Source organism: Molossus molossus, unplaced genomic scaffold (genome assembly GCF_014108415.1).
Source record: "Molossus molossus isolate mMolMol1 unplaced genomic scaffold, mMolMol1.p scaffold_m16_p_11, whole genome shotgun sequence".
NCBI classification, from domain to species: domain Eukaryota; kingdom Metazoa; phylum Chordata; class Mammalia; order Chiroptera; family Molossidae; genus Molossus; species Molossus molossus.
The window spans coordinates 6961500-7105678 of NW_023425346.1; positions in this window are offsets into that span (position 1 = coordinate 6961500).

Sequence of the window (144179 nt, forward strand, 5' to 3'; positions counted from 1 at the left end):
TCCATAAAGCAAGTGAGCAGGCATTTCTTCCATCCCACAGCCAGATCACCCACATGGCCCAAACTCATGTATTATGATAGCCCGTAGCTTGGTTGTGTTACATGCAAAGAAGCAGCGGGCAAAGGAAGAGGGTGAGTGGAGTGGGGTGGACAGGTTACACAGAGTTAAATTCTAATTTCAGATAAACAACAAATACATTTTAGGACAAGTATATTCCAAATATTGCACTGGACATACTTTTACTAAAAATGGTCATTTGTATATGTGAAATGCAAATCTAACTGAGTAGTCTGCATTTTTATTTGTTAAACCTGGCAGCCCTAGGAGAGAGGGTAACAGATTCTTTCCACCTCTTTTATTGGATACTTATAACAGTATTGATATTCTCACTCTGGGCTATTTAGAGTTGTGCTGTTTAATTTTCCAATGTTAGCTTTTTTGAGATATCAGTTAGTACTATTTTTAAAATATGTTTTTATTGATTGTTTTAGAGAGAGAGGAAGTGAGAGACATTGATGTAAGAGAGAACATAGATCAGCTGCGCCCCGCACATCCCCTACTGGGGATCGAGCCCCGACTGGGAATCGAACCGAGACCTCTCAGTCTATGGAACAACTCTCAATCCACTGAGCCACATTGGTCTGGCTATTTTTAATAGAATACTAATGACCCTTCAATATCCTTTCAAATTAAGCACCTCTATTTCAGGATAATGTAAAATCAGGAAAACGGGAGGAATTTCCATCAGATAGCTGCAATTTTGTTTCCAAAGAAGGAAAATCATGTGTTGATGAGGGGGAAAAGGAGATAAGAAAAGTGAAAATATTGGGGAAAGTTTGTAATTATTGTCAAGAATGCAATAAACTTGAATAGAGAAATGCAAAAAAAAAAAAAAAAATTAAGCACCTCTACAAACTAAGATATAAAGTGAAACCAGCCGATATGTACTGCATAGCTGCTATTATGTAAGGTCTGAACTGGGGCGGTAGAGAAATACACAGGTGGGAGCTGTGCTTCTGAGACGGGGAACTGATGGTGCCGGACCAGCGCTCAGGATTTCAAAGGCACTGGAGCAGGCAGGAACCGGAGGGCAGTCGACCCTGGAGAGAAGGGGACTTTGCTCAGCCATATTTATGGGGCCCTCCCCTACGTGCACACCCAGTCCTGCATAGCACAACCGAACTCACGAAGAATGCCACAGTCTTGATCCCTGACGTGAGCTCAGGGCTCCTGGAGCAGCGGGATCAAGGAGAAACCCTGGGAGGGGAGGAGCCACAGAAGGGGGGTCCCCGTCCTACATATAAACTCTCCCCAAATCCTCACAGGCCACCTGCCTGTGCACACAGGCAAACCCCTAGGAGCCCCAGGAAAACGAGACTTCCCCACAAGAGAGAAGGAGCTTCGGGTCTGAATCCTACCCAGCTAGAGTGTGTTGGCAAACAGTCAGCTTCTTACTGACCTGCCCCATCGACATGTAAAACCAAGTCCTCGCAAGTTTCAAGGGTCCAACCAACCAGCGATAAAATGACATCCTGAAAGTTCTGAAAGAAAAAAAAAAAAAAATACAGAATTCTGTGGCCAGTGAAAATATCCTTAAAATATCAGGGGAAAAATTTTTACATAAGCAAAAATGAGAGACTGTCACCAGTAGACCAATGAAACAATTCTTCAGGATGTATAACAATCATAAATGCACCCAATTACAGGACTTCAGAATGCGAAGCAAAAGCAGCCAAAGGGAGGAATAGGCAACTTCTCTAGCACAGCTGAAGATTTTAGCACCCCTGTCTCAGGAATTCATTGAGCAACTGTCCAAAATCCAGTAAATATATAAAAGATTTGAGCAACACTACAACTCAATTATACCTGACGATTATAGAGTACTATATTGAATGGCTTCAGAACACACATGTTTTCTTTTTTTTTTCAAGTGCACATGAAATGTTCACCAAGAGAGACCATATGCTCAGTCATAAAACAAATGTCAATAAATTTAAATTATTGGAAATCTTACAGACCATGTTATTTGAACACAATTAAATTAAACATAGCATTATACTATATCTAGAAATACTGAAAACTAAATAATACATCACTAAATACCCCTAATTTAAATAAGAACTTTCAAGGGAAATTAAAAACTATTTAAAACTGAATACTTATGAAAACACAACCCAGGCATAGCCAAAGGAAATTTGAAAAGTTTTAAAACCAATTAACTGAGTTTTCATATCAACATCATCATTATTCAGAGAAATGCAATCTAAACCCACAACAGATGCTATTTAAAACCACTAGTATGGTTTAAATTAATCACATTACACAAAATAATGAATTAATTTGATATTGACAACTAACAATATCAAATATGGCTAAGACTATGAGGAAACCAGAACTCCCAGTCATTGCTTTTGAAATCCATTTGGCAACTTTTTGTAGTGATGAACACTCACCCACCCAATGACCTTACAATTCCAGTTAGATATTTACCTAAGAGAAATACCAATGCATGTCTAACAATATGTACAAGAATGTTAATAACAATTCTATTTATTTATTTATTTAAAATTTTTTTCCTTTATTGATTTTAGAGAGAGAGAAAGAGAGAGTCAGAGAGAAAGAGAAACATTGATGTAGAGAGAACATCGATTGGCTGCCTCCTGTACGCCCCCCACTGGGGATTGGGCCCACAAGTGTGTCCTGACCAGAAATCGAACCGGCAACCTCTTGGTGCATGGGTCAATTCTCAATCACTCAGCCACACTGCCAGAAGCAATTATTTTATAATACCAAAGTGGAAACAAACTAAGTATTTCTTCAATGGAAAAGTGGATAAACAAATTGTTGGATACAGCGGAATGGTACTCAACAGCGGACAAAACCACAGCGAAAAGGATGGATTTCAGGAACACTCACTGTAATATTAGTAAAGAAATAAGGCAGACAGGAGAGACTGTGCTGATAAATGCTAGACAGGGGCTGCCCATGGGAGACAGTGATTTGCTGAAATGCAGCCTGAGAGAACTTTGTGTGTTGATGGAAATGCTCTGTCTTGATCAGACTGCTGTTACCAGTTTCAAGAAAACAAAATTCTACTTGAAGCAGATTTACGGGCTTCCCATGATTCAGAACGTGCACATTCTTTTCCGTACAGTCCATTCATGTAGGGCTCTAGCCTGTCTTTTCCCGTCCGTTGCACATTTAATTTCCCACCTGTCTCAACATCACACCCAGCGAAGGCATCTACGTACAGAAACATCTTGCTCCATCACCACTACAGAAATGTATTTTTATTTAAGAGTGAGGTGGAAAAATAAGATAGAAAAAGTACTGCATAACATCTAAGACTACTTTCTGACTATAAGTCTATGCAATTGTACAGCAGCCAATAGAGAGCAGAGAAAATAATAGTAATGGTATGGTAGTAATAATATCAATGACAGATAACTTTTATTGAAACTTAGTATGTGACAGGGGTTTTTTAAGCACTGCAAAAATACCATCACTGAATCCTCATAACAGTCCTGTGAGGTACTTATGAACATTTCCCTATATTAAAATTAATAAAATTATGTTGTGAAAGCATAAATTGCCCCAAGATACATAGCTAGTAAGTGGTATAACTGGGAATTATGGCTTGGCATTATACCTGGAGCCTATGTCCTTAACCCACTACCCTCTCAATATGTCAGCCCACTGTGATAGGGACTGGTCACAAGTGACTACTTAAATTTGAATGAAGTTAATTAAAGTAAAGTAAAATTAGAAACCAATTTTTCATCACAATGAGCACCTTTCAAGTGCTCAGCAGGCACCTGTGATTAGTGGCTCCCACATTGGACAGTGTGGGTTTAGAACGTGACCTAAAAGATAAAGTAAGCCCGCACAAATCAGAGCCTGCATTTTGCATTGAATCTAGCTTCACTGTGAAAGTAAGATCCCCGTAATGCATCAATTCTTCTTTAATTGGTTTCGGGTCTGCCCTGCTCACAAAGGACCTCACCTCCTTGGTTAGTGTCCCTCCACATCACGCATGCCGGAGGTGCTTCCCAGGTACTTCTGGCAGATCGCCATCCCGAAACTGCCACTGGTTCATGGGGGTACCGCTAATCCCCGAGCGCAGGCGCTGGAGAGGATGGGTGGTGAGTCAAAGTCTGAGGGACGGGTAAGTGAGAAGTCTATAACTTCTCATGTTTGTATCATGTTCTGGCAAGTCATCTCAACACAATAGTTAGATTAATTGTATTTCAGAATGAATACCTCCTCTCCTGTCTGAAATCGTCCTCCCTTTCATTTTGTATTTCTCTCTCTTTTTTTCTTCTCCTCCTTCTCCTCCTCCTTCTTCTCCTTCTCCTTCTTTTTCTTCTCTCATTTATTTAGTTATTGTACATTTCAAGATTAAATTGTAAATGTGCACATTAAATATTTCAACATGTAAATGCAGAAGACAGACACATCCTCTTGCATAATAATAATACCAATACCAAAGGAATTAAATATTGGTAAATGCTGTTACCTGGCAGACGATCAATATGGCCATTTTAACAGCTGTCCCAATGTGCCTTATCACAGTATTTATAGGAGAGGACGGGGATGTCAAAATCCAATCAAGAATCTCACTTTGTCTCTGCTTTCGACACCCCTTTGGCTTCCTCTAGTGTGTGACTTTCATGACACCGGCATTTGCAAATAGACATGTTTTCTTGTGGAATGTCTCTTTTGTGTTCTTGGATTTGTGTCATGATTACATTCACTTACATTTTTTTGTTGCCGTGTTGTGTGCTTCAGTGTCACCCCTTACTGTTAATGTGAACTTTGTGCGTGGATGGAATGGTACCTACTTGCTATCTCCGTCAGAGAGGTAACTTCCTTCTTTGTGATTAATAAACCGAACTGGTCAGTCTCTCTGAGGATTAGTTGGCCAACAATCTTTCACCCAGTCATTTAGAATCAACGGATAATTTTTGTTTAAATCAATTTTATAGAGATTATACAATACTTCTATCATCCCTTCTATGTTAGTTAAGTAGCATTCTTCTGTAAAAAATAACTTTTTTTTCTTGTCCTTTACAATCTTTGTAGGCTCATATTTTTATTTAATACTTTTTATAATTCATTAAAATAATTTTCCTTTTAATATGATTCAAAAGTCAAAACTATAAAAGTTCACAATGAGAATTTATTCATAGGTTCGTTAACTTACCCCCACTGGCCTATCTCAGGAAACAATTTCAATATTTTCTTTTTTTTCCCTTTATGGTTTTCTTCAAAATAAAATGTCTCTTTTATATACAAAATCTACATGTATATATGTATGCATGTATGTGTGTATATTATTTTTTAATAGTCTTTTAAATCTCTACATATCAGTTAATAGAGGTATCATTCATTCTTTGTTCTTATAGTAGTGAAAATGTATTATAGTTCATCAAACCAGTTTCTTACTAATGATAATTTTTGTTTCTGTAACACTTTTCTGTTTGGCAAATGCCACAACAAATAATTGGGCATATAATGTCTATATTTCTGGAGGTGTATTTTCCAGGTAAATTCCTGGAAACAACAGTTCTTGGGGAAATGGTCAACCTTCCTGAGGTTTCACAGAGATTTCCTAACCCTCCTCTGCAGGGTGTTTCCCCTCCATCCTCATCCAGTGAGGGACAATGATGATCTCTGCAGGGTGTTTCCCCTCCATCCTCATCCCCAGTGAGGGACAATGATGATCTCTACAGGGTGTTTCCCCTCCATCCTCATCCCCAGTGAGGGACAATGATGATCTCTGCAGGGTGTTTCCCCTCCATCCTCATCCCCAGTGAGGGACAATGATGATCTCTGCAGGGTGTTTCCCCTCCACCCTCATCCAGTGAGGAACAATGATGATCTCTGCAGGGTGTTTCCCCTCCATCCTCATCCAGTGAGGGACAATGATGATCTCTGCAGGGTGTTTCCCCTCCATCCTCATCCAGTGAGGGACAATGATGATCTCTGCAGGGTGTTTCCCCTCCACCCTCATCCAGTGAGGGACAATGATGATCTCTGCAGGGTGTTTCCCCTCCATCCTCATCCCCAGTGAGGGACAATGATGATCTCTGCAGGGTGTTTCCCCTCCATCCTCATCCAGTGAGGGACAATGATGATCTCTGCAGGCTGTTTCCCCTCCACCCTCATCCAGTGAGGAACAATGATGATCTCTGCAGGGTGTTTCCCCTCCATCCTCATCCAGTGAGGGACAATGATGATCTCTGCAGGGTGTTTCCCCTCCATCCTCATCCCCAGTGAGGGACAATGATGATCTCTGCAGGGCGTTTCCCCTCCATCCTCATCCCCAGTGAGGGACAATGATGATCTCTGCAGGGTGTTTCCCCTCCATCCTCATCCAGTGAGGGACAATGATGATCTCTGCAGGGTGTTTCCCCTCCATCCTCATCCAGTGAGGGACAATGATGATCTCTGCAGGGTGTTTCCCCTCCATCCTCATCCAGTGAGGGACAATGATGATCTCTGCAGGGTGTTTCCCCTCCATCCTCATCCAGTGAGGGACAATGATGATCTCTGCAGGGTGTTTCCCCTCCACCCTCATCCAGTGAGGGACAATGATGATCTCTGCAGGGTGTTTCCCCTCCATCCTCATCCAGTGAGGGACAATGATGATCTCTGCAGGCTGTTTCCCCTCCACCCTCATCCAGTGAGGGACAATGATGATCTCTGCAGGGTGTTTCCCCTCCATCCTCATCCAGTGAGGGACAATGATGATCTCTGCAGGGTGTTTCCCCTCCACCCTCATCCAGTGAGGGACAATGATGATCTCTGCAGGGTGTTTCCCCTCCACCCTCATCCAGTGAGGGACAATGATGATCTCTGCAGGGTGTTTCCCCTCCATCCTCATCCCCAGTAAGGGACAATGATGATCTCTGCAGGGTGTTTCCCCTCCATCCTCATCCCCAGTGTGGGACAATGATGATCTCTGCAGGGCGTTTCCCCTCCATCCTCATCCAGTGAGGGACAATGATGATCTCTGCAGGGTGTTTCCCCTCCATCCTCATCCAGTGAGGGACAATGATGATCTCTGCAGGGCGTTTCCCCTCCACCCTCATCCAGTGAGGGACAATGATGATCTCTGCAGGGTGTTTCCCCTCCATCCTCATCCCCAGTGAGGGACAATGATGATCTCTGCAGGGTGTTTCCCCTCCATCCTCATCCCCAGTGAGGGACAATGATGATCTCTGCAGGGCGTTTCCCCTCCATCCTCATCCCCAGTGAGGGACAATGATGATCTCTGCAGGCCGTTTCCTCTCCATCCTCATCCCCAGTGAGGGACAATGATGATCTCTGCAGGGCGTTTCCCCTCCATCCTCATCCCCAGTGAGGGACAATGATGATCTCTGCAGGGTGTTTCCCCTCCATCCTCATCCCCAGTGAGGGACAATGATGATCTCTGCAGGGTGTTTCCCCTCCATCCTCATCCCCAGTGAGGGACAATGATGATCTCTGCAGGGTGTTTCCCCTCCAACCTCATCCAGTGAGGGACAATGATGATCTCTGCAGGGCGTTTCCCCTCCATCCTCATCCCCAGTGAGGGACAATGATGATCTCTGCAGGGTGTTTCCCCTCCAACCTCATCCAGTGAGGGACAATGATGATCTCTGCAGGGTGTTTCCCCTCCATCCTCATCCCCAGTGAGGGACAATGATGATCTCTGCAGGGCGTTTCCCCTCCACCCTCATCCAGTGAGGGACAATGATGATCTCTGCAGGGTGTTTCCCCTCCATCCTCATCCCCAGTGAGGGACAATGATGATCTCTGCAGGGTGTTTCCCCTCCATCCTCATCCCCAGTGAGGGACAATGATGATCTCTGCAGGGCGTTTCCCCTCCATCCTCATCCAGTGAGGGACAATGATGATCTCTGCAGGGCGTTTCCTCTCCATCCTCATCCAGTGAGGGACAATGATGATCTCTGCAGGGCGTTTCCCCTCCATCCTCATCCCCAGTGAGGGACAATGATGATCTCTGCAGGGCATTTCCCCTCCATCCTCATCCAGTGAGGGACAATGATGATCTCTGCAGGGTTTTTCCCCTCCACCCTCATCCAGTGAGGGACAATGATGATCTCTGCAGGGTGTTTCCCCTCCATCCTCATCCAGTGAGGGACAATGATGATCTCTGCAGGGCGTTTCCCCTCCATCCTCATCCCCAGTGAGGGACAATGATGATCTCTGCAGGGTGTTTCCCCTCCATCCTCATCCCCAGTGAGGGACAATGATGATCTCTGCAGGGTGTTTCCCCTCCATCCTCATCCCCAGTGAGGGACAATGATGATCTCTGCAGGGTGTTTCCCCTCCATCCTCATCCAGTGAGGGACAATGATGATCTCTGCAGGGTGTTTCCCCTCCATCCTCATCCCCAGTGAGGGACAATGATGATCTCTGCAGGGTGTTTCCCCTCCATCCTCATCCCCAGTGAGGGACAATGATGATCTCTGCAGGGCGTTTCCTCTCCATCCTCATCCAGTGAGGGACAATGATGATCTCTGCAGGGCGTTTCCCCTCCATCCTCATCCCCAGTGAGGGACAATGATGATCTCTGCAGGGCATTTCCCCTCCATCCTCATCCAGTGAGGGACAATGATGATCTCTGCAGGGTTTTTCCCCTCCACCCTCATCCAGTGAGGGACAATGATGATCTCTGCAGGGTGTTTCCCCTCCATCCTCATCCCCAGTGAGGGACAATGATGATCTCTGCAGGGTGTTTCCCCTCCATCCTCATCCCCAGTGAGGGACAATGATGATCTCTGCAGGGCGTTTCCCCTCCATCCTCATCCAGTGAGGGACAATGATGATCTCTGCAGGGCGTTTCCCCTCCATCCTCATCCCCAGTGAGGGACAATGATGATCTCTGCAGGGCGTTTCCCCTCCATCCTCATCCCCAGTGAGGGACAATGATGATCTCTGCAGGGTGTTTCCCCTCCACCCTCATCCCCAGTGAGGGACAATGATGATCTCTGCAGGGCATTTCCCCTCCATCCTCATCCAGTGAGGGACAATGATGATCTCTGCAAGGTTTTTCCCCTCCAACCTCATCCAGTGAGGGACAATGATGATCTCTGCAGGGTTTTTCCCCTCCACCCTCATCCAGTGAGGGACAATGATGATCTCTGCAGGGAGTTTCCCCTCCATCCTCATCCCCAGTGAGGGACAATGATGATCTCTGCAGGGCGTTTCCCCTCCACCCTCACCAGTGAGGGACAATGATGATCTCTGCAGGGTGTTTCCCCTCCATCCTCGTCCCCAGTGAGGGACAATGATGATCTCTGCAGGGTGTTTCCCCTCCATCCTCATCCTCAGTGTGAGACAATGATGATTTCTGCCCCAAATCACTGAGTGTTTGCCAGCCTTTGAATATTTGCCACAGGATAGGTAAGAGATGGTGTTTCATGTATCCATAGCTCAATGAAGTTGAATATTGTTTTATATTTAAAGCATTTGTATATATTTTCCTGTAAATTGTTTGTTCATGCTTTCCCTCCATTTTTCTATAGGGTTATTGATATTTTTATTTTTCCCAATATGGTCATCAGGTTATTAATATATCTATTTTTCTAAAAGTTTATTATTATTTTGACAGTTTCTTATGTATTTGAGAACTAGCTTTTGTATTAGATATAAACTAAAAATATTTTCTCTTAGCATGTTATTTTTATGACATTGTTTATGTTTATACACACACACAAATACACGCAGAAACTTTTCTACATTCTCAAAATTATCAAATGTTCTAAACTATTTCACAGAAATTCCAGACCATTTATAGTATTCAAGTAATCTAGGATCTTTAAGTCCAAAGGATTCAGCTTTGAACAGCTGAAGTGGACATTCAGATTAAATTTAGAAGGCTGGGAAGGATAAACAGACTTATGTAAATAAGATGTTTAGTATGTTAGAGAAGTTCGGACCAAAGGTAAAACTGCACGTGGAAACTGTCAGTGAATGACAGTAAGGTAAATTAGATCATTAAGATGGAAAACTGATCTGTGCACACCTTAAAATCAAGGACCCAGACATTGATCTGGGTCCTGCCCACATACCCAACACCTGTAACGTGGTCTGCAAATATCTTCAGAAGTGAATTGATTTAATCTAAAATGTAACAATAAATAACAATCCTATCTGTGGAGCAAAAATGCTAGCAGTACTAATTTAGATACATCCTTGTTTATTTACTCTGAAATAAATCTATTTTCTTGAAAGATCAATACAAATTTTACTTTACAAAATATCAATCAGCACGTTGATTCAAACTGGCCATGCAGATAACAAGGTTAGGTTCTTCTGACAATAGAATATCTCTCCAACGTGTCAGGGCATGGGGCTTGAAGAAAACCTGTTGTTTTTCTTTATTCTCACAACACTAAACAATTGAAAAACCTGAAGAGACTGTCAATGCCTGCTCGTGGATTACTGAACCAGTCATCTGATCGTCAGAGATGTGATGGCCACCTAGACGGTGAGCTCCTGCTATGTCTTCCTTGCCATCCTCCTAAAACTCAGGCTGATTTCACGAAGACAGACAACAGGGAGACCCACATTAAGGGAATAGAGCGTGTTACAGAGAATTGGCAATTGGTGCTCCAAGGAGAGTATTTCATGGAATCCTTTTTCCTTCCAAAGGCAAGTGTTGGCCTTTGTAAAACAGAGAAGAGAAACTTTTGTTCCGTTGTTATTGAGTTTCCTTTTGGTCGAGTGTGCGCATTCTTGCACAGCTGACCCCAAACCATTTCAAGATACAATCAGCACGAACACAAGTATTTGCCAGCTGAGCTCATAAGCTGGAGACAATCAAAGACACCTGCTTGTCAGATCATTGCCTTTGTTCCTCCACGGGCTCGGATTCCTCCTGATAGACAGTTTGCAGCTGAGCCCAGCTGGCTCTTCTGTCCTTTCAACACGCATCATAGAGAAAAAACACATGATTCACCAGTTCTGACCGCCTTCCGCAAAGCACGTCGGATCACGCTTCCGTCCATCATGGGCATCAAAGAGGCAGCCCGGTGCTGTGGACTCGGTGCTGAGGAAGCCCTTTTCCAAAAGCCCACACCTGCAAAGTCTTCCCTCGACAGATCAGACCCCATTTCACCAGACCCCACTGTTCAGGTATTAAACAGAGAAAAAGCGAACAGACCTGGGCACTCATCATTCTGCAAAAACCTTTCCTCTGTTAGCATGGACTATGCTGCTAAAGGAACAGCTCTCACTGGGCACCTCGTATTTTATTTTTTCCATGAAGAAATAAGATTCAAGAATGCAATCGCATTATAAAGGTGTTGATTGATTTGTTGCCAGTATTTTCATGAAAGTGAGACTATGTTTTATTCAGGGCTATGTCCCTGAGATCTAGAAAGGATCAATACCTGTTTCCAGGTGATGCTCATAAATGTTTACTAAGTGGATCTCAGAGAGTAAGTAGGTCCTGGACTGGCAGCATCAGCACCGCTTGGGAAGTTGTTAGAAATGCAGACTCCTGGCCCCCCAAATGGGAGGAATTGGAAATGCTGAGTGAGGCCCAGGAATCTGTTTTAACAAGTTCTCCAGGTGACACTGATCCATGATCAGGTGGAAGAACCACGGGTTTCCTAACAGGAAAAAAAAGCCAGAAGGAAAGGGAGTGGGTGAGTGTCTGTCCAATTCATTTTAAGGGACGCCCCTTAATGCTTCTCTCAAGCACCAGCTCTCCTGGGAAGCTCGCTCTTGCTCCCCCGCCCACTACCAGCCTGACTTTCTCCTACTCCACATCCTTTCGTTATCTATTTTATTACTTTAACCAGATTATGCTGACTGTTCATTTACATGCCCTGGCTTCCACACAAGGCCGTCCTGACAAGTCGATTAACGCCTGTGATTTCTACACAAGTACAGTGCACAGCGCCCGTGCACTCATGTGCTTAGCGTGCAGGGCCAGTGAGCACGTGCGTTTAGTGCGCAGGGTGCGGTGAGTATGTGTGCTTACGAAAGGGACGGATGATGAATGGTTGAGTCTGCACAAGCTCCTGTGTCAATATGCATGTCCACCGTCATGTCCCTAGCTTCTGGTGCCAGAAGTGAGTATACAAATGTGAAAAAGCACAAAGAGAAGTGTCCTTTTAGAATTACCACAGAAAATATAAGAATATTCCAATACATATTATCGAAATATGCTTTCCCCCTCAAATGGTCATATATAAAATATTTATTTATTTATTCATTTATTTTGGTACGTGCCCCTAGCAGGAACCGAACCTGGGTCTCTCTGGTCCGCAGGCCGATGCTCCAACTGCTGAGCCAAACCGGCCAGGGCTATATATGAAATATTTAGAATCATGGAGACACATCCCTCCTTCAGATATGTGAAAAAACACAATAAGTGTATTGATAACTAAGTATTTATAACACTCCCTGTATGAGTTTGCTGGGGTTGACGGAACAAAATATCACAGATGGGTCGTTGACACAGAAGACATGTCATCTCTCAGTTCTGGAAGCTTGACCTTCGGGTGTTGTGAGGGTCGGTTCCTTCTGAGGTGTGAGGGCAGGCCCTGTTCCGGGTCTCTCTCCTTGACTTGTAGACGGCCACCATCTGTCACATGGCATTCTCCCTGTGCATGTGTATGTGTTCAAATTTCCCTTTTCATAAGGATACAGGATCATGGTGGATTAGGCCCCTTAATTATTTTAACTTGATTACCTCTCTAAAGATCTTATCTAACTAAGGTCACTTTCTGAGTTACTGGGGGGTTAGGACTTCAACATATATATTTTAGGAGGACAAGTTCAACCCCTCTTATGCCCAATTGTTCTCTTGGTCTTGAAATATGCATGGCCTGGGAAGAAAGAGGTAGCACGACTCAGAGTCTGCTTTTGTGTAGGAAAATGTCAGGATTTGCTTGTCTATTTTTTTCCTGACAGAAAGCCTCGGCCCCTATGACATTCACGGGGGGCTGGTGTTTGAGGTTCCCCTGGAACCACGAGGCCTCCCTTGGTTTATGCCTTGTTTTCCTGACTCGGTAGATTTCCAGCCCTAATGCCAGCCACCCTCTTTCTTTTGGCCCACAGGCCAGTCTTTCCGAAAAACGTTCACTTCCTTCTCAGTTCTGTCCTCAGGCCTCCTCCCGGTCAGGGTTCCTCCCCAGCCTGGCCCAGGCTCTTTCCAGTAGGCAGCCCTGGGAAGAGCTGGCGGTGCTGGGGGCATGGCCCTCTGAGCCAAGCTTTCTGGGTGAAATTCAAGCTCTGTCTTGCTCTGTGAGGTCTTAGCCAATCTGCTATTATATTCACGCCTCGGTTTCCTCGTCTGCAACGGGCTGCTGATAGGACTACCTAGGCAGGGCTCTGTCACAGTTAGATGTTTGGTGGCAGCACCTAGCACATGTAAGCTCAGAGTAGCACCGCTGTGTTGCTCTGCCCGCTGGGCTGGGCCTCGTCCGATGCTTCACTTAGTCGAAGTGAACGCCTTCATTACAGTTTCTGAAAAGCAGTTCACACTGCAGTGGTGGGGACACTACGAAAAAAGGTTTTGTTTCCTCCTGGAAACTTTCTAGTAATTCAAGGGTGCATCCTAAAACCAATGTCATTTTAGAGATGAAGAAACAATGGCATAAGTCTTATCATTTAATAAGAAACTATTAAACAACAGATTGTAGACACATCTTCAGAATCTCGAAACAGTTCTGCAGGGGTTTCACTGTCGCTGCCTTGCTGACGAAAGCGAGGATTGGCAGAGTCAGAAACTCGGAAGACCATACAGTAGCCCAGAGCACAAAGCTAGGACCTGCCACCAGGCTGTCCAGTGCTGGCCCTCACTCCCTGCTGACTCCAAAGAGGTGAATGTCTGTGTGTTTGCTGGGTTTTCTTTGTGACTGCGTTCTGCTGTGTTGCCTGTGTCGTGTTGTGATGTTTGTGAGAGAGCCCGGTGCCGTCCGGAGGTGGACAAAGCTGTCCGCCTCTAATGCCCTCTGTCAGAGTCGCATCTGGTGTGTGTGGAAGGAATGATTGTTCCTGAGACCACATAATTAACAATTTACTCTCTTCATTATTATTATGATAATAGTACATAATTCTGTCAGATAAGTAATGCTGTGCTCATTAACCGCTGCTTCTGTGTGTACTTTCTCTCCCTAGTGAAGCCTCTTACAATCAAGAATTATGTCCTATGTTTCCCACACCCATAGTGTTTTATGAAAGGCATAGAAAACCAATGTTTAAAACAAAACTAAACTAAAAATGTATAGGTACTTAATAAGTGCTTATTTTCTATGAATGGGTTTGAAAGGCCTTCTAAGATACTGGTTAGTTACATAGGTAAAACCAATACACCTTGTCCTGGCCAGTGTGGCTCAGTGGTTAGAGTGTTGGCCCATGTGGGTTCGATTCCTGGTCAAGAGCACATACTAGGTTGCCAGTTTAATCCCTGTCCCCAGATGAAGCATGTGCAGGAGGCAACCAATCTATGTGTCTCTCTCACATCAGTGTTTCTCTCTCTCTCTCTCCCCCTCCCTCCTTTTTCTAGCTCTAGAAAAATCAATGAAAAAAATGTCCTCAGGTGAGGATTAACAAAACAAACAAACAAACAAAAGACAATACACCCTAATCTGGTAATAGATGAAGACTCTGTAATACATGTGTAAAGATGAATAAGGGTCATCTGAAGACATCTCCCTGATGTTGTTACATTACTCACGAAGGCACAGCATCCCTGTCCTAGCACCCATGGCAGACGTTGCTAACAGACCCTGGAGCCTCCGCTGCTGGGCAGCACAGCTCTCGAGGCGATCACTACCACCCATCTGAGGTGCCCTGTGAACTGAAGCCAATTTGGCACCCCATTCCTTGCCTCATTTATCTGTGGTTTTGAAAGCGGAGAATGCAAAGCATTTAGGAAAAGGAATTATTGCACTATGAGATGGCCAGCGGAAATTTGTGGCCTGGGGGTCCCCCAAGTGGCCACCATATGCATTCTCTTGCTTCAGTTGCGGTAAGTCAAGCCCTGATTTTAAAATCCTGTTAGTGCCGGAGAGGCGAAGACTCCTTCAGAAGTTACTCTGGGGCGGTTGCTTCATGATACTCTGCTCTCCAGGAGTTTTGTTCCTTCAGTATTTTACAACCGTCCATGCTCGGGCTCTACCCTAGGCCTCTTAAGGCTGCCCAGTTTAATCAGCATTCCGAGGAAGGAGTCCAGATATTGTTTTTTAAAAATAGCTCCCAAGGTGAATTAGAATGTGCAGTCAGGATGGAGAACCAGTATGCTAGGGTGTTTACAGATAAGAGCGCCACTGAAAAATAGGCCTTCTCGGGGTACTAAAATGAAGACTCTTGGGAAACAAAAATTCCTAGCAAACTTTCATAGACATATAGTACATGACAGTGGGATTTAGGCCATAACATGCCAGGGCGAGCCTTGGGTTGCCCATGTGGATGACCAAGCTCCCAGCAGTCACCTCCCCCCCGCCGACTACACTGTACTGTTAGATGGGAACACGTCACACGTGATAATGAAATTCGCAGAGTTTGAGTAGCCTCAAGTTATTCACAGGCATACCTCAGAGATACTGTGGGTTCAGTTCCAGACCACAAAGCAAATATTACAGTAAGGAGTCACACACATTTTTTTGATTACCCAGGGCATATAAATGTTGACAATAGACTCAAGTCTATTAAATGTGCAATGGCATTATGTCTTAAAAACTGTACACACTTTAATTGAAAAAGACTTTGTTGCTAAGAAAAGCTAACCATCATCTGAGCCTTCAGTGAGTCAGGCCCAATATTTTTCCTGGTAGAGGGTCTCAACTTGTAAAAAATGCAAAATTTGTGGAATGTGATCAAGTGCCACTGGAAGAGGTGTACCTCTGTGCACACGTCCACGGGGCACATGCCTCTGTGCACACATCCACCGGGTCACTCGATAAGACACTGTTGGCCCAGAGGAAAGAAATAATTAATAGTTTCACATTTACACATTTTCTTAAGGTGCTTCCTTCCACATCGCTTTTGTTTCTTCTAGTGGATTGCTGGTATTCAGTCTCAGTGACGCTTTAATTTTTTTTGGTTTGTTATTTAGGCTTTTTTGCTGTTGTTAATTCTCACCCGAGGATATTTTTTCCATTGATTTTTAGATAGAGTGGAAGGGAGAGAGAGAGAGAAAGAGAAACATCGATGTGAGAGAGGCACATCGATTGGTTGCCTCCAGCATGACCCCAACTAGGGCTGGGATTGATCCTGCAGCCCAGGCAGGTGCCCTTGACTGGGAATTGAACCCATGAGTCTTTGGTGCTCGGGCAATGCTCTAGCCACTGAGAAAAACTGTCAGAGCCAGGCTTTTCTTTTCATAAAAAACATGTTGAAGCTTTTATGAAGACTAAGTTTTAGAAAACTACATGGAATGTTTTTTCTCCAACTGCACAGAGCTGCTGCTGCTATTGTTGTTGTCATTGTTGTTGTTGATTTGTGTTCTGTAAGGAAAGTAAACTGCCTCCTCGCTTCCTTCACGGGGCACCAGGGATACTGTCACCACTGTGCTGCCTTTCCGGGCAGCGGCTTCCCTGCAGGGACACAGCAGGGCTGAGGTCCAGCAGAAGGCACTCGAACTAGGCCACAGACACACAGGCGCAGGCCTTGTGGGCCCCTCCCCTGTGCTTTGCCCGGACCACCCTACCTCACCCCTGCGCCATCTCGAGACACCCCGATCTCATCTCCTGCTCCAACACTTGGAGCTAGGTCTGATCACACCCCTTCCTGTCATTGTGATGCTGGCCTCTCCCGCCATCCAATCTACTTCCACTGTCTCCTTGTCCTTGAAATGCTGGGACCAGTGTTTGAGATCGGAGTCTTCAAACACTGCAGATCGGGGTTCTGTCCCTCCCTGGTACGCACTGATGGACTGACTGACGTTTATGGGAACACAGTCCTGAGAAGGGAACTGCAGAGGTGGACGGACTCCAAAGCGCGGGCAGGAGGAGGCACCTGCAGATCCGGTCGGAGGCCCCTAGGAGGCGCGGGTCTCACTCCGAGAGCCGAGAAAGGATGTCAGCACAGTTACCAGGGCAGACAGAGGCCGGGCCTTCTGGGCAGTGCAAGCTTCAAATGCGCATGCTCCGAAATCTGGCTCCTCGGAACGAGACATGCTGTTGCTCAGGGCTGGGAGACCCGACGGGCCAGAGTTGCTGAGTTGGCCTGTCAATGGGGCTCGCAGCTTTTGTCTCCGGGGCACGAGTGTGAAAGTATGAAGACTTTATTCCTTTGCAGAAAAGGACCCTGAAAAGGAAGCCACCTGCTAATGTTTGTAGTGGTAATGAAGAGAAAGGGGTGATTCCTAACCAGAAAATAGCTTTGTATAAATTCTTTTGAATCTATATGTATAGAATAATTCAGAATAAGCCTTTAGGGTTCAACTACACTTTCCAATTATATTTACTGCATTCAAGGTTGAAATTAAATGCTGCAGTGTATGCAATTTGGGGGAATTTAGAATATTATAGAACATTTCTTGTCAATGACAAGGGTCTGCTCTGGTGCAATCATTATGGCTAAAGCTTAAACGAAACCATGCACTGAAGCCCAGTTTTGGGCAGTGCAGCTGGTTCTGTTGCAGGACCCCCACTGCTGTCACAGCTGGTTCTGATATAGGACCCCACTGCTGTCACAGCTGGTTCTGATATAGGACCCCCACTGCTGTCACAGCTTCTGTGATGGTCAGAGGTCCAGGGTGGAACACACGGACAGAAACCTCCAGGAGCACAGGCATTGGCCACAGTGGCTTTTGCTGTTCTTCACACTGATGCCTCTTGAATGAAGCCAATAATTGTTTTCTGCAAGTAAATGGAGGTGCGTTTAAGTAAGTTATTAAAAAACAATGACAAAAAGCACATATCAAAATGTTCATCATGATTTGAAGGTTTACTGTATCATCATGTCAATTCCGTGTGACCTCTCAAGGTTGAATACTTAATGAGACTAATTACTGACAGGATACAGGATGAGGCTTTTGTGCAGAGATATTTATTTACATCTGCAGCTCTGTTTCTTACTGCACATGGAGGGCATTACAACCAGTTTGCAGTCTCAGGCTTGAGGGGACGTTGGGATGTTGCACTGTGGTAGCTGGGGTCCCCGAGACGAAGGAGGACTGTCGGTGAGGTTAACCTGTGCAGTGCACGGGACGTGGGGATGGGGCCGGAGAGGAAGGAGGCAGTCAACCCACCGAAGCTGTGCAGAAACACGGTGTGTGTGGTGATTTCCAGCGCAGACTGAAAGGCATCGCTCCGAGAACTTGCCAGCACGTGTTCAGGGCTGGAGAGTTCGTTGAGGGCTGTCTCCTCCTGTATTAGGGCGGGGTGCTGCTCAGTGCTTCTAAGTCAACACCATCGCACTCTCAGAGTCTGTGCTCCAGGATGTTAAAATGCATTGAGAGAAGGTGGAATGCTGACTCTGTGCAGCCCACTCCGTACTAGGTGTCACTGAACTCTAGCCTCTCTTTGATCGCATCCAGGCGTCACATCCCTTGCTGCTTGGTGGGAAAAGTAACCAAATTTTCTTCAGAGAAATGTGAATAAGAACAAAACATGCCAATTCCAGGCATCGCCCATAGGAGACTCACGCAGGGTTCCCGCCATGCTCTTTGTTCTGATGGTAGGATGCTGACACGGAGACACCCCAGGAGCAGGTGGAGCCAGAAGCTGGAGAGACCATGGGTCCTCGAGTCACTGAGTAGAGGAGATTCATCGGCGAGCAGGAAACTCCATTCTGGACTGCGACCTGAGGAAGAAAGACATTCTATTGTATTCGAGCAGCGGACATCAGGACTGACTTCTGGAGCCATCCTTCTGGCCGTCTCTGTGGTCTGCATCCCCTGACTCCCTTGCCCTCCAGCTTTTCATTGACTTGAGCCAACAGGATGCAGCAGAAGCAAGTTAGAAGCGGAGAGGGCCCAGCAGGAGACAAGCAGAGAAGAGAACAGAGGAGGAGGGTGTTGATGTATGCAGCTCCCTCTGGGTTTTTCTCAGCTACTCCTACACAGCTACAGTTTCACCCAATGCTGATGACACCAGTTCCGCCTCCCTCCTTCAGACCAAAAGTGCTAACAACTCCCACTGCTACCAGGACCTGGGAGATGCGCCCTGACTCATCTGCTCCCTCAGCGCTGCCCACACCTTTGTAACAGGCCTCTCCTTGAAAATCTACCAAGTTAACGCATGCTGATCACATCTTCTGCGCCTTCTGTGACCCTGGTGGGTAAAAATGCTGTGACTACCTCACTCTAACCACACCCTTGCCTGGCCACCGCACTGTTGACTTCCAGAGAAATCCAGAATAAGAGAGCTTCCTGGTTTATCTCCATGCTGACTGCAATGTGGCAACAAAGAGTCAGAGAAGAAAAGAGACTTTCCCAAATCACTGGGCATTTTAAACACAGAACCAGAACCAGGACTCTGGCTGAGAAACAGTGAGCATGAGAGGAGAACTTTCTGGAAGAGAACAGAGCTGGAACTAGAAACACCGTAATTCCTTTCCCGCTGTTACTTCTCTGTTGGGCTGTCAAGGAAGGGTCGGCCACCTGGGGAAATGCTCCTTGCCACCTGCTTTAAACCAACTAGTAATTAGGTGAGAGTGTTGGCAAGAGTGTTTTCGGATCCCCATGCCAGACCTAGCAACGCGAGGTTTCTGCTATGAATCCTTGGGGTCCTCAGAGCCCCCGGCCTCTGCATTGGTCTATGCAGATGTGCCTGAAGTCAGCATGGGAACTCCTCAGACTCCTCCCTAGGGAATCTCCCATCCACATCGTCGCAATAGGGATGTCCCACCATTGTCACCAGTGCTCTTCACTGGTGTAGTCTGCTTTGGGAAAAGGTGGCGCCTGACCCAAGGCTTTCTTACTTAGTTGGAGGGCAAGGAGGCAGGGATATGGGGTCCCCAGCCCTTTAAGATAGCTGCAAGCAGATAGGCAAGCTTGGAAAAGGGATGGAGAGCCATCTTGTAGTTTTAAAGAGACTGTGATTGCTTTCTCTCTCCCGGCCTCCACTGTCATCAGCTTTGTATCTCAGGGACTCGAGCCCCTTGGAGGACCTGGGCACAGCCCTCAGTGCATTCTCTCCTGGACACTTCCTTCCTCCAGCCCTGTGTCCATGAAATCTTTTACACAGCAGCAGAGTGACTCTTGAGAGAAGGCACTGTGGGTTCCTTGGGGGTGGGGTCTGCCGTTTATGAGGCTTTGTGTCTCCATCTCCATCCCAGGGCCTGGCAGGTGGTCACGTTCACAGACGGAAGCATCAGAAAGCAGGAGTTCATTTTAGCATATGTTTCTTTAAAATTTAAAGATTTAAAGTTTACCCATCTTAAAGAACACATTTAGAAACTTAGGAAAAGAAAGACTATGAGACTTAATGATACAATAAAATATAAATCCCGTTGAATGTGTAGGGATCACAACTGCAATACTTTTTTTGGCAAGCTACACTGTGAAAAATTATTTGCACCTAATATACCAATTAATTAGCCAGTAGGTCAGCCATCTGATATTTCTTTATTCTTATTTGATATCTTTGAGGCTCCCAGTTCTATGAATGTCTCGCTTCTTTATTTTATTTGTCAGATGATTCTGTTCGGCATGCCCTCTGTTCCGGATCACGTGGCCCCGCCCAGTGCTCATGAGACTTCTGTTGTTTCTAAATCTTCCCCAGAATGAATCATCTAAGCTTTAACAAACCATAACAACCTAAAAAAGAAAAGACAACTCATCTTTCCTAATATTTTAGCTCCTTCCAAATGTCAGTCTAAGTCCCCAATCAAAGAGTGTCCTCTCTGCTTGTCCCGTCCCGGCTGTGGTTTGTCTGTTTACCTTCGCTCTGGATTAACTGAGAAAAATTCCACTCCAATCTCATCTCAAAGTTAAAATAATATTGTTCTGGCTGAATTTATAGTGCATGTCCTACTTTTCTAAATAGAAGGTGAGAAGAAAGAGACAGAGTTTATTTTTGTTTTTCTGTCTGTACAAAAAAAAAATACATTTATAATATAGTTTTATAACTGAAATATAACTAAAAGGTTAAATAATCCAGCTATTGTTGGATAAGAGGTTAAAATTCAGAGAGGTTAAGTGCTTTACCCAAGCTCACACTAAGTTATTGCAAATTTCACGTTACACTGTAGCATCCCAACTCCCAGGCAGGTCCTCGCTCCACCCTTTCAAAAGTCCATTGATCTAACCTTTGTTTGGTGTCTACTACAAATTACAATTATAGTCTAGTAACTGGACATATAAAGCAAATGATACAGAACACAGTCTTTGAAATGCATGCTGTCGCTTACAAATAAATAAGATTAAACAGTGCATTGCTTTAAGTTACCAATAATTTACAGTAATTTGTTAAAACCTAAAATAAAAGGCCAGAATTAGAGGCAACAAGCTTTTATTTGGGATAAAAAAGAATTACAATTCTGGTTGCACAGATTCAGGCAAAAACCCAGATAGTGTCTCAATTATTGGGTGAAGGCAAGGGGTTTTTATGAGGAAAGAAATGGGAATAATTATATGAATAGAAGAAAGTCATTTCTTCCCAGCCAGTGTGGCTCAGTGGTTGAGCATCCACCCTGCACCAAGAGGTCGCCAGTTTGATTCCCGGTCAGGACACATGCCCAGGTGTGGGCCCGATCCCCAGTGTGGGGCATGCAGGAGGCGGCCAATCAATGTTTCTATCTCTCCCTCCCTCTCCTTTCCTCTCTCTCTAAAATCAATAAGAAAAAACGTTTTAAAAAAAGAAAAGTAATTTCTATTCTAACAAGCTGAGTCACTCTTTCACTGTAGAGGGCTGGTTACTGAGTCTGTCTTCAGATAGAGAGTCATAATCATCAGTCCTATGGCCAGGATGGCTGCTTTCCTGATAGCTCACAAACAGTTGTTTGGAAGACAGTGTTGCCCCGTTCAGACACTCCACAGGTCAAGGAGCGCCGTGTTCAGCGGTTCCTCTGGAGAGCTGCTCTGGCTCCGTTTCACAATGGTTCCACTTGTCAAGTTTTCACAAATATCAAAATGAAAGCTTCCAGTAGGTGTGCAAAGTTTCATAGGTTTCAAAGGTCATACAACTCTAGTAGCTCCACAGTTTCATTAAACCTTATGGGAAAACAGTTTCTTACTTAATTCTTCTTTGGGTCTTACCATCTTATAACCCGTTTGCACCTAGAACTTAAGCAATAATACTGAGAATCTGCAGAATAAATGGTGAGTGTAGCTGCAAATCCTCACCCTGACCTGACATAATTTGGGATGAGTTTATTTCTCCCATCAGGGCCGGAATAAACCATCCTTTCCCAGACTCTGTGTTTTCACACACAGTCCTTGCTGCCTAAAGCAATGCTTCTCAGGATTCAGTGTCGACCTGAAGACTGGGTTCCACCCAGAGAGTGTCTGGTTCAGAGCGTCTGGTGGCGGCGGAGAAATTGCATATCTAACAAGTTCACTGCTGCTGCTGCTCTGGGGCCTGCACTTTGAAAACCACTGGGACATACTCTCTTCTCCTTTCACTGAGGACTCAGCTACTACTGATCTAAACTTGGGATCTAACATATTCTATCCCAAACTCAGCATAGATCTTCCTTTGATGATGCCCCTTAACTTCCTCCAAGAGCCCAAGAAGTTCATCCCGTGTCCCGCCAGTACCTGGATATTCCTGTGGCGGCCTCTGTCACTGTACTGGCAGTCTACATCTGCCTCGGCCAGGCGTGGGAGAGGACAGGGCAGATCTTGCTGACACGGCCCGTGCTGGCGCAGAACAGGTGTGCTTAATGCCCAGATATGTGCCAAAGCAAAGAGGAATAAATTCAAGCAGCACACAGTGAGGGTTTAAGTTGTGTGCAAATCTAGTCCAGAATCCAGTTGCTAAATGTCAGGAAGAGTCTAGTGGGAGGGTGAGGTTACACTGGTGAGTGAGCAAATGGTGACCAGCGAAGGCCGTCACCAGTTTGCTCGCCTTCTGTATGTGCATGCCACTCTAAGAGGGGGCCTGTCTCTCCGTTCTCTGGGAACCGGTGGTTCTTCCGACCTGCCTTGGTCACTGGGATGTGCCGGGTGTGACACTGAGCTGGTTCTAGGCCTCGTTTTCAAGAGGCTCTGTGGGTTCTGCTTTCCCTCCATGAAATCAGACACCATGTACAGCATCCAGCCGCTCACCGGCTACCTCGTTGTGAGGAAGACCACGATGCTCTGTGATGAGGCCGTGGAGAAAACCAAGATTCCACACATGAGGCGGGAGCCTCCTTCGTCCGGACCAGACTAGACAACTGTATGCGCCAGAGGAGTAACTCAAGGTGGTGCCACATAGACCCAGCTCAGGCCCATGAATCCACAGTTCTGAGAAATGACCAAAATATGTCTGTTTTAAGCCACTGGTTTGGGGGTGGTGTGTTACACGACAAAAGAGAACTGAAAGGTACGGGATGTGAAATTTGGATTTAGTCCCCCCACAAGGTATAATATCAATATCATTCTCTGTAGACTACTATACCATAAAACATCAGTAATTTTTTTTAAAGAAATGGATTTACGCAAAACAAATACAGTCAACAGAGGTAAGTCTATTTCTCCCCGATGCAAAAATAGTTCATAAGATACTCTGTTTATAATGAGAGACAAAGTTACAGTGGTGGAGATTATAGATTCAGGAATAAATTATATTACTATCAGCCATAGTGATAATCATCAGTTAATGTACCCTTACTATGTACCATGCATTAAGTATTCAACAAAGTATTCTCATTTAAAACTCACAACGTCATTACATCAGAACTGTTATTCCCAATTTAATGCAGAGAATTCTGAAATCACTAAAATTGTTAATTCCAAATATTCAAAAGTGTTTTTTTCATCTTCTCTGACACAGACATCGATTTTGTTCATGTCATAAGGCAGGCATCCATTTCTCAGTCCCCCCTTCTATAGTTCTAGCATCAATAGTCCCCACACCATGGCCAACAACAACAAACATTGATATATTTTTAATGGCAAGAAAGAGTGGAAAATACCTGACTTCCAAAGAAAAAACTGGGTTAGAAAATGCTAACACATTTCTACACTCCTGAAATCTCAGAGGGATTTTAACGCTAATGAGCTCTGTGAGTGCTAAGCAAACTTCCTGGAAAGGATTTGACCTTGAAATCCTTTCAGACCATCAATTAATATCACATATAGATGGTGGTATTCCACAAAATACAGTCTGGAAAATGCCATATACCCAGTAAAATGAGGTGGTCGATTGATTGATTTTTAACTGAGGCAACTATCCTGGGGGGAAAAATAGGTCGATGGGTAGACACAGCACCATTTAACATCAAGTTATTTAATTTTGCATTACATATGTGTTGGCATATATTGTGTACTTTTATTTAAAAATAATTTAAACCTGCACAGATACAAATGTTTAAAAAGTCATTTCTAGTATGGAGGCCCTGGAGAGAGACCACGCTGCCAAGACAAGTCTTGTTCTCAGACGAATTCACTAAATTGAATAGCATTTTCCCTGGAGCCTAAGTCATGTTGACCTGTGACTTCCAGAGGACATGTCCCATGGGGTTCACAGGACATGACATGCATACCTCTTTTTGCTCCTTGAAAGAAGCTTTGTAGCTCAGAGTCTTCCAGTCAAAGAGAATGGAGTAAATTGTTTTCATTGTAATGAGCTAGAGACACATTGGGCTGAGTGATCAGATGGAAGACAGAAACCATTCTTGTGTGGTAGAAGATTGCTACTTCACAGAGTACATTGGAAGAAACGTAGACTCAACTGAAACACACACACACACACACACACACACACACTTCTGAAACTCGAAGTTAAACAGTTGTTTCATTAGGGAATGAAAATAAACCTGTCTGTGACAAAGGTCTGCCCTAAAATAAGACTATAATCATCTCAGTACGATCATGTAAAATGGGGAGGGAGTTGGATATTAAAGACCAGAAATGCCATAACTGTCCTCCTGGACCTTTTTTAAATAAAGAGACAATAATTGTTAATATCATAACCCAATCTATATTATTTTAGGTATATATTTATGTTATTGAGAAATAATACAAAGTTCTCATTACAGATTATTAGCTGATTATCCTCAAGTAAGTCTTTCTGATGAAACAAAAAAAGTCCTTAAATACACTTTCCAGGTATTTTTATGGCCAGTGAAGACCTCTTCTGAAAAATTCCGTCAAGATTCTGGGGCCCAGAATGTTCCTGTTTTCATAATGTTCCTCAATACAGTTTAGTTTCACTTGAGTGTATTTGACATTACAATAACTCTCTTTTGGGCCATTAGTTGGTGAACTATTAAAAATGTTCTGTTGCTAATGTGTGTTAAAGGCAATTACTAAGACTATTCTTAGGGATTGCTATGAACTTGAACACAGTGGATTACACATTCAACAATACTCAATTGCCTATCTATCTACCCAACTATGTATCCTCATGAGACAGTATCCAGTATCCAAAGAAGAAACAGAAACAAAAACATTTTGACACACACACATACACACACACACACACACACACAAAAGTCTTAGAATATACAAGACATTTAAATTGAACCCATTTGCTGAAAGCAGCAAATTTATTTAATGAAACCATCAAATTGTAATTTCCATATTTCATAGTGTTCACATGGAAAGTTTGTCGAGGTTCAGGCTTTAGGAACAGTGTACCGTGTGTACAGGGTGTAGCCACTGTGTCCAGTGGACACATGTTCACAATCTGGCTCTGCCACTTTGCCTACAAAACATTTGGGACAAAGTCACTAGCCTCCGATTCCACATGCTTAGCGTTTGGAGAGCGCCGCCATCCACACACATCGGCCACGGTGACGCAGGGGCACTGCAGCCAGCAATCCCAATAACTTTGCTTATACTTGTTTCAATATGCAAAGATTTATGAAACACTTAAATATTTCCACTACCAACAAAATATACTGATTCCTATTATTTGGGCTGTTTTTATATATTCACTATCATTCTCTAATAGTACAAGATAAGGGAAGTTTTTGAGTACATTATTTTGTGGTGGGAAAAATAACATATATATATATATATATATATATATATGTATATATATATATATATATATATATGAAGGAAACTAGTGTTTGAAATTCTTTTTTTAATTCAGGTATAATTTACGTATGATAAAATACACCTTTTTATAGTATACAATTGGATGAGTTCTATCAAGTGAATACAGCCATGTAACCACCATTATAATCTAGCTATGAAATATTTCCATTATCCCCCAAAGTCCCTCATGCCCCTCCACCCCCACCCCCTGCAACCACAGGTTCCTCAGTTTCCTCTTTCCTAGAGTATCAATCATATGAATGCAATCATTCCATTTGAAATTATTGGCTTTGTTTTCTTTCATCTAATGTAATACTCTTGGAATCCATCCATCCATGTTGTTGAAAGTATGAGTAGTTCATCCTCTATTATTGTTAAGGAATATATCCCATGGTATAGAGTTACTGTGACTTGTTCACTAATCAGCATTTGAACTGCATGCAATTTGAGGCCATTATTAATAAAGTGTGAACATTTATGTCCAGGTCTCCATGTAGACATGTGTTTTTATTGTTCATGGACAAATGCCTAGGATTTATATTGCTTGGTAGTGCAGTGAGTGTGTATTTAACTTAGGGAGAAATTGTCTATTTTCCAGGTGGGAATTTCAGCTGTCCCAAATCCTCAACGGCCTTGCTTTTGCTTTTAGTTTTTGCCAGGAGATGTGGAGTGGTATCTCATTTTGTTTCCATGGATTTTTCTCTAACGATAAGCTTCTTTGGGGCCCTTTTTATATTCCAGCATGTCATTCTTGCACATTATTTATTATATTCTTTGGTGAAGTGCTGTTTATATCTTTTGATTTATTTTTTACTTTAATTGACATATTTGTGTTATTACTGATTTGATCATATATACTCACCACAAGTCCTTTGTCTAACTATATGCTTGGCAAATACTTTTTCCACATGTAGCTTTATTTTCATTTTATTAGTAGTACCTTTGGAAGAGCAGAAATATTTAGTACTTTGACAGTGAACAGTTATTATTGTTTTTCATACCTGCTTTTTGTGTCCTTTCTGGAAACCTTTGCCTAATCTATGATTTTCTCCTAATTTTCTCTAAAAGTTTTGTAATGATAGAATGGACATTTATGTCCAGGACCCACTTCATGTTAGTTTTGTAGATGGTGTGCGGTAAGAGTTGACGTTTACTTATTTATTTATTTTGAAGATGGATATTCCATGGTTCCTGCATCATTTGTTGAAAATACTCGTCAATGGCATTGTATCCCACGCTGAAATGCCTGGGCACCCATGCTGGAAGTCAACTGAGCATGTGTGTGCGAGTCTACTTCTGAACTCTGTTCCTGTTATGCCAAGTGTCTGTCCTTAAAACAGTGTCCATTGTCCTGGTTACCGTAACTTTTCGAGTGAATCTGCAAACCAGGGAGAATAAGTGCTCCAACTTTGTTCCACTGTTTCTTGTTCCTTTACCTGTCTATGTAAATGTTAGATGTATCTTATCGATTTCTTTAAATATCCTGCTGTGATTTTTATTGGGATTATGTTGAGGCTATAGGTCAGCTCTATCTTAATAACACCAAGTCATCTGATATATGATCATAGAATATATCTTCATTTGTTTAGATTGTATAAGATTTCTCTTAGCAATTTTTAGAGTTTCTAGCATATTGCTCTTGCACATTATTTATTATATTAATCTCTAAGTATCTCCATTTTTATTGCTACAGTGAATTATATTACTGTTTTAATTTCTATTTCCAATTTTTCACTGCCCATATTCAGAATTTCAATTTATTTTTGTATTCTGGCCTCTTATTCTACAACCTTGCTAAGGTCACTTAATATTTCAAGTACCTTTTCATAGTAACAGCATTTTCTCAGTAGACAGCAAACAATTTTACTTCTTGGTTTCCAAACTGTATGTTTATTATTAATATTATTATTTATTCTAATTATAATATTACTGTACTCATTTAGTGACTGCAGGCAAGTAATTTTAAACACATTTATAGACTTATGTTAGTTTTTTTTTACATCCACAATTATGTTTTAAATTCACAACACTACACAAACAGATGTTTGTGACATTTACATATATTTAAAGCCCTATGCTAAATGACCCCACCAAATGTAGTTATTCCTAATGATTTATGAGGTATCCCTTCTCCCTTGTAACATGAAAAAGTGCCTCCTTATCTTCTCATTTGCTCCCTACTAGAATCCATGCTTCCCTATCTCCACTCTTTGTTTCCCCAACAAATACACAGAGCACCTGCTGTTACTGCAGTGAATTGGGCACAGGAATGAATGCTCAAGTGCGTACTCACTGCCCCCCAGCCCCACAGCAGCTGGCTTGGAGGGAGGATCTCCTAGGCTGACTTCCGGAGGCATGCAGGAAGTGCAGCAGGTGGGGGAAGGAGGGTGCATGCGTAATCATATAATACAGCCACAAGACAACTATACAAAGGGAAGAACATGGCAAAGAGGCCCAAAAATCTCATTTTGTTAGTGTTTTCCAAGAAAGGGCAAGATACTAGGTAGAGAGTGATGAGAAATAAGTTTGGCCCTGGCCGGTGAGTTTCAGTGGTTAGAGCGTCGGCCTATGGTCCAAAGGGTGGCAGATTCTATTTCTGTTCAAGGGCACATACCTGGGTTGCAGGTTCGATTCCCAACCCTGGTTGGGGCATGTTCAGGAGGCAACCAATCAATGTCCTCTCTCTCATCAAAGTCTCTCTCTCTCTCTCTTCTCTCCCTCCCTCCCTTCCACTCTCTAAAAATCAATGGAAAAAAATATCCTTGAGTGTGGATTAGAAAAATAAATAAATGTGTTTGGAAAGTGTGTTAGTCACCATTCTGAAAGGAAAACACAAATGACTCCAGGTGTTTCCATGAAAAAGAATCTAACACAGAGAATTAGTTATGGAGATGGTGAATTTGGAAGGTGAAATAGCAGTAAGTACCCGGACTTAGCAACACCAGAGCCACTGGTGCTCTGGGGATGGATGACTTAGGAAGAGATGATACCAGGAAAGTTGACAAGCCAGGCTCCCCGGTGGGAGCTGAACTCATGGTAGAGGGTGATGAGACGAGAACCTTCCACCGGAATCAGACAAAAAATATGAGGCTCTAGCCTTACTCTTCCCTTCCACTGACCTCAACTCCTCTTTTGGTTTCCCACTGAATGAATGTAACAGGAAGCCAGAGGGCAAGGGATCCTAGGAAATGAAGTTCCCTGTGGCAACAGGAGAGAAAACAGGTAAAGGACAGGCTCAGAGTGCTAGTGGGGCCATAAATCGAAGGTGGGGGGGGGGGGATGGAGGACAGGGGCCCTGCCACACTGTCTTCCCTTCTGCTGCCTCCTGGGTCTTGTCTGCATTTCCAGCTGCTGAGGACACAGGCAGCCAAGACAAGTTATCAACTAAGACTATAAAAAAAAGTGGATTATAATATTCATATTAGGCAGATAGTGATATACAATATATATCTGTGTATTAATGGTTCCATAGCAGACACAACAGAGTTTCGATCGGAACTTTGATGCTATATGAAGAGATTGACTAAAACTATTTGAAAGAGTATATGAAAGTGTGAAGTCTAGAGAATAGATAAGGACATTTTAAATTTTTAAAAAATTTCTGTTAACAGGAAATCAATATCACAGAGTTACTGGAATTATGCAGCTGTGGTGGGGACTAGGAATACATAAATAGATCAGTAGAATATAAAAGAGAACAAGGTAACAGACCACATTGTATGTAAGACTGTGATAAATGGCAGCAATGGCATTTTAATTTAGTGGTAAAGGATGAATTATTTAGTAAATGGTATAGGCACAGCTGGTTATCCATCTGGAAGAATATAAAACTGGACTCCCTTTTTATATCATGTTAAAAATAAATTGGAGATGAACTAAAGACTTAAACGTAAAAAGTGCAAGAAAGTCTGGGAGACTCTACAGACACTCCAAGTGCAAAAATAAAATTATCTAGGATAGAATATGCAATAAAGCAAATCGAAACACAAAAACTTGGGCAACAGAAATACTTTGGAAAGTACTTGCAAGGAAGAAAACATATGGATGCCTATTATTAATAACATACTAAAATCTCTTACAAATTCACAAAAAGAGAAAAAATAATACAAGTGAAGTAAATAGGGCAAAGGATTAGAAGAGGCAGTTTCCACAAGAGCAAATCTCAGCGGCCAGCAGATATGCAAAAAAATGCTCAGGCAGTAAGTATGAGTGAAATGCAAATTAAAGAAATGCTGAATACTGCTTTACATTTAGCAATCTAGCAATTATTCATATATATATATATATATATATATATATATATATATATATGAACAGGGCACCCTCACATTGCTAGAGTAATGTTACTACTTTTAATATACAATTTGTAAGACTCTGAAAATGTAAAACACATATTCCTTTGACCCTGAAACTATAGCTCTGTGAACTCGTCCAATAGAAATAAAGAACACAGCTCTCAAAGGACTGTGCATCAGTAGAAAATGTTTGAATAAAAGATTCTGTATCTACAGCATGAAATATAAAGAAACATTAGAAAAGAATAATTTGGAATCATACCAATTGACGTGGAAGAATTTCTACAAGATTAAGAAAAATGTGTGGAGACTTCTGGCCAAGATGTTAGGTGGGTAAATGCAGTACTCACCTCCTCCCACAACTGCATCAAAGTTACAAGTAAACTACAGAACAACCATCATTCAGAACTGCCTGAAATAAAGCGGAATGGAAGTCCTACAACTACGGAATTAAAGAAGAAGCCCCATGGAGTCTGGTAGGAGGGGCAGAAGCACGGAACAGGCTGGTCCCACACCCACGTTTGGTGGATAAAAATGAGGAGGGACACCTCAGCTGTGGAGGCTCACCCTGAGGAGTTGAGAGGTTCCCATCCCACACCAGGGCCTTCAGCGCAGGGTTCCAGAGCCAGGAAGATAAGTCTCCATAACTCCTGGCTGTAAAAGCCAGCAGGATTGAGGCTGAGGGAAGCTGAAGCTTCTGGAGTCCCAGGAAGTTCTCTTAAAGGGCCCACACACGGATTTACTTGGACTTGCTCCCTCCAGGCTCCAGCATTGGGGAGGTAGCTTAAAAGGTACCAGAGACATATGGGGAGGAACTGAGTTGGTTGGCATCAGGGTGAGAGCTGGGGGCACAGTTTGCTCCCAGACAGAAGTGCTGACAGAAACCATTTGACAGCCCCTTACTCCATAGAACCAGTAGACAGGAAGCATATCTGAGGCTCCATCAACCTGGCTCACACCATTTGCTCCATGCTGGTGATTCCTTGAGATGCCATCCCACCCAAATTTCAGGCCCACACAACTTCCAGGCCATTCCAGTGGCTTTACCATAGAAATGGCCTTTCTTGGCTCATGCTTCAAATTTTCCAAAAATCTCTCAAAAAAGCAGCATCTGGCTTCTGCAAGCCCCATGTGTCTCATTAAGTGTTGTCAGGCCCAACACTAGCAGCAACCAATCTTGGTTCACAGCTTGCCTTGCCTGGGGACCTCCAACCCCAGCACAAGAAGCAGCCATCTGAAGATTACTTTGAAGCTTATGCTTGGTGGCCTTGGGCAGAACACAGGTGGTGGCTGGCCTTAGCCTGCACTTCCCGGGAGGCCCCAGAGTCAGGGCACCCAGAGGACAGTTTCAAACAATGTTGAAGCACCACCACCCAACTACTTCTATAAGCAACACATTCAAGGGGGAACTCAGCAGGTCTCAGAGCCCTGCTGAAATAAGTCCTGTTCTATGAAGTGGGCCCCTGCACAGCTGAACCTCCAAGGTCATTAGAGGTCAGTGGTCAGGGGTCACAACCAGCTCTTGGAGCTAGTTGGCATGGGTAAATCCCTCTCATTGATGTGCCAACAGTAACCAAGATTCACATACCACAAGAGGATGAATAGCCCACATGGGGAGTGCACTTTCAGTGCCCAGCTGGGTTGATCAAGGAGGCTGTGCCACTGGACCATACTGGACACCTACCACATTAGGCCATGCCACCTAGCCTGAAAGATGTAGAAGCTCTACCTAATGCATAGAAACAAACACAGGGAACATGGCCCAAATGAAACAACAGAACTCCAGAAAAAGAACTAAACAAATTGCAGATAAGCAATATACTACATACAGAGTTTGAAACACTGGTTATAAGGATGTTTAAGGAATTTAGTGAGGACCTCAACAGCATAAAAATGTACCAGTCAGAAATGAAGGATGCATTATGTGAAATAAAGAATAATTTACAGGGAATCAACAGTAGAGTAGGTGAAGCTGAGAATTAAATCAGTATTTGGAATATAAGGAGGCAAAAAACACCCAATCAGAAGAGCAAAAACAAAAAAGAATTCAAAAAATTAGGATAGCATAAGGAGCCTCTGGGACAACTTCAAGCATGCCAACATTCACATCATAGGGATGCCAGAAGGAGAAAAAAGAGAGCAAGAAACTGAAATCATATTTGAAAAAAAAGTGACATAAAACTTCCCTAACTTGGTGAAGAAGACAAACATACAAGTCCAGGAAGCTCAGAGAGTCCCAAACAAGAAGAAATCAAAGAGGCCCACACCAAGACAAATCATCATCAAAATGCAGAAGGTTAAAGATGAAGAGAGATCTTAAAAGCAGCAAGACAAAAGCAGTTAGTTACCTACAAGGGAGTTCCCATAAGACTGTCAGCTGATTTCTCAACAGAAACTTGGCTGGCCAGAAGGGACTGGCAATAAATATTCAGTGATGAAAAGCAACAACCTACAACAAAGATTGCTCTATTCTGCAAAGCTGTCATTAGGTATCAAAGAACAGATAAAGATCTTACCAGACAAGAAAAAGCTAAAGGAGTTCATCACCACCAACGTTTAAGAGTCCTTTTTAAGAATAACAAACGATTAAAAATATGAATGAAATGGCAATATGATATATATATATGTATATATATCAACAATTGAATCTACAAACAAATTGAACAATCAGAACAGAAACAGACTCAAGATACAGAGAATTTTTGTTGGTTGCCAAATGAGAGGGAGGTTGGGGGAATGGATGAAAAAGGTGAAGGGATTAAGAAGTACTAATTGGTAGTTACAGAATAGTCATGGGGATGTAAACTACATCATAGGGAATATAGTCTATAATATTCTAGTAACTAGGTGTGGTGCTGTATGGGTGTGGGATTTACTGGGATGATCATGTATTAAGTTATGTAATGTCTGGTCAATGGGGGTGTACAAAAAAAGAAAGAAACAATAAACAAAATTAAAATGCAAAAAAAGAAAAATGGAAAAATGTGTGTGTAAGGTGTCACTTTCATGGAAAACAATAATATTGAGCAGGAAAAAATCACATAAATATGTATCTATAAAAGATTATATAAGTACAGAGAAAATATTAAATCATATATAAATTTGAGTATGTTTAGGCTATAAATGTACTAATAAGGAAGAAGTCCTTTGGTGGAGACAGGAGAGTAGAGTGAGAAGGCAAATACAAAGTGTGAGGAAAAGCTATGCAGGTCCCTACCTCTGTATATGGCAGGACTATGTTAACCTAGTTATGTGAAATTTGACATATGTATATATGTATGTATATGAATGTGTACGTGTGTATGAACACATGTACATGTGATGACAGTAACTGGTAAATGAGCAATGTGAGGCCGTCTTCCCTGTGAGAATGAGCTCTGCAGGTCTGCACACACCTCTGCCTTGTTGCTTTAGATGCGCATGTGGAAGAGTTCAGCCAGAGAGCCCACTGTGCAGCTTATGTGGCTCTTTCTACACAAGCTACAGGCTTCACCGGGATGTATGACACTGTTTATCTTAATCATTTATCTCAGTTTGTGGTTCTCCTAAGTGATTACTCTAAGGCTTTGTCAATTACTTTTCTCTTTCCCTTGGGCGTTCCTGGTGTAGGAATCATTTGCCTCCATTTCAGGAACACCAAGAGAGTAGAACTCATTCAGCCTGCCTAGGCCTTCATTTTTTCATCTGTGAAATGAGGGTAATGATAACTTCTTTGTCCCAAAGGAATATGGTGAAAACTAATAAGATAATTAACTGGATATTAGCTCCCGGTAAAGATGCACCATGTAAATACAGCTTGTCATCATGCAGAATTTTTCAGCGCTGTGATCTTCTGTGCCTTTCACTTTCTCAGAGTTGCCTTCAGGGAAGCAGAGTGAACCAGCTCCGCCGTCATTAAGCAGAAGGTAAAACACTGGAGAATTAAGAGAAATCAAAGTAAATTCACTTACTTATAGACAGGTAATCAACTATTTTGCAACAAGGCTTTTAGGAATTAGAAAATCAAGTTAAATCCCAAGAGTGATTTTAATCATCCACCAAATAAAAAAAGAGAGAAAGAAAGAAAACTTTAAAAAAGAACTTCTCTTGCCTGGCTGGTGTGGCTCAGTGGTTGAGTGGCCACCCATGTACCAAGAGGCCACCGGTTCAATTTCTGGTCTGGGTACATGCCCAGGTTATGGGCCTGATCCCCAGTGGGGGGCATGCAGGAGGCAGCCAATTGATGTGCTCTCTCATCGATACTTCTCTCTCTCCCTCTCCCTCTCCCTTCTTCTCTATCTAAAATCAATAAAGGAAAAAATATAAATTAATAAAAAAGATCTCTTGTCTTCAGGGCCTCGGGTTTCTGGCCCTCGTTTTTCGTCCACAGGTTGCTGCTGTCCGTTCTTACCATCTGTCTCTCCTGGAAGCAGCCCCTAGTCTGTGCTTCCTTCAAAGCAATTCTTTCCAAAGCTGATCTTTCTTAAACAAAAATCCAGTACCACAAGGCTCATTCTGAAAACTCTAGACTGCTTCCTTTGTCTTCCAGAGAAACCCACATGCTCTTACATGGTGTCAGCTTGTCCTTCATGACTCAACTCCAACCCGACTCTCAGACCCCCTCTTCCTGCCCTATTGACCCCTCTCTGGCCACTGTTCAGGAACAACTCCAGAGAGGGGTGGGAAGGTGACCTGTTCCTGGCAGTGCCCAGATAGTACCAACAGTGTTGGGACTGCCCTGTGTGACCCCTGTCCTCCACCCGCATCGTTCATCATGATGACAGCACGAGCCCAGTGCAGCCTCGGGAGCTGCACACGGACCCTGGCCAGGCTGCCCGGCCCACAGCTGCAGGGTGGGGCTGCCTCAAGCACCCTGGGCGAGGCAGCCTGTGCAGGGAATTCCCGCAAGCGCCTAATCACAAAGGCCTGGAGGGAGCAGAAAACCGGGTGCAGAGTCTGAGACGCGAGCCCGGAGGTCCAGAGCTGAGGGAGAGTGGAGTGGGAGGAAGTCCCACAGGGACGCTGTATGGCGTAGTTTTTAGTGTATTTAAAAAAAAAAAAAAAAAGCATTTATCTTCCACTTTCTTTTTTCTCAGAACAAACACCAGCCTGACCAGCGCCCTCGAGACCTCCTGAAATGTTGTCTTCAGGCTGACAGCTGCGTCTGGTGTGTGCACCCTTTCTGGACAACAAACAACAGTGCACCCCAAATCCGCCGATGAAATCTAAGTGGAAGTGGGTGTCTGTGAGTACAGACGTGCATGTGTAAGTGGAGGTATGGACCGTGGCTGGACTCAAGGGAGACCCTGAACCACGGTGTGCTGGCAAAGATTATGAACTTGCCCATGGTGTAATTATCTCTATGATGATTAATTTCAAGCTACCAATTTTTTTTTAAAAAATGGCTCTCAAAATTTCTTATAATTTAAAATTTCTTTCTTGAACCAGTAGGAGCCAGCAGCAGCACCCACCCAACAGAACACACCCACCAGTCTCTGGTTGAGCGTGGACCCATGCACCAAGAGGTCAACGGTTCAATTCCCGGTCAGGGCACATGCCCAGGTTGTGGGCCAAAGCCCCAGTAGGGGGCATGCAGGAGGCGGCCAGTCAATATACTCTCTCCTTGATGTTTCTATCTCTCCCCCTCCCTTCCTCTCTCTCTGAAATAGATAGATGATAGATAGATAGATAGATAGATAGATGATAGATAGATAGATAGATAGATACAAAGCAACCCAAATCTGTGGGAAGCATAAGTGGAGAGTGTCCTGGGAGGAGAGGACGGAAGTGGCTTTTTATGAGACACAACCCAGAGACATAAAGGGATTCCCAGCAGATGCGACCACCGCAGGGAGCCAGGAGGTCGCCGATGCCATGGGCTCACCCTTCGGCACTCCCATGGGTGAGGGTCCACTCTGACTTTCTCTCTAATGTTGGTATATTAAATGCATTAACTGCCCCAGTCCTCAGAACATCCCTTCAGAGATGTGCACGCTCACTGTCATCTTACGAGGATGTTGGGGACCTGCATGCCCCTGACTACTTCCTGGGGTTGTTTCAACCTGTACGCCATATGCAATTTGACTAACTCTCAGACCCTGAAATTAGTAACTGTTGTCTGTTGCACAATTATCTGTATCCAGCAATATTTTTCTCAATTAATTTTAGATAGCATTTTCAGTAGACCACACCTGACAATAAAAGTCACCCGCACTTTCCTCCTGAGTGAGCTAGGTGACCATCACTGTCCCTTTTAGAGCTGAAATTGTAACATTTTGTTCTGACATGTCTGCCATTTATTAAGCTCTGAGCGGCTCACTTCCCCCGCAGGAGAATCTTAGAAGGAACCAAGCCTCATCGCCTCCATGCGGCCGAGGAGAGGCTCCAACAGGTTCAGTGGCTTGTCCAAGTCCCCGCCATGTGTAAGTGACAAAGCCAGTATTCTCACCCAGGTCTGCCCAGCATCAAACCAGGCACTCGAGCCTCCTGGTGACAGACGCTCCCTGTCCCTGTCTCTGTCCCCTCCCACCGTCCAGCTCCCCATCCACCTCCTGGCTCGCCCAGATGGGAGCAGGTGTGGACCGTGAACAGCACGTGTGCAAAACCATTGCTTCTGCACAAACCCTGTTCCGTTCAAAATGTAGACCCACAATCCGAACGCAGGTCACCCAGCACTACAGTCCCTCTGCCAACAGGGCCCCAAGTGTAAAGCTGTTCCTTAAATGCTGATGGGAAAGTTCAGGGGTTTGAGACATGGTGTGACCCACTGTACCCCATGCCTTACTCATCATCGGAGCTTTTCGAAAACCCCTCGTTTACCTGCACTAACCTAGGACTTTAATCACAGACTTGCAGCTCCGTCTCACCATAAAGGGGAATAAAATCCCTCGCACGTTGTTAATTGACCTTAATGGAATGTGATGTGTAATACGCTCAGCTGGACCCTCAGGCACTCGAGAAATAGAACAGTAAAACTCCTCTTAAATCTAAATTATATTTGAAATAGCAGATTAAATTATTCCCAGCATCCTCAAACAAACCATCGCCTGCTGAAATTTATCTTGTGCTTTCCGAACAGGCAGAGGCTCCAGCCTGCCACGCTGAGTGCTTTATGATTTCCCCTCGAAAGGCACACCCGTCTTCTTCCAAGGCGCCAGCGGCTGATGCCCGCAAGGAGACCACGGTCTGACACCAGGGCACCAGCTCTGAGGTCAGGCTGACCTGGCAGGACCGGGACAGACGCTTCAGAGTCTGGCTGGGGCTCATTACCAGCGTGGCATTTACTAGCTCTGTGACCTTGGATAAGTGACTTAACACTGTATTGCTGAGATACAGACTCCTTGTTTGTAAAGTGTTGATAATTCTGTGTGTTCTGTGTGCCTTTCAGTCTTGTGCTGTTTCTCGATAATGCGTGGAAACTGCCAGGTGCACAGCATACCTCAGCGAATTGTAGAGACGACAGTATTTCATTACCATTACAAAGGGGGCTGGGGGCTGGGGGGGGGGGGGCTGTCCACAGCCATAGGACAGGGTTGCAAGTTGCTAACATGACCATGTGAAATCAACTCTTCTTCCTTTTTGGTTTATTTTTAACGTGTTTTTTTTTTTTTTCTTTATTGATTTTTAGAGAGAGAGGAGGAAGAGAAAAGGAGAGAGGGATAGAAACATCGATGAGAAAGAACATCGATTGGCCGCCTCCTGCACGCCCCCCACTGGGGATCAGGCCCACAACCTGGGCATGTGCCCTGACCAGGAATTGAACTCATGACCTTCCTTTTTAGTTTTAATTAATGTTTTATTTTGAGATAATGTAAATGAACTTAAAGGTGAAAAAAAAAATGATGCATAGACTTCTCATGCATCGCTTACCTGGTTTCCCCTCCAGTATGCCTCACAAAACTACATCTCAGAACCACAACCAGGATATCGGCTTTGTCACCATCAGACCTGGAACAATTCCTCACCTCAGGAGCTCTGCCTTGGTCTTCTGTAGGCACCCTTACATCCTCACTTACCCTGGTGTCCTCAACCCTTTCAACCGCGAATCTGTTCTCAGCTTCGATAATTTTGTCATTCAAAAATCTTATATCAGTGGAACAATGCAGTACACGAGCTTTTGAGATTAGCTTTGCTCACACATCATAATCCCCTGGAGAGTCATCCATGTTGCTGAATATATGATAGAGAACCCCTCTTTATTTCTGGTTAGTAGTCTATGCTATGGGCATCCCATTGTTTGTTTACCATCTACTTCTTAAAGTACAACTGTATTGTTTCCAGTTTAGGGCTATTTTAGGTAAAGCTACTGTGCACATTTGTGTAAAGGTTTGTGTGTGTGTGTGTGTGTGTGTGTGCATAGTTTAATTTCTTGTGAATAAACGACCAAGAATTTAATTGTTGGGTTATACGGCAGTTGCATATTTGGTACCAGCAACTACCAAACTTTTCCAGGGTGAATGTGCCATTACATTCCCATCCCCAGCGCACAAGGGACCTAGTTTCTCTTCATCCTCTCTAGCATTTGGTATTGTCACTATTTTTTACTCTGCCATTCTGATAGGTACGCAGTGACACCTCACTGTGGTTTCAATGTGCATTTTTCCTCATGGCTGAAAAGGCTGAACACTCCTACTTGCCATCTGTCTGTCCTCTTTGGTAAGATGTTTACTCATGTCTTTTGACCATTGTATTGTTTGTATTTTTTACTGTTTGGTTTGAGACTAGTATGTATTCTATACCAGTCTTTTGTCAAATGTGCCATTTCCAAATATGTTCCTCTGATCTACAGCTTGTCTCTTCATCTTCTATCAGGGCTTTTCACATTGCAAAGATTTAACCTGATGTTTTCCAGTTTATCAATTCCCTTTTATGGATAATATGTTCAGTGGTAAGTCTGAGAACTCTGCTTGACCCAACATACTGAAGATGTCCTCCTATGTTTCATCTAAAGTTACATAGAATGACACTTTATATTTAAGTCAATGGTTCATTTTAAATTAATTTTTGTATGCATTATGATATTGTGTTAAGGTTCCCTTTAATCTATGGATGGCCAATTGTTTTGGCACCATTTGTTAAAAAGGCTATACTTCCTCCATTAACACTTTTGCACCTTAGTAAACAATTATTTGGGTGTATCTGTCCGGGCTTATTTCTGGTTCTTAGATCTGTCCCATTGATCTATGTCTGTCCCCATCAACACCACACTTTTGGTCACTGTAGCCCCATGGTAGGTCTTACTATTGGGTAGAGTTTTTCCATCCCCTTTATTATTCTTTCACAAAATTGTTTTTAACTACCTGAGGTTTTTGCCTTTTCATATCAACTTTAGAATACGCTTGTCTATAACTACAAAAAGCCTTTCTAGGATTTGTTAAAAAATATTTTTAATTGATTATTTTTAGAGAGAGATAGAAACATCCATGTGAGAGAGATACATGGATCAGCTGCCTCCTGCAGGCCCCCTACTGGGGATCGAGCCTGAAACCTGGGCATGTGCCCTGACCAGGGATGGAGCCAGGACTCTCAGTCCACGGGACGACACTCAGTCCACTAAGTCTCACCTGCTGGGCCTGTCTGGGATTTTTATAGGAATTAGATTAAACATACAAATCAACTTAGGGAGAATTGACATCTTTCCTATATTGAGTCTCCTGATCCATAAACATGTTATGCCTCACCACTTATTTAGGTCTTCTTTGATTTTTTTCCAGTAGCATCTTGCCATTTTCAGGATACAATTATACACATGTGTTGTTAAATGTATACCTAGGCATTCCCTTGTCATTAGTGTATCTGTAGGTGGTATGGTGCTTTGAAATTTGGTTTCCCCATGTTCACTGTTAGTATATAAAAGTAAAATAGATTATCTTGTGCTGATCTGGTAACCTGTGACCTTACTGAACTCACTTATTCACTCTTGAGCTTTCTGTAGACACTTTGGTATTGTTTACACAATCCTATCATCTCAAACACTGTGCCATACTGTCAAAAAGGTGATGGTGAGAAAAACACCTCTGTTGCCTTTCTCATTCTCAGACCTTTTTCGGCAACCTCACGAGCCTCAGTTCATTTGAAAAGGGAGCTCATACGAGCTGTCAGACTGCCGTCCTAGGCTTCTTCCCTCCCACATGGGCAGCGCTAGGCACTGCCAGAGCTTCAAACCCCCGGCTCCGTAATCCCTGTGCACGATGGGAGCACCCCACATTTATTTTTCCACTGGCGTGTATTACACCAGACAGAATGCTTCATCTCAAGTAGGCAGATTTAGGAAACAGTTAGCTTGATATTTAAGTATTATTAAGAATCATGCATACCCCATGGACACGGACATTAGTTCAGTGAAGACCAACGGAGGGGGAGGGGGAAGGGGGGTGGAGGTGGGCAAAGGGGAGCAAAGAGGGGGACACCTGGAACAATGTCAACATTAAAAATTTTTAATAAAATGTTATTGGAAAAAAACGCTACAGCAAACTCTGTCTAGAACAGCATAGTTTTAGTGGTTCAGATAGCTGTGCCTTCTGTAACACCTGAAGTGAAGTGTTTGAATCTCTTAAAATAAATTTGAAACAAGTTGAGGGATGGGGAGACACTCTCTTTAAAACATAAAATTTTGACATTTTAAAAATAGGAATACAAAGGACGTTTACCTTACAGATTTACTATGAGTGCAACACGGAGAACACAGGAACGCGCTGCACAGTATGCATTGTTCAGTAACTGTCCGCAAACGCAGCCAGCCCAGACTGCCTGCAGCCACGAAGGTGCAAATCTTCAAACCCTATACTCTCAGCGGCAGGACTTGGGAAAGTGGGAACTTCTCTGCAGGACCAGAGAAGCCAGGTTCTCGGAGACACCCTAGGTGGGAACCGAGAAAAGCATTTCATCCTGTGTAGGAATCTCCACCAAGGCTCTGATAGCTGCAAATGTCTGTCCATACGTGGAGGATTTGCGGTGAGGATAATCAACATAAAAAGTCTCAAGCTGGACCAAATCACAAAGAGTGATCCTATTCCTTAGGGACCTTTTAAATAAACACTACACTGAACTAAGACACTGTAAAGACTGTAAGAGGTTTTAGCAAATGTAAGTTTGTTTTAGGGACCCTTTTTATCATGTGAACAGCCAACTGAAATCTGGAAAGAGATTATGTCGTAATCAGCTGAAGGTTGCTCTCCTGCTCCCATTAGATTCTGATTTGTTAAATATTGACTTTGCCATGGATCTTCACTTTAAACTAATTCTCAGGTAAGCTGCTGCACAGGCACACCTGGGAATGACTAACCAAGCCAGCCTCACATCACCAAAGGGAAGAATCTTGCAAGATAGCTCATGTGTATTTAGGGGTGGGATGAAATTCAGGACTCCCAGAGATCTGGGGATCAGCGGAAGGAAGACACTGGAGTCTTGTTGGAGCACCTCAAAACAGAACATGGAAGGCCCAAAATAACTCTCTGTAGTGTGAGCCCTGACATTATGATGAAGCCCTACTTATAATGAAGTGCCTGACTTAAGCTTTGATTGCCTCAGCATCCACGTCAAAGGCTAATAAACACACCATCAGTGGCAGGACCAGAGAGAGGGTCAGCCCTCTCCACCACTGAGGCTGCTTTGTTTTATTATTTTTTTTATCCTCACCCAAGGACATCTTTTTTTTTTTTAATTTTTTATTTATTTTTTTGTTACAGATATTTCACCTTTTTTACCACATTGGCACCCCCCTCCCCACCCCACCCCCGCCCCATCCCCGGCTTAGTTGTCCATGTCCATTGGTCATGCATACATGCATATAAGTTCTGTGGTTTATCTCTTCCCAACCCACCCCCACTCCCTCTTCTGAGGGATGTCAGTCTGTGCCCTACTTCCATGTTTCTGGGTCTACCGTATTCCTCAGACTGTTATGTTCATTATATTATGTATATAAGTGAGATCATGTGGTATTTGTCTTTTTCTGCTTGGCTTATTTCACTTAGGATAATACTTTCCAGGTCCCTCCATGTCATCTCAAAGGATAAGAGATCTTTCTTTCTTAGCGCTGCATAGTACTCCATTGTGTATATGTACCACAGCTTTTTTATTCATTCGTCTACTGATGGACACTTGGGCTGTTTCCAGATCTTAGCTATTGTAAATAGTGCTGCTATGAACATAGGGGTACATATATTCCTGATTGGTGTTTCAGGCTTCTTAGGGTATATTCCTAGAAGTGGGATCACTGGGTCAAATGGAAGTTCAATTTTTAATTTTTTGAGGTAACACCATATTGTGTTCCATAGTGGCTGCACCAGTCTGCATTCCCACCAGCAGTGTATTAGAGTCCCCTTTTCTCCACACCCTCGCCAACACTTGTTTGATGATTTGTTGATGGCGGCCATTCTGACAGGTGTGAGGTGATACCTCATTATTGTTTTAATTTGCATCTCTCTGGTGATTAGTGATGTTAAGCATTTCTTCATATGTCTCTTGGCCATTTCTATGTCCTGTTTGGAGAGGTATCTATTCAGCTCCTCTGCCCATTTTTTAATTGGGTTCTTTGTCTTCCTTTTGTGGAGTTGTATGAGCACTCTATATATATTGGAAATTAACCCCTTATCTGATATATCATTGGCAATGATGTTCTCCCATACAGTGGGTTGCCTTTCCATTTTGATGATTGTTTCTTTTGCTGTGCAGAAGCTTTTTAGTTTGATGTAGTCCCATGGACATTTTTCCATTTTTTGGAGGGAGAGAGAGGAGGAGAGAGAGAGAAACATCGATGTGAAGGGACACATCGAGTGGCTGCCACCCGCACGACCAACCAGGGCCAGGGACAAACTGCAACCGGGGTACGTGCACTTAGCGGGAAACGAACCCAGGTCTCTCTGTACCACAGGCCGACGCTCCAACTGCTGAGCCAAACTGGCCAGGGTGAGGCTGCTTTGTTTTAGATCTCGGTTAATTTCTATAGCTGAGCATGTGGGCTACTTGATTTTTTGTTTTGTTTTGGAAATTTTTGTCTTTTCCTGCACTTTAATCACTGGTCTTATGTTTAAAATCACCAATAAAAAGTGAGTCTTCAAAACTCCAGGCCCCCACACTTGAACTTAACAAAAACAGAATTCCAGGTCTTTCCTAACTTCAACACCCCTCACCCCAGGCCTCCCTGTGCGTTCCCAAGTGTGCTCTTTAATTTCCAGGTCTTGTAAGTAATAAGCCTGTATCCTTCAATGTTTCCTGATGATTATCGCTGAAGAATGCCTTGCTATACCTACAAGGGCTGGTCCAGCCACAACATTGCTTATTGGTAGGTTGAGACCAGCACGAAACATTGATCCTTCTCTGTTGTGTCATAATGTTCAGTGGTCTCTCCTGTTCAGACTGTCTATTAAAGAAACACCCAGTCTGCAGTGACTTATCCTTTGCCTTGCTCCCATTTCCAAAACTTCTTTGAAAGATGAAGCTGTGAAATAAGAGGTGTGAGGTCTGACCCTCTGCTAGAATTAATTTTCTTAAATAAATATTCCCCATAATAAAATACAAATAATTTATTAAGCTCAGAAGAATAATAACTTAAGAAGATCATGAGGGAGATTTGAATTTATGACTTTAAACCAAAAAAAATCTCATCTCTTTTTTTGTGAACACCATATTTTCTGGATAAGAAAAAGACATATCACATATGCATGAAAATCAATGCATCTACATTGTATCTGAACAGTGCCAATGGAACCAACAAATGCATAATCAGCCTAGCCTATTCCTTTGAAAATAAATAGATTTTTCAGCACTTTTCCCCAAACTCCAGTTGCTTTGGAAATAAAATTGTTTTCTTTCTTTCTGACACAAGTGCATTTTAAATGTGAGCATTTTCTCATCTAATGATTGTTTTTCTGCTTTTCTCCCACTGATTGGACATATCTAATTATCCAAATAGCTATTGAAATAGAATGCATTTTCAGTAATGTCTTTAAGCTTTCCATGCATGACCTCTGAACCACAGCCACCTTCCTCCACTCAGCCCTGAGTGGAAAAGCACAGGGAACAACCTTGAGGCCAATACTTAGAGATTGCTGTTGAAATGTACAGGGTTTCACGTTTTAATTGCCGAACACAGCAGCTACGTGGCCATAAAAGGTGATTGAAAGTGTTGGTACAAGAGGTGAAACTGACTGTTTTCCACTTATAATATATGAACCCAGACTGATTACTGCAACTTATATTCTGCTGAAATTTTTAAGAAAAGAAATGTAGTCCAGGGGCCTTTGCCCCACTGCATTCAGCCCTGACCAGAGATGGTTCTGCAGCATGTCACCAACACACTGCTCTGTGAGGCGTGCTACGCGGAAGTGTAGCCGTGGAAGTGTACCATGGAAGTGTACCATGGCAGTGTACCTGTGGAAGTGTAGCCATGGAAGTGTACCATGGAAGTGTACCATGGAAGTGTACCATGGCAGTGTACCCGTGGAAGTGTAGCCGTAGAAGTGTACCATGGAAGTGTAGCCATTCTTCTCAAGGCGTTAGTGTGACTGGTGTGAAGGTCCGAATTAGTTGGCCATTAATGTACATTATATTTATTAATTATTTTTATTTGTATAGGTAAGGCTGCCAAAACTCAATATTTTCCTAAGCACTTAATTGTGATTATTTTTCCCGTCCTTCATGTGCAATTGATGTATCTAAAGCTCTTATAAGGATTACATTTGACATATTATCCACATAAATGACATAATATAGGAATATATATGTATACATACATATATATATTACAATATGACAGTTAGAATATTATTGTACCATCTTCATTTTGGACCTGATGAACTGAATTGAATTTCAATTGTGTGGTGTTTTCATTTTTCGTGGAATGAAATGTATTACAACAATAATAAACTTCTGAGTTTTTAAGCATCTTTCTCTGATGGCATTCTTCTTTCTGCTTTCTTATTCCAGTAACACCAGTCATCTCATGGTTCTTTGAAAAAGCCAAAATCCCTCCTGCCACAGGATCTTTGCATGTGTTTCTTTCTATTCAAAATGCCACCACACCCCTGACACCACTTTCTGCTCTTTGTTTAATTAACTTCTACTCAACTTATAGATTTAAGCTCAAATGTTATTTGTTAAGGAAACTTTCTCTGCTGCCCATTATCACATAGTCCCCAGCACTAAAACTCTCCATAAATAGTGCTTGTCTCAGACACACAAAGTTGTTCAGCAGCTCAGGAGGCCAGGAGTGGAAATAGAATGGCAGGAGCTACGTGGGGAGACGTGAATGCGTACATTTCACCTGTTAGTCATTTTTACCAGAGGTGGATACGGTCAGACTTATGTTTCTACTGGCAGCACGACAGTAGAAAAGATGACATTGATTTAAGGAGTAAATCTGGTGATGAGAATTTAGTGTTTGACTTGATGTGGATGAAGGGAGAGGAAGGAGTCTGGACAGCCCGTGGGTTTCTGGCTGGGTGACTGGGAGAATGGTGAGCTGCTGAGACAAGAGAGATACAGATGAGGATGAATGGAAGCAAGAGAAATAAAAGTTCCGAGTCCAAGTCATTCCTGTAAAGCAGCCAACTGGATGTAAGGATTTGATGGAGACGTGAAAATCACCAACACAGCTGGAAGTTTAAATCACAAGTACTTCTGAACTTGATCAGGAAAAAAAGTGAGGCTGAACATAGACATGGAACATCCTGAAATAACAGTGATGGAGACAGAAAAGGAGACCCAGGGTGGAAGCTGAACAAACTCAGCTTCCATTTTGCATGTTGCCAAAGCTGACAGTGTAGAAGATTTTCAAGACAGATCAATATCCAAAGACAAACAGTAGCTTAGAGAGAAGAGTGTGGTGAAACAAACAATGCCACACAATTACTGGGTCAGAAATAGAATGCCAAGAATAGTTTTCACACAATGGCAGGAAGAAGGAGACCAACAATGTTGAAATTCTAATTCTTATGCTTTGAGTTACCTGGTGCACCAGTACTGCTTATAGTTAAGTTGTCAAAAATACTCTTTGCTGAACCAAACGTTAGTTGGGCCCATCTTCTTCTCTGCCTATTTGGGCACTTCCTTGTAAAAATCCAGTTTTATCAAGAACCCTGCTAAATCAGTTCAACCAGAACCCCCACCCTCAAGATCTGATTGGGTTCTTCATCCTTCAGACCCCACAGGTAAAGTCTGATCACCCTGACTTGTCTCCATCAAAAATTGTGTTCGGTAAGTTTAGTCAGAACCCTCTTACCCCTGATGTTTCCTGTCAGTAATTTTTCATCAACTGACTCCCATCCTTTTCTTCAAGCTATAAATTCCCACCTGCTCATGCTGTGCTCAGAGCTGAGCCTAGTCTCTCACCCCCACTGCAAAATCCACTCGTAGGGGTATTTACACCCGTCTGATGGTCCAGAATATGATCTTCCTTTCCATCTCTAATAAGGATCTTAAATATTTTTATTCTTTAACAGTTGTCCGTGATCATCAGAAGTTTTAAGTTCTGTTTATTTTTTTATTATATACCAGTATTATAGAATATAATGATAAAAACATCAGTATGATAAAAAAAAAATTCTGGAGATTTGGCTACACAGTCATTGGGCAAATAAGGAAATTGAGTGCCAGAAAAATAAAAGTTTTTGCTCCAGGATTACATGGTTAGTGACCAACAGAGGCCTAAGCTCTTCGGTTATGAAACTTTGATGACCACCAGGTTTTCTCTTCCCTGTTACTAACATGACCCTTCAGTAATCACACAAAGCTCTTAAGACAACTATTTGCCTTTCACATCTCAGCAGCTTTTACTGACTTCTTGACAATGTTAAAATCTGGAAGGTGACTGGACACAGAGTCAAGTCACACAAAAAAAGAAAACTTTTCAGCAAAATTTTGTGAGTATCATTACAATGTTTTCACAAAATGTTCTTCACATTGACAAGTCCCTCTTGCAGCTCCTACCCTACTGTGAATACTTGGTGTCACCAGCAAAAAAAAAAAAAAAAGACAGGAGAGGGGATTTTCAAGACTTCATTTAAGTGAGTTCTGGTCAAGATGGTAGTGTAGGTAAGTGCGGTACTCGAATCCTCTCAGAATTACAGTTAAACACAGAACAACCATCATTAAGAAGCACCTGAAGTCTAGCTGAACAGAAGTTTTATGACAAAGGATATAAAGAAGAAGCCACATGGAGACTGGTAGGAGAGGCAGAGGTGCAGAATGGGCTGGTCCCACACCTATGTGTAATGGATAAAAATGAGGAGGAACACCTTGGCTATGGAGGTGCCCCATGAGGAGCATGGGGTCCAAGTCCCACACCAGGCTTCCCAGCCCGGGGTTCCAGTGCCAGAAAGAGAAGTACCCACAACTTCTGGCTGTCAAAACCAGTGGGGATTGTGACTGCATAAGAACTAAGCCAAAAGTATCAAGAGAAAAGCAATTACTTACCTACAAGGGAGCTCCCATAAGACTTTTAGATGATTTTTCAAGAGAAACTTTGCAGGACAAAAGGAACTGGCAAGAAATATTCAAAGTGATGAAGAGCAAGATCCTAAAACCAAGTACTCTACCCAGTAAAGCTGTCATTTAAAATCAAAGCACAGATAGAGAGCTTCCCCGATGAGAAAAAGCTAAAGGAGTTCATCACCACCAAACCAATATTAAGAGAAATGTAAAAGGGTATTCTTTAAGAAGAAAAATATTATCAAAAATATGACTAGCGGATTTTCAGTCACCTTATATATGGCTTTCCAGGCACTCGTCCATAACTGGCACACCTGTGAATGCTTCCTTGTATCAGACCTCCAGGTAAATGCCACGAAAGGTCATTGCACACCTAACATTTCTGGAAGCACCCAATAAATGAATCAGAAAGAGCTCAGTCCCTTCCTACATCCCTTAGATTTGAAGTACAAAGCTAGGATCTGAAAAATGGCGGCGGAGTGAATGGAGCTACACAGACCATCTCCCAGGACCAAACTGGATTTGCAATGAAAATAAAGGCAAATCGTCAGGAAGGGGAAACCGAAAGACACCTTGGAGGACCACATAACCAGGGACACCGACTCAATCCTGGTAGGCGTGCGAGGACGCGAGAGGGGGCCGGGAGCCCATGGTCCGCAGTGGCCTGGGCGGGGACCAGGGGGCTCGGCGGGAAGTTGCTGCTGCCGCCTCGGCTGCAACCCTGCCTGAGTCCCGCGAACTCTGCTGTATGCTAGGCCCTTGGCTGGGGCCGCACAGACTGGCACGGACTGGCTGGGACCAGGGGACATGGCGGGAGGCTGCTGCCGCCTCAGCTGAAACCCCTCCTGAGACCTGTGAACTCTGTGTGCTAAGCCCTCAGCTGGTGCTGCACAGACTCGCTGGGACTAGGGGACTCTGCTGGAAGCTGCTGCCATCTTGGCAGTGTCCCGCTACGGCGGCTTAGTCCTGGGGCTCCTGCTGAGTGCAATGCCCTCAGCTGGTGCCACAGCCGCGGCCGCCCTTGGCTGGAAGCAGCGCCCTCGGGTTAAAAGTCCCAGGCGGCTCCACGACGCAGAGTCTAGACAGAGGCTAAATTGGTAGCAGCCACTCAGCTTCGGCTCTGGCACAGGGAAGGCAGACTGGACTGGAACTGTGTGGGGACACTCAGATTTTAGAGGGTGCTAAGAGCTTTTGCTGAGTTCAGCCACGCAGGACTGAGGTCATTTTACTCCTTCCCAGGGACCTGGGGAGAGGCAGAGGCCCCTCCCTCAGAGATTCAACCCCACCTGGTGGCCATTGAAATGCTAATTGAGGCCCATTAACAACCAGCAGCTGCCCAACCCTCAGAAAATCCTCTTACACCTGAAGGAGTTTTTCAGGCAACTCAGAAACCAAGGGTCTTCAGGCAACCTCAACTAATAGCCTCCATGCAAAAAAACCTAGAGGATAACTACCATTCCCTGGGCTAGCAACACTAACCAGGAAAGCTAAGACTTGACAGTGATGTTTAAAGCGGGTCCTCCGTGCCTCATCCAAACCCAGGAAAGGGAGACACAAATAGCAGAACACCAACAACCACAGGGAAAATTTGGCAGACTCCAAAGCCCACTGTGATAGCCAAAATGGTGAAAAACAGAAACAAAAGCCAAATAAAACAACAAGAGACCTTTACCGAAGATGAGATAAATGAGGTGCAGTTAAGCAAGTTAACAAAACTAGAATTTAGAGCCATGATGTTGAGGAAGCTCAACAGCATGTGTAAGAACATGAGCACCATGATAAAAGACATAGAAATGTTCAAAATCAACCAGGTGGAAATTAAAAACCAACAAGAAGAAATGAAGAATGACATATATGAAATGAAAATCACATTGGAAGGTCTAAAAAGCAGAGTAGGGAAAGCTGAGGACCGTATCAGTGAATTAGAAGACAGGGTAGAAAAAATCAACCAATCGAAAAACCAAAAGGAAAAAACAATTAAAAAACAGGAAGAGAGCTTAAGAGAACTGTGGGACAACTGGAAAGGGAATAATATTCACATCATAGGAGTCCCTGAAGAAGAAAAAAAATGAGCAAGGATTAGAGAATATATTCAAAGAAGTAGTGACAGAAAACTTCCCTAATTTGGTGAAGGAAGAAGGCATTCAAGTTTAAGAAGCAGAGAGAACCCCAAGTAAGAAGAACCCAAACAGGCCCACAACAAGACACATAGTAATCAAACTGCCAAAAGTTAAAGACAGAGAATCCTAAAAGCAGCAAGAGATAAGCAACAGGTTACCTACAAAGGAAACCCCATAAGGCTCTCAGCTGACTTCTCACAAGAAACACTACAGGCCAGAAGAGAATGGCATGAAGTAATCAAGATCATGAAAAACAAGGATCTGAATCCAAGATTACTCTACCCAGCAAGGCTATCATTCAAAATAGAAGGTCAAATAAAGAGCTTCACAGACAAAAAAAGGATAAGGGAATACATTAACACCAAACCAGCACTGCAAGAAATGATAAAAGGACTGCTGTAATTACCAGGAGAAATGGGAAGAAAAATAGAACCACACTAAACAAAAATGGCAATAAATAAGTACATATCAATAATCACCTTAAATGTAAATGGACTGAATGCTGCCATAAAAAGACACAGAATAGCTGATTGGATAAAAAAGCATGACTCATCTATATGTTGTTTTCAAGAGACCCACCTCACAACAAAAGACTCACATACATTGAAAGTGAAGAGATGGAAAAAAATCTTCCAAGCAAACGAAAAGGAAAAAAAACCTGGGGCAGCAATACTAACATCTGATAAAATAGATTTCAGAATGAAGGCCATAACTAGAGACAAAGAAGGCCACTACATAATATTGAAATGATCTATCCAACAGAAAGATATAACCTTGATAAACATATATGCACCCAATATAGGAGCACATAAATGTATTAAAAAACTTCTGGAGGACTTCAAAGGAGAAATCGATAGCAATAAAATCATAGCAGGGGACTTCAACACCCTGCTGACATCACTGCATAGATCCTCTAGACAAAAAAATTTCCAAGGAAACAGAGACTCTAAATGAAGCACTAGACCAAATGGATTTAATAGATATCTACAAAGAATTACACCAAAACCCCAGAATTCACATTCTTCTCAAGTGCACATGGGACATTCTCAAAGATAGACCACATGTTAGGTAACAAACTAAGTCTCTACAAGTTCAAGAAGATTGAAATCATATCAAGCATCTTCTCAGATCACAATGGCATGAAACTAGAATTCAATTGCAAGAAGAACATACAAAGAAATTTGAACACATGGAAGCTAAATAGCATGTTATTAAACAATGAGTGGGTCACCGAGGAGATCAAGGAAGAAATCAAAAACTTTCTGGAAATCAATCAAAATGAAGACACAACAACACAAAATCTATGGGATGCAGTGAAAGCAGTTCTGAGAGGGAAGTTCATAGCACTACAGGCCTACCTCAAAAAAGAAGAAAAATCTCTAATAGACTATCGAACCTCACAACTTAAAGAACTAGAGAGCAAACAAAAAGAAAACCCCAGAGCAAGTAGAAGGAAGGAAATAGTAAAGATCAGAGCAGAAATAAATGACATAGAGACCAAAAAAAAATTCAAAGGATCAATAAAACAAAGAGCTGGTATTTCGAAAAGATAAACAAGATTGATGGACCCTTATCTAGAAACAAAGGAGAGAACCCAAGTACACATAATCAGAAATGAAAGAGGAGAGATAACAATTGACACCACAGAAATACAAAAGATTGTAAACAACTACTATGAACAATTATATGGCAACAAATTCGACAATCTAAGCGAAATGGACCAATTTCTGGAAACACATAGTCTCCCAAAACTGGATCAGGAAGAGATAGAAAACTTGAACAAACCAATAACAACAGAAGAAATTGAAGATGTAATCAAGACTCTCCCAGCAGACAAAAGCCCAGGCCCGGATAGCTTCACGAGGGAGTTTTATCGAATATTCAAAGAAGAACTCACACCCATTCTCCTCAAATTATTTCAAAAAATTCAAGAGAAGGAAGACTTCCAAACTCGTTTTATGGAGCCAGCATAATTCTAATTCCAAAACCAGAAAAGCACACTACAAAGAAAGAAAACTACAGGCCAATATCCCTGATGAAGATAGATGCCAAAATCCTGAACAACATACTAGCAAATCGGATCCAGCGATACACCAAAAAAATTATCCACCATGACCAAGTGGGATTCATCCTGGGGATGCAAGGCTGGTACAATATTCGGAAATCAATAAATGTGATACACCACATAAATAAAATGAAGAATAAAAACCACATGGTTATATCAATAGATGCTGAAAAGGCCTTCAACAAAATCCAGCATCCATTTCTGATAGAAACGCTCAGCAGTGTGGGAAAAGAGGGATCATATCTAGACATAATAAAGACCAGACATGAAAGAGCTACAGCCAACATCATACTCAATGGGCAAAAACTAAAAGCATTTCCCTTAAGAACAGGAACAAGGCAAGGATGAACACTTTCGCCACTCCTATTTAACATAGTACTGGAAGTCTTAGCCACAGCAATCAGATAGGAAGAAAAAATAAAAGGGATCCAAATTGGAAAGGAGGAAGTGAAATTGACATTATTTGCAGATGACATTATACTGTACACAGAAAACCCCAAAGACTCCATCAAAAGTTTACTAGACTTAATAAATGAATTTGGCAAAGTAGCAGGATACAAAATTAACGTCAAGAAATCGACGGCATTCCTATACACCAATGATGAACTCACAGAAAGAGAAACTAGGAAAACAATCCCATTTGCCATTGAGGCAAAAAAATTAAGATACCTAGGAAGAAACTTAACCAAAGAAATAAAGGACCAGTTTGCAGAAAACTACAGGTCATTGAAAAAAGAAATAGAGGAAGATATAAAAAAGTGGAAGCACATACCCTGTTCATGGATTCGGAGAATTAACATCATTAAAATGTCCATATTACCCAAAGCAATCTATAGATTCAATGCAATCCCCATCAAAATACCAACAGCATACTTCACAAAATTAGAACAAGTACTTCAAAAGTTCATATGGAACGAAAAAAGACCTCGAATAGCCACAGCAATCTTGAAAAACAAGAACAAAGTTGGAGGGATCACAACACCAGATTTCAGGTTATACTACAAAGCCACTGTAATCAAAACAGCCTGGTACTGGCACAAGAACAGGCATATAGACCAGTGGAACAGAACAGAGAACCCAGAAATGGACGCAAGGTAATATGCTCAATTAATATTTGACAAAGGTGGCAAGAGTATACAGTGGAGTGAGGACAGCCTCTTTAATAAATGGTGCTGAGGAAATTGGACAGCTACTTGCAGAAAAATGAAACTAGACCATCAACGTACACCCTACATGAGAATAAACTCAAAATGGATAAAAGATTTAAATGTAACTCATGAATCCATAAAAATCCTAGAAGAGACTGTAGGCAACAAAATTTCAGACATCATACGCAGCAGAATTTTTATTGACACATCACCTGAGGCAATAGAAACAAAGGAGAAAATGAACACATGTGACTACATCAAACTCAAAGCTTCTGCACAGCAAAAGATACAATCATCAAAATGGAAAGGCTACCCACTGTATGGGAGAACATCATTGCCAATGATGTATCAGATAAGGGGTTAATTTCCAATATATAGAGAGAGCTCATACAACTCCACAAAAGGAAGACAAAGAATCCAATTAAAAAATTGGCAGAGGAACTTAATAGACTCCCCTCCAAACAGGACATAAAAATGGCTAAGAAACATATGAAGAAATGCTCATCATCACTAATCATCAGAGAGATGAAAATTAAAACAACAAGGAGGTATCACCACACACCTGTCAGAATGGCCGCATTAACAAATCATCAGCCCTGGCTGGTTTGGCTCAGAGGTTAGAGTGTCGGCCTGCGGTACAGAGAGACCCAGGTTCGGTTCCTGCTAAGGACACGCACCTCGGTTGCAGTTTGTCCCCGGCCCTGGTTGGTCGTGCAGGTGGCAGCCACTCGATGTGTCCCTTCACATTGATGTTTCTCTCTCTATCTCTTCCTCTCTCTCCCTCCCGCTCTATCAGAACAAATGATGGAAAAATGTCCTCGGGTGAGGATAAAAAAAAAAAAATCATCAAACAACAAGTGTTGGCGAGGGTGTGGAGAAAAGGGGCCTCTAGTGCACTCTTGGTGGGAATGCAGACTGGTGTAGCCACTATGAAAAACAATATGGTGTTACCTCAAAAAATTAAAAATTGAACTTCCATTTGACCCAGTGATTCCACTTCTAGGAATATACCCTAAGAAGCTTGAAACACCAATCAGAAAGAATATATGTACCCCCATATTTGTAGCAGCACTATTTACAATTGCTAAGATCTGGAAACAGCCCAAGTGTCCATCAGTAGACGAATGGATAACAAAGCGGTGGTACATATTCACAATGGAGTACTATGCAGCGGTAAGAAAGAAAGATCTCTTACCCTTTGAGACGACATGGAGGGACCTGGAAAGTATCATCCTAAGTGAAACAAGCCAAATAGAGAAAGACAAGTTTCATATGATCTCACTTATTTGTGGAATATAATGAACATAACAGTCTGAGGAATGGGGTAGTCCCAGAGACGTGAAAGTGGGGTACAGATTGACAATCCCCTAAAGAGGGGTGTGGTGGGGGGAGTTAAACCACAAAACTTATATGCATGTATGCATGAACAGTGGACTTGGACAACAAACTGGGGATAGGGCAGGGAGGGAGGGAAAGGGGGGAATCTGTGGGGCAAAAAGGAGAAACATCTGTGACAAAAATTAATTAATAAAAAAATATAACTAGCAAAATGGCAATAAACACATATTTATCAATTTACTTTAAAGGCAAATGGGTTGAATGCTTCAATCAAAAGATATATGAAGGCAGAATGGATAACGAAACAAGACCATTACATATAATATCTACAAGAGATTTCAGATGAAAAGAAATACAGACTGAAAGTAAAGGGATAGAAAAAGATATTCCATCAAAATGGAAACAAACAAAAGCTGGAGTAGCATTACTTATACCAGACAAAATAACTTTAATACAAAGATTATATAACAAGAGGAAAAAAAGGACCCAACAATTCCACTTTGAGCATTTATCCAAAGAAACCCAAACACTAAACTGAAAAGACATATATATTCATATGTTCATTGCAGTATTGTTTATAGTAGTCAAGATATGGAAACAACTCCAGTGTCCATCAACAGATGAATGGATAAAGAGGTGTTTCACATATACAGAACAGATTATTACTCAGCCATAAGAAACAATGAAATATTGCCATCTTCAACAACATGAATGGACCCAGAGGGTATTGTGCTCAGTGACATAAGTCAGACAGAGGAAGACAAATGCCATATGAATCCATTTATATGTGGAATCTAAAAAACAAAATAAATGAACTAGCAGAACAGAAACAGACTCATGAATACAGAGAATATTTTGATTGTTGCCAAATGGGGCGGGGAGTTGGGAGGATGAGTAAAATAGGCGATGAGATTAAGAAGTACAAATTGGTATTTGCAGAGTAGTCACAGGGATGTAAAGTACTGCATAAGGAATATAGTCAATACATATCCCAAATGAAAGAACAGAGCTCCAGGAAAAAAGAAAACTAAACTACATGGAGACAAGCAATCTACTAAATGCAGAGTTTAAAACACTGCTTATAAGGATGCTCAAGGAATTTAGTGAAGACCTCAACAGCATAAAATAGAACCAGTCAGAAATGAAGGATGCACTACCTGAAATAAAGAATAATTTACAGAGAATCAACAGTAGAGTAGGTGAAGCTGAGAATCAAACCATTGATCTGGACTATAAGGAGGCAAAAAAACACCCAATCGGAACAGCAAAAAGAAAAAGGAATCCATAAAAAATGACAGTAGTGTAAAGGAGCCTGTAGGACAACTTCAAGCATACCAACATTTGCATCATGGAGTGCTGGAAGGAGAGAGAGCAAGAAATTGAAAACTTATTTGAAAAAGTAATAATCAAAAACTTCCCTAATTTGGTGAAGGAAACATACAAGTCCAGGAAGCACAGAGTCCCACACAAGATGAACCCAAATTGGTCCACACCAAGACACATCATAATCAAAATGCAAAAGGTTAAAGACAGAGTACCTTAAAAACAACAAGGGAAAAGCAGTCAGTCACCTACAAGGGAGCTCCCATAAGACTGACAGCTGATTTCTCAACAGAAACTTTGCAGGCCAGAAGTGAGTGGCAAAAAATATCCAAAATGATGAAAATCAAGGACCTACAACCACAGTTACTCTATGCTGCAAAGCTGTCATTTAAAATCAATGGACATATAAAGAGCTTCCCAGACAAGAAAAATCTAAAGGAGGTAATCACTACCAAATCAGTATAAAATGAAATTTTAAAGAGTTTTCTTGAATAATGAAAAATATAGAGAATAAAATGGAAATAAATACATACCAATCAACAATTGAATCCACAAACCAAATGAACAAGTGGAACAGAAACAGAGAACATTTTGTTGGTTGCCAAATGGGAGGGGGATTGGGGTGGGTGAAAAGGTGAAGGGGTTAAGAAGTACAAATTGGTTGTTACAGAATAATCATGGAGTAGAAGGGTCAGTGGGGGGAAAGGGGGACATCTGTAATACTTTCAACAATAAAGATAAATTTTAAAATAATAGTAATATTTTAATAACTATATATGGTGTCAGATGTGTACCAGATTAATCAGGGTGATCACTTAGTAAGTTATGTACAGTTGGCCCTCATTTATCGCAGTTAATCAGTTCCAGACTCTACCGCAATACATGAATTTCCGGGAAGTAGCATTCTTTGTTTATACACAGTGGTCCCTCGCCTCTTCGTGCTTCTATTCGCGGCTTCACTCTGTCGCGGATTTTTCAAATGAGTGAGCCTCGAACGTCCAAGTGCAAAGTGGCGAGGGATGACTGTAATGTCTAATCATTGGGTTGTACACCGGAAACTAATGTAATATTCTATGTCAATTGTAATTTTAAAATATTAAAAAATTATTTAAAGGAAAAAGGAAAAAAAGACTGCATTTCAAAAGGCCTGTTCCAAACTTAGCACCTTCATTGGGATTTCTGACTTTTCAGGACTAGCTTCAAACCCATCTTCACACTCTCTTCAGTCCCGCCCAGAGCTTGGCTTCTCAATACTCGTGCCATGCACACTCCTCTCACAGTCGCATTTGACGCAAAAAGACTCGCTTTACATAAATCCCTGCAAGAGGAAGGCAGAAGGCAAAGGGAAGGAAATGAAGAATATACGTGCTAGTACGTTAAAAACTAGAGTGAGAAAGAAATACTTTGAGAATCACGGAGTAAGGACCTCCAAAATCCTGATCGTCCCTATAAGCAACAGTAATACTGCAAAGAAAACGGAAAACTGTCAAAATCAACTTTTTTTGAATTCTGGAATTTAACAAAAGGTTTAAAACAACTTGAGAAACAGTGATCAAGAAAAGTGACCGCCACTCCTTAAGAGCAGCAGCTTCCTGGAGTTGAGCACTTCCTGTTCACACTCCCTTCCCAGCCCCCCCCCCCCCCCCCCACCCCCCACCCCCCCCGTCACCATGGAAGCCTGCAGCCCCCAGGCAGAGCAGCTCTGACACTAGCAGCCTGTCAACACCTGGGGTGGGCAGAAGGGATTTGAAACCCAAAAAATAAATGTGTAATTCCCAGAAAATTGTCATTATTTAACCTACTTGACATCTTCCTGGAAACTCCCCACTCACAAGGTTTGTCTTTATGTGACCAGACTCAGAACTGCCCAGTGACAACAGCTACTTCCCAGGACACTTATTATTATCTATTTTTAAAGATGCAAGTTGCAATTGTTTAACCTGAGAACTGCTGTGGTGATCAAAAGTGGGGAAAACAAAAGGATAAGCATGAAACTTAAAAATAACGCGGGAGATTGAGCTTTCCATGGTGGACTTGAATAAGCCCTGAGATATTCCTGGGAATCTCGACCAGGCACGTGCCCAGGACTGCGCACCTGCCGAGGGCCGTGCACACGCACGGAAGAGAGCCCTAGCTCTCACACTGAGTGACCCGAGTGTCTGTGCCATCAGGAAGTGAAGACTAAGGCAGAGCTGAACACCTCCAGAGTGCTGAGATGTGCCTCAGTGTGTGCACAAGGTCTGGGAGATGGATTGGTTTAAAACATTTAATAAAACGTTTGCCCAATGATTTATTGACCCTAAGTTAGCTAAGCAAAGACTGAAGTGTCCACACAATAAAAAAGAATATAACTTTACAGAATTAATCCATAATTCACTAAATAAAAACAGCAGCAACAACAAACTTTGGAAGGAGGGAGGAAATGTAATTTCCAGACTTGCCAAATTATATTATTTAAATTTCTATTTTTCAGCAAAAATTATGAGACATGCAAAGAAATAGGAAATGCTGACCCATATACTACCACTAATAGCAGGAACAAAACTAGGATGTCTGCTCTCACTCTTTCTAGTCAACATTATACTAGAAGTTCTAACCAGAGCAAATGGAAAAAGAAAAAAATAAAAGAAATACAAATAGGAAAGAATAATTAAAGCTATCTGTACATGTTGATATCTCTATGCTCACGACATGATTTTGCATACAGAAAATGTTAATGAATCCACAAAACAAACTGTTAAAACTAATAAATGAGTGCAGCAAAGATCAAAATACTAAAAAAATTGCATTTCTATACACAAATAATGAACAATTCAAAAAGAAATTAAGAGAGCAATTACATTTACAATATATCCAAAAAGATAAAACACTAAGGAATACATTTAACAAAAGAAGTTCAAGACTTGTACAATGAAAACTACAAAGTATTGCTGAAATAAATTTAAAAGGACCTAAATAAGTGAAAAGACATCCATGTTTTTGAATAAGAAGAAACAATGTTGTGAAGATGTCAATTTTAAATATTAATTTAAAGATCCAACATAGTTTCTATCAAAATCTTAGTTGACGTTTTAGTGGATATTCATATAAAAATTCATATAAAAATGCAATGGACGACCCAAAATAGCCATACTATCTTTAAAAAGGGCAAAGTTTGATGACCTATACGTCTCAATTTAAAAATATACAAAGCAACAGTAACCAAGACAGTGTGATACTGGCATTAGGACTAGACATATAGATCAATGGAATATGACTGACAGGTCAAAAGTAAATAAATTCTGAAGTTGATGGCAATTGATTTTCAATAAGGGTGTCAATACAATTAAATGTCTTCTCAAGAAATGGTGCTAAGATAAGTGGATGTCTGTCTGCAGCTGCATACAGCCGGACTCCTATCTAACATCATATGCAAAAATGTCTCTACATGCTTCATGGAAATACAAAACTATAATGCTCTTAGAAAAAATAATCAGAGCTATAAAATTTTGTGACATTGGATTAGACAATGAGCTCTTAAAATATTATACCAAAAACATATTCATCAAAGATAAAATAAAGTGAACTTCATTAAAATTTTAAAATTTTGCAATGTACCATGAAAAAAAGTGTCTCATTGAAAGGTCAGTTTACAAAATGGGAGAAAATATTTGCAAATCATACAACTGGTATTCCGAATAAAAACTTTTTGCAAATAATCCAATTTAAAAATGAACAAAAAACTCGAGTAGATATTTATCTTAAAATGGATATACAAATGACCTATAATTATAAAAATTTTGCTCAGTATCATTAGTCATTAAGGAAATGCTAATCAAAATCATACTGAGATACCTTTACACACCCACTGTGGTGGCTACAGTAAAGACAGATAACACTATGTGTCATTGAGGAATGTAGAGACACTGAATCCTTGTATATTCTTATTGGGAACATGAAATTGTGCATCACTTTGGGAAACAGTTTGGTGATTTATGAAAATGAAACTTGGGGTGGCACTCTGAGCTGGCGGCCCCACTGCAAGGTGTATGCCGACGAGCGCTGAGAGCACCCAGAAACCCTGGATGCTCACGTTCATGCCGGCGCCGTTCATAACAGCCAAGTGTGCAAACAATCCAATGTCCATCAGCTGATGAATCGACAAACAAAGCGTGGTCTATTTGTATAATCGAATGTGACTTGGCAATGAAAAGGAGTTAAAAGTGATGGCAGCCGTAGCATAGATGAGCCTTACAAAAAGTATGCTATAGGAAAGAAACATACAAAACTATGCATTGGATGACTCATTTATATTAAATGACAAGAATTGGCAACTCATAGGAGGAAAGTAGATGGTGTTTTTCGGGGAATGGGGAGGAGTGAATAGGGTGACTGCTAATGGTCAGTGTCGTTTGGCGGTGATAAGAATAAATCTGTAATTAAATAGTGGTAATAGTTGAACAACTCTGAATATACTAAAGAATATTGAGTTGTATACTTTCAAAGGGTGAATTTCAAAGTATGTAAACTATATTTCAATAAAGCTGGGTTCTGGCCAGGTAGCTCAGCTGGTGAGAGTGTTGTCCTGATAAGCCAAAGTTGTAGGTTCAATCCCTGGTTGGGGCACATACAAGAATCAATCAATAAATGTATAAATAAGTGGAACAATAAGTCAATGTTCCCCTCTCTCTCTCTCTCTGCCCCCCTCCCTTTCCCTTCCTCACTCTCTTTCTAAAATCAATAAATAAAATAAAGCTCTTATTGGGGGAAAATGCCGGAGAGAGAGGCATTCTCTCCGTTGGGGAAGGAGGAGAAGACGCCGGGCCTTGCAGCCTTTGCTGGACACTGTGAAATGGGAACGTTGATGCAGGATCACCCTCAGGATCTGCACCTCAAATCTGCTCAACATTAGGTTTTAATCAGAGTCCAGAGTGCTAAGGTTTTAATCATAATTATTATTAGACTGAAACATAGATTTTGATAAATAGAGCCTTCAACCATACCCTTTAGAGTTTTCTAGATGATAAAATTGTACAATAGTCCACATGTCCTCTTTTGTTGTCTTACATTATAACCTAAGTCATTTTGGGGGTTTGTAAAACACAAGCATTGAAGATTACCTTTGTTTTCAAGTATATTCTTGAGGTTACACTTAAGTAAACTCAATTATTTTTCAATCAATATTTCAAATTTTTCATGTTTCTAGACTTACCTTTAAATGACAGAAGCACTTCATGTAGATTATTTCAGTTACAATTTAAATATTTTGTAATGAAGACATTTTTAAATGTCATTTAAAGTAGTATTAATGAAATATAAGATGAAAAACTTTTGATAAAAATCTCTAATAGATGCTTTCAGCATCTTATTAATATGTGGGAGAAACAAAACAGAACTTTGAAAAACTCTCTCAGACTTTTTCATCATCTCCCTCTGGTCTCTATGCGCTGTTCATCCATTTATGATCTGCTTCGACCTGTGGTTGTCATCAGGTGTGAAGCGGGCAAAGGAATTCCAGGCTGCAGGAAACGTGTGTGTCAGAGGACTTGGTACAAGGAGAGAAAGCACGTGAACTCCGTCAGTTTAGATCACTGGAATTCCTGGTGTATAAGGAAAAGCAACAAGAACTGTTCATTTATTTTGTTAAACTGTTTAAAAGCAAAGCAAAGGCTATAAAGCTGGCATTATACATTGGGAGAACTTGTGACTCAGCCTGCAGGTGGCTTGCACAACTCTCACATTCCTGAAATGGTAGAGCTGGACCTCAGACTCATTTTTACAATTCAGAGTCTTCCGCACGCTTTGCTTTGACCACGCTGCCTTTATCAGTGCTGCTGTGGAAGGACGTGTCCTGGGTGGAGCGAGGTGAAGCGAACAGAGACTTGAAAAAGAAGGGACACTGAAGCCACATCCACGTCATTCATCTCTGATAACTGTGGCCAATCCCATGCTGCTTGACCGCTGGGCCCCATTCCTGTGAGACCTTCCTGAGCTGAAGGGGAATTCCAGGTTGTGTTTCTATAAGGATGAAAAATTCCAGAAGACGGACTCTTTAGTTCAAAGACAGTTCCAAGCAATGATGGGTACCGGTGCTGTGTTGCCTGGCGATCTGATGAGTAGTCAGACTACACTGTCAAGCAGAGCTGAGAGGGATGTTCACGCAGAGAAAACCCCAAACTTTAACACTGAGCCACCTCATCAGTAATATAGTTCAGGACGTGTAACATTTTCTGTCTACACTGAGATCATAGGGTAGAAATACACAAATGTGTGGACAAGATGCCGTTTCTTTCACTGACCAGCCTTCCAAAGTAGAAATTGAAGTATCCATGTGTGCTCTTTATGAGCTTCATAAACATGTGTTACACATCCAGCTGTGAGCAAGATTGTTTTGCTAAATAAACACATCAAAGGCCCAGCTCACCTCTACAAGACATTTACAATATAGCCTGTCAGTAAAATCCAGCACATGTGTGGTGAAAGAAAGAAAGAGCAGACCAATTCCAAGTAATTAAGGGAGCTGTGGAGTTTCAAGAATAGAGGCCCAGGACTTTATCATTCATTACTCATGAGACTGCTTTTACGGTACTTAGCAACTCTGCCTCAGTTGCCTTGTCTATAAAATGGAAATAATACAGTTTATCGCCTATGTTGTTATTATGATAATAGATGTTATGCATGCAAAGTACCTAACACAGCCCTTGACAAATGTTAAATGCTCAAGAAAAGACAAGTATTATTTAGTAATTAACAAATTGTTTGTAACTACATTAAATTGTATATGGTCTCAAACAAGTCACTCATTTTTGGTTAGTCTAGTCCAGGCAACGGATCTTGAAGATTTCTTCTAGGCAGAAGTCTTCTGGACCAAATTAGAAAAATCCAAAAGATTATGGAACATCAAATGCCATTTTGCCTCTGTGATTATCCATACCTCCTCAGGCCTGTGAGTACTATTCTCCTGCTCATTTCTTTTAGTATACCAGACTTGTCAAACATCTGCCCTTCTGTGCTGATGAGTGTAACCTGAGCTAGGACACAAATTACCTTGACACCCTATTACAGAGATGGGAAGAGCTATTTTCATGTGTCTGCTAATAGCTGTCCTCCCCAATAACACCCATGTGACCTTTAAATATCACAGAAGCTAAGTGGCAAAGGAGAATAATAATGGCGTTTTAATTGATTGGTAAATTATTGAGCAGCGTTAGGTAATACTCTGTTACACCTCTTTCCTCTCTTTTCTCCACTCCACTTCACGGGAGTACATCATTATGATCTCTGGAGGATTCCTGTTTTTCTTACATGTGAATCTATGATCCATTTGACCCTGTCTTCTATGGTGTAATACATAGGTTAGTTCAAAAAAGATGTGCAGATAAATGTTAGGGGAAATATTTGTGTGGAAATTCTATGTTAAAAAGGAAATGTTATTGTAGACTACATTCCACTGCAATTCTAACCATTCAGAGTAAAACACAGTAGACAATACATTTAGTTTATTCTTGATATTTTTTAAATACAATTTTTAATGAATTTAAAGTTCTTTGGGGCATGATTCTGTGGGGTTCTTAATTTCTGACTCTGGTGGCTATTACGAAGATTTGATACTGATCCCAAGTGAGCAACTGCATAATCTTTGTCCCATAATATGACAATACTACTTGTTGAAGCAATTTTTTAAAAACAGAAATCCAAATGAAATCTTCCAAGCCCAGTGAAACTCTAGTCTCACTAATCATCTCAACCCATCTGAGTTTACTCCTCGATGATAACAATTAGAATTCTGACAACACTGGACATCAAGACCAATGATTCTTTTGCATTGACTTACATTTTTAAATCTTTTCTTCCCAACTGGATCTGGATTTTCAGGAGAGCTTCACAGGTCTCCGGCACTTCCATGTCGCCCAGCACAGAAAGCAGTGGGAAGTGTGATAAAAGTGGGGGACACAAGTTATCAGAAGCAGTTTGTGTGACCATGAGCAACAGATTCTCTGAATCTCTGCTCAGCTTTCATCTGAAGTTTCATGGCGCTGTGAACATAAATCAGAAACCCTGGCGTTCCCTATACTGGTGTCGGGTAGACACAGCGTGCAGCACACACGTCTTCGAGGAGGGCCTCGCTGCCCAGCTCTCGAGAGTGTGATAAGCAGACAGTTCCCAGCCCCTTTGGAGGCTTCCTTGTCCAAGGACATGTCTGTCCCAGAGCAGCCCACCCCACTGGCAGAGTGTCCGTCAGTTTCAAACCAAAGCGGTAGAGAGCGCCGATGTCCTTTCAGCTTCTCCCTCTGCCCGGTCTTAGATCTTCACTTTCTCTTCCACAAATATTGATCCCTAAATCATATTCTACCTGCCAAATTCTGACTCATCATCTGCTTCCAGAGAATGGAACCTGCAACAGGGCTTGATCCAGACTAATCGAATAGCTGAAGCGTTCTCTCTTTTCCCAAGCACGGGAGACTAAGCCACCTTGGCCCCCTCTTCATGCCTCTTTCTCTGGACCACAGGCCGATGCTCTAACCGCTGAGCCAAACTGGCCAGGGCATCATGCCTCTTTCTGCATTATCCTCCGTGGCTCCTCCAATGAGATCTTTAAGCTAATATCACTGCAACACGCTGTAGCCTTCGTGCTCTCCGTTCCCCAAACACTCACTCCCACACATTCATCGCCACCACCAACATGTGCATGAAACGACTCAGCACAGCACCAATGGTCTCTCCTGTCTTTGCTGCACGTGGTGTGTCCTGTTCCCTCACAATGCCCTAGTACCTTGTACCTCCTTGAAGATGGTGCTCTCCTTCCAGTCTGACATCACAGGAAGTTACAGGAAAGGGGAGAGCATGGTGAGGAGTTTGAAATGGACCTTGAGTCGTTAGGAAATTTCCGGCTTCACAGAAGGTAAACGCTGGCTCCTTCTCACGTTAGCTGCAACTGACTGAGAAAACACTTAAAAAGTGCCAGACACCACCTCTGGTGATGGGTACAGAGAGGCAGCACACTATTTGGGTAAAGAGCCTGGACCCTAGAGACAGTTTCCCTGGGGATCAGTCCTGTCTCATCTGCTGGCCTGTTGTGCGGCTTGGGCAGCCGCCTCCTGCCCGGTGCCTCACACTCCATCTGCAAAGTGATGAGGAGAAGGATATGCCCACAGGGTTGTTATAAGGGTAAAGGAGCCCTGGCCGGTTTGGCTCAGCGGTTAGAGCGTCGGCCTGCCGTCCAGAGAGACCCGGGTTTGGTTCCGCTAAGGGCACATACCTCGGTTGCAGTTTGTCCCCGGCCCTGGTTGGGGTCATGCCGGTGGCAACCACTCAATGTGTCCCTTTCACATCGATGTTTCTCTCTCTCTCTCTCCCTCCCACTCTATCTGAACAAAAAATGGAAAAATGTCCTCAAGTGAGGATTAAAAAATAAATAAATAAATACGGGTAAAGGAGTTCACACAAATCAGGACTTTACAACAATGTTTCAATAAGTGGTTGCTACAATAAATATGAATGAGGAGAAAAATAGTCATAGTCCCTCTGTCTCTTCAACCCTCAGCTGAGCTCCAGGTATAGGCCCTTCTCACAGCCTTCCGTGGCCTCCCTCGCCAGACGTGCCACGAGGCGTCCTCCGTCAGTCTCTGCCCTGATCAAGGACTTTGACTCCTGCGGCCGGTGCAGCTGGCTCCATGCACGGCACGCTCCTCGGTACCTACTCCGGCAGCAGCTCCCCAAACCAGTCCTCTTCTTGGCCACTCAAACGCAGAATTTTCAGCTTCTAGTTCTGAAAGTGTCTGTTTTTTATCCTGGACACATCGCTTAACATAAGTTGGCCTCAGTTCTGCATTCATGATAGAAGAGCTAAGAATAAATGATCTCTAAAATTATTTTCCACTTTAATTTTCTGTGATTTTATAACTATAGACTGTGAGTTATTTAAAAATAAATTCAGTCCTAATTAGGAATCTAAAACAAACACAATGGTTGGGCTGGTGAGGCTCAGTGGTTGAGCATGGACCCAGGCACCAAGAGGTCACCGGTTCAACTCCTGGTCAGGACACATGCCCAGATTGTGGGCCCAACCCCCAGTGGTGGGCATGCAGGAGGCAGCCAATCAATATTCTTTCTCATCAATGTTTCTATCTCTCTCTCCTTCTCACTTCCTCTCTCTCTAAAATCAATAAAGAAAAAAAAACATTTAAATAAACATACACAATAGATGAGCTCCCCCAAGATGGAAGTGGGGTTCAGCACAGTGAAGGCAGAGTTCCAGGCCAGGTCCTATGGAAGAGGTGTTTATCCCAGCAAACGGAGGGGCCTCTGCCATGAGGGGAACCTGACTCAGCGTCAAAGGAAAGACAGACAAGGGGAGTGTGATTTGATCCTCTCTTAAGAGAAAAAAAATGTTAACAATGAATCATAGTAAATAAGCATCAGAAGACATGACCTGGAAGCAAGTTATCTAAGAAAAAAGCTGGGACACTGGAAAAGAAGAAAATTCTGGGAACAGTTTGTGTGACAATGACCTAAAGACTCAGGCACAGATTTTATTTCGAGAGCTGAACAGAGCTGAGCAATGCCACTTCCCTCCCCAGGACAAACAGATCAAACACGATCAGTTAGCAATCTGAAAAAAGAAATATCTCAATTTCTCCTTCTGGATTTCAACATCACCAAAGCCTGTGTGTGTGTGTGTGTGTGTGTGTGTGTGTGCACATGTGTGCACGCAGGTACACTCTCCTAAATTGGAGTCAAATGAAATGTAAAAATATTCACGATGAAAACCATTTGGACATTAAATAGAGTAGAGCCCGAACGAGGAGCCCTGATGTTGTTGTTTCTCTCTCCTTTTAGCCTCAACATGGTCATTTTCGAGATCTCCGCAGTGTTCAGTGTTTTAATGTTCTTCCCTGTGTATAAGATAATTTGTTTTCAGCTGAAGTAACATCTGTTTCTGTAGATAATTAAGTTATTAGATGCCGATCAATTTAATGAAGCCACAAGGCTTTCCTGACCTCTTTATGCATAATCAATGAATTTAGATGCAAAATGTAAAAACTTTACTTATAAAAAATGATCTAAATCTTCCATTAACAGTCACTTTTTAATTATTCGGTGCCTGCAATCAGAGAGCTATGCAAACACATATTATGAAAACAAAGAATATATTGGCATTACAGGGTAGCAAAAAAGGGGCTTGGGAAGTGGGCGCTCTTCCCTCGTCCTCGACAAGTCCCCTCTCCTTATTACCTGAAGTGTTTTCATTTCATCCCTCCGATGGTTAATGTTTCTATCCTCCTTGTTATAATAGGTGTCATTTCTAGAGTGTTAGGCATTTTCCACAGTTAATCCTCCCAGTAATTCTGTGAATAATTATTAATATTCTCCATTTTACACATGGCTGAGATAAATAGGTAACTAATGGGGTCTTCCCAGGTAGGGTTAGAATTTAAAACTTAACCTCGAATTCTGGAGCCTCCCTCTTGAACCTCTTTCTTTGAACTCTTTGTTGTACCACTAGTTAGACAGATGTTTCTAGGGCCATTAGCTCGACACCCTACTTCTTGTTTGCTGATCTGTCTTGGCATTTTGAGGGGGTGGGGGGATACAAGCAGCTTTTATTCCCATAGATTTCAAAAGACCTCAATAAAGATCCACAATTCTGTTTCTGAGGTTTGGGCGATTGGTAGGTAGACTATCTTCACTATGCGCCGTGAAGGTGAATTTTCAAGTTGACAGGAGGCCAGTTGAAAGAATAAACCGGTAAGAGATTAAGCAGTGCAGATAACACTTTCACCGCAGTGACCTTCTAGTCACTAGAAAATAGAAACGGTTCTTTTAAAAGCCAAAGCACAGTTTGTGACCTTCAGCGTCACGTTGAGTGCCAAACAACGTGGGAGTAGGAACTAGCAAACGAGCCTGTTTATGTGCATGCTGTCAGATCTGGTAAGTTTTGTTTCACTTACACATTTTCATCCGTGTCCTTGATGAAGGCAACAGGAAAAAGGCAGCAGTGTGTTACAGTCCCCAAGGAGCCGTCTCCGGGGGTGAACCTGCTGGAGGCCCCTTTGGACTCAGTCTTCGAGCCTCAGTTTCCTCAAGCACGTGGCACGAGAGATCCATCTGCCTCTCACACAGAGTGAGCTTGAGGATCAACGAAAGAGTCAAAATGTGGACACTCTGAAAAGCATAAAGATCCAGATCAGTATAAAGTATGATTTGGTAATAAATTGTGTGAATTTTTATGTGGCGTTAGATTTCTGTCTAACGGGAAGCATCACTCTCAAGTGCTCATTTCAAAATCAGTAAATAATGATCTTATCAGTGAACGTTCAATGCAGATGAAGGGATATTTTACTAATAAATTATTTTCTTTCAAAACAAAATGTAAATAAAACACTAATTCAAGCGTGTGCTTCCCTGCTCTGTCCCCGTGAGACATCTTTGGGAGGTGATACAACTATTAGCACAGCATAGTAAATTCCTTTCTTAGTTTCTAAGAACATCAAGTTTGTGGCATTAGCAAGTAGTGCCTAGAATTTCACATGTAAACATATCTTACTTTAGGTATTAAGTATATAATAGGAAGTTTATATACAAGTTCAATACTAAACATTAAATATTGCTTTAGAGACCAAGCATCCTGGCTATAGATTGCTATGATTGTGTACTTATCCCTGACAATTTCGCTTTATAAAGTGATTTTATTTTTGGCATTTCCAGGTTATGTCATCTGAAACACATTTGAATACATGAAATTTTATTGCTGTGTGTTTGGTTATAATGACTTGCATTTGCATTTTTTTGCATATGTCGTGACAGCAATACTTTTATGGGCGAGGTCATTGAAAAATTGAGAGAGATCATTAAGAAAAAACAAAAACTTTTCTAGAGTCCTTTGACTCTTGGCTTATAGGGAAAGTGAGCATAAATCCTGGTTTAGTCTTGATTTGTGCCTGTTGTCCTGGTATTACATCAGATTTAGCACTTTTCCATTTCTTCCCATATTTAACCCAGTATTAATTTTTTCACTTTTATTATACTTTCAAACTAGGATACATATAGGAAAATCTAAAAACCTTAAACAATCAGCTTAGCAGGCTTTGGTTATGAACACACCAGCAGAACTGCTGACCCAGTCGAGGCCCTGAAGTCCCTCCAGCAACCTGCAGGCCCCACCCCATCGCAGCTGGTGCCTCCCCAGAGGAAATCAATATTTGACCTCTAACATCATAGACTAGCTTTGCCTGGTTTTAAACCTGACATAAATAAAATCCTAACCAAGCATTAATGTTGAAGTTAAAGAAAAATAAGTCAGGGTTGGTTTGTTACATCTGCACCTTTTACTGTAATCATCTCCCATGGTCTCTTCTAATCTCGGGGAGACACGTACAGAAAACATTCCCCACTTTATGCATGGCTGCATCTGAACAGTGACCAGAAATAATGCCTCTTTGTTTTCCACATCCTTGCATACACAAAGCAACTAGTGACTCCCTTCTCAGAGAAGACACAGATTAAAACAAAGTGCCCTTACCTTAGGCAGGAGCAGCTGGCCACCTCCAATTCCTTTGTCTCTCAGGACGTAGGTGAAGAAGTATTCATAATGATTGCCCTTGTCATAATAAGTAAGACGCACAAAGCTACCAGGTCTGCAGTAGGTGGTGTCAGTTAAAATGAGAAGAAATTACAGCTTAGGTACACATGCAATCTGGTGGGAAAAGCATGAAGCACAGCCCTCCTGCTACAGACGTGTGTGGAGATTAATCCGAGCAATCTTGCTGCAGAGGTTTGTTCATTAACTACATGGTGCACAGACAGCTATGAGTATTTATTGTGTGCTGACACCTTTTTTCTTGTCCTGTAATAAATGTTTTCAGTAGTAATGAGCTCAAAAGAGTGAAACTGTGTTTGATGAAAGAATTAAGTACTCAATTCCCATTTTTCAAGAATGTTAATGATGAACATGTCTTGTACTACGTATGTGCCAACATGTACTGTCAGTCATGAGAGACCACAGAGTGCTCACCAGGACATGAAAATCAGAAGACAGAATTGGCCGAAGCAACACCTACTTCAATAACTAGTAATTATTTTAAGATGAACTCAGGAAAAAAATTAATATTTTATCTAGAGAATGTATATTTAAATATTATTTTTATTTGTTTTTGTTTTTTTTGTTGTGGCCCATCTCCAAGACCACCCCGATGATTTCTACTTCCTGGTATCCACACACGTATATAGTCCCCTCTCACAAATGGTAAAAGTTACAGTATATCACCTCCAAGATTAAGTTATAAACGTCTGTGTTTTCTATCATGGATTCACTCTCTCTTCCTCTCAAATTCTTAGCTCTGGGACAAACCAGCAGCCATGTCATCAGGACAACCGAGCATTTTATCATCTTATAGAGAGGCTCTCACGGTGAGAAACTGAAATCTCTGGCCAACAGTCAGAAAAGAATGGAATAATTCTACAAGTATGATTCACAATGATTGTAGGAGTCTCCTAGGATGGACACGAAGGTGATACTCCACTTCACTAGCAGCTGTGCTCCATTCTGGACTGAAAAAAAATTCAGCAGAGCAGAAAAAGGAAAAAAATGTGCAGACCCCACTAGACAATCTAAACCACTTCATCTATGGTCCTCCTTTAACAACATTCTTTCTCCTATTTTATTTTTTTGTAGCAATGTTGGGGTTGTTAATTTTGTATTTGCCAGTAATTAAATATAGATGGCAAACCACACATTTAGGTGGAGAATAGGGTAAGAAGGGAAAGAAAAAGAATGATTATTTTTAACAGAAAACTTTAAATAACCAACAGACTGAGACGGATAGTGTTCACAACTACTGCTGACCCCCTTGGCCATCAACAGACTTTGCTTCCCTAGGAGGGCTCAGCTATGTAACATGCCTTGGCCCATCTCTGTCACAGCCCAGACTATTTTATGCCTCCACCAATGAACAATTTCTTCTCAGGACATAATTTTGGTATTTTTGGTTTCTGCTTAATCATGCCTTCTTAGTCATTGCCCATATTTATCTATTGCTGTTTAACAACCCTAAAACCCATTGACACAAAACAACCATTTGTTATTTTTTATAACGTTGGGGTTTGACAGGACCGTGATGCATAGTTCTTGTGCTCTACTGGCATTGCCTTTTTGCCCTGACTGCCTTCAGCTGGGTCAGGTTGTGAGGTCTAAGATGTTTTCGCTCGCTTATCTAGTACCACAGTACTCCTCCACATGCCCTCTTCTGCTTTGGTAGCTTGGGCTTCCTCACATTATGGTAGTGTCTGAGTACTCAGACTTCTTACCTGGCAGATCGCTTCAAGAGCAAAAGTAGAATCTTCCAGGCTTCATCTCATTCTGTTCTTCAAAGTAAATCATGTTGCAAACCTAGATATAGAAAAAGCAGGGAATAGATTCCATTTCTTTTTTATTTATTTTGTGTGTGTGTGTGTGTGTGTGTGTGTGGTATGTGCCCCTAGTGGGAACCGAACCTGGGACTCTCTGGTCCGCAGGCCAATGCTCAACCGCTGAGCCAAACTGGCCAGGGCAGATTCCATTCTTAACGGATAAGAGAGGCATCCCTATATAAGGAGGGAAAAGTTGATGGTGCCAACTTTGGAGACTCTAACACACTCATGGCTCTTGCTGACTCCACCTTACTTGTCTTCCACACTTTGGCCTCTCTACATGTTCTTTAGCTTTCAATTCCCTGCCATCCAGGCAACAAGTCTAACATCTCTGGTCACATTGCTCAGATAAATAATCAGTTAATTACCACTGTCCTTATATTGAATCAACTTTCAAGGAAAAGCACATCATATGCCATTGATCGATTTATATGGATTAATTATTATTGAATGCAATACTGATCAACCAATTAGCTGTGTCTTCAAGGGCAAGAATATGTGCTATGGAAAATGGCAGGCACGGGCTCCTTCATCAGGGCCAGGTTGATGGGAGTAGTTGTTTCTCTCAGAAGGATGCAGAGAGCAAGGCACACACCTTGACCACCCTGCTGTCTACTAATGTCTCTTAAATAATGAACCAAACGGGGCTTTTATTATATAGCTATCTGCTTCTCTTCTTTTTTAAAAATTATCTTTATTGTTGAAAATTAAACTTTCTCTCCTTAAACGTGTTTCTTGCCCACTTGAAGCCCCTTTGTCTATGGAGGGAGATAAAAACAATCCATCACAGAAAAATCATGACAGTTAAATTATGTATTAATCTCTAGCATACTGGGCTGTTTTTTCTTAATTTCTCACATTCTAAACAATGATCAAGGACTTTGATCAAGGACTTTGTGGAATATACATGTCTCTTTAAAATACTCTTGAAAGATGTATTTTATATAATGAAGTAATATCTTCATTGTAATATGTACCTCAAACTTTTTTCTCCCACAGATTTCTTTTGATTATCTTAAACTTTAATTTTACTACTTTGAGTTTTTTCTTTGTCTTTATTTTATAATGCAAAACTTAATAATAAATTGGTTCAAGCATACCTTTGATGTAACTTCCTCAGATACGTACTGAAAAGTTATTGATGTCTGATGTCCAGAAAGAATAATGCATTGCAATGAGAATCAGTAGTTCTATCAGAAACCTGGTACCTAAGAAGATGGAGATTTTGTACCAAAAGACTTGTAATTCTTAGCCTACCTTAGCTAATTTCTATTGGAAGAAAAGCTGATGATATATGGCTAGAGTTCCAGTGTACTTTATTAATCATTTATTACATTCCCATTAGTAACTATTTGAGATATCTGCTCTCATGAAGCACAAATAAGTTAGAAAAGTACATGTAAATTAATAGGCTTGATAAGGTACAGTTAGGGAACAAAGAAAAAATGTTCTTTCTGCAGAAGAAGAAAAAAGAGAAAAATCCATATGGAAAAGATAAACTAACATTCTAACATTTAAAGTTGTATTTTTATGAAAGTCCTGTTACTCTTTATTGTTGTCAGCACTTGATACTGTCTTTCTTTTCATTTATAATCATTCAGGTAGATATTTTATTGGGATGTGATTTTCATTGCCATGTTTTTTCTGACTCATGATTTTTTTTTAAATGTATTAGCTACTTTTTCTTATTGATTTCAAAGTTAATTATACTCAGGTCAGAGAACATACTTTATATGATTTCATTCATCACTTTATAGATCAGCATACAGTTAATTTTTTAAAATGCTCTATGAGTGTTTTATAAGAATGTCAATTCTGTAGTCATTGGGTACAGTGTTTCATATATATATATACATCCATTGCATTAAGACTGTTAAAATTATCTATATCTTCTTTAATTTTGCTTAGTCTATAAGTTACTGAGAAAATTATATTAAAATCTCTCTACTCTTTGTTTAGATAGATTTATTTCTTTTTATATGTATGTCTATATTTTCTGATATGTATCGCTGGGAGAGTTTAAATCAATGCATCCACTTTGGATATTAATCTGACGTCATCTATAAAATATTGATATTTATGTGCCCGATGACCCAGCAACTCCACACTCTGAGGTGATTGCCAAAGAAACCCTTGCTCATGTGCACATGGTTCAGCAGTATTCACAGCAGCTCTAACTGCAGATACTGTTGCCTGAGGAAAGAGTGGGCTGGTTGCCCCTGACACCAGTGGGAGTGGGATGGCTCTTGCTAGATCTTCAGAAAAGTAATTTTCTAAGACTCACGTGGGAGAATGACTGTTTTTTATTGGCATTGAGTTACATTTCTGGGGTTGTAGAGTTCCATGTCCCTCAACCCAGTCCTGGAAGAGGGGCAGCTGTGGGTTTAGAAAGACTAGAAACAGGGCCAGAGTCCAGAGCTTCCTCTCCATGTTGCAGCCAGGTCCAGATCAGCATCAGTCTGGATTCAGTCCATTAACCCACTGTGTGAAGTCCACATGGCTGTGGGCTACATGGTGAATGCAGGACCTGGGAGCCCCACAGGCCAGGGCTCCAGCAGCAAGAGAAAGGAAAAGAGGCAAAGATCAAACTTACCTTGTCTAGGGGATTAAATATTCAGGTTTCATGCACTTGCAGTGGCCACACTTATTCTGGCCACTGACTTGCTTCCAGGTGTGACAGACAGGTAGATGCCTCCCATGTCACTTAGACTTCACTGAGCATGCATCCAAAGTGCCTTTGTCCAGTCCCTTCCCCCATCAGTTAGTGGGGAATAGACCTGGTGAGTCTTAAGTTGTAGCTTTTTTAACAAAGCTATAAAAATGGCATGCCTATATTACCTGGTCTTCCTTTCATTCATTTCCTGTTAAGTAATAACCAGATTATTACAACAGCATCAATACTATAAATGTATTATTTGTAGAGTCAATAGCAGAATGAGTAATAAACTGTAGTATAATCAACCATTCAATGGAATACCATGGAGCAGTGAAAAATAACAATTGTTAGATACAATTAATAGCATGCATAAATATCACAGACAAGGTTGAGGCAAAAAAGGCAAATACAAAATGATGAACGCCATACTACACCTTTCATACAGGGCAAATGAACAATTTCAATACTCTGATTAATCATTACTTTAGACCAGAGAGTGGTAACAGTGACCAAGAAGGGACATGAGGGGGACATTTGAGGGTCTTAAGGAGAGATTTGAGTGGTAATTTTATTAAATGTATAATTATTAAAAAGATTTAGCTTTGTTCATTTATTTAAGGGGGATATTTATGTTTAATGTACTTGTGTGTATATTTGATACTTTAGTTTAAGAATAAGTAAATACATGCTTACATATATGTTGTTTGTTTGTCAGAAATACAAGAACAATGAGAATGATTTTAGACAGAGTGTGAAATGTAAAACAAGGAATAGACAATAAGTATCAAGGACCTTACTGGAAATTTCAAATAATTCAATATGAATAGATACAAGAGAGAGGAATACAGCAAGATTTGGCTATTTAACTATTCACTTTTCAGCACACCATATATATATATATATATATATATATATATATATATATATATATATATATATTTTTAGCCTCACCCAAGGATATTTTTCCATTTTTTTTTTGGACAGATAGAGTGGGAGGGAGAGAGAGGAAGAGAGAGAGAGAGAGAGAGAGAGAGAGAGAGAGAGAGAGAGAGAGAGAAACATCGACGTGAAGGGACACATCGAGTGGCTGTCACCCACATGACCAATCAGGGCCGGGGACAAACTGCAACCGAAGTACGTGCCCTTAGCGGGAACCGAACCCGGGTCTCTCCGGACCGCAGGTGGACGCTCTAACCGCTAAGCCAAACTGGCCAGGGCTATATTTATATTTTTCTGCACATTTTCTTCCCTCATGAAAATATAGCACAAATATTATAGCATCATTCTCTTTTCTTTAAGAGTTGGAAGATGAAGACATATGAAGCTCAAATGGAGTCAGCAGTACCAAACTATGGACATCAGTGCTCTGCACAATTTTTCCCACATAAATTTTTTGTGCATGTATCCTCTGTAGATTGATTTTGTGATGCATAAATCTTGTGTACAGTACTGCTAACATGCGATATGAAGTGTACGTTACACACAAAATTAGAGAGCTGTACAATTTCACGTAGATAAATATTTTACCATTTTCATTCATCACATTAGTGGACTGACTTAAGTGTGCCTCTGTGGAGAGTGGATTGTGAATCTGTCCTGAAACAGGCACTGTCCTGTTACCGAGGAGTCTCTGGACGCGTTGACCACACTGCGCTGTAATTCAGGATACCGTGGTAACCTGTACCCTCTGTCTTTAAGAAAAGTCTTTGCATGGTTTTATTTTTATTTTTTTAATTCTCACCTGAGGATATGTTTTCATTGATTTTAGAGAGAGAGGTGGGGAGAGGGGGAGGAGGGAGAGAGAGAGAGAGAGAGAGAGAGAGAGAGAGAGAGAGAGAGAGAGAGAAGTATCTATATGTGAGAGAGAAACATTGACCAGTTGCCTTCTATATGCCCCCGACTGGGAATCAAATCTGTGACTTTTCACTGTACAGGATGATGCTCCAACCAACTGAGCCACACTGGCCAGGGCAGGGTTTTCATGGTTTTAGAAAGTACTGATCTAAGAGCAGAGCCCTTGCTGTGAGAACTGACCTTCGACACGACTCAGAAAACGGGAGCGCGAATCTTTGGGTCTATTTCTCTCCACTCTGGGAAGCACTTCCTTCTTCAGACTTACTTGGTGGTGGAGAGTCACAGAGGAATTCAGTCTTGAAATCAATCTTAGGAGAATCATTAAATTTTTAAGAAAGTGACATTAATAATGCACATTTCAGGGATAATGGGGATTTGGGATATGAAGTGGAATTTGAATAATGATTTCACCTAGGTTATGCTTAAAAATGACTTAGCTTTCTGTTGATTCAATGAGTGAAATATTTATGTGTTGTGCACCGTCTGTATATTTGATCAAAAAGAGAAATTTAAGAATGGAGTTTAGAACATCTCAAACCACAGCCTCTAGGGGGCATCTCCACTGACAATTTTATAAAACAAAACAAAACAATAACACAAAGTACTTCCATGCGTGCTTTTCTAGAAGAACCAGAAGAGCAAATAAAAGAAGAAGAAGTCTTGAAGAGTTGGTAACAGAGCAAAAATTAAGGGAGGTTGCAACTAAGGATTTCTGTTTACTTAAAATAAACAGGAGACTGACCTGATGTTCCTACTAAGTCTATAAGTGAATTGCTCAGAGACTGTGCAAGAGGCCAAAAGAATCTCTTGAGTTAGTTGCCATTCTGCATCAGCAGAAACCGAGTTATCCGTGAAAGTGATGGTCACCAAAAGTAAGAGTCCACAGCTTGTTCAAAGAGAATATGAAACCGGAGATTCCAGAATACAGACCTGCTCTTGCTTAAATGACACTGACAACGTGAATATTAACATTTGAATCATTAAATAGTATATGAGTCAGAAAGTTAAAACAAAAAACATGCAACACTTTTGGTTTTGGTTCTGGCATAGAAAGTGCTTAAAAAGTCATCACATTGTTACAAAAGCTGAACAAACCAAAAATCAATGGCTCTGTTTAGACCCATCAGAGAACATCGGATTTCAATACAAACTGCCCAGGTGAACCCAGGGAGTCACAGTCGAGATATTCTCACCCAGAACAGAAGATGCTGGAGTCATCAATTGGCAGGTACACTTAAATAAGTTTGACAGATTGCTAGAGATGGAATGTGAACTAATGCAAGAAAGAAACTATTGGCCACCTCAGTTCTGTGATGGTCACTATACTTTTGTGGTGTTTCCATCACTTTGAGGACCAGTAATCCTACCCAGTTCTCAGAGTGAAAATCAGAGAAAGATCCCCTCATGGCTCTTACAGAAGGGTAAAGACGATAATCACTTGAAGTACGCCCAGAGTGGTCTACATAACCAAAGCCTATACTCTGGGGGAAAAGACTTTCACGAGCGCCTCTTCCAACTGAGAGAAAGGCATTCTGCCCACTCCAGCTCCCTCTAGCCTAGCCTTAGCGAACACAGGAAAAAATACCACTGGGTATAAACAATTTGTGAAGCCCACAGCCCACAGACATGGGCCCACTACAATAGAAAGATTTGAACCTCAGACTGTAGAACATTTCTGTCTCAATGACTTCCTTTCACCTTGTTGGTGAGGGAAGTTTCCTACACCAGGATTATGAGGATGGCCAAACACATGACCTCCAACAATGGACAGATAACACCAAGGCAAGTTTATCAGTCACATCTATAACAGCCTGGGGGAGGAAGACACTGTGCACTGTGCCAGGGCAGAGTGAACCCAGCAGCTGAGTGACTAAGCAAGCAGGGTAAAAAGCTGACTCTGAGAGGGTGGGGTGGCCCTGATTCTTTTAGAAGAATGTCACTAGCTTGTTTGATTCATTCTATGAGCTGAATTGAAGCCCATTCAGATAAGTAAGCACCCTGCCTTTTCCCTGTGATAAAGAGGATACTTGGCTAGATGACCTTGTCCACGGGAACAGTGAGGAGGGGTTCTTGTGGTCATGTTTGAGTTCTGCCTCATTTCAGATGTCAGGCCTCACCCCACAGCTTCCTCTCCCCACACCTCACTACCCCATCCACAGGGTGTCCATGGAAAGCAGCCCATCAGAGAACTGCGAGAGGCACACTTCCGAGGGGAAGGATGTAGCAAAGCTCAAGGTCAAACGAGGAGACATGGAAAGACACAAGAGAAATGTGGAGCCTGTGGCACATGTAACTACAACAAACATTAAACACAGCACACTTCCCACCCTAATTTATACAAATCTTCAAACTACAGGCTTTTTTTCCACAGTTTTTATTATTTGGTAAAATCTGCCTGACCTTCAACAAAAATGAGAAGTAATGCCGAACATAGGGAAACAACAAAACTTGAAGAGCCAAAGTGAGCAGCAAATTCAGATCCAGCTCTGACACAGGTGATGGAGTGGTCGGACAAGGAACTTAAAATAACTTCAGCTAAGATGTTAAGGGTTCTAATGGGAAAAGAGGCAGAATGCAAGAATAGGGAACTAATGTAAGCACAGAAATGGGAAATTTAAGAAATAATCGAAAGTAAATTGTAAGAAATAAAAAACACTGTAAAGGAAATAAGCAATGTCTTTTATGGTCCCATCAGAAGACTGGGCATCCTTAATAAAAATAAAAAAAATCAGTGAGCTTGAATACAGAGTAATAGAAAATTCCCAAACTGAAAAGTAAATAAAAATAAAGAATTGTTTCAAAAGAAGAGAACATTCTAACACTGGGAACTCATTTCAAAAGATGTAAAGTGAACAAAATTGGAATATCAAAAAAAGGAAAGATGAAAAAAATTGGAGCAGAAGAAATACTTAAAATAAAACTGGCAGAGAATTTTTCAAAATTAAAGAGAGACACTAAACAATAGACCCAGAAAACTCAAAACAACAAGCAGGATAATTACAGAAACAAAACAAAAAACAAACAAATAAAAAATCGACACTTAGGCATATTATATTCAGAATATTTAAAAAAAAGACAAAGAAAAAATTTTGGAAGGAAGCTAGAGGGAAAAAATAAATGTCTTACTCATGGAGCAAGAATAAGAATTAATGTGGACTTCTTATCAGAATCCATGCAAGCAAGACTGGAGTGGAGTAAAATATTTAAAGGGTTGAAAAAAGTTATACAATCATCCTAGAATTTCATACCAGTGAAAGCATACTTTAGAAATGAAGAACACTTGCATTGGCCAGTGTGCCCCAGTAGGTTGGGTGTCATTCCCTGCACCAAAGGGTTGCTGGCTTGATTCCTGGTCAGGGCAAACGCCTGGGTTGTGTAGCTCGATACGCAGTAGGGGGCGTGCAGGAGGCAGCCAATAGATGTTCCTCTCTCACATGGATGCTTCTCTTTTTCTCTCCTTCTCCCTTCCTCTCTCTCTAAAAATTAATAAAAATATTTTTTTAAATGAAGGATTTTCTTAGAATATCAAACTGAGAGAACACTAGCTCTTCTGAGAAATAGAATTTCTTTTGGAAAAAAGAAAATGATACAAGAAACTTAGATATACAAAAAGATATTAAACAACACACTTTTAAATAATATATAAATTTTAAAAGATTTCTGAAGAGAAACAATATTTTGAATTAAACTCAACTTATCAAAATTTGTGGGATCAGTTAAAGCAGAGCTTACACAGAAATTATAGCATTAAATGCTTATTTTGGAAATGAAGTAAGAACCAAGAAGTTCCAACTCTAGCATGACAATGTAAGATCCACAGACCCAGTCCTCAGGGAAACTGTGGAAGGTTATAGAAAAAATGACAAGACAAAAAAACCCACAACCATTTAAGTTCTCTCAAAATAGTTCTAAAATTTATAGAAAGTGAAGAAATATTGATTCACAAAACCTATGAAAACTCAATAACAAGAGAGATTGGCCTCTTTACCATGACCCACTTCCTTGTTTTCCTCCGACATCCCAGAGCGAGAGAATTTCCATTCCTAAAGGGAACCCCAAAACAAAGGGCACCCTTTTCTCCCAGCTCCCAGGCAGAGGCTGTTAGTGGGAGGGAGGGGAAGAACACCTGCCTCTCTCATTCTGCTTCTATCAAGCTGACGCAGAGGCTACGTTCTAGGTGAGTGTGCTTGAAACCTTGGTGCTCTCCTTCCCAATCCACCTGTCCAATGGCGATTCTATCTTGGGGACAGACCACTGAGTATACTGAAGACACAATCACTCTCATGCTAGTTTGTTCATAAAATGGAGATTCCACAACAGGGGTTCTGCACAGCAAAAGATACAATCATCAAAATGGAAAGGCGACCCACTGTATGGGAGAGCATAATTGCCAATGATATATCAGATAAGGGGTTAATTTCCAATATATATTGAGTGCTCATACAACTCAACAAAAGGAAGACAAAGAACTCAATTTAAAAATGGGCAGAGGAACTAAATAGACACCTCTTCAAACAGGACAAACAAATGGCTAAGAGACATATGAGGAAATGCTCAACATCACTAATCATCAGAGAGATGCAAATTAAAACAACATTGAGGTATCAACACACTCCTGTCAGAATGGCCGCCATCAACAAATCATCAAACAATGGCGAGGGTGTGGAGAAAAGGGGACTCTAGTGCACTGCTGATGGGAATGCAGACTGGTGCAGCCACTATGGAAAACAATACGGTGTTACCTCAAAAAATTAAAAATTGATCTTCCATTTTACCCAATGATCCCATTTCTAGGAATATACCCTAAGAAGCCTGAAACATCAATCAGGAAGAATATATGTACCCCCATGTTTGTAGCAGCACTATTTACAATAGCTAAGATCTGGATACAGCCCAAATGTCTATCAGTAGATGAATGGATAAAACAGCTGTGGTATATATACACAATGGAGTACTATGCAGCTGTAAGAAAGAAAGATTTCTTATCCTTTGAGACGACATGGAGGGACCTGGAATGTATCATCCTAAGTGAAACAAGCCAAAAGAGAAAGACAAGTATCATATGATCTCACTTATTTGTGGAATATAATGAACATAACAGTCTGAGGAATGGGGTAGTCCCAGAGATGTGGAAGTGGGATACAGACTGACTATCCCCAGAAGAGGCGGTGTGGGGGGGAAATAAACCACAGAACTTATATGCATGTATGCATGAACAACGGACATGGACCACAAACTGGGGACAGGGCAGAGAGGGAGGGGGTGGGGGGAACCAGTAGGGGAAAAAGGAGAAACATCTGTAACAAAAATAAATTAATTAATTTTTAAAAAGAAAGAAAGAAATGACCAAGATTTACTGCTTATGTATTCTTGTAGGGTAGTCATGGTTTCTAGTCAAACATTTAAGCCTTTAATCCATTTTAGTTTATTCTTGTGTATGATATAATAGAGATGTCTAGTTTTATTTTCTTTTGCACATATCTGTCCAATATTCCCAACATCATTTATTGAATAGACTATCATTACCCCATTGTATGTTTTTGCCTTCTTTTTCAAATATGAATTGACTATAAAGGCATGTGTTTATTTCTAGGCTGTCTGTTCTTTTCCACTGATCTATATGCCTGTTCTTATGGCAGTACCATTATCTTTTGATTACTATGACCTTTTAGTATCACTTGATATCAGATAGCATGATTCCTCAAACTTTGTTCTTCTTTCTCAGGAATGCTGTTGCTATTTGGGATCTTTTGTGGTTCTATATAGATGTTTGAAATATTTGTTCTTGTTCTGTGCAATACACCATTGGTATCTCAATAGGAATTGCATTGAATCTGTAATTGCTTGGGGTAGTATGGACATTTTAAAGATGTTAACTCTTGCCCTGCCTCAGTGGTTGAGGGTTGGCCTGCAGACCAGAGAGTCCTGGGTTCCATTTCCACTAGGGGCACGTACCACAAAGAAAAAAAAAAAAAAAAGATGTTAATTCTTCCTATCCATGAACATGTTGTATGCTTTCACTTATTTGTATCTTCTTTGATTTTTTTCTTATTGTTTTATAATTTTCTGAGTATAGGTCTTTTACATCCTTGGTTAAATGTACAATATATAGGTGTTTCACTTAAGCTGGAAACAAGACAGGGATGTCTGCTTTCATTACTCTTATTCAACATAGTACAGGAATTCCTAGCCACAGCAATAAAACAAGAAGCAGAAATAAAAGACATGCAAATTTGAAAGAAAGAAGTACAACTCCCATTATTTGCAGATGACATGATACTGTATATAAAGAACCCTAAAAATTCCACCAAAAAACTACTAGAACTGATCAATAAATTCAGTAAAGTAGCAAAATACAAAATAAATATCCAGGAATCAGTCATGTTTTTATACACCAATAATAAACTATCAGAAAGGGAAACTAAAAAAATAATTTTATTCACAATAACTTCAAAAAGAATAAAATACCTAGGAATAATTTAAACAAGGGTGTAAATTATTCTTACAAAGTTTTAAATATAGCAATATATTATTGTGTTTAACATCACAAAGAAGAAGATAAATATAGGAGTTTTATATATATATGGCAGTTTTATATATATATGTATACACACACACACACAGAGATAGAGAGATAGATGAAATATTTTTATAAATCTGTAATATAATCTGACATGTTGGAGTGTGTTTAATAAGCTATGTTGCAGCCATTAAGCAAATAACTCAATAATTATAGAGAAAAAATATTTAAAAACTGAAAATGTATTAAAATATTCATAAAATACTAAATAAATTAGAAAGTAAGAATAGAGGAATGAAAAAACATGAGACATATAGCAAATAAAAAGTAAAATGACAGAAGTAAGCCCAACTAATAAATGATAGTATTAAAAGTAAATGGATTAAGTATTTTACTTGAAAGGCAACAATTGTCTAACTAGATAAAAATCAATATACAACTATATTTTGCCTACAAAAAATGAAGTTTATATTCATAGCTACATAGACTAAAAGTAACTGAATGAAAATATATATGCCATACAAACAGAAATCACAAGAAAGAAAAATAGGTATATAAATAGATAAAATAGATGTTAAAGTAAAAAAATGTGTTACTAGAAATGAGGTGCATTTTATAATGATAAAAGGATCAATCCTTAAGGAAGATATATGTTATAAACATATGTAAACCTAACAACAGAAAATGGAAATTCATGTAGCAAAAACCAATGGAATGGAAGACAGTTTAACAATAATAGCTGAAAATTTCAATAACTTTGTTTCAATAATAAACATAGCAAGTCGGCAGAAAATTAACATGTAAATACACACTGTATACTAGGCTAGAAAATAAAATTTAATAAATTTAACAGAAACAATATAAAGTTTATTTTCTGAAAACAATAAAATAAAATTGGAAATCAATAACAACAACAATAAAAAAAAAAAAAACACCTGAGGATGGACACAAATATATGGAAATTAAAAAATAATTCCTAAATGACAAATGGATAGAGAAATAAATCCAAAGGGAAATTAGAATATTTTTTGGTTTCTTTGTTTTTGTTTTATTTTGTTTTTAAAGTCATTTATTGTTGAATGCATTACAGATGTCCCCGTGTTTCCCCATTGACCCTCTCCTCCCCAAACACACCCCCCTCCTGCCTTCTCCACACTACTGTCAGTATCCATTGTTTATGCATCTATGCATAGAAGTTCTTTGGTTTATTTCATCCTGCCCTCCCTCCCCTCTTCCCTTTGAGGTTCATCAGTCTAACAACAAATTTGTACTTCTTAATTTCTTCATCTTTATCTCCCATTCCCCCCAGCCCACACCCACCTGGCAAGCAACAAAAAGTTCTCATTATGAGTCTGTTTCTGTTCTGCGTGCTCATTTTGTTTGTAGATTCAATTGTTGATAGATATGTATTAACTGCCATTTTATTGTTCATATTTTTGTTCTTCTCTTTCAAGAAGACTCTTCAACATTTCATGTAATACTGATTTGGTGGTGATGAATTCCTTTAGCTTTTTCTTGTCTGGGAAACTCTTGATATATCTATCAATTCTAAATGATAGCTTTGCAGGATAGAGTAATCTTGTTTGTAGGTCATTGCTTTTCATCACCTTGAATATCTCTTGCCACTCCTTTCTAGCCTGCAAAGTTTCTTTTGAGAAATCAGATAACTGTCTTATGGGAGTTTCTTTGTAGGTAACGAATTGCTTTTCTCTTGCTGCTTGTAGGATTTTCTCTTTGCCTTTAACCTTTGGCATTTTGATGATGATGTGTCTTGGTATGGACCCCTTTGGGTTCATCTTGTTTGGGACTCTGTGTGCTTCCTGGACTTGTATGTCTGTTTCCTTCACCAAGTTAGGAAAGTTTTCTGTCATAATTGTTTCAAATAAGTTTTCAGTTTCTTGTTCGCACTCTTCTCCTTCTGGCACCCCTATGATGTGAATGTTGGCACACTTGAATTTGTCCCAGAGTCTCCTTATACTATCCTCATTTTTTTTAATTCTTTTTTTCTTTTGGCTGTTCTGATTGGGTGTTTTTTGCTTCCTTATATTCCAAATTGATGGTTTGCTTCTTGGCTTTACTTACTCTACTATAAATTAATTCCCAGTAAATTATTCTTTATTTCAGTTAGTGCATCCTTCATTTCTGACTGGTCCTTTTTGATATTGTTGATGTTCTCACTAAGTTCCTTGGAGCTCTCCTTAAGTTTCTTGAAGGTCTCATTAAGTTCCTTGGATTTCTCACCAAGTTCTGTGAGCAACCTTATAACCAGTGTTTTGAACTCTGAATCTGATTGATTGCTTATCTCCATTTTGTTTAAAACTGTTCCTGGAATTTTGTTCTTTTCTTTCATTTGGGTCACGTTTCTTTGTCTCTTCATTGTGGCTGCTTCCCTGTGATTGTTTGTATATATTAGGTAAAGTGTCTATGTCTTCTAGGCTTCGTAGGGTGGCCTATTATTGTAGGTGTTCTCTAGGATCCAGTGGCACAGCCTCTCTGATCACCCCAGCTAGGCCCTTGAGGGGCACCCATAGTGTGGACTATACACACTTCTGTTGTAATTGAGTCTTGATTGCTGTTGGCATGTCAATGGGAGGGATTTACTCGGGCTGATCAGCTGCAAGGACTGGCTGTGCCCACTGACCATTGGCCTCTGACTACCTTGGAGGATCAGCTATTCAGGAGCTCACCATACAGAAAAAGACTTACTTCAGCAGGGCTCTGGTACCCACTGAGTCCCCTCACTGAGTGTGTCATTTGTGGAGGTGGTTGGGTGGTAGTGTTTCGATGTGGTCTGAAGCTATCCACTGGGTGTGCTGGCTCTGGGGCAAGATCAGCCACTGCCTGTGTTCTATCTGGGGCCATCAGCTACAAAGTGATCTGAAGATGGCTGCTTCTTGTGCTGGGCTTGGAGGTGCCCAGAAAAATCCAAGTTGTGAACCAAGGCTGTTTGCTTCTAGTGCCAGGCCTGGGGCCCCTTAACGAGAAGTACAGGGTTCGCTAAGACCAATTGCTGCTTGTTTGAGAGATTTTAGGAAACTCTGAAGCAAGATCCAAGACAGGTGAATCCTATGGTGAAGCCTTTGGATACAGCTTGAGTGGGCCCAAAAGATGGGTGAGGTAGGGCCTCAGGGAATCACCAGGGTGGGGCAAACAGTGTGAACCAGGTTGCTGGAGTCCCAGATATAGCAGCAGTCTGCCACCCCAGGGAAGGGCTCACCAAAGGAATAGCCTCTGCCAGCATGTCTGTCCAGGAGAGAGCTGCCTCCTCCAGCCCTTGTCCCGAGGCCAAATAGCTCAGTTCTTCCCTGTATGTCTCTGGTGCCCCTCAAGCTGCCTCCCCTTTGAGTTTAGAGGGAGCAAGTCCAAGTAAGTCTGTGCACGGCCCCTTTAAGAGGAGTTGCTTGGGCTCCAGAAGCCTTAGTCTCTCTGAGCCTCAATTCTCTCTGGTTTTTCCAGCCAGAAATTATGGTGACTTCTCTTCCTGGCACTGGAACCCTGAGCTTGGTGCCCTATGTGGAATGGGGACACACAACTCCTCAGGGAGGACCTTCCCAACTGAGATATCTTCCTGATTTTTATCCACCACACGTGGGTGTAGGACCAGCCCATCCACTTCCACTCCTCCTACCGGTTTCTATGTGGCTTCTTTAATCTCGTAGTTGTAGGACTTTCATTCAGCTCCGTTTCAGGTGGTTTTGAATGATGGTTGTTCTGTAGTTTAGTTGTAATTTTGATGTGGTTGTGGGAGGAGATGAGTACCGCATTTATCTACCCGCCATCTTGACCGAAGTCTCCACTAAGAATAATCTTTAAAATGAAGACACTATTTAACAATTATAGGATGCAGCCATAGTAGAGTTTAGAGGGAGATTACAGCTGTAATTTCACCCAGTAAAAAAGAAAAAAATTTAAAATAAATAAGTTAACCTTCTACAATAAAGTACAGCAAAAAAAAAAAAAAAAAGGCCCTGGCCGGTTTGGCTCAACGGTTAGAGCGTCAGCCTGCAGTCTAGAGACCCGGGTTTGGTTCCCGCTAAGGGCATATACCTCGGTTGCAATTTGTCCCCAGCCCTGGTTGGGATGTGCAGGTAGCAGCCACTCGATGTGTCCCTTTCACATCGATGTTTCTCTCTCTCTCTCTTTCTCTCTCTCCCTCTCACTCTATCTGAACAAAAAATGGAAAAAATGTTCTCAGGTGAGGATAAAAAAAAAGTCATACTAAACCTTATGCAAACAAAAGCAAGAAAAGAAAATTTAGGGTAAAAATCGATGAAACAGAGAATAGACAAATAACAAAAAATTTCATAAAACCAAACTTTATTTCATTGAAAATAACAGTAAAATTTACAAATCTTAGGTTAGATTGAATTTAGCTAGATCAAAAGCAGTAAGATTGACAAACTTGAGTTAGATAAAAAAAAAAAAAAGAAAAAAGAAAAAATACCAAATAAGTAAAATTAGAAATAAAATGAGATGAGATATCACTACTGACCTTAAAAATATAAAGAATTATGAAGAAATTTTTGAAAAATTATATGCCAATAACTTAGATAAATTAGATAAAATGGACAAATTTTTAGAAAGACATAAACTATCAAAGTTCCATCAAGAAAAATAGAAATTTTTTGAATAAACTTATATTAAGTAAAGAGGTTGAAATAGTATTAATAACAACTGCCAAGAATGAAAAGCCTAGACCCAGATGGCTTCACTTATGAATTCTACAAAATGAAGAATTAACACCAATTTTTCAAAATGTCATTCAAAAATAGAGCTCATTTCCTAAAGCTAATATTATGCTATACAAAACCAAACAAAGAAATTATAGTAAAAGGAAAATACAGATGAATATGTTTATTCATATAGATATAAAAATTCAAAGCAAAATACTAGCAAGCATAATATAGCAAATTAGAATTTATAAATTCCTTGAATGTATCCAGAAATGTAGGCTTGGTTTTGTATCTAAATATCAATTAATGTTATTTCCCATATGGTGTATGGTATTTTGGTAAATTAAAGAAGATCTAAGGAATGGGAAGATATCCAATGTATATGTGTCTGAATTGTTAAGATGGCAACACTCCCCACACTGACATACAAATTTAACACTTAATCTCTATTAGAATTCCAGGTGGCTATTTTTGAAAAATGGACAAATTGATCTTCAAACTCTGTGGAAATTCAAAGGACCAAAGTAGCTAAAATGATCTTTAAAGAAGAACAAATTTGGAGAACTAATACTTTGTACTTTCAGAACTTATTATAAAGCAACATTAATCAAGATAGTGTGTGGTACTGGCATAAGGATAGACACAGATGGATGGAATATAATTGAGAGTCCTCACATTAAGGTCAATTTATTTTCAGCAAAGATCCCAAAAACAGTTGAATGAGGAAAGGATAGCCTTTTCAACAAATGTTGCGTAAATAAATGGCTACCCACATGCAAACCAAAGGAAGGTGGAGCCCTACCTCACACCATAAACAAAAACAAACTCAAAATGAACCCCAAATGTAAAACTCTTAGAAAAAAAATAGACATTAATCTGCACAACCATGTGTTAGGCATTAGTTTTCAAGGTATGGTACCAGAGCAATAAATGAAAGAAAAAGCGATAAATTTGACTTTATCAAAATCAAGCATTTTGAATCTCAAAGAATACTATTAATAAAATGAAAATACAATCACAGAATGGGAGAAAACGTGTAAATAACATATCTGATAAAGAACTTAATTTTAAAATATATAAAGTATTATTACCACTGAATAATAAAAAAGGCAAGTATCCCAATTAACAAAGAGGTGAAAAATTGAATGGATATTTCTCCAAGAAAAATACCAAAATGGCTGATAATACATAAAACATGTTCTATATCATTAGTCATCAGGAAAATGTAAATCAAAATCACAATGATATACCACTTTAACCCAGTAGGCTGGCTAGAATTTTTAAAAAATCAGATAAAATATTACCAAGAATGTATAGATATGGATGTAGAGAGAACACATATACTACTGGTGATAATGTAAAATGGTACAGCCACTTTGCAAAACAGTCTATCAGCTCTGAAAATGAAATACTTAGTTACCATTCAATCAGCAATTCACCTTCTAGTTACACTCAAGAGAAAGAAAACTGTTTATCTAAACAAAAATGTAAACATATATGTTAATATAAGCATTATTCATAATATCCAAAAGATTTAAATAATTCAAATGTCCATCAACTGATAGATAAATAAATAAATAAAACGATGCATATCCATAAAAGGAAATATTATTTGGTCATATAGTAATGAACTACTGACACATGCTGCAACATAGATAAACCTTGCAAATATTATGCATAGCAAAAAACACAGTTACAAAAGATCATGTTATGTGACTCCCTTTGCATTAAATGTCTAGAATAAACAAATATTTAGAGGCAGAAAAAATATTAGCTGTTTATTAATGTTGGAGTACATAGGAGTTTTGTAGAAGATCACTCAAGGGCATGGGGTTTCTTATTGAGGTGATGAAACTTTGCAAAAATTGTTGTGGTGGAGTTACACAACTCTGTGAATATGTTAAAAAATATTAAGTTGAACACTGGGTAGTTTGTATGGCATGTAATTGTATCTCAATAAAGACGTTACAAAAATATAGTGAAAAAGTATAATACCAAAAATCAAAGCTTCTATTTTAGGAAGGTGGGGGAAAAGCTAGTTGAGACTAAATCAATCAGAATAAAATAAATAATAAAAATTAGAGTGTAAATCAATAAAGTTGATAATCAGAAAAATAATATAAAATATCAATTAAATAAAATAGTGACCTTAAAAAGATTAATAAAATTGATAAACCTCTAAAAAGTTAACCAAGAATAATTAGAGAAAATACAAATTGCCAATATAAGAAATAAGACAGAAAATTACTATGATTCCATAGTCTTATAAATACAAGGATTGGAAAGCATACTATAAACAATTCTATGAACACAAACTTGATGACTTAGATAAAATGCGCCAATTGCTTGAACTACAGAAACTGTCAAAACTCAAAAAAGGATAAATAGGTCATCTGAATAGTCCTATATCTATTTAAGTAATTAGATCAATAATTAATATAACATTCTATAAAGAAATCACCAAGCCCAATGTTTTTTTGTGTGTGTGTGTGAATGTTACCACACATTTTAGAAAGAAATGATACCAATTCATTAAAATAAATTGCATAATATAGATTCAGAGGTAACAGTTAACTCATTCTATGAGATTATCATTACCATAATACTAACATCAGTTAAAAACATTAAAATAAAGACAAACCATAGAGCAATATCTCTCATAAACACTGATGCAAAAATCCACAACAGAATAGCAAGTTAAATTTTTTTTTTAAATGTATAAAGAGAATCATGTATCATGACTAGATGGGATTTATCTTACAAATGCAAGGCTATTTCATCAAAAATTAATCCTTCACAAAAACAGGCTAAAGAAAAAAAATTATATACTTGTATCAATAGATACAAGAAAAGCATTTTACACAATCCAACACCTATTCGTGAAAAATCTTTCAGTAAAGCAGGAATAGAGACTAACTTTCACAACTTGAACAAAGAACATCTGTAAATAGTCTATAGATAACTTCATATTTAATGGTAGGAAACAAAAAGTCTCTAAGACTTAAAACAAGGCAAAGGATGTCATCTCTCACCATTCTTATTCAAAATTGTGCTAGAATTTCTGATAGAGCAATAAGGCATGAAAATGAAATACAAGATACACAGATTGAAAAGGAAGAAATACAATGGTCTTTATTCTTCTATTCTATGATTGTCTGTATAAAAAATATGGACAGGGAAAAGGAATAACATTACAATGGAGGAACATACAAACACTACCTCAGCTAGATGATCAAGGTTAATATTAACATTGATAAGTCATTTAGATAGCATAAGCTCTAATACAATAATAAAAATGACACTTTACCTCTCTGATCTTCCTCCTAAAAACCCATACACCCAATCTTATCAGTCAAATAGCAATTGGATGACATTCTACAAAATAAGTAATTTTACCATAACTCCTTCAAATTGTCACTCATCAAAAACAAAACACGTCTGAGAAAATGGCCCAGCCTATGGAGCCATGACGACTAATCATGATGTGATATTTTTATGGGATCAAAAATAATAATAATAAATTAGGTAAAAGCTAAAAAAATCTGAATGTGGTATGGATTTTGTGAGTAACAGTATATCAATATTTGTTTGTTAGTTGTAATAAATATGCCATATTATTGTATGTTACTAATAGGGGAAACTGTTACAGGTGGAATTAGAGTTCTTGGGGTGCTACAAGAAAAATAATTTATGCCAGACCAGTGTAGTTCAGTGGTTGAGCATCAACCCATGTACCAAGATGTCACCAGTTTGATTCCTGGTCAGGCACATGCCCAGCTTGTGGGCCAAATCCCCAGCCAGGGGGCATGCAGGAGGCAGCCAAACAATGTTCTCTTTCATTGCTCTTTCTATCTCTCTCTCCCTCTCCCTTTCTCTCTCTCTAAAATCAATTAAAAAAAAATCTAAATTAAAAAAAAGGAAAATAATATACTGAGGCCCCCTCTATAGGATAGGGTTTTGTGGAAAGCTTCATTGATAATGTATAATTAAGGGGAATTACCTCCAAGGTCCCATGTCTACCTGTCTCACCATGAAAGAAGTCCAATCTTGTCTCCAACAAGGCCAAAATTAAGGCCACTGCCCAGAATTTCTGCTCCATATTAAAGTCCAGTCCAGCATCCTGCATGTAGAGTCCACATGGCCATGGAGAGAGAACAGACAGTGCACAGGCGAGCTCAGGTCACAGAGCAAACAAGAGAGCAATAGTGCACAAAAGAGAGAAAGTTCCTTTGTCTGGGGTTTTAACCAGAAGTGTCTTCAAACTAACCAATCAACTTTCCAAGATTTTGCACACTTCTGATAGGGTTTACCCCCTGGCCAATTTGTTATTCCCCAGGCCAGAACAACAGACAAGCACCTCCCTATGTCCTCCAGACTTCACTGCACATGCACCTGTCTCCCGTCTGCCCCAGTGATGCAGTACCACAAGGGGGGAGATAATTCCCTTGGAGGGCAACACTGTGTGAAGCTGTAGCTTCCTGGAGGAGCTTTCCAGGTGACCATGCTTATAACGTCTGGCCTGCCCTTCGCTTTCTTTCCTTTATTAATATTAACTAGCTAATTACCACAATAACAAAACTAGTTGCAAAATATATGGGGACTGTGCACTATCTTTGTGATTTTGGGGTACTATCTTCTCTGTACTGTCTTTGCAAAAACTGCTCAAAAATAAAAATTGTATGAGGAAGAAGAAAGGGAGTTAGGGAGGGAAACGGAGAGAGAAAAGGAAGAACAAAGGGAGAGAGCAAGGTTATCATGGTGAAAGACGTCTTAGACTGAGGAAGTGTTAGTCTAAAGAGATGTTAATGTTTTTGGCAGGTCACAGTGGAAGCTGACTAGTGAGTGGTTTGCAGAATAAATCTTACTTCTCTTTTAAAATATTGATAAAATTTGCCCATCTCCAGTCTTTTAGAAGCTCTTTAGTCTTTACATGCATGTAAAAGATCAATGACCACTTTCTCACTTAGAGATCCTCTTGGGACTCTGATGTGTCATTTAGATGTGTCAAAGGTTTGAATTTATGCAGAGCAAACGTGTGTGCTCTCAGCCTTTTTATCATCGTGAGGCTATTTACTTCATTCTCAGAAACGCTCGCTCTACTCTTCTCACTTCAAAGACTATTCTTTTTGACAGAGAAGAAGCAAAGCAAGAGTTGAGTTTTGTTATACCAGTATATAAAATAAATATATAATATATAATGAATATATAATGTATAATATATAATATACATATGTATATATGTATGGTACGCACACACACACACGTTATTGATTGGGGTTACCAGCTAGGGTAACACGCTGGAACCTCGGTTCTTCTTGGCACAAAAAATATTTTAAGGCCAACAAAAATAAAAGTAAAGCAAAGTAGGATTTATTAAAAGTACACTCCAAGTGAGGAGGGGACCAGTCAAGGGATACAATGGCCCTGAACTTCCTGGGTTATATGGTTTAAATGAGAGATTTTCCAGGTGGAGACTTTCATTTTCACCCCAGGGTGACTGACAGAAAAGGATTATATAACTATATTTCTTCCGTACATCTTTACCCATAATGTATACAGAAAAACCCATAATAAAGACTGCAGTGCACATTTTATTAGCCTTCATAAGGTTGCACAGAGGTCGTGTTGTTTCCTGGACATTTGCACGGAGAACTGGCTGGTTCTGAACCTGCCTCTGGGTCTGCTTCAGGAAGTGCTGACCGCAGGGCACCCCCAGAGAAGGGTCCTGAAGGCAATGCTGGTCCGGCCCCTTCAGGACTCTAGGGCAGGTCCCACCTCAGTCAATCATGTCTAATTTCCTACCTAACATTTACCCCTCAAGTTATAGGAATTCAATTATTTGGGGTCTTTTGGGTGAAGACCACGCCAGCCGCTTCCAGCTGAGTGGGGTCACTGTGGGGCCTGGGTTCCCTGCTTGCTGGCTGGCTGCTGAGGGAGGCGGCTGACGTCTGTCCAGGGCCCCAGATAAGAAGTCTGTTCCACAGGAGTGAGGGCTTGGTACCCTTCAGACAGTACCATTTGGAGCTGAAGGCTGCTATATGAGAAGAAATGAATTTATTAAATAAATTGAGTAACGTGAATCCAAATACTGGAGCATGAAGATAATTATGGGTTCAGCAAAGGGAAGCCAGAGGGAGGGAAGCCAAGGTTTGGTCTTCCAAAGAGAGTGCCCAGTAGTCTGTATGTTTCTTGCCCTTTCATGAATATCTTGTATGTTTTGTTGTACCAACCCTGATTTATTGATATAAAAGCAACATTTTTCCTTAAAGTATAAACAGGTACCACCCTCTGCTGCTACAAGGAGGTTAAGAGCCCTTCTGTTCTGAAGGGCAACACTTGCCAATGAATCAAGTTGTTCTTGTAATATTTTTAAGGTTTCTCCTGTCTTAGTTAGTGACAGCTTTTGCTTGAAATAAGCCCAGTTGGAGCCCCAGTGAGGTTCCTCCAGCTGCAGCGCCAGCCACAGCAAGGCCCCCCAGGAGGATGGCCAGGGGGCCGGAGGTCCTGCTTGTCTATGTAAGTGTCTTTTGGAATGGAGAGGAAAAGGGAGACAACTGTTATCCCAGGCTATCAAGCTGTCAGGGAGAACAGAGCCTAGAGAGAAAATACCTCTCCATCCAGGGGGCAAAGCCAAGTGGGCATGGGATCTGTAGATCCAGTAAATTCCCTTGGATGGGGGACGTTCTCCAGTTAATTGGGTATCAGTTAATTGTGTAGGAGTACCTTCCCTCCAGGTGTGTCTTCCCTTCCCCTGAAAAATTTGTTCCCCAGAGTTGGGTTTTCTGGGTTGGGAATGTAGCTACAGTTAGGCGGTCAGTTAGGTTGTAGAGATTGTTTGATTAATTGTTTCAAGAAATAGAGAGACCCTTTGGGGATCAAAATGTAGGTCATTTTGAGAATCACAAAAAAGAGTGATACAATTGCCCTTTGCCGGGCTTAATAAAAGGTTAATATCCTTATGGGGCCTCCCTTGGCAATCCTGGGAGGCTCTTGTTTAGGGGCAGGTCTGGCTGAGCAGGTCTGGGGGTGTGGGTAATAGATGTGTAAATTAGGGATGATGCAAAGGAGATCCCACTTGAAGTATTGGTTATTAAGGGTGTGGGGATTAAAAAGGTTAGATTGCAATAAGTTGGCTGAAGTTTTTCTGCAAAAGAGCTTCCTGAGGCATTACTAATTATGCAAAAAGGGAATTTCGCCTCCTAGTAATTAGCCAGGTGAGAGAAGTGGGTGCCTCTGGGCAACTGGCTAGGGTTTTGGGTGAAAAGGTGAGTGAGGAGATCCATCAGGGTAGTCTGATGCTTCCGTAGGTTGGAAGAAGTGAGATAGCCCCATGCACTAGAAAAGTGTGTGTTGAGGTAGATCAGCAGGAAGTATTCCCCAATTCCAGAGTGATACAAGTTTTATATATCTCTACCCACAAGATGGAGACAAAGCCAGCAGGTGGTATTGAATTGTGAAGTAGTGGGAGTGAGATTGGCCATCTGACAGGCACGATTGAAGCCAGCCAGGGTGAAGTAACAAGGCGGCAACAGAAGTAAGAGGCCACTCAGCTGTATCTGGAATATTACAGGCATTCTGTTCTCTGCGAACAGTATTGAGGTCCTCCAGTGGCTCACGGGTGTAGGCTGGGTCTGGGGGGTGCCATGTTTGGTCCTCGGGTTCCTCAGGCTGTATCCAGGGTTTGACCCTGTATAGTGGGTCCACCTGGCGATCGCTGGAACTTTGATAGCAGTAGGTGAGGATAAGAGAACAAGGTAGGGCCCTTTCCATGTAGGCTGGAGTTAGAACAGAGGGATCTTTCTTTTCAAACCTTGACAAGGACTTGTGTCCCTGGTGAATATAGGGGTAACCCAGAGTCTGGGGCAGGGGGTTTTGATGGCTAATCCAAATTCCTTGAGGGCCTACTGGAACTGATTAAGGGTGGAAGCTTGTGCCTGAAGGGCTTGGGTGTCCAAATCCATTAGTATTTCGTGTAGAGGAATGGCCTCCCATAAAGAGCTTTGAAGGGCCTGAGGCCTCAGGTGCCCTGAGGGGATACTCTGGTACAGAGGAGGGCAACAGGTAGAGCTTCTGTCCAGCTTAGAGATGTCTCCTGGGTGATTTTCCTGATGGCCATCTTAAGAAAGTGGTTAGCTCTCTCTATTTTACCAGAGGACTGAGTCCTCCAGGAGCAGTGGAGGTGGTATTTAATGCCAGGCCTTAGAGATGGATTGAGTTGTGGAGGGGATAAAGGCAGGCCCATGGTCGCTCTGGAGTGAAAAGGGAAGGCCAAATCTAGGGGCAACTTCTCGTAAGAGATTGCTTGCTACCTCTGTGCCCTTTCAGTTTGGGCTTGGAAAACCTCTCTCCAACTGGTGAAGGCGTCAACAGGTATGTGAATCCGTGGGAAGGCGGCATTCAGGTAAGATTGCTTTGCCAGTCTTCTCCCAGAAAAGTTCCCCAACACTCTACAAATTGGGATAAAGGGGGACTTTTTGCACCTGGGGCATGAGCATGTGGGACATGGAGCGGTTATCTGGTAAATAACCTTGGAAAGTCCTTTTCCCTCAAAAGCCCTCAAAAGCAGGGAGGATAAAACCTTCTGGCCCAAAAGGGTGCTCTCATGAAGGCTTTTCAAGACCCTCCACTGTAGATTCAGGAGAAGTTTCTCCTCTTCTTGTAGCCACCCTGAGGGAGGGGCTGGATCTTCCTTGGGTGGTCCAGGTTTTCTCCTCCTGTAGTACAGTTGGGGAGCAGGGGCAGAGAGGGAGTAGGTATCAGAGGTCCTTGGAAGTGGGTACAAAAGCGCCGCCTGTCTAGCAGTGCATCGGCAGTGTGCTTTCCTTTCGTCATCTCGGAGTGCCCTTTCTGGTGTCCCCTGCAAGGACCACTGCCACCTGCTGGGGCAGGTGGAGTGCCTTCAGGCACTTAGGATTTAGTACCATGTTTTATGGGCCTGTCCTTGGAAGTTAGAAACCCGGGTTCCTTCCAGATGGCTGCACTGGCATGGAGGAGCAAGACAGCACGCTTTGAATTGGCATAAACGGTGGCCCTTTTGTCCTTTGCCAATTCTAAGGCCCTCATGAGGGCAGTAATTACACTAGTGGAGCAGAGGTGTTAGTTGGCAAAGGTTGGGACTCAGTGGTTCTGTATAAGGACACTACAAAGTAGCCTGCCCTCTGTGTCTGTCACACACAGAACTACTTCCAAGGCTTTCCAGGAGCTGGTCTGCAAGGTCGGCTCTGGGACTAAGGGAAATGGAGAGAGTCTTGCCAGGGGTGGAGGGAAGAGTCTCATCAGGTGTGGATGAAGGAGTGGCTGGGTTTCAGTGCCCACAGGCAGAGATTGATGCATCAGGGTTTTCTATCAGTAAGGCCTAATATTTCAAGAGTCTAACCCAGATAACAAATGGTGTCCTTTCTCTCATAAAGGAGTGGGGCCTGATGATTGGAAAATCCTGGATGGGGCCCCAGTGTGAATCTGAATGCTTCCTCTAAGAAGATGGTGAGGCACCAAAAATTCCTGATCAGGAAGGCTGACCCCTTGCAGTGGGACCTACATGTTCAGTGAGGTATCCCACTGGCTGATAGGTCCCAATTTGGGGGTTAAGACTTTTCTCTCATGTACAAATAACTGGAAGGGCTTGGCTACATTTGGAAGTCCTAGTGCAGAGAGACTTTTAGCCTTTGGCTGGCCTCCGGCTGAGGCAATTTCCAGTTGAGAAGGACAAAGTCCTCTTTGCCTTTAAGGCAGTCATATAAGGGTTGAGCCATTAAACCATAGTTGGAATCTATAGTCTGTAATATCCAGTAAGCTTGAGAAATGATCTCAACTGTTTTCTTGTGGTGGGACCAGGCAGCTGCAGGATTCCTTGTATGCTCTGGGAATAGACTCCCATTTCCTGGGGTGAGGATAACTCCTAGGTTACTGACTTTTGTTGGACAAGTTGAGCTTTGGACCAAGAAAGTTTATAACTCCAGGAAGCTAAGAAACTGAGGGTCTGGATAGCACGCTGGATAGCCTTTTTTTGAGAAGGGGAGCAGGTGAGGAAGTCATCTACGTGTTGTTAAATGGTTCCCCCTCAAGTTGTAAATCTTATATGTTATTATTTAATGCTTGGCCAAAAAGATGAGGGTTACCTTGGAATCCTTGACTGGATACTGTCCATGGATTCTGTTAAGGGAGTTCCATTCGAAAGCAAAAAGAAATTGAGATTCCTGGTCTAGAGGGAAGTAAAAGAAAGTGTCCTTTAAATCCAGAGTAGAAAAATCAATGGGTCTCAGGAGGAGTGGTTCCAAGTAAGATGTACAGGTTGGGTACTATTGGATATAGAGGAATTACAGCCTCATTTACAATTTCTAGGTTCTGGACCAGGTGATATGATCCATCCTTTTTCTTGATTGGTAGGATGGGAATTTACAGGAAGAATTGGTAGGAATTGGTAGCCAATGTTGTAGAAATTTTGAAATTATAGGCTGTAGTACTAACTTTGCCTCTGGTTTTCTTGGGTATGTTTTCAATTTGGAAACAGAGAGGAGTTTTGTGATTAATTAGAACCAGGGTAGCAAACTTAGCTCGCCCCAGGACATTCTGGTCCCAGACTTCAGAATCAATGAGGTGTTCCCAAGGTTCAGTAATGATGGGATTTTCTGGTTCTTCTGACTGTAGGAGTAGTTGGAGGGGAGGTAGAGCCATAGACATTGCTCCTAAAATAATTTTAGTCCCCAAATATATAAAATATCTCAGCCTAACAGGGGACTGGGGCATTCAGGCATAACTAGAGAACTCTGGGTAAAAAATATACATATCTGTCCCACTGGCAGAACAACAAGGGAGTTAAGAACTTAGAAACAGGTCTACCTGAGACTCCCAGGTGGTACAGGATTGAGAGGAGAAGGATCTGGAGAAGGAAGTCTGGACAGAGTAGGTAGCCCCAGCATCCAAAAGGAAGACAATATTCCTACCTGCCACACCCATTCGTACCCTCGGCTTCAGTCCAGTGATGGAGAACGCCTGTGTCAGGGCCGACTGGAGAGGGCTTCTTCAGTCCTGGATGACCGATTGCAGGTGGGAGGCCATTCCCAACCTGTGCCTTTCAGCCCAGGGGACAGGGGGCAACCTGTTCACTTGCACTTGTAGCAGGCCATTTTCGGGGGCTTTTCCCAGGTAGGACATTTCTTAGTCCAATAGCTGGCTCAGTACAGATTATGCACTTGGTGGTATTTTTTGTCACTGGGAGCAGGTTACCTTTGGATAGTGTTTAGCTGTAAAGAGCCACTGCCATTTAGGCACACCTCGCTTCCTTTCTTGTTTCCCGCTCCTGAACTTGGCCTCTGTCTCCTGGTCAGTTACAAAAGATTGAGGTGGCTGTAGTTCACATTTTGTCCAGAGTTGCCCCAGGCTCCTGAATGACCTTCAGGAGCTTATGCCTAATGTCTGGGGCACACTGGGTAAGCAACCTGTCCTTTAAGATGACCTGGACCTCGTATGAACTTAAATCTAGATTTGTATGTCTTGCGAGGGTTTCTTGTAGCTTTCAAAGAAGGCTGTAGGATTTTCCTTTGATCCCTGAGTGATTGCAGGGAACTTAGAGTAACTAATGACTTTCTGTCATCCATTCTTAAGACCAGCCTTAGTGCATAACAGAAAGTGATCCCTTTCCCATATGTGATTAGTGTCCGCGTGATCCCGTCCAGGGCCTGCAGCGGGTATAGCAGTTTCCCCCGTAGGGTACACGGGATCCGTCAGGTGATGGCTATTGCAAATTTTCTGGCCTCCCTGATTACCCTTTCTTGTTCGGTATCTGACAAAGTTTGGCCCAGGGTTATCATTACATCCTTCCAAGTTAATTCACAGGCTAAAGATATATGTTGGAAGGTGTTGATATAGGCATTGGGGTTATCAGAGTAACTCCTGAGATCTGTCTTAATTTGTTTTAATTCTTCAAGTGAGAGGGTTATGGACAATCAGTGGGCTGCATTCTCCTGGCACCTGTACCAGGGGCATACCTGCAGGGGAAGGTAGGGGCAGTCTTGGCATATCGGGCTCCAATGGTGGGGTGTTTTTTCTGGGGTATGGAGGCAGGGCTGGAAAGACAGAAGGTTTAGGCTATGGAATGGGGGTGCAGCTGGGGGAATTCCGTGGGCCTTGTCCTGCTGTGAAGCAGCCAGGGTCGTCCATTTACATTTCCGGGTGAGATCCTGCTGCTCTTGTAAAAGGAGAAATGTCTGGACATAAGGAATTTCTGACCCTTCTCCCTGCTGCTCACAGGAAAGATCTGCTTGGAGGATGGTGTCTGATCAATGTTCCCATCTGAGGCCATGACTCCCCATTGGGGAGCGCATACTACTGCTGAGCAAATTACAATAGAACATTGGTCTTTTCTTTTTAAGGTCTAGAGGTCAAATTGTGCCCAGTTTACCAAGAAACAGGCCGGGAGACTCCCGTCTGGACTGGATCGTTCATTCCCATCTGGAAGGAAGGAAAGGATGAGAATGAGAGAGAGCCCAGCATCCTGAGGTCGGTTCCAGAGCCTGGCATCCCAGCCCGGAAGGACCAGCACCTGACGTCTCAGCCGTCGAGCGGGGACGAGACACTGAGGGTAGCACGTGATCTCACCAAACTCTCAGAGAAGGGCAAGTCCAGTCTCACTGGGTGACGGGTTCTCAGCAAACCTGACTGGGGTGGGATATGCCTGGGAATCCAGGATAAAGGAGCAGAAAAGGAAAATAGTCAGGGCTAGTGTGTCTAAAGGAGATAACAGAGAAAAAGGACTTTATAGACAGAGGAAGATTTTGCTGAAAGGTCCTCAGTGTACATAAGGTAGAAGCCAGTAAACAGAAGGACTAATGGTTTGAGGTAATTTTAGGGTGCACTTTATGTTCTAGTTGTCTTGTACCTTGGACTTCCAAGTAATATTGTATGGTCTGTGTGTCTCCTGTTTCTTTAATGATGTCTATGCCATTTCCACTGAACCCTTCTGGGATCCACTCTGAAGGGTGGACCCCGCCCCCCTGAGAGCTTTTCTGCTGTCCAGACTGTGGGAAAGCTGTGCCTGCCGTAACCCAGGGAACCGTAGAAATTCTACCACGGCACTTCCCACCAAGTGCTGGAGGGAGACGCTATTCAACCCCGAGGATTTTATAGGTTATGGACAGGAAGATGTGGCCAGTAGGTCTGGCTGGAGAAGGACAGATAGATTTCCCATTTTAGAGTTGGCCCCTGAATATTATCTGCGCAGACCCTTCGAGGTTTCATACAACGTACGTGACTAATGGATGGGGAGGCCTCCAGGGCTGAGGAGAAGCGTGTGTAATTAGGACCCTGGGGTTATTCCCAAATATGCCTGATAGTACAAATTAACATCTCCTAGCCCCTCCGTCAGCTTGCTCAGATTTTGATGGAAGGATTTCAAGGAATTAGTAGTGCAGTGAGGGTGGAGCAGGAGCTCCCGTTCCGCAGGTGGTCTGTGGCTGCTGGATGGGAGAAGGGCACTTCCGTGGGCTCCCCGGGGCTGGGAAAGCTGGGTGGAGAGCGTTGGTGTCAGACCCCCATTCTTTCCTGCAAAGAGTGGGGCCTAGACCGTCTCCAGACACAGGTTACCGGGTGCCAGCTTAAAGAGTTAGGCCAGCGATGTCCCCTATAATGTTGTAGGGCACAGGTAAGGAGAGGAGGCTCTGTTTTGACCTAGAAAGTGATTCCTGTCTTCCTGACTTCCTGTCCAGTTTTAAACCCAGTGACAAATACAACAGTGTCCCTACACACAAGAGTAGCAAAGAGACAAGTAAGAGTGCAGGACAAGCATTCCGGCTGGGCAGGCGCCGCATGTCAAATCACAACAAGGCATGGAGGCTGGGATTATACACAGAGAATGTGGGTGTGGGGAGTGATGGCTGCAAAGAGAATCCCTGGGGATCGATGTGGTAGATCAGTGTGCTGTTTGTGGAGAAGGCTCCCAGAGGCCGGGACCTGCTGGTCGTCCTCAGTCCTTGCACGTGCCTTGTTTTCTCTCCCCAGCTTCTCGAGGACCCGGAGTGCTGGGCAGCCAAACCGTATGTGCAGAGGGTCAGCCTCTGATGACAGGTGTATTCTGAAGTCCCTATGGGGCCCTTGCACGACACGAGGGAGACTGGCCGACCCCTCCACAAGGACCCCGGTCACCTGAGAGTGTCTGCTTGCGCGGCCCAGAGGGAAGGTCGCCTTCTCTCTTCAGCACCAGTTTGTGCCAGACGCTCAGGCTACTGTAGTTTCCCATCACAGGCAGTCATCCTCTTTGAAAGAGACCTGCCCTCCTCCTCCGATCCTGGACAAGGAGGAGAAGAAGGAAAGCAGCCCTTTCTCCGGCCTCGTGGCCGGAGGACTTAGGGTGGGTGCACTCTGAGTCTCTGCGCCAAAGATGCTGGTGACTGGGATTACGGGCTGGGGTTACTGGCTAGGACCTCGGATCTTCTCCTTGGCACAGAAAATAATTTAAGGCCAACAAAAGCAAAAATAAAGCAAAATGGTATTTATTGAAAATACATTCCAACTGAGGAGAGGACCAGTCAAGAGAGGCAATGGCCCTGAACTCTCTGAGATATATGGTTTAAATGAGGGATTTTCTGGGTGGAGAATTTCATTTGCATCCAGAGATGATTGACAGAAAAGGGCTTTATACCTATATTTCTTCTGCACATGCCCTTACCCATAATACCTATAGAAAAACCCATGGGAGGTTCAAATCCACAATGCAAATTTTATTATATTTAGTCTGGGCCCCGTGAGGTTGCACTGAGGCCATGTTGTTTCCTCTGCACCTGCCTGAGACCCCCTGGTTCTGAGCCTGCCCACTGGGTGGGTTTCAGGAACTGCTGACTGCAGGGACCCGCAGAGACCCATCGGAAGGCAGTGTGGTTGCTTCAGGACTCCAGGGCGGCCCACCCCAGCTGCTCAAGTCTAATTTCCTACCTGACATTTACATATACACACGCACATACACACACATATATATGAAGCACTGACTTACGTTGGAAATAAATTATCTGGCAATTTTTTAAAAATATTTTTTCTTTATAGATTTTAGAGGAAGAGGAAGGGAGAGGTAGAGAGAGAAACATCGATGAGAGAGAACATCGATTGGCTTCCTCCTGCCTGCCCCCCACTGGGGATGGGCCCACAGCCTGGGCATGTGCCCTGACCTGGAATGGAGCCGGCGACCCCTCGGTGCCTAGGTTGACATTCAACCACTGAGCCACACCAGCCAGGCTTATCTGGCAGTTTTTAATGTACATGTCACCTACCTGTATTCAGCACTGAATATAATTTCTACACTACAGACATGTTACCTTTCCCCTAGATAGTGGTTTCCACAGTCAGATCTCAGGGCCAAAACCTGGTACATTTCACCCAGAATATATAGTATAAATGGTTTTGTAGTCACTGTCCGTTCACGAATCTGAAAAAGTCAGTTTTCTCCTCCAGTGTTGCAAAGTATTGAGGTTATTGCAGATAAAGCCACTGGCTTTCTGGGAAGAACCAGTTATTATTTTTAAAAGCTCTGTAATGACCTATGTGTGAAGTGGGAGGTTCAAATTAATAAAACACCATGGGATTGTTACCCCCAATTTGCAAATGATAAAAACAGATTTTGAGAGGCTGCAGAACCTCCAAAAGTTAAATAAGTTTATAGAAACACATGTGTGTGTGCCTATAACTTAATCTAAGCGTATTTATCAACATGATTTAGCCCCCTGAGATTCTGTAACCTCTTGAAGTTTCAGCACATGTATATACAAGCACACACCTTTCCTGAGGTCTCCGCATGTGTGTGTGCACGCGCGCAGATATGGACTCAGGCTGTTACTCACCACTGTGAAATGGCAAACAACATGTTAAAATTGATCTAATGAGTACAGAAATGCAAGAAGGACAAAAATAGTATTCGCGGTGGTTCTCAGAGCAGGAGAGGGAAGGGGAGATCTGGATTCTGAGCACACGCAGGAGTTCACTCTGCCCTCAGGGATTCTGACCTCACGCTCTTTGAAGCTCCACCATTATTATTCTGAAATACCACTCTGCTTATAAACCTCTGGGGAGGGGAAAGATCTCAGCTTCCTCACATTTAAAGTCATTATTCCTATTCCACCCACCACCAGGATCTGTTGGGCCTTAGGCAAATCCCTCACTTTGTGCCTGTTTAGTCGTCTTTGCCTTCGGAAGGAGAATTGGAGGGGATTCCCCAGAGGACCCCGAAAAGGGCAGTGCCTTCGTAAGCATAAACTGCTTTGCATGGTCTCTGGCAAAACTGAAGTTGGTAAATGGGCACAGCTTTGACACTTCTGAGAGCAAGAGGTCCTGGAAGTCGGGGTGAGCAGGAAGACTTCCTAAAGGAGGCAAAATAGAAGAGACCTGAGGTGTCAGTGTTTTGGGAGAGCATAGTTGAAGACGAAGCGGTAGCACAGGGCTGAGGTCAGAAAAGGAGGGGACCCTGACTGCCTGCTCAGAACCGTGTCCTCTGAGCACCTCCCCATCGACCCAGGAGGCGAAGGCTGAGGAAGGAACGCAGGGAAGAATGCGGAGCTGTCCCTCAGCCTGCACAAGGAGGAAGTGTGCCCTAGAGCCCCGCCCCGAGCAGCCTTGACTGGGGCTGTGGCATACAGGGGACAGGCCTCAGGGTTGGGCCAAGGGAACAAGAATTATGGGAAGCACACACTGCTAAAGGTGAAGGAAAAGACAACAGGGAATTGGAGGCCATTTACAAAGGAGATGGATGAGAGCTGGAGGCTGGTGTGGGCACAGCTGGGAGGCACGTTCCCAGAGGGACGGACACTTGTCCTCTGCCTGTGGTCAGCAGTCAGAAGCACAGGAGCAGAGCAGGGACACTGAGCCGGGAACGGAAGTTCGCCAGGGCAGAAAGCCCCAGGTGCCTAGCAACAAGCGAAACTGGGCTAGGACCTTGCCCCCGGTGACCTTTCCTTCCCTGAAGATCACTGGTCATGTGGTTTAGACCCCCTGCCCTTTCCTAGTGCTGGTCATGCAGTTCAGACTCTCCCGACCTTTCCTCCCCTAGCACGTTGTTGCTGGTCAGTGTGAGCTCTAACTTCCATATTACTGCCCCAAGCCTCTTACTGTTCAACCTTGCCCTAAGCCTCTCATTCAGGAAACCAAAACCCACCACTCCAGTCAGGCAGAACGGAATGACAGAAACACCCTAACCCACCCGAAACTGCAAAAGGTAGCTCGACAAGAAAAACAAGTTTCAGGAGACCCCAGCCCCGACCAATCAAGGACGACCACGACTCCTCCGCTGAACAACCACCCACCCCAGCCTAAGTTTAAAAATCCTTAGTCTGGACGAGCCAGTTGCTATTTTCTCTTACAGGTAGCCTGGCAGGCCTGTCCCTCAATAAACCTGCACCCTCCTGGTTCTCAGCACCGCCTCGTTCTTGCAGTCAGTGGTCGACCCCTTAGACCCCGAGGCCTAGAGGAAGAACAAGGGGTCAGAGAACACCTCATAGACTCCCATAAAGCCTTTGCACGGCCACTTCCTTAAGCACCAGGCTCCCTAGACAATGAGGTTCTGACCCACATCAAATAACATTAGGAACAAAGCCTCATCAGGTCTGCTCATCATGGACACAGAATTTTGGCAAAACTGATGATAACATCTAAGCCTCACCTGTTTCAGCTCCAGGCCCAGAAAAGCAGCAAAACCAGATGAAGCGATGCCATGGTGACCTCAGGACCAGCTGCAATGACTTCTGACCCTGCCCTGACAGTGACAGCAGAGGCCATGACCCTGGAGGAGTGCACAGGAAGCTGCTGAAGATGCTATGGAGATCCTCTCCTGGGCCCCAGGGCCTGCCTTTGGAGAGTGAGGAAAAGCCCTCAAGTGGAAGGACTCAGTTCTGCCTCTCCCTCCAGCATGACCATGCCCCCCCTTTCCTGCAGGTACGTTTCCTTGTCTGTCTTTCTCCTGAGCTCCAAGCGCCCTTGTTCTGCCTCTGTGACTTGTTTCCTCAGCACAAGCAGCCCCCCTGCAGCTTTCTTACCTTCCTGACCTCCAAGTTTTGTTTTTACAAAGGAGATAAACACCTACATCTCAGGGTCATTATAAGGATTAAAAAAACTGTGTGTAACAAGAGGCAGAATTATCTGTCAACAATTAAATGCTCAATAAATATTAATCAATTACTCTATTAATATAACGTCGTTAGAGTTAAAGCTGGTATCACATATTTTGATGCTCACATTTGTATATTGTTTTCTACATGTGTAGGAAGCATTCTTCCCAACAGCCATCTGTGATTTTTATGGGGGGGGGGGGGCACGGGGACAAACATCAGAATTCAAAGTTACTATTTTCTATCAACCTTTGTTTTATTTATGCTAAGAATCCCCAATTCTATTTCTTTATATCTCCTCCCTTCATCTCTCCTTCCTTCCTTCCTCCTTTCCTCTCTCTGTCTTCTTGTTCTTCTTCCTCTTTCCTCCCTCTCCCCCACCTCTGTTCCTCCACCCTTCCCCCTCGCCGTCTGTCCTCAGTGGTGAGCGCACAGAGAAGGCAGAGGAGTCAGCACACTGAGGCACTGAAACACCAGGTTTGGACCAGAAACAAAACATCTTCCAGACAAGCTGACTATTTGTTAAAATACAACTGAATCATTCCTGTAGGAAAAAAATTAAGAATTTATTTCTTTGTTCTTGTTCCCAGATTTACATTTTCTATCATAGTTCCTTCGCTCTTTTATTATAAAATTCTGACACCAAGATATGGGATCATTTATGAGGCTGCTGGAATATAACATAAAATGTCTGAAAAAAATTAATCGCTCATTTTGATTTAGTCCTCTCTTCTACCCAGTAATGACTTTGGATGCCATCCTATTGACCTTCTCTGCTTTTGTTCCCATCAAAATCGATACAGTATGCAATATCATAAATTAGCTTTGGCTAGCTTCCAGGTCATTGCCGACCAAACGCTCCCCTGCGAACTGGGCGATAATGAAGTTGTGGGCGAGGCGTCTCCTGTAATCAGCAGTCATTACAGAGGGGCCTGGCTTTAAAGGAAATGACAAATAGGCAGTTAGAGCCAGTGGGGTCAGAAGATATTGATCAAGACATGGCCTCGGAAAGTTAAAACTTTCCTTGGAGGTCCACAGCAATGAATAGTAGCTGCAAAGTACCAGGTTCAAACAGTTTTCTTAATTAGGTTCATTTCCAGCTGAACCAGGCAATACAAATAATGTATAGACATAAGACTATACAGGGCACATGTGTAAATTTTAGGGAATACACTTGAATATCTTTTCCTTCTCCCAACTTAAATTGTTGACCGCTCACGAGTTAACTCATGTTTGCACTTGCATTAGCTATTTCAATTTTTGAAACTCAGGGTAATATAGGATTATTGTATTTGTGACTCTTCACCTGAGGGTCGAAGTTCGAAAAACAGCACACCGTTCTGTTATTAGACCACCGAAACGAAAAAAAAAAAATGTAGTAAGATCAGATAGTGAAAGTGATTTTGAAGAAGAGTGGATTGAAAATGATATTACACCAACTTTGGAGGATTATTCAAATATTTTGGGTGTAACTGCCAACCTTAGTGAAAACTACTAAACTATATAATAGGTATAAAATATAATATGTAGCAGATATGTACAAAGTTTCATTTATATCCATTATGTATAAATAAAGTATAGTGAAGTTTATTTACATTGTTTCACTTTCATACTCAATTACAAAAAAAAAAAAAAAATAGCTGGTGACATTGTTGTAGGCCAACGAGATGGACCAAACTCAGACTTCGAACTGGGTTCAAATTAAGAGAGCTTTCCTAGCGCGCGGAGACTGTCCCATCCTACTCAGAGGAGAGAGCAGCCCCGAGCTCAGGGGGAGGGTTGCTTATATAGTTGTCTTAGCCCCTGTTAAGGAATTTGGATGAAGGGTATGTGAGCGAGCGAGCACTGTACAGAAGCAGATATTTGCAGTTAGCTGTTATGCCTGAGGGAACAATCAGTTTCTGTGTACACAAAGCAATGGTTATCTATACAATGCAGTGGTTATCTATTAGCAGATAGTTCTTGCCATTCCCTTAAAATCCAGGGGGCAAGGTCATGTGTTTGTCCTTTACAACATGAGATAACTTCTGTGTAAAATTGCCAGTCAACAAGGTGTTAAGAAATACAGTAATTCTAGTATCTCAAAGCATCTGCCCTCTTCCTTCTCCTGGGCCTGGCCTCCACTGAGACCCACCCCTCACTCTTAGATGTAATTAATTCCAAATCTGATTTCTGTGAAAGTAATTCCCTTCTCATTGTATTTTATCAGCTGTAGATAAAATGCTTAAAATTTTGTATTTTCTAGTGTTTTCTAATGGAATCAATATTATTTGTCTTCTATGACTTTATCCTTTGTTTCAAACCTTTTTTTTTTTTATTCATTCATATTATCCATTGACTATAAGCCACTCACATTTATTGTTTTAAAGCAGTTTTTGTTTAAATAAATTACAATTTATATATTTTCTGTGTGGATATAGTTACTCATTCTATTGTGTTTTTCCATTACCATTTATCCCCTCTACGTATTCTTTCTATTGTTGATAGACATTTTAAGGTTTTGTATTTTTTATTTTTTTATTTTTTTTTCTTTATTGATTTGAGAGAGAGAGGAAGGGAAAGGGAGAGAGAGGTGGGAACATGGATGAGAGAGAACATCAATTGGCCGCCTCCTGCATGCCCCCCACTGGGGATCAGGCCCACGACCTGGGCATGTGCCCTGACCGGGAATTGAACTGGTGACTTTTTGGTGCATGGATCGACACTCAACCACTGAGCAACACCAGCCGGACTATTTATTTACTTTATTATCATTAAAAAGCTGTTATAAACCTGACTCTGCATATCTCTTAGTTCATGTGCTAGAGTGTGAATGACTATATCTAAGAGTAGAGGTTCTGAAATTTAGAATTTGTTGATCTTTGCTCCATGGTTCCATGATGTTTTTACCCAATTAACACTTTGGTGAGCCAGAGGAAAAACCTCCCAGTGCTCCACAGTATCCACAATGTTTAGTGTTATCTGGGGGTTTTTATTTTTGTTCGTTTGTTTTCAATTCTACCAATTTGGTAGGTGTGAAATTGTAAATTGTACCTCATCCTGGTTTAGCTGGGGTTAATGGGAAGTTTCTGAAAACTTTCTGATCATCTTTTCATTCACATACAGTCATTCATGTATCCTCAATTATGCAGTATCTGCTCACATCTTCCATCCGTTTTTCTATTAGGTTGTCTATTATTAATTTCTGAAATTTTCTAGATTATTTGGATATTAATTTTATCTCAGACATATACATTGCAATTACCTTCTGTAGTTTTTGCTTGTCTTTTCCCTTTTTTTTTTTTTTTGTTATTTCTTTAAAGAGCAGAAAATCCTGAATTTAATGTAATCAAGTATATGAAATAAAACATCTGCTATGTTGACATCATATAGATACGTACTTTTTTCTTGTATATTTAAGTATTTTATGCACATGGAATGTATATAATGTAAAGTAGGAATACAGTCTCATAGTTTGCCATTGTGATGATCAATGGTCTCAGCACACGTTGTTGTTCCACAAAGTTCACTTCTGGAATCTCTATTCTGTTCCAGTGGCCTACTTGTCCATCCGTAGGCCAGTCTGTGCTCTTGAATACCATGGTTTTAAATAAGATTTGATATCTGTGTAAAGCGAACTTATTTGCCTCATCCCCCTTGAAGTTTTCAAATCTCTTGGATATTTTCTCATTCAAATAAATTTGAGAATCAGGTTATCAAGTTCCAAGGAAAAGCACATTGGAATTTTGATTGAAATTCCACTGAATCTGAGTCCATTTAAAAGAAAACTTTTTATATAGTATGGTTTTCCATTTATGTTTGCCTCTTTTAATGTCTTTCAATATGGTGTATATTTTCTGCATAGAGACTGTGTACATTAGCTAGATTTTCTTCACCAACATTTTTATGATTACTGTAAAGAATACCTGTTTCAGTTTCCTAATGCTGCTGTAACAGAGTACCTCAAACTGAGTGACTAACAACAGCAGAGATGTACTCCCTCCCCGCCTTGGAGGCCAGACATGACTGTGAGCAGGGCCATGCACCCTCTGAGACTGTGCAGAACCCTTTCCTACCTGTTCCAGCCTGGTGATGGCTGTAGATACTTTGTATTCCTTGGTTTGCAGCTACATCACTCCGATCTCTGTCTGTCATCCCATGGTGTGCTCCCTGCATGTCTGTCCCTGTGTCTCTTCTCTTTTTTTTATGACACCAGTTCTATTGAATTTGAGTTTACCCTAAGGACCTCATCTTATCTGATTACATCTGTAAAAATGCTATTTTCTAATATGGTCACATTTACAGGGGTTAGAACTTTAACATGATTTTGGGGGGACAGAATTAAGCCTATAACAGTATCTTTGTCTTTTTAATTACTTTTTTATAACAGCTTTATGATGCTATATTAGAAATACAAATTACTTCTGCATATTAATTTTCAATTCAGTAAACTTGATATATTTTCTTATAAATTATTATATTTTATTAATAGATTTTTTAAGGTTTTTCTACATAGAAATAACTATCTATAAATAATAAAAATGTTCCCTCCTACATTAATCAGGGTTCTCCAGAGAAACAGAACGAATAAGAGATCAATAGGAGATTAGATATAGATAGATGTAGATTTAGATATAGATATAGATAATTATCAAGGATTGGATCACATGACCATGGAGGCTAAGAAATCCCAAGATCTGTAGCTGGTGAGCTGGAGATCCAGGAGATTTGATGTGCAGCTCTGATAGCATTGTAGTAGCCTGGTTGTTAATTAACAGGAAAGGAGCAAAGGGGAGACTAGGTAACACAGGCATGCTATTTATACAGCTTTGCCAGGAAGCTGCCATTTAACACTGTCCAGGCCTATTCCCTGAAGATCAATGTGGGCAGGGACTGGACAGAGGCAGTTTAGACAGAAGCCCAGTAAGGTCTTGGGGACTTGAGAAAGTACTTGCCAGTCAATCACACCTGAAAAACAGGTAATTGGCCAGAATAGGTGTGGCCACTGCAAGGGTACAAAACCTAAGATACTTAACTCCTTAACAAAGGGAGTTCTGTCTTGGCCCTCTTGCTGCTCGCCCCTAACTCCTGCCTTACAGGGCTCCCATGCTCTGCATTCACCGATCTGGCTCACGGCCATGTGGGCCCCACACAAGGACTAATGGCCTGCGATACCTGACGCTATACCGGAATCAACTCCACCATAGAACAGAAACTGCACACTGGCTTTGCTTCTGGCCCTACTATGGATTAAGACAAATGGGACTTTGGAAACCAAGAAATGTAACTCCACAAAAATAAAGCCTTTTACCACATCTCATCCTCCCGTGGGGGTCTCCAAGAAAGCTTATTCCAGTGACCCCCAACAAACCCACTCCCACTAGCGATGGAGATATTCCACCCATACACTTCTCCCGTTACAGTTTCATTCTGAGTCTGAAGGCCTGAGAAGCAGAACAGATGGTGTAAGTTCCAGCTCAAGGGCACGAGGAGCACACTATCCCAGCCAAAGCCATCAAGCTGGAGAAGTCACCTCTCACTCAGCCTTTCATTCTATTTTGGTCTTCAACTGATGGGATGAGTCCCTCCCACATTAAGGATGGCAACCTGCTAAGTCCATTAATTCAAATGTTAATTTCATCCCTAAACACCCTCACAGACATGTTCAAAATAATGTTTGACCAAATGTTTGGGGACCCAATGGCCCAGTCACGTTGATACATAAAAATAACCATCACCACTTCTTCCAATTGCTATAACTTGGATTGTTTTAATCATTAGGAAAATGTTTCTAACATTTCACTATTAAACACACTGGTAGCTGCAGTTTTTATTTGTTTGCTCATATACAATGAATTTATCAGTAACTAATTAAGAAAGATTTTTAATCCCTGATTTTTTAAAATAATTATTTTTGGAAAATCATAACAATCATGTTTTATGAGACACCTTTTCTATTTCTGTTGAAATGTACACACAGTTTTCCCTTTTAATCAGTTAATTTGGTAAATTATAACAATCATTTGTCTAATAATCTGGGCTTTTTCTGGGAAATTCAGCTTGGTTTAGCTATCTGCTAATATTCTATGTGACATTTTACTTTATGTATATTTCTAAGTAGATGGGCTTTAATTTTCTTCCTGGATTTGGATGAACATAACCCACACCCCATAAAATAAATTAGAGGCATTTTCTCTTTACCATTCTTCAGAAGAACTTCTATAAAATTTACATCCTGCTTTCTTATGAATGTCACATATTTACTAGTAAATCCTAGAATTCTGATTCTAGAGATATTTTGTGGAAAGGTTTTCATTTATGAAATTAATGTTTAAATAATTTTAAAACTAAATGTTTTTATTAATTTAGATTTACTTTTGATAAGTTTATTGCATAAAATTTTCAGATGTTTTCTGACACTTCTTGTACTATCTGATCTGTAGAAATGTCCCTCTTTTATCTTGAATTGGGCTATTTGTACCTTCAATTTTTTCTTTCTTCTTCAATATTGCCATGGATTTTGTCTTTCCTAAAGACCAAATTTTGGCTTTTTATCTTGTAGGAATCTATTTTTCTTAACTTTCAATTTTCAACATTTCCCATTTTATAGTGAAATCTATTAATTCCTTTATCAAAGCACAGCTCATTTTTTTTTTTTTTTACTAATTCTTTTTTTATTATTGATTTGAGAGAGCGAGGGAAGGTGAGAGAGAGAAACATTGATTTTGTTGCTCCACTGATTTACACATTAGCTGATTCTTGTATATGCCCTGCCCTGACCTGACATCAAGCCCATAACCCTCACATGTCGGGACGGCACTTGAACACACTGAGCTACCAGCTCAGGGCTTCATTTTTTTCACAAGTTTTGATTATAGTATTTTCATTTAGTTCAGAATAGTTCCTAATTTCCCTTTTGATATATAAGTTTTTTGAAAGTCTACTCTTAAATTTCCAAATATATGACTTTTTTCTAGTGTTCTTTTCATCGTTTATTAATAATTTAATTGTACTGTAGAAGGACAATGTAGTTCATATAATACCAACCTTTAAAATGTATTGAGAGCCACTAAGTTCTATCTAACATATAGAAATTTTTAAAAAATATTTACCACGTATTTATAAATAAGTGCATTTTCAGAATGTCTACCATCAATAAATCGACAAACAGCAAGTGCTGGTGAGGATGTGGAGAAAAGGGAACCCTCATGCACTATTGGTGGGAATGAAGATTGTTGCAGTCACTGTGTAAAGCAGCATGGAGTTACCTCAAAAAATAAAAAATAGAACTGCCTTATGACCCATCATTTCCACTTCTGGGAATGTATCAGAAGAAACCTGAACCACTAATTTGAAAGAATAAATGCACCCCTATGCTCACTGCATCATTATTTACAATAGCCAAGATTTGGAAGCAGCCCAAATATCAATCAGTAGATGAGTTAAAAAAAAAAAAAAAATTATGTAGTACATTTACAAAATGGAATACTACTCAGCCATAAAAAAGGAAATACTACCTTTTGCAACAGCATAGACGGACCTAGAGAGTATTATGCTAAGTGAAATAAGCCAGAGAAAGAAAAGTACCATATTATTTCACTTATATGTGGAATCTAAGGAACAGAATATACAAATAACAAAATAGAAACAGACTCATAGATACAGAGAATAGACTGACAGCTGTCAAAGGGGAAGAGGGTTGGAGAGCTGGATGAAAAGGGTAAAGGGATTAATAAAAAAAATAAATAAATAAACTCATAGACTCAGTCAACAATATGGTAATTACCAGAGTAAAAGGGGTGAGGAGGTAGAGGAGGGTAAAGGGGAGACAAATGATGATGGAAGAGACTTGACTTAGATGGTGAACATACAATATATATATGATGTATTAGAATTTTATACCTGAAACCTATATAATTTTATTAACTAATGTCACCCCAATAAATTCAATAATAATAAAATATGTGCATTTTTCAGTTATTGTGTGTAATATTTTATATATTTTTTATCAAGTTTATGTCCTATTCAAAAACCTCAAAATTCTCTCTTGTTTTTTTTCCAGGCTCCTCTCCCTCTCTTCCAGTTGTCTCTCCTCCTTCTCCTCTCTCTCTCTCTTTCTCAAAATAACCTACGTAGGGATGTGTTTAAAAATCTCCTGAGAGCCCTGGCCAGTTTGGCTCAGCGGTTAGAGCGTCCGCCTGCGGTCCGGAGAGACCCGGGTTCGGTTCCCGCTAAGGGCATGTACCTCGGTTGCAGTTTGTCCCCGGCCCTGGTTGGTCGTGCGGGTGGCAGCCACTCGATGTGTCCCTTTCACGTCGATGTTTCCCTCTCTCTCTCTTCCTCTCTCTCCCTCCTACTCTGTCTGTACAAAAAATGGAAAAATGTCCTCGGATGAGGATTTAAAAAAATAAATAAATAAATAAATAAATAAAAATAAAAATCTCCTGAGTTTGTGAATTTTAAACTTATTTCTTGTTTAAATTATTACTTTACAATCAATTATTACTCTTTATATCCCAATCCACCCTTTAAGATATATCAAGAAGTAGTGTATCTTTTGGTTAAATTAAATATGCATCTTTATAAAATTATTTTCTTTAATGTTATATTTTTTTCAAATTTGTTTTATCAATCTACAGCAGTTTCCTTCTTATTAGTATTTTTCTAGGATATGTTTTCTCATCTTTTAACTCTATTTACTTATTTTTTTCCCACTTGAAACACTTTTTTTTTAAATCAGAAGTGTGAGTTTATTAACTAATTTTTGTTACAGATGTTTCTCCTTTTTCCCCCACTGATTCCCCCCTTCCCCTCCCTCCCTGCCCTGTCCCCAGTTTGTTGTCCATGTCCACTGTTCGTGCATACATGCATATAAGTTCTGTGGTTTATCTCTCCCCCACCAACCCCTCTTCTGGGGATTGTCAGTCTGTACTCCACTTCCACGTCTCTGGGACTACCCCATTCCTCAGACTGTTATGTTTATTATATTCCACAAATAAGTGAGATCATATGATATTTGTCTTTCTCTGTTTGGCTTGTTTCACTTAGGATGGTACTTTCCAGGTCCCTCCATGTAGTCTCAAAGGATAAGAGATCTTTCTTTCTTACAGCTGCATAGTACTCCATTGTGTATATGTACCACAGCTTTTTTATCCATTCATCTACTGATGGACACTTGGGCTGTTTCCAGATTTTAGCTATTGTAAATTCCACTTAAAACACTTAACGTTTTTTGTTTGTATTTTTTCATCCTGAAATCTTTGTCTTAAACTTTATCACTTTTGCAGATGTATTTGTAATTATCTCTAGCATCTTAATAAGTGCTTTATATCCATTTTATTTTGAGATTATTTTCTTCACCCTTATTATTTATTTGAATTTTTACAAACTTCTTTTTAACTTTATTCTCATCATTTTTTATTTCCTCTACTTGTTTGGAAATTTTATGTTCTTTATTTATTGTTTCAGTAGATAGTCTGGATTTTTTTAAAAAAATACATATATAATACAGTATAAAGTTACATAAAAGATTTATTCTTTCACCAAAAATCCATAAAGCATTTCAATTTTTATTATCTCTTTTACCTGAAGTTATACAGTTTTCCAGGTTTCTTTTTTTTTATTTCATTTCTTTTCTGTTGTATTCTCCTACCTGTATACACAAATTAGGCATTGCTATTTTTAATGCATCAAAGATTGCTTAGATTGTATATTAACTATATGTTAATATATTAATATGTATAATAATATATTATATATTGTAAATGTTTATCATTTATTTCAAAGTCCATTTCAAAGCTTCTACCTGGGATTCTTTTATGTCTGCCTAGTACATGTCCTTCATAATTTCCTTATAAAAATCTATACATAATAAAGTCTTTTCCCCCACCAAAATTATTTTCTTTCATTTTTTTAGCTTTAAACATTGCTTTTAATGCATCGGATCACCCTAGATACTATTCTTTGTGGAAAATCCACATTTTCTCTATGGCAGCTTCTTATTTTTCAGTTTCTGTGGTGTTCGGCAGTTTCACCATGAAAGTCTAGGAACAAATTTTTTAAACTTTATTTTTCTATTTGTTATTCATTGGAATTAATGAATCTGAGTTAATGGAATAAATAAAATGGGGTATAGGCCATGATAGAACATTATAACAACAAAAATGGGTGGGACTTGAGGCCACATAGTTGAAAGTCTCTGGGATTTCACAGAGCTAAAAATCTTGTGATTTAGCACCACCTACTGGAAAATAAGAAAAACACCTCTTCGGATTAATCTGCTAGAGAAGCACCACTCATGCATCAATGCCAGGACAGAGAAGGGATTCATCAAATACCATGAATAACCAAGGTAGCAAGTCAGCTCTGTAAGAAAATAAAAAATATCCAGAAAACACACTTAAATGTGTGATATGAATGAAAGAGAATTCAAGATTGTAGTTCTGAAAATACTCAACTAGATATGAGAAAATAAAAACGCAATTTAATACACTCAAAAAACAAATCAATGAACAAAACAAGTACTTTACCAAAGAGACTGAAACTTTAAAAAGAACCATACAGAAATTTTAGAGATAAAGTCTCAATAAAAGAGATCAAGAATGAACTAGCAAACATAGGAAACAGAGCAAGCTAAATGGAGGAAGGGATTACTGTGTGGGGTGGGGCACTTAGGGGATGAAGGGATTGAGAAAAATAGTAAAAAAGAAAAGAAAGAACTCATGGACACAGATTATGAGGGGGAGGAGGGAACGGGCGGAAGAGGGTTTGGGTCTATAAATGGTGATGGGAAAAATAAAATAAAGGAAAAATAATAAAAAAAAAAACATGATCAACTACTAAAAACAAACCGAAAACATAGAAATCTAGAAATATCACAAAGGGAAGAAGAGAGAGACTTCAGCATAAAAAAAAGAAAGAAAGAAAGAAATCTACAAGGACTCTCTGACTCCATCAGAGAAAGCAAGGTAAGAATAATAAAAGAAGAAAAGAAGAGAAGGGAACTCAGAGACTATTAAACAAATTGTTGATGAGAACTTTCCAAACCTATGGAAAGAACTACATTCTCAAATCCAAAAAGAAAACAGAACACCTAGCTACCTTAATCCAAATAAGCCTTCGACAAGGAATATTGTATTAAAACTATCAAAAATTAATGACAAAGAAAGAGTTCTCAAGGCAGCCAGAATAAAACAAGAAAGTAGCCTATAGATGAAAGCCCATTATGTTATCATCAGACTTCTCAGCAGTAACTTTGCAAGCCAGAAGAGAGTGGAACCAAATATTCAAACTACTGAAAAAGAAATTACCAGCCAAGAATAATATATCCAGCAAAGTTATCCTTTAAATCTGAAACTGAGGGAATTTATCACCAGAAGACCTCCACTGCAGAAAATACTCAAAGGAGTTATTCTACTTGAAACAACGAATATAAAGTCGTAAAACTATGAGTAAGATCATCCACAAGCTTATAGGGATAATTTGTGACAAAGCATAAAGGGTATTGGAGTAAAGGTAAGAATTTTCAAAGGAAGATGGGGATCAGATGCATTCAAAAGAAAAAGGACTACTATATATATGAAACTCTTTTTCATAAACCTAATGATAAATACACACACACACACACACACCCCAAAACAGAAACATATAGCTTAAAAAATAGAAAACAAAAGAAAGAAGTATGAAATACTACCAGACAAACACAGCAAACAGAAACACAAAGGAAAATAACTAATGGAGGCAAAGAGCTACCAGAAAACAAAAGATAGAATGGCTATAGGAAATCTTCATACATCAATAATTACCCGAAATGTAAATGGACTGATTTCACCATTAAAAAGGCACAGAGGAGCAGACAGGATGAAAAAATAAAACCCAGCCATATGCTGTCTTCAAGAGACACATCTAAGCTGCAACGACAAAATTAGATCTAAAGGAAAAGACTAAAAAATGATTCACCAAGCAAATAACATCCGCAGAAAAGCAGGTGTGACCATACTTTTATCTGACAAAAATAGATCTCAAGATAACAAAAGTAACAAGTGACAAAGCTGGACATTTTATAACAATAAAGGGAACATTATATCAAGAAGACATAACATTTCTTAATATATGTGCACCCAACCAAGGAAAACTGAAATACATAAAGCAATTGTTAACAGAACTAAAGAGAGAAACAGATTAAAACACAATCATAGTTGGGGAACTTAATATTTCATTAACTGCTCTAGATAAATTATCCAAACAGAAGATAAACAAAGAACTATCAGCCTCAAATGACACATTAGTTCAAATTGACATAACTGACATTATAGACCCTTTCATCCCAGAATACCAGATTATACATTAATCCCCACTGCACATGGAACATTCTCAAGTATACACCATATGTTGGGTAATGAAACTAGCCTTAACAAATTCGAGAAGAATAAAATTATACCAAGCATATACTCTTAATACAATGCTTTGAAATTAGAAATCAACTGAAAAAAAAAGAAATAAAGAAACCCACAATATGCGGAGATTAAACTACATCATTAAAAAAAATGACTGGGTCAAAGAAGCAATAAAAGGTGAGATCAGAAGATATATAGAGACAAGTGAGAATGACAATACAGCATATCAAAACTTCTGGGATGCAGCAGAAGCAGTAAGAGTGAAGTTTAAATCATTACAGCCTATCTCAAGAAACAAGAGAAACCCCAAGTCAACAACCTAACATTACTACATCTTAAAGAGCTGAAAAAAAAAAAAAAAAAAAACAACCCAAAATCAGCAGAAGAAAGAAAATTTTTAAAAATTAGACCAGAATTGAATAAAATAGAAAATAAGAAGTTTATACAAAAAATTAATACAACAAACAGCTGGTCCTTTGAGAAGATCGATAAAATTGACAAACCCCTTGCTAGACTCACTAAACAAAAAAATGAAAGACTCATATTAACAGAACCAGAAATGGAAAAGCAGAAGTTACCATAGGCATCACAGATACACAAAGGATCATACTAGAATACTATGAAAGACCCCCAAATTTAATAACATAGAAGAAATGGATAAGTTCCTAGGAATATATAACCTTCCTGGACTGAATCATAAAGAATTACAAAATCAAAATAGATGGATAAACAATGAGGAAATTGAAATAATCATCAAAAACAACCTAAAAAATAAGAGTCCAAGACTAAATGTCTCCACAGTGAATTCTACCAAACGTTCAAAGACTATTTGATACCTATTCCTGTCAAAATTTGCCAAAATTGAAGAAAAGACAATACTTTCTACTATGTTTTATGAGGACAACAATCCTGATACCAAAACCTGGCAAGGAAAACACACAAAAAGAAAAATACAGACCAACATCTCTGATGAATACAGATGCAAAAATCCTACACAAAATACTAGCAAATCGAATACAACAACACTTGAAAAAAAAAATAGCTTGGAGAAAAAAATGGTGGTGGAGTGAATGGAAGCTATACAGACCGTCTCCCAGGACCAAACTGGATTTACAATGAAAATAAAGACAAATCGTCGGGAAGGGACAACCAAAAGACAACTTGGAGGACCACATAACCAGGGACACCGACTCAATCCTGGTATGTTTGCAAGGACGCGAGAGGGGGCCGGGAGCCCACGGTCCACAGCAGCCTGGGCTGGGACCAGCGGACTCAGCTGGGACCAGAGGACTCAGCTGGAAGCTGCTGCCGTCTCGGCTGTGTTCGGCTACCATGGCTGAGTCCTGCGAACTCGGCTGGGTGCTACGCCCTCTGCTGGTGCCACAGCCTCGGCCGCCCTTGGCTGGAAGCAGGACCATGTAGTTAAAAGTCCCAGGACACTCCAGGACACAGAGCCCAGACAGAGGCTAAATTGGCAGCAGCCACTCACCTTGGGCTCCGGCAGAGGGAAGGCAGACTAGACTGGAACTGTGTGGGGACACTCGGGTTTTGGAGGGTGCTCAGAGCTTTTGCTGAGTGCAGCCATGTAGGACTGTGGTCATCTTACTCCTTCCCAGGGCCCTGGGGAGAGGTGGCGGCCCCTCCCTCGAAGATTCAACCCCACCTGGTGGCCATTGAAATGCTAATTGAGGCCTATAAACAACCAGCATCTGCCCCACCCTCTGGAAATCCTCTTACACTGAGCACCTGAGGGAGTTTTTCAGGCAACTCAGAAACCAAGGGTCTTCAGGTGACTGCTACTGATAGCCTCCAGGCAACAAAAATCTAGAGGATAACTACCATTCCCTGGGCTAGCAACACTAACCAGGAGAGCTAAGACTTGACAGTGGTGTTTAAAGCGGGTCCTCTGTGCCTCATCCAAACCCAGGAGAGGGAGACTCAAACAGAAGAACACCAACAACCACAGGGAAAATTTGGCAAACTCCAAAGCCCACTGTGATAGGCAAAATGGTGAAAAACAGAAACAAAAGCAAAATAAAACAAAAAGAGACCTTTACCTAAGATGAGATAAATGAGGTGCAGTTAAGCAAGTTAACAGAACTAGAATTCAGAGCCATGATCTTGAGGAAGCTCAACAGCATGTGTAAGGACATGAGCACTATGAGTAAAGACATAGAAATGTTGAAAATAAACCAGTTGGAAATTAAAAACCACCAAGAAGAAATGAAGAATGACATATCAGAAATGAAAATACATTAGAAGGTCTAAAAAGCAGAGTAGAGGAAGCTGAGGACCTGATCAGTGAATTAGAAGATAGGGTAGAAAAAAATCAACCAATCAGAAAACCAAAAGGAAAAAACAATAAAAAATAAATAAAGAGAGCTTAAGAGAACTGTGGGACAACTGGAAACGTAATAATTTTCGCAACATAGGAGTCCCCAAAGAAGAAGAAAATAAGCAAGGGTTAGAGAATATATTCAAAGAAAGACTGACAGAAAACTTCCCTAATATGGTGAAAGAAGAAGGCATTCAAGTTCAAGAAGCACAGAGAGCCCCAAGTAAGAAGAGCCCAAACAGGCCCACAATAAGACACATAGTAATTACAGTAAACTGCCAAAAATTAAAGACAAAGAGAGAATCCTAAAAGCAGCAAGAGATAAGCAACAGGTTACCTACAAAGAAAACCCCATAAGGCTCTCAGCTGACCTCTCATAAGAAACACTACAGGCCAGAAGGGAATGGCATGAAGTAATCAAGGTCATGAAAAACAAGGATCTGAATCCAAGACTACTCTACCCAGCAAGGCTATCATACAAAATAGAAGGTCAAATAAAGAGCTTTCCAAACAAAAAAAGGCTAAGGGAATACATTAGCACCAAACCAGTACTACAAGAAATGTTAAAAGGACTGCTATAATTAGTAGAAGAAATAAGAAGAAAAATATAACCCAACTAAACAAAAATGGCAATAAATAAGTACATATCAATAATCACCTTTAGTGTAAATGGATTGATTGCTCCCATAAAAAGACACAGACACAGAGTAGCTGATTGGATAAGAAAGCATGACTCATCTATATGTTGTTTACAAGAGACCCACCTCACAACAAAAGACTCGCATACATTGAAAGTGAAGGGATGAAAAAAATCTTCCAAGCAAATGGAAAGGAAAAAAAAAGCTGGGCTAGCAATACTCATATCTGATAAAATAGATTTCAAAATGAAGGCTATAACTAGAGACAAAGAAGGCCACTACATAATATTGAAAGGATCTAACCAACAGGAAGATATAACCTTGGTAAACATATATGCATCCAATATAAGAGCACCAAAATATATTAAAAATATTCTGGAGGATTTCAAAGGAGAAATCGATAGCAATAAAATCATAGCAGGGGACTTCAACACCCCGCTGACATCACTGGATAGATCCTCTAGACAAAAAATTAGCAAGGAAAGAGAGACTATAAATGAAGCACTAGACCAAATGGATTTAATAGATATCTACAGAGAATTACAACACAAAACTACAGAATTCACATTCTTCTCAAGTGCACATGGGACATTCTCAAACATAGACCACATGTTAGGGCACAAACTAAGTCTCTACAAGTTCAAGAAGACTGAAATCATGTCAAGCATCTTCTCAGATCACAATGGCATGAAACTAAAAATTAATTGCAAGAAGAACATACAAAGACATTTGAACACACGGAAGCTAAATACCATGTTATTAAACCATAAATGGGTCACCCAGGAGATCAAGGAAGAAATCAAAAATTTCCTGGAAACCGGTGAAAATGAAGACACAACAACACAAAATCTATGGAATGCAGCAAAAGCAGTTCTGAGAGAGAAGTTCATAGCACTACAGGCCTACGTCAAAAAAACAAGAAAAATCTCTACTAGACTAACCTCACAACTTAAAGAACTAGAGAGCAAACAACAACAACAAAAAAACCTCAGAGTAAGTAGAAGAAAGGAAATACTAAAGATCAGAGCAGAAATAAATGACATAGAGACCAAAAAAACAATTCAAAGGATCAATGAAACAAAGCGATGGTTTTTTGAAAAGATAAACAAGATTGATGGACCCTTAGCTAGACTCACCAAGAAACAAAGAGAGAGAACCCAAATACACAAAATCAGAAATGAAAGAGACACCACAGAAATACAAAATATCCTTAACAACTACTATGAACAATTATATGGCAACAAATTCGACAATCTAAGCAAAATGGACAAATTTCTAGAAACACAGTCTCCCAAAACTGTATCAGGAAGAGATAGAAAACTTGAACACACCAATAACAACAGAAGAAATTGAAGATGTAATCAAGACTTTCCCAGCAAACAAAAGCCCAGACTCGGATGGCTTCACGGGGGAGTTTTACCGAATATTAAAAGAACAAATACCCATTCTCCTCAAACTATTTCAAAAAATTCAAGAAGAAGGAAGACTTCCAAACTCGTTTTATGAAGCCAGCATAATTCTAATTCCAAAACCAGAAAAAGACACAAAAAAGAAAGAAAACTACAGGCCAATATCCCTGATGAACATAGATGCCAAAATCCTGAACAAAATACTAGCAAATTGGATCCAGCAATACACCAAAAAATTATTCACCATGACCAAGTGGGATTCATCCCAGGGATGCAAGGCTGGTACAATATTCGCAAATCAATAAATGTGATACACCACATAAATAAAATGAAGAATAAAAACCACATGATCATATCAATAGATGCCGAAAAAGCCTTCGACAAAATCCATCATCCATTTCTGATAAAAACGCTCAGCAATGTGGGAATAGAAGGATCATATCTTGACATAATGAAGGCCATATATGAAAGACCTACAGTTAACATCATATTCAATGGGCAAAAACTGATAGCATTTCCCTTAAGAACAGGAACAAGGCAAGGATGCCCACTTTCTCCACTCTTATTTGACATAGTACTGGATCACATTACCAGATTTCAGGTTATACTACAAAGCCACTGTAATCAATACAGCCTGGTACTGGCACAAGAACAGCAATCAGAGAGGAAGAAAAAATAAAAGGGATCCAAATTGGAAAGGAGGAAGTGAAATGGTCATTATTTGCAGATGACATGATACTGTACATAGAAAAACCCAAAGACTCCATCAAAAGTTTACTAGACTTAATAAATGAATTTGGCAGAGTAGCAAGATACAAAATTAACGTCAAGAAATCGACGGCATTCCTATACACCAATGATGAACTCACAGAAAGAGAAACTAGGAAAACAATCCCATTTACCATGGAGGCAAAAAAAAAAATTAAGATACCTAGGAATAAACTTAACCAAAGAAATAAAGGACCTATTCGCAGAAAACTACAGGTCATTGAAAAAAGAAATAGAGGAAGATACAAAAAAGTGGAAGCACATACCCTGTTCATGGATTGGGAGAATTAACATCATTAAAATGTCCATATTACCCAAAGCAATCTATAGATTCAATGCAATCCCCATCAAAATACCAACGGCATACTTCACAGAATTAGAACAAGTACTTCAAAAGTTCATATGGAACGAAAAAATACCTTGAATAGCCACAGCAATCTTGAAAAGGAAGAACAAAGTTAGAGGGATCACATTACCAGATTTCAGGTTATACTACAAAGCCACTGTAATCAATACAGCCTGGTACTGGCACAAGAACAGGCATATAGACCAGTGGAACTGAACAGAGAACCCATAAATGGACCCAAGGCAATATGCTCAATTAATATTTGACAAAGGTGGCAAAAGCATACAGTGGAGTAAAGACAGCCTCTTTAATAAATGGTGCTGAGGAAATTGGACAGTTACATTCAGAAAAATGAAACTAGACCATCAATTTATACCCTACACAAGAATAAACTCAAAATGGATAAAAGCCGTAAATGTGACTCATGAATCCATAAAATTCCTAGAAGAAACTTAGGCAACAAAATTTCAGACATCATACGCAGCAGAATTTTCACTGACACATCATCTAAGGCAATAGAAACAAAGGAGAAAATGAACACATGGGACTACATCAAACTCAAAAGCTTCTGCACAGTGAAAGATACAATCATCAAAATGGAAAGGCAACCCACTGTATGGGAGAGCATAATTGCCAATGATATATCAGATAAGGGGTTAATTTCCAATACATATAGAGTGCTCATACAACTCCACAAAAGGAAGACAAAGAATCCAATTAAAAAATGGGCAGAGGAACTAAATAGATACCTCTCCAAACAGAACATACAAATGGCTAAGAGACATATGAAAAAATGCTCATCATCACTAATCATCAGAGAGATGCAACTTAAAACAACAATGAGGTATCCCCTCACACTTGTCAGAATGGCCGCCATCAACAAATCATCAAACAACAAGTGTTGGTGAGGGTGTGGAGAAAAGGGGACTCTAGTACACTGCTGGTGGGAATGCAGACTGGTGCAGCCACTATGGAAAACAATATGGTGTTACCTCAAAAAATTAAAAACTGATCTTCCATTTGACCCAGTGGTCTCACTTCTAGGAATATACCCTAAGAAGCCTGAAACACCAATCAGAAAGAATATATGTACCCCCATGTTTGTAGCAGCACTATTTACAATAGCTAAGATCTGGAAACAACCCAAGTGTCCATCAGTAGAGGAATGGATAACAAAGCAGTGGTACATATACACAATGGAGTACTATGCAGCGGTAAGAAAGAAAGATCTCTTATCCTTTGCGACTACATGGAGGGACCTGGAATGTATCATTCTAAGTGAAACAAGCCAAACAGAGAAAGACAAGTTTCATATGATCTCACTTATTTGTGGAATATAATGAACATAAGAGACATGGAAGTGGGGTACAGACTGACAATCCCCAGAAGAAGGGGTGTTGGGGGAGAGATAAACCACAGAACTTATATGCATGTATGCATGAACAGTGGACATGGACAACAAACTGGGGACAGGGCAGGGAGGGAGGGGGAGGGGGGAATCAGTGGAGGAAAAAGGAGTAACATTTGTAACAAAAATTAATTAATAAAAAAAAATACATCATGATTGAGTAGGGTTCATTCCAGGAGCACAAGGATTCTTCGATATCTGCACATCAAATAATACACCATATTAATAAAACAAAGGATAAAACCATATGATCTTATCAATAGATGCAGAAAAAGTATTTTATATGATACAACATCCATTTATGATTAAAACTCAATAAAATAGGTGTAGAAGAAAAGTACCTCATCGTAATAAAGACCATATAGGACAGAAACTCAGCCAATATACTAAGTGTTGAGACACTGAAAGCTTTTCCTCTAAAATAAGGAACAAGACACGATCCTGCTCTCACCACTCTGATTCGGCACAGTTCTGGAAGTCTTAGCTCGAGCAATCAGGGAAGAAAAAGAAAAAAAAAAAAGGCATCTGAATTGGGAAGAAAGAAATAAAAGTGTCACTTTTTGCAGATGACATGATTTTGTATATAGAAAACCCTAAAGACTCCACCAAAAACTACTAGAAACAATAAACAAATACAAGTAAAGTTGTAGGATATAAAATCTATGTACAAAAATCTATTGCTTTCCTACATACTAACAATGAAACTTCACAAAACGAAGTAAAAAAATATTCCTTTTGGAATTGCAACCAATAGAATAAAATACCTAAGAATAAACTTGACAAAGGATGTGAGGGACCTACATACAGACTGAGAAAGACACAATGAAATGGGAAAATATACTGTGTTCAGAGATTAGAAGAATCAACAGAGTTAAAATTCACATATTACCAAAGTAATACATAGATTTAATTCAATCCCCATCAAAATACCAATGCAGTTTTTTAAAAAATTGAACAAAAAAATCATCATATTTGTATGGAACACAAAAGACCCTGCATAGCCAAAGCAATCCAGAGGAAAAAGAATGAAGTTGGAGGTATCACAGGACCTGACTTCAAATTTTACTACAGAGCTATCTATGATAATCAAAACAGCATGATATCAGCAGAAAAACACGCAGACCAATGAAACAGAGTTGAGAGCCCAGAAATTAAACCACGTGAAAATTGACAAATAGGTTTTGACAAAAGAGCCAAAAACACACAATGGAGAAAAGAAAGCCTCTTTAATATATGGTGCTGGGAAAATTGAAAAGCCACATACAAGAAGAATTAAACTTGATTCGTTTGTACCAATGTACACAAATTAATTCAAAGTGGATCAAAGACCTAAATATAAGATCTGCATATATTCTGATCTACATTCATGGTACCCATTGTCCAAGCATAAGTCACAAAGTGATTTTTCCCCTTCTGACCCCCAAAACCTTACCAAGACCAGTTCAGCTTACTTCCTAGACAGTCCCTGAGTCTTGGTCATTCTCTGGGGGCAGGCCCTCAGCGTCACTTCCTATTACTTACAGCCACTGTTTATTGAGCATTCACCACGTGCTCGACTGATACCAAGAACTTAATACATGTTCTCTCAAGCAGTCTTTATGCCAACTCGAGACAGTGTGTTCGTTGGAGAAGAAAAGTGACCCTTTGCTTGCTTCTTTCCCATACTTTCTCTTGCTCGTCTGCAGAAGCAGGTGCTGCTATGATTTAGCTCGCAGTTCTCAGGAAGGGGCAGCATTGCTCTCAAGAAGCATATCAGCCCTGGCCAGTTTGGTTCAGCCGTTGGAGCCTCGGCCTGCGGTCCAGAGAGACCAGGGTTCGGTTCCCGCTAAGGGCGCAGTTGCAGTTTGTCCCCGGCCCTGGTTGGGTCGTATGGGTGGCAGCCACTCGATGTGTCCCTTTCACATCAATGTTTCTCTCTCTCTCCCTCCCACTCTCTCTGAACAAAAAATAAAAAAATGTCTTTGGGTGAGGATAAAAAGAAAAAAGCAGCAGCCCTGGCCAGTTTGGGTAAAAAAGGAGAGACATCTGTAACAAAAATAAAATAAAAAATAATAAATAAATAATAAATAATTTACAAAAAGAAGATGAATATTTAAATGTTTGAGGCCATTTAGAAGAGAAGAGAGGAGTGCACTCGTGAGATTTTGTGGGCAAAGACCAGAAACATTAACATCCCTACAATATACAAAATAGTCCCACACATTGAAGAATTGCCACAAGTGAAGTAACAATCACATCTCGATTGGAACCTTGATTGGACTGTGTTCCCAAGCATCACTCACCCTTCAGTGATGTGTGGACCCCCCACACTCACACACTCACAGGGGAGCACTTCTCCCCCTGCACACAGACTCATTCATTCTGGCCATTGCTTTGCATCACTCACTCATTCACTCAGCGGCTAATTGTTGAGCAACTATTATGTGCTAGGTATTCTGCTAAGTGCAAGGTAATGAACAGCACTGACCATTTCTCTCACATTGTGCTGGGAGTATAGTTGGAGAGAGGAAAACAACCATTAATCACTCAAATAAAGACAATTATAACAGATATAAATGCAATGAAGGGAAGGTACACAGAGCTAAGAGACCATGACTTACAGGGATTGAAACTCTGGTACTGGGCAGAGGGATGCGGAAGAGAAGTTTTTCCTAAAAATTGACAGTGAAGCTGAGATCTGAAGAATAGGTTAACTAAGTCAAGTTGGGTCAAGAGCAGACAGAGTGAAGAAATTCCCACAGAGTAAGCAACAGCCACGCTGATCCCAGGACAGAAAGCACATTGCAGAGAGACCTGAGGGGGGAGCAGAGCGTTGGCACTTAGACTGGGTGAGGAGGGAACAAGGCTGGGGAGACAGCCGGGCAGGACTCAAGCGGTGCACACATGTAGAGCCCATGCTGATTACAGGAAGCTACACCCAAGAGCCATGGAAGACAAGGAAATCTTTCCAAAAGGCTGACACGCAAACAAGTGTTGGTGAGGGTGTGGAGAAAAGGGGACTCTACTACACTGCTGGTGGGAATGCAGACTGGTGCAGCCACTATGGAAAACAATATGGTGTTACCTCAAAAAGTTAAAATGAAAGACCTACAGCCAACATCATACTCAATGGACAAAAACTACAAGTATTTCCCTTAAGAACAGGAGCAAGGCAAGGATGCCCACTTTTGCCACTCCTATTTAACATAGTACTGGAAGTCTTAGCCACAGCAATAAGACAGGAAAAAAAAATAAAAGGGATCCAAAATGGAAAGGACGAAGTGAAATTGTCATTATTTGCAGATGACATTATACTGTACATAGAAAAACCCAAAGACTCCATCAAAAGTTTACTAGACTTAATAAATGAATTTGGCAAAGTAGCAGGATACAAAATTAACGTCAAGAAATCGACGGCATTCCTATACACCAATGATGAACTCACAGAAAGAGAAACTAAGAAAACAATCCCATTTACCATTGCGGCAAAAAAATTAAGATACCTAGGAAGAAACTTAACCAAAGAAATAAAGGACCTATTCACAGAAAACGACAGGTCATTGAAAAAAGAAATAGAGGAAGATATAAACAAGTGGAAGCACATACCCTATTCATGGATTGGAAGAATTAACATCATTAAAATGTCCATATTACCCAAAGCAATATATAGATTCAACGCAATCCCCATCAAAATACCAACGGCATACTTCACAGAATTAGAACAGTTACTTCAAAAGTTCATATGGAACCAAAAATGGCCTCGAATAGCCACAGCAATCTTGAAAAGGAAGAGCAAAGTTAGAGGGATCACATTACCAGATTTCAGGTTATACTACAAAGCCACTATAATCAAAACAGCCTGGTACTGGCACAAGAACAGGTATATAGACCAGTGGAAAAGAACAGAGAACCCAGAAATGGACTCAAGGCAATATGCTCAATTAATATTTGACAAAGGTGGCAAAAGCATACAGTGGAGTAAAGACAGCCTCTTCAATAAATGGTGCTGGGAAAATTGGACAGCTACTTGCAGAAAAATGAAACTAAACCATCAACTTACACCCTACACAATAATAAACTCAAAATGGATAAAAGACTTAAATGTAACTCATGAATCCATAAAAATCCTAGAAGAAACTTAGGCAACAAAATTTCAGACATCATATGCAGAATGTTCACTGACACATCACCTAAGGCAATAGAAACAAAGGAGAAAATGAACACATGGGACTACATCAAATTCAAAAGCTTCTGCCCAGCGAAAGATACAATCATCAAAAAGGAAAGGCTGCCCACTGTATGGGAGAGCATAATTGCCAATGATATATCAGATAAGGGGTTAATTTCCAATACATATAGAGTGCTCATACAACTCCACAAAAGGAAGACAAAGAATCCAATTAAAAAATGGGCAGAGGAACTAAATAGACACCTCTCCAAACAGGACACACAAATGGCTAAGAAACATATGAAGAAATGCTCAACATCACTAATCATCAGAGAGATGCAAATCAAAACAACAATGAGGTATCCCCTCACACCTGTCAGAATGGCCGCCATCAACAAATCATCAAACAACAAGTGTTGGTGAGGGTGTGGAGAAAAGGGGACTCCAGTGCACTGCTGGTGGGAATGCAGACTGGTGCAGTCACTATGGAAAACAATATGGTGTCACCTCAAAAAATTAAAAATTGATCTTCCATTTGACCCAGTGATCCCACTTCTAGGAATATACCCTAAGAAGCCTAAAACACCAATCAGAAAGAATATATTTACCCTCATGTTTGTAGCAGCACTATTTACAATCGTTAAGATCTGGAAACAGCCCAAGTGTCCATCAGTAGACTAATGGATCAAAAAGCTGTGGTACATATACACAATGGAGTACTACGCAGCTGTAAGAAAGAAAGATCTCTTATCCTTTGAGACTACATGGAAGGACCTTGAAAGTATCATCCTAAGTGAAACAAGCCAAACAGAGAAAGACAAGTTTCATATGATCTCACTTATTTGTGGAATATAATGAACATAACAGTTTGAGGAATGGGGACGTCCCAGAGACTCGGAAGCGGGGTACAGACTGGCAATCCCCTAAAGAGGGGGAAGGTGGGAGTGGGATGAACCACAGAACTTATATGCATGTATGCATGAACAGTGGACATGGACAACAATCTGGGGAAAGGGCAGGGAGGGAGGGGGAGGGGGGAATCAGTGGGGGAAAAAGGAGAAACATCTGTAACAAAAATTAATCAATAAAAATAAATAAATAAATAAAAAAAAATGTAATATACTTGAAAAAAAAAATTGAACTTCCATTTGACCCAGTGATCCCACTTCTAGGAATATACCCTAAGAAGCCTGAAACACCAATCAGGAAGAATATATGTACCCCCATGTTCATAGCAGCACTATTTACAATAGCTAAGATCTGGAAACAGCCCAAATGTCCATCAGTGGACGAATGGATAACAAAGCGGTGGTACATATATACAATGGAGTACTATGCAGCTGTAAGAAAGAAAGATCTCTTATCCTTTGAGACGACATGGAGGGACCTGGAAAGTATTATCCTAAGTGAAATAAGCCAAGCAGAAAAAGACAAATACCACATGATCTCACTTATATATGGAATATAATGAACATTACAGTCTGAGGAATACGGTAGACCCAGAAACATGGAAGTAGGGCACTGACTGACATCCCTCAGAAAAGGGGGTGGTGGTGGGAGGAGCTAAACCACAGAACTTATATGCATGTATGCATGACCAATGAACATGGACAACAAAGCCGGGACAGGGTGGGGGTGGGGTGGGGAGGGGGGTGCCAATGGGGTAAAAAAGGAGAAACATCTGTAACAAAAAAATAAATAAAATTTTTTTTTAAAAAAGGCTGACACGATCGTATTTGCGTTTCACGATAGGTCACTCTAACCACACGTTGCAAAATGGAATGGAGTAAAGCAAGGATGGACAGAGGACATCCCATGGGCTGCAAGTGAATTAATCCTTGAGCAGGGTAAGTGCCACAGTGGTATCAGAGCAGATAAAAAAATAATAATAATAGAAAAACGTGAGAGAAACTAAAAGGAGGAAATGAAAGTCTTCTTCCCGTCTGATCTAAAGCCTCGTGCTTCATTCAGCTCTGTCTTCCAGAAACCCTAACTAGGGCCTAGGGTATCGGACTCCCATCCAAATACTGTGACTATTTTCCTACGGAACTAACACATCTAACACTCTGAATAGAGTCAAATTTATTTTGAAGAGGTTTCTCCATTTAAAGGGATTTGCACAGAAGCAAACTCAGGAAAAAAAAAAAAAAGGAGCCTAGTTTAAATCTAGTTCTTAATCAAAAGCCTTGACTCTTCTGAAGTAGTCCTTACATGGTGTGTTTATGCTATGTCTTCTAACTGGGATTCTAACCTCAAGTCTCATCCAGTCCAAGGAGGGGACCTCAGACCAGCAGCATCAGCATGGCCTGTGGCTCTGTTAGATGCAGAAGTTCTCGGCCCCATCCCAGGCCTCCCGAACCGGAAATGCTGCACTGGACCCAGTGAGCAGTGTTCTGACAAAGCCTCTGCGTGAGTGATGCGTGAACACACTGGGGACCTTTCCCACGTGGTTTCTGTAAGACGCACTCGGACGCTTCCTCAGCCAGGGGTCATGAAGAGTGGCTGACAGGGACAGATCTCCCCGCATCCAGCCCGCTCCACCGCACGCAGGCACCAGGGTTAGCCCCTTAGGGGTTCTCTTCCCTGTCCCGTGCGCAGCCCCGCCGGTGCCTGGGACTCAGGCACTCACTCTCTGCTGACTAAACAAATACAGTCCTGTCTCTGTTGATTGTCGTTTTCCCACTTTGCCCTTCACCTGTCAGAATCAGTCTTGCCAATCTGGCTTCCAGAGCCCATTTCTTACTACTCTCATAAGGGTAAATCACTTGTACAAAAGGATCATAAATATAGTTCCCGTCGCTCGATACCCACACATCTCCCCACACTCCGCCCTCGGGGAGCAAGTCACTGAAGGAAAAGTGAGCTGTTCCTCATCATTTTCTCCCGGTGAAATGTCAGGAGCTGCTCGGCTGAGAACCCATAACTTGGTAGGTAATGAAATAAGCATGGATTTGACCATCGTATCTTAGTACTAAAGGACTCAAAGGAATTTTAAATAAATAATTTCTCAAAATAAGTGACTGTATTAATTGTAATATCTAGAATGTAGCTGACCTGTTAATATGCCCTGGTGAATTCAGTGAGATGTTTTCTGCCCGGAGTGCTGTGGTCATCACGATGCCATTCGGCGAGATGGAATGGCCCCCCCAAGGCTAAGTGAGAACCATTATCTCAGGAGGCGGCACTCTGGTCAGGAAAGGTATGGGCAGAGGAGAAATGAACAGTGGAGGCTGGAGGGGCAATAGATAAATGACATTCTCACTAAGGAAATTCATTTGGATATTTAAATCAAACACTCCAGTGTCTAGCTATCCTATTGATCTTTCCGTTTCAATAAAACAGCCTCATCTTGACTCCATGTCTAACTTAGCAGATTTTGAGGCAATGTCTCCCTTCCAGAACTTTCTCCCTTTCTCCCTATATATTGCATTTTAACCCTTTCTTCCTTCCCTCTCTCTTTTTCTCTTTCTTTCCTCTCCACAATCATAACATAATTAAGGATTCTTGAATGTCTATATTATGTGAATACATAAAGAAAAAAACACAATGTTCTTCCTTCCCTCCTGGAAATTACTATCTTGCCTGAGAAATTAGACCATCTCCAACTGATTATGTCCATGGCCAGTGGTGAGCAACACCGCTGCTGCAGTAACAGGGCTTGGACTCAAACTCACCATCTAATACTGTAACTCTTAGCCAGTTCTTCAGTTTTCTCATGTGTCAGGTGAAGATAGTAATGGCATTTTACATATATACATGTATCATTATTATTAAGCACAAATGAGGAAATACGTACACAAACTTCTGAGAAGTTAGGACATAGCACAGTCTGTGTGAGTGTCAGTTGTTAAGTTCAGTTGTTACGTGCAGCGAGAATAGGAGCTGCTGTGAGACAGGCATCACCTCTGGGGTACAGAGACGAGGTGCTGAAATGACCACAGTATTTGAGCTGAGGATTTAAGAGGTAAGTAACAGTGTGTTCATTTATGAAATGCATACTGTTTATTACAGTAGGACAGGCACACGAAATAAAGAGACTGTGTGTGTGAATGTCAGTGTGTGTGCGGTCTGACCCTGGATGTGAAGACCGGAACATTTAAACTCAACATGGGGATAACCTGATGGTCACTGAACTATAACTCCCCACGGAGTCGGCCGGTGCCTGGAGCACTGCGCATCACAGACGTTCCCTCATAGAGGCCTGCAAACCCCGCCTCAGAATCTCACCAGCAAACCAACAGAGCCACAGGTCTCATGGGTCTATAGAGCTGGCTTTCCCAAGGAAAGAAAATTATGTATTTTATAGTATCCCCAACTTCACACATGAAGAAATGTGGGCTCAGAGATGAGAAGAGGTTTTCCGCTTAAAATAAAATCAAAAAGTAGTAGATCCAGGGTTCAAATTGTAATCAGCAAGTCCACACTCATTTTACTATGAAAAAAAGGATATTCTAGGATCTTTAAAGACAGTTTTTATTTAATATCATTTAGATTTATGCAATAACTAAATAAAATGTATGTTTGCATACTTGTAAGCATTTAAATTTAAATGCATTTTCAAATCAGAGATAGCTCCTGTATATTCCACTTGTCTGAAAGTTTGCTTCAGAAAACATAATAACTGGCGTTCACAGATGGAGAACCCAATAGTTATACTTTTCAACCATTTCTATGTTTAATTTTACTTTTATTTTTATACCTGTGCTTTCCTGCGGATATTTTAAAATCAGCGCATATATTAACCAACGATTGCGGTGTCCCTCGCTGGGGCAGGATGTTTTCATCAATGCTTTTAAGCATCAACTTTTGATCTCCTGGGAAGCTTTTCAAATCTACAGTTCCGGAACTCTCTCCTCCCAAAGCAGATCAGAATCTCTGCGGAGGAGTTCTAGACAGTTTACGTGTTAAAAGTTTCCCCCAAAGTGCAGCTCAGTTTCTGCATTCGGTGGTCGCCCTCCGAAGCTGTGAGCCAGCTGCGAGGCTGCAGCACCCTCCGCCTCCTCCACTCTTCATTCCTTCCTTGAAGAATGTGTCCCTGAAACAAGCACTTCCGAGCACTTACCAGGTGTCCAGCCTTGAGCGAGGCCTTTGCAATCCAGAAATGGAAAACTCAGCCTTTCACTTTGGAGAATAGTTCCCAGTGGGAAGTGGACCAGATTAGAGACATGTAAACGACCAATTCAACTTCCATACTTGACACAGGTGTGATGAATTAAGAAGACCCCCAAATGGTAAGTTCCTAACTAATATTACTGGACTAGAGAGAGCTTTCTTGAGCAGGTGATAGTTAAAAGTATCCAGAAGGAATCATAGAAATTATTCAGAAATACGAAAGAGATGACATATTTGAGGTATAGGAAACAAATTCAGAACACAGAATACAGTGTTTTATTGAGCAGTAAAGAAGAACCAATGCATTTTCAAAAATCACATCATACAAATTAAAAGCAAAGTGTTACTTTATCATTTATATTACCTTTTATCAACAACTTCCACAGAACTCTGGAAATAAAATACCTGCTATTCTATGTGAATTCAGATGTCTATGAAAATATTTGTAGTAAATCAAATGCTAGGTATTGGGAACGATTTTGAATGATGTCTAGCCATCAAGCATGATGGTAGGGGCTTTACATATATTATCTTAATAATCCTGCAAGGAGACTGTACCACTCCAATACGCAGATGAGATTGATTAGTCTCAAAGAGGATAAAGTGCTAAAACAAGGCCACATTTCTTAAGAACTGAAAATCACAATAAAAATCCCCCCCAAAAAATTGAAAGTGAAATGTCTGTATTTTTTTTATTCAGTATTATTTTTACAATAATGAGCTCAGAATTAAAAAAAAAAAAAACTTAATCAAAACTAATTTAAAATATAAAGATGACATTCAATGGTGTCTTGCAATGAAGATATAAAGAACTGTACTGTATATTTATTGGGAGGATTGTCATAAATCATGCAAATAAAAAATTAGGACTTGCTATATAGTCTAGTTTATGTGATACAGGTTGTAGCCAATGTAATCTTTAATACTGGTTTATTATTATTATAAATAATATAAATAATGTTATACATAACTTGTGATCATGTTTTACATACAATTTTAGCTTACTTGGTGCTTTCAAGAAATTCATCTTACAATATCTGTAAACCATCTCTATAAAATAGGCTATCTTTATTTTAAAGATTAAAAAATCTTTTGATTAAGTGACTTTTAAAAGATCATAGACTTTGTGAATCATAAAGGTGAAATTCAAAAAAAGTATCATGGCCTTCTGCCTGCAGCTATGATTCAACACTTTTTATCAAATCCATCCTCCCATCAAAAACAAGCAGGACAACTGTGTAAAGCACACACTGGCGCACAAAATACAACTGGTTCCTGACACCAGGGAAGAACACAGAAGTAAGCTCAATATGCTACTCCACGTTTTCCCTGATGGCATTTGCCAAAAAATTTTGGTCACAGCATGATAAAAGACCAAGTATTTAAAACAAAGCAGCTTGTAAGAAGCCGAGAAGCTAAACAGAGCTTTTGAGAGTCACACACTACTAGTTACAAAAATACATATATAACCAAAAAAAAAAGTAGAGACTTTATGTAAACAACCAGCTCACACCAAAGACATTGGAGGACTTGACAATGAGTAGGAGCAAAGCAGAAATACACCAGGAATTCAACATGGAAACTCAGCCTCTAGACACATGGATCCCAGACAGACGTTTATAATCTGACGCTTTCCTAACTACCCAGATAACATTACATTAAATTGTCTATGAAGGGATGGAGCATCATGTGACATTTCTAAAACCTATCTAAAGATAATGTCTAGGATTCAAGTATAGATTATTCAAACTACAGAGTGCCAAATGGGGAGGGGGGGAACATGGAAATAAACTCATGGATGATCAAGAGATTTAAGTTACCAGAACTGGACTCAGAAATTGCTAGGATTTATTTAAAAAATACATGAGAGGATGTAAAACAATCCAATAAAGCAAAGATCAATGATAACCAAGTAAATAACAATTATAGAACTCATGACTTCTACTTCAGACCAAATTCGAATAAAATAAATAAGATATGACCTCCTACCAGAACAGGTTTTAAAACAAGCAAAATACAAGAGCAAATATGGTTTTCAAGATTTTGATAATTAATAAATGAAGGCCAGCGATTCTGAAGGGTCAGGAGTAAAACAAGGGAAGCCCTCTCATTCCCCATAGCGGTTCCTTAAGAAAGAGTGCAGGCTGCAGCTCAAGGACCATGGAAGGAACCTGGGAGACTCCTGCGTTGAAAAAAATAGGGATGTCCAAGGAGACTGAGAATTTCCCCAAAATTAATGTCAGAAGCGAAATCATAGCGAGAGACAGATCAGAGAATAGTAGGTTAAATGTCAAATACACGACACCTAGGCATGTCATTTTCAAACCGCAACATATCAAAAATAAACAAAAAGTCCTGACAGAAGCTACAGGAAAAATAATTCCTTACCTACGAAGAAGCAAAAATAAGAATCACATCAATGTCTCCTCGTAAACTATGCAAACAAGAAGAGAGTGGAGTGAAATAAAGTGTTAAAAAGGAAAAAAGCACAAAAACCTAGAATTCTGTACTTGGCAAAATTATCTGTCAGAAGGGAAAGATAAATACAGACTTTGTCAGACATACAGAAATTGAAGCTATTTGTTGTCAGTAGACTGTTTTGCAAAAACTGTTAAAAGGAAGTTTCTTAGAATAGGAAAAAAATATAGGTAAGAAACTTAAATTTGAAAATAGAAAAAATAAATTTAGAAATAATATGGTGAACATAAACTAATTTGTATTGTTAATTATTCTAAAATCAGTGTTTAAAATAATATAAAATAGCAGTAATGTATTAAATTATATAGTGTATATAATATATAATTAAATACATATATATGCTTATGTATAAACAAAATGAATGACATCAATAATACTGGGGATGAGAGGGAGGGTTTAAAATTTGTTTTATAAAAGACATTACCTGTGAAGTACCAGAGTCCATATGAAAGTGGACTTGGGACCTGGCGAGTGTGGCTCAGGTGGCTGAGCCTTGCGGCGCACAGAAAGGTTTCAGTGACTCCCAGTCAGGGCACAGTCCCAGGGTGTGGGTTCCATCCCTGGTGGGGGTGCATACGAAGGCAACCAATTGATATTTCTCTCTTTCATCAATGTTTCTTTCTCTCTCTTTCCCTCTCTCTCTAAAATACATAAAAACATATTTTAAAACACTTTTTCAAGGTGGACTTAGATTCATTATAAATGTATTGAAAACTCAAAGGCAACCATAAAGAAAAGTAAAATAAATAAATAAAAAAGAAATACAACGTATATGCTACAAAAGAAAAGAAAATGTAATCAAATAAAATGCTCATTTAAAACCTGTATTGAAAAACACGGTATTTTTCTCTTGTTAAAAATCAAGGTTCTCCCCTCCTGTGTATTTCTTTCCTGTGAGTCACTTCACTTCGGATGCTTCTGGTCATAAAATTTGTGGAGATTTTACCAAACACCAAGCAATTCTCTGTGACACCAGCTGAGTGTCCTACAATTTAAGCCAATTGACACTACCCAGAGATATTCAGATCCCACAGGTTAAGGGCTTAGTCTTACAAGACTGCTCCCCCCTTCTTCAGAGGTCAATCGCAAGTCATATATCCCAGGTTACCCACAAATTCTCTCAGATTTGGCTATAAGTTAAACCCCTCCTCAGGTTTAATTACTATGTTAGATGAGTTCACAGAACTTGGAAACACACTTACCAGTTTATTAAAGGATGTGTGTGATAAGAGATACAGATGGATAGCCAGATAGAGGGATGCACAGGGCTTCCTCACAGAGGCGTGAAAAATTAGTGACTGTTTCCAGCCCCTCTCCCCTGTCTGGAGGCTCAGGAGGCTAAAAATCCCAAGCTTCTCATCATGGTTTGGTCTTTCTGGGGACCAGTCTCCCTTCAACAGTCTTCCAGAGGCCTTTGTAGAGTGACCTCATTAGGACAAAGACACTCCTTATGCTCTTATTCAGAAATCTGCGAGGGTTTTACGAGCCGAGCCCTGTGTCTGGGACTGGGTGAAAGACAGGTATCAGAACCGGAGATGTTCCTAGTTTTCTTGTCACTTAGAAAATTTTAAGTGTTTCAGGAGCTCTGTGCCAGCAACTTATATTTTCTATGATTTCACAAACCACAAAAATAAACAACATTCTTTTCACAGAGGGAAAAAAATAGAAACAAAGAACAGGGCAACAAGTAGGATGCAAACAAATATGATAGATATTAACCAAACTTTATTAATAATTACACTGAATGTTAATGGTCTAAGTGCACCAATTGAAAGACAGCAATTGTCAGAGGAGATCAGAGACAAGACCCATCATATGGTATCTGCCAGAAACCCATTTTAAATACACAGTCACATATGAATTATAGTAAATGAATGAATAAATGGGCAAAATATATAATTCTAACACTAATCAAAAGAAACCAGGAAAACTATATTCATTTCAGATAGAGTAGTGCCCAGAGCCAGGGAAGTTATCAGGGATAAACAGGAGCATTACATAATGACAAAGGAGTCAATTCTCCAAGAAGACATAACAATTCTTAATGTCTGTGTGCCTAACAAGAGAGCATAAAAAATACAAGAGGCAAAAATTGATAGAACTACAATGAGAAATAGATGAATCCATTATTGTACTTGGTGACTTCAACACCCCTCTATCAGAAATGTACAGATTCAGTGGACAGAAAATCAATAAGGACATAATTGAATTCAACACCACCATCAATCAACTGAATATAATGGGCATTTATAGACTGCATCATTCAACAACAAAATACACATTCTTCTCAAGCTCACATGAAACATTTACCAAGATATACCACATTCTAGGCCTTAAAACACACCTTAACAAATTTTAAATAATAAAAATTATACAGTTTGCTATCAGACTGCAATAGAATTAAACTAAGCAGAAACAAAGAATAAGAATTAGAGAAGAAAGGAGAAAAAATGGCGGCGGAGTGAACGGAGCTACACAGACCGTCTCCCAGAACCAAACTGGAAATACAACTATAACACAGACAAATCGACAGGAAAAACCAACAGAAAAGCAGCTTGCAAGGACCATACAACGAGGGACACCGACTAGATCCCGGTAGGCTTGCGAAGGCGCGAGACGGGGCTGGGAGCCCACGGTCGGCAGCTCGGCAGCGGCCTCAGCTGTAAGCGGCGCCCTCGGGTCACACTCCCAGGCGGCCCCACAGCGCAGCCGGGACAGAGGCTGAAACAGCCACAGCCACTCACCTTGGGCTCCGGCGGAGGGAGGGCAGACTGGACTGGAACTGTGTCGGGACACTCGGGGTTTGGAGGACGCTCAGAGCTTTGGCTGAGTTGCTGCCACCCAGAACGGTGGCCACATTGCTCCTTCCCAGGGCTCTGAGGAGAGGCAGCAGCCCCTCCCTCGGAGATCCAACCCCACCCTGTGGGCCACTGAAGTGCTAATTGAGGCTCACTAACGACCAGCATCTGCCCCACCCTCGTGAAAGCCCCTTGGCTGAGCACCAGAGGGAGTTTTTCAATCAACTGACAACCCAAAACTCATCAATTAACCTAGACTGCTAGCCTCCAGGCAAAAAGCTAGAGGATAACAGTACGTTTCCTGGGCTGGCAACTTTAACCAGGAAAGTAAGACTTGACAGTGGTGTTCAAAGCGGGTCCTCCGTCGCTCATCTAAACACAGGAGAGGGAGCCACAAACAGCAGAACACCAACACCCACAGGGAGAACTTGACAGGCTCCAAAGCCCACAGTGATAGCTAAAATGGTGAAACACAGAAACAGAAGCCAAATGAAAGAGCAAGACACCTCCACCGAAGATGAGATCAATGTGGAGCAATTAGGCATGTTAACAGAGCTAGAATTCAGAGCCATGATCTTGAGGAAGCTGAACAGCATGAGTAAGGACATAGAGACACTGAAAATAAGCCAAATGGAAATTAAAAACCAACAAGAAGAGATAAAAAAATGACATATCCGAAATGAAAAACACATTGGAAGGTTTAAAAAGCAGAGTAGGGGAAGCTGAGGACCGGATCAGTGAATTAGAAGACAGGGTAGAAAAAATCAACCAATCAGAAAAACAAAAGGAAAAAACTATTAAAAAACAGGAAGACAGCTTAAGAGAACTATGGGACAACTGGAAACGTAATAATATTCGCATCATAGGAGTCCCCGAAGAAGAAGAAAAGGAGCAAGGGATAGAGAATATATTCAAAAAAATAGTGAGAGAAAACTTCCCTAATTTGGTGAAGGAAGAAGGCATTCAAGTTCAAGAAGCACAGAGAGTCCCAAGTAAGAAGAACCCAAACAGGCCCACACCAAGACACATAGTAATTAAAATGCCACAAATTAAAGACAAAGAGAGAATCCTAAAAGCAGCAAGAGATAAGCAACAGGTTACCTACAAAGGGAACCCCATAAGGCTCTCAGCTGACTTCTCACAAGAAACACTACAGGCCAGAAGGGAATGGCATGAAGTAATCAAAGTCATGAAAAACAAGAATCTGAATCCAAGACTACTCTACCCAGCAAGGCTATCATTCAAAATAGAAGATCAAATAAAGAGCTTCCCAGACAAAAAAAAGCTAAGGGAATACATTAGCACCAAACCAGCACTGCAAGAAATGTTAAAAGGACTGCTGTAATTAGCATTAGAAATGGGAAGAAAAATAGAACCACACTAAACAAAAATGGCAATAAATAAGTACATATCAATAATCACCTTAAACGTAAATGGAATGAATGCTCCCATAAAGAGACACAGAGTAGCTGATTGGATAAGAAAGCATGACTCATCTATATGTTGTTTACAAGAGACCCACCTCTCAACAAAAGACTCACATCGGTTGAAAGTGAAGGGATGGAAAAAAATTTTCCAAGCAAATGGAAAGCAAAAAAAAGCTGGGGTAGCAATTCTCATATCTGATAAAATAGATTTCAAAATGAAGACCATAACTAGAGACAAAGACGGCCACTACATAATATTGAAAGGATCTATCCAACAGGAAGATATAACCTTGATAAACATATATGCACCCAATATAGGAGCACCAAAATATATTAAAAATCTCCTGGAGGACTTCCAAGGAGAAATCGACAACAATACAATCATAGCAGGGGACTTCAACACCCCGTTGACAGCACTGGATAGATCCTCTAGGCAAAAAATTAGCAAGAAAACAGAGACTCTAAATGAAGCACTAGACCAAATGGATTTAATAGATATCTACAGAGAATTACACCCCAAAACTACAGAATACACATTCTTCTCAAGTGCACATGGGACATTCTCAAAGATAGACCACATGATAGGACACAAACTAAATCTCTACAAGTTCAAGAAGATTGAAATCATATCAAGCATCTTCTCAGATCACAATGGCATGAAACTAGAAATCAATTGCAACAAGAACATGCAAAGACATTTCAACACATGGAGGCTAAATAGCATGTTATTAAACAATGAATGGGTCACCGAGGAGATCAAGGAAGAAATTAAAAACTTCCTGGAAACCAATGAAAATGAACACACAACAACACAAAATCTATGGGATGCAGCGAAAGCAGTTCTGAGAGGGAAGTTCATAGCACTACAGGCCTACCTCAAAAAACAAGAAAAATTTCTAATTGACTGTCTAACCTCACAACTTAAAGAATTAGAAAGCAAACAAAAAGAAAACCCCAGAGCAAGTAGAAGGAAGGAAATAGTAAAGATCAGAGCAGAAATAAATGACATAGAGACCAAAAAACAATTCAAAGGATCAATGAAACAAAGAGCTGGTTTTTCGAAAAGATAAACAAGATAGATGGACCCTTAGCTAGACTCACCAAGAAACAAAGAGAGAGAACCCAAATACACAAAATCAGAAATGAAAGAGGAGAAGTAACAACCAACACCACGGAAATACAAAAGATCGTTAATAACTACTATGAACAACTATATGGCAACAAATTCGACAATCTCAGCGAAATGGACAAATTTCTAGAAACACACAGTCTCCCAAAACTATTCCCGGAAGAGATAGAAAACTTGAACAGACCAATAACAACTAAGGAAATTGAAGAGGTAATCAAGACTCTCCCAGCAAACAAAAGCCCAGGCCCAGATGGTTTCACGGGGGAGTTTTACCGAACATTCAAAAAAGAACTAACACCCATTCTCCTCAAACTATTTCAAAAAATTCAAGAAGAAGGAAGACTTCCAAACACGTTCTATGAGGCCAGCATAATTCTAATTCCAAAACCAGAAAAAGACACTACGAAGAAAGAAAACTACAGGCCAATATCCCTGATGAACATAGATGCCAAAATCCTGAACAAAATACTAGCAAATCGGATCCAGAAATACATCAAAAAAATTATTCACCATGACCAAGTGGGATTCATTCCAGGGATGCAAGGCTGGTACAATATTCGCAAATCAATAAACGTGATACACCACATAAACAAAATGAAGAATAAAAACCACATGATCATATCAATAGATGCTGAAAAAGCATTCGACAAAATCCAGCATCCATTTCTGATAAAAACGCTCAGCAATGTAGGAATAGAGGGATCATATCTCAACATAATAAAGGCCATATATGAAAGACCTACAGCCAACATCATACTCAATGGACAGAAACTAAAAACATTTCCATTAAGAACAGGAACAAGACAGGGATGTCCACTTTCGCCACTCTTATTTAACATTGTACTGGAAGTCTTAGCCACAGCAATCAGACATGAAGAAAAAATAAAAGGGATCCAAATTGGAAAGGAGGAAGTGAAACTGTCATTATTTGCAGATGACATGATATTGTACATAGAAAACCCTAAAGACTCCATCAAAAATCTATTAGACTTAATAAATGAATTTGGCAAAGTAGCAGGATACAAAATTAACGTCAAGAAATCGACGGCATTCTTGTACATCAATGATGAACTCACAGAAAGAGAAACTGAAAAAACAATTCCATTTACCATCGCTCCAAAAAAATTACGATACCTAGGAATAAACTTAACCAAAGAAGTAAAGGACCTATTTGCAGAAAACTACAGGTCATTGAAAAAAGAAATAGAGGAAGATATAAAAAAGTGGAAGCACATACCCTGTTCATGGATTGGAAGAATTAACATAATTAAAATGTCCATACTACCCAAAGCAATCTATAGATTCAATGCAATCCCCATCAAAATACCAACAACATATTTCATAGAACTAGAACAAATACTTCAAAAGTTCATATGGAACCAAAAAAGACCCCGAATAGCCACAGCAATCTTGAAAAAGAAGAACAAAGTAGGAGGGATCACAATACCAGATATCAGGTTATACTACAAAGCGACTGTAACCAAAATAGCCTGGTACTGGCACAAGAACAGGCATATAGACCAGTGGAACAGAACTGAAAACCCAGAAATGGACCCAAGGCAATACGCTCAATTAATATTTGACAAAGGTGGCAAGAGCATACAGTGGAGTAAAGACAGCCTCTTTAGTAAATGGTGTTGGGAAAATTGGACAGCTACATGCAAAAAAATGAAACTAGACCATCAACTTACACCATACACAAAAATAAACTCAAAATGGATAAAAGACTTAAATGTGACCCGTGAATCCATAAAAATTCTAGAAGAAAATGTAGGCAACAAAATTTCGGACATCATACGGAGCAGAATTTTCACTGATACATCACCTAAGGCAACAGAAAGAAGTGAGAAAATGAACACATGGGACTACATCAAACTAAAAAGCTTCTGCATAGCAAAAGAAACAATCATCAAAATGGAAAGGCAACCCACTGTATGGGAGAACGTCATTGCCAATGATGTATCAGATAAGGGGTTAATTTCCAATATATACAGAGTGCTCATACAACTCCACAAAAGGAAGACAAAGAACCCAATTAAAAAATGGGCAGAGGAGCTGAATAGACACCTCTCCAAACAGGACATACAAATGGCCAAGAGACATATGAAGAAATGCTCAACATCACTAATCATCAGAGAGATGCAAATTAAAACAACAATGAGGTATCACCTCACACCTGTCAGAATGGCCGCCATCAACAAATCATCAAACAACAAGTGTTGGCGAGGGTGTGGAGAAAAGGGGACTCTAATACACTGCTGGTGGGAATGCAGACTGGTGCAGCCGCTATGGAAAACAATATGGTGTTACCTCAAAAAATTAAAAATTGAACTTCCATTTGACCCAGTGATCCCACTGCTGGGAATATACCCTAAGAAGCCTGAAACACCAATCAGGAAGAATATATGTACCCCCATGTTCATAGCAGCACTATTTACAATAGCTAAGATCTGGAAACAGCCCAAGTGTCCACCAGTAGACGAATGGATAAAAAAGCTGTGGTACATATACACAATGGAGTACTATGCAGCGGTAAGAAAGAAAGATCTCTTATCCTTTGAGACGACATGGAGGGACCTGGAAAGTATTATCCTAAGTGAAAGAAGCCAAGCAGAAAAAGACAAATACCACATGATACGGAATATGATGAACATAATAGTCTGAGGAATACAGTAGACCCAGACACATGGAAGTAGGGCACAGACTGACATCCCTCAGAAGAGGGGATGGGGGGTGGGGGATTGGGAAGAGATAAACCACAGAACTTATATGCATGTATGCATGACCAATGGACATGGACAACTAAGCCGGGGACAGGGTGGAGGGGGGGTAGGGTGG